Source organism: Pipra filicauda, unplaced genomic scaffold (genome assembly GCF_003945595.2).
Source record: "Pipra filicauda isolate LSUMZ 115617 unplaced genomic scaffold, ASM394559v2 scaffold151_size3305965_pilon, whole genome shotgun sequence".
NCBI lineage: Eukaryota > Metazoa > Chordata > Aves > Passeriformes > Pipridae > Pipra > Pipra filicauda.
Genome location: NW_024104007.1, coordinates 164716 through 308894, shown reverse-complemented (window position 1 = coordinate 308894; position 144179 = coordinate 164716). Strand labels below are relative to the sequence as shown.

The 144179-nt window shown below is 43.3% G+C and overlaps 3 protein-coding genes across 8 annotated transcripts; all 3 read right to left on the bottom strand.

Annotated features, from left to right (window-relative positions):
* Positions 1–20: 20 nt before the first annotated feature.
* Positions 21–2076, bottom strand: SIVA1 (SIVA1 apoptosis inducing factor). Its single transcript, XM_027716505.2, has 4 exons — positions 1801–2076; positions 1532–1711; positions 729–885; positions 21–256 (listed from the first exon to the last, which is right to left on the bottom strand). The coding sequence occupies exons 1-4, from the start codon at positions 1916–1918 to the stop codon at positions 199–201; spliced, it is 513 nt and encodes a 170-aa protein (XP_027572306.1). The 5' UTR covers positions 1919–2076; the 3' UTR covers positions 21–198.
* A 12151-nt stretch (positions 2077–14227) lies between these two features.
* On the bottom strand, positions 14228–44826 carry ADSS1 (adenylosuccinate synthase 1). Of its 3 annotated transcripts, none has more exons than XM_027716416.2 (13): positions 44560–44826; positions 28908–29010; positions 27446–27508; positions 26645–26695; positions 26241–26307; positions 25735–25842; positions 25301–25382; positions 24270–24396; positions 23170–23324; positions 21927–22051; positions 20097–20194; positions 18803–18952; positions 14228–17401 (listed from the first exon to the last, which is right to left on the bottom strand). In XM_027716416.2, the coding sequence occupies exons 1-13, from the start codon at positions 44746–44748 to the stop codon at positions 17349–17351; spliced, it is 1371 nt and encodes a 456-aa protein (XP_027572217.1). In that variant the 5' UTR covers positions 44749–44826; the 3' UTR covers positions 14228–17348. The 3 variants fall into 3 exon arrangements, with proteins under 3 accessions (XP_027572217.1, XP_039234899.1, XP_039234900.1); XM_039378965.1 differs by lacking the exon at positions 44560–44826 and adding an exon at positions 43530–43536; XM_039378966.1 differs by lacking the exon at positions 44560–44826 and adding an exon at positions 29227–29320.
* A 34911-nt stretch (positions 44827–79737) lies between these two features.
* Positions 79738–123516, bottom strand: INF2 (inverted formin 2). Of its 4 annotated transcripts, none has more exons than XM_039378962.1 (23): positions 123380–123504; positions 103455–103863; positions 102013–102128; positions 101042–101201; positions 100198–100231; positions 99020–99161; positions 98775–98916; positions 97364–98254; positions 96037–96182; positions 95889–95950; positions 95161–95263; positions 94986–95071; positions 94334–94434; positions 92928–92998; positions 92710–92817; positions 91701–91771; positions 90942–91062; positions 90220–90384; positions 89748–89850; positions 88811–88969; positions 87027–87800; positions 85481–85537; positions 79738–82468 (listed from the first exon to the last, which is right to left on the bottom strand). In XM_039378962.1, exons 2-22 carry the CDS (start codon positions 103846–103848, stop codon positions 85482–85484), a joined length of 4005 nt encoding a protein of 1334 aa, XP_039234896.1. In that variant the 5' UTR covers positions 103849–103863; positions 123380–123504; the 3' UTR covers positions 79738–82468; position 85481. The 4 variants fall into 4 exon arrangements, with proteins under 4 accessions (XP_039234896.1, XP_027572297.2, XP_039234897.1 ...); XM_027716496.2 differs by lacking the exon at positions 123380–123504 and adding an exon at positions 122284–122596; XM_039378963.1 differs by lacking the exon at positions 85481–85537 and having other exon boundaries at positions 123380–123503.
* Positions 123517–144179: the final 20663 nt, after the last annotated feature.

Genomic DNA, 144179 nt, shown 5'->3' with positions numbered 1-144179 from the left:
GCCAACTCAAAATAATCTAGAAAGCTTTAAAATATACATGTTTATTTAGCTGCAATATTTAAAAGTACAATATAAAGATATAAAACATAGAAATTCTGTAACTAATTCACATGCTAAAAGGATTAATTGACCAGCTGTAAGGAGAAGACTTCATGAAATTCATGGACATTTTAGCCACAAGGGTTATTTCATCAAGTTTCAGACTTGAAATATCGAACAACCGTTGCAGAGAACTTGCTCTCCCACATCAGCATAACTAGGGAAAAAAAAAAAAAAAGAAAACCAGAAGAAACAAAGTCAGTGTGTCAACTGTTTCTGGAACATAGCAATAAATGCCATTTTATTCCATTATCAACTGTAACCACGGGACTCCCACACAGCACACTCAGTATTTCTTTATATCACAGAAATGTTAACAACGAGGGCAAAACCTTAGGATTATTCCTTGAGAGTGCATTCATTCACGATTGGTCAGCACACTACATTTCTGGTGGGAAAGCAAGGGGAATTTTTGCCTCCTACAGCATTTAAATAAGAAGCTAAACTAGACCTACACTCATAATGCTGCTTCATACAGGCATTTTGGTTGGCATGTTTCAGACAGTTTTACTGCTGCTGAAGTTTAAAAAGAGTTTAAGTCCTTTACGTGGATGAGCTAGATACCGGTTGGGTCCAATTTTTAGGGCATATATAATTAAAATAAGCTTAGAAACTTGAAAGGCACTTACTCAACAGTGGAGCACAAAGAGCAGGCAACCCTGTTACAGCAGCTGCAGAGCCTGCTGCAGCTCTGGCAGACAAACCGGTCACACTGCGTACACACCTCCTTGACATCAGTGGTTCTTACACACGATGAGCAGGCTCTGGAAGCTCCCACGGGTGGAACTGCTTGGAAAAGATACGATTAAGAAGTGACCGCACTTTAGAGCAAGACAGAGAAAGTACCTGGAAGTCCCAAGAGCTGCGGAGCCTCCGCTCACAGCTACAGGTGGCAGCACTTCACAGAACACAGGGGCAGGCACCGCCACAGCGAGCGCTGCTTGGAACTTTCTTGGTTCTTTCTCTGCTCAATGGCAAGCCACTAAAGGATTCTAGCGCAGACCATACATGTGACAGCTCGCAAATCTGTCAGCGAAGCTCAAATCTAACAATTCCTTTGAGGAAAGTCAATAAAGAAGAACTATGCAGTCTATAACCACTCATCGCAGTCTGAAACCACTCATCGCAGTCTGCAGCCTCCTCGCGAGGGGAGCATGAAGCTGTGTCAGGGGAGGTTTAGGTTCGATATTGGGAAAAGGTTCTTCACCCAGAGGGTGGTCGGGCACTGGAATAGGCTCCCCAAGGAAGTGGTCACAGCACCAAGCCTGACAGAGTTCAAGAAGCGTTTGGACACCGCTCTCAGGCACATGGTGTGATTCTTGGGGGTGTCCTGTGCAGGGCAGGAACTAAACTTCATTGATCCTTGTGGGTCCCTCCCAGCTCAGTATATTCGGCGGTTCTGTGACCTCCCCCGGGCCCAGCGGGCACCTACCCCTCTCCGCAGGCCGCCGCAGCAGTTTCCCGTCGTGGCCGATGAGGAGCTGCCCGTTCCAGCGGGGCCCCCCTCCCTGCGCATCCCCGGGCGGCTCCGGCTCCGGAGGGCGAGCGGCGGCGGGACCGGCGCCTTCCATGTACGCCTGGGCCCCCCTGAAGAGCAGCCGCCGGGTCCTCTCTGCCAGCGGGAGAGGAGGAGAGCAGAGTTAGGGTCGGCCTCCCCATCACATCCCTCGGCGCTCCCCGCCGCCCGCCCCCCCGGCTCACCGAACACCTCCCGCCGATACTCCTCGCCCCGCACGCCGCGGCTCAGCTCCCGCAGCCCCACGCGGGTCTTCAGCTGGAGCGGGGCCGCCTCCCCGAAGGGGCAGGAGCGTTTCGGCATGGCCCGACCGGCCCCGGCCCGCCCCCGCCGCGTCACCGCCGCGCCGGGCCCGGGCCGAACATCCCCGACCGGGCACTTTGGGAGCCGCGGTACCGCTCGGTTCTTCCCGCAGGGAAGGGAGGGCTTCGTCCTTGTAATGTCGCTTCCCGCCGCGTCCCGAGCGCCCGGCGCTGCCCGCCCGGGTTGGCAGAACCGCCCGCCCGGCCCCGCCCGTCGCCACCGCCCCGCAGGCGTCACCTCCCTGCGCCCGCACCGGGGGGACCCGGCGGGGCAGAGAGAAACGAGCTTTGGAACTCGGGTTTGCCCAGAAACACAGACCTACAGAATCACAGCGTAGTCTGAGTTGGAAAGGATCCACTAGAGTGATCCGGTCCAATCCCTGAGCTCTGCGCAGGACACCCCAGGAGTCAAACCATGTGTCTGAGAGCGTTGTCCAAATGCTGTTTGAACTCTGTCGGGCTTGGTACTTTGATCACTGTCCTGGGGAGCCTGTTCCAGTGCACAGTCACCGTCTGGGTGAAGAGCCGTTTCCTAATGTCCAACCTAAACTTCTCCTGACACAACTTCAGGCCATTCCCTCGGGTCCTGTCACTGGTCACGACAGAGAGGAGATCCGTACCTGCTCCTGCTCTTCCCCTAACTAGGAAGTTGTAACTGCAATGAGGTCTCCTCAGAGTCTCCTCTTCTCCAGGCTGAACAGACCAAGTGACCTCAGCTGCTCCTCACACATCTTCCCCTCAAGGCCCTTCATGATCTTCGTTGCCCTCCTTTGGACACTCTCTGATAGCTTAATGTCTTTCTTACATTTGTGGTACCCAGAACTGCCACAATATTCAAGGTGAGGCTGCCCCACTGCAGAGCAGAGCAGGACAATCCCCTTCCTCACCCAGCTGGTGATGCTTTGCCTGATGCCCCCCAGGACATAGTTGGCCCTCCTGGTTGCCAGGGCACTGCTGACTCATATTCAACTTGCCATTGACCAGGACTCCCCCAGGTCCCTTTCCTCATCTATCCGTACATCCAGGGTTGCCATGTCCCAGGTGCAGAATCCAGCATCTATCCTTGTTAAACTTCATACGCTTGGTGATTGCCCAGTCCTCTAATTCCTCGAGGTCTCTCTGCAAGGCCTCTCTGCCCTCCAGGAAGTCTACAGCTCCTCCCAATTTTGTATCATCTGCAAACTTACTTAGTATCTCTTTAAGTCCTGTGTCCAAGTCGTTAATGAACCTCGTTGCCCGTCAGTGCTTTTTGCCTTGCCTTCCCTCTGCAGGTTATGCTCTGCTCACCGAGCTCTTCCTGCAGCCTCAACCCCTGCCCAGGTTTGGGCAGTCTGAATGCTGTGGAACCAAAAAAAAAAAAAAAAAAAGTGCAAAAGCATGAGAATTCACTTAAAAAAAAAAAATACCGAGGAGGCTGGAGACCCCCTGTCTGGCAGAGGGACTCCAGGGGGCTCCTCAGAGCAGCCAAGAGCAGGAGTGGGTTCACCACTGTGGGCACAGTGAGTTTTTGGGGTCTGGTGGCCAGGTTCAGCTAAATCCAGAGTCCACTGAGACTTTCTGCTGTGGCAGGGGATTATTGTAATTAATTTGCCGTTTATAAATAAACTCTGTAGGTGCGGTTTCAGAGGTTAAAAGCCTCAGGCACCGTTCCAAGTAGCAGTCGGACTGGTTACTGTGTATATTTTGAAAATACATTGTTTTCCTCAGGGCGAACAAGTTTAAAACTGGGGGTGATGTTCCGGTGCAATGTTTTGTGTCATTTGAAGAACATAGTCAGACAGGGCAGTTGCAGGTCTTCCAGAGAGGTGTCTGAATCCAAAACTGCCCCTGTATGGACTCTAGGACTCTGGAAAGAATCACAACCAAGTGCAGGAGTGATTTTTCCATGAATAAATTTACAATCTACTGAGTCCAAAGGACTTGTGAACACTCTTGGTTTCTTTGTTCTAATCTGGTCAAGAACAAGTTACATGAACAGATGTACATTTCTTTCTGAAAAAAAAAAACAAACAAAAAACCCAACAAAACAAAACAAAACAAAAAACCAAAACCAAACAAAAACAAACAAACAAACAAAAACAAACACCAAAAATCCCAAGCAATTAATAACTCCCCCCAAAATAGTGACAGAATCAATATTTTTAAAGCGTTTTCTCTAACTTGGAAACTCATAAAAGTTTTTGTGTATGATTTCAATACTAGCATAATATTTAGAATGGCAATCATTTATATGAAAGTGCAATATGCAAGACATACAATATAGATCTATGTGTTGAAAATGGGCCACAATACCTAACGGACTAACCCTGGTTTCATTTCTCAAATTCTTCCAAAACTATTGAGACACCAAGACCAGTACTGAGCACAGTGTCTAACTACATCTATAGAATCACAGAATATCTTGAGTTGGAAGGGGGACCCACAAGGATCATCGAGTCCACTTCCTGGCTCTGCATAGGGCAACCCCAAAAATCCCACCATGTGCTTGAGAGCATTGTTCAAACACCAAAATGATGTTTCCACCATTTGCTGAACTGCTGACAGTTTGCAGGTACAACCACATTGAACTGACACAGATTAATATGATTTTTTTTTTTTTTGTCTGTGGAGCTGATCAGCCCATCCCTGTGGTCTGTGGATTGGAAGCTATGGTTCTAACTCAGAGTAATTCACAAAAATCCCTCCTGAGCTCCAAAGTCTGATTCCTGCCATGCTTTCTTTAGCTGTAAAGGTTTCTGCTCTGGATTTTTCTGCACTTATTTGCAAATGTATGCTTAAGGATGTTCAGTAGAGAATTTTTATTGGAAACTCATTGTCTTTCCTTTCTCTTTAAAAAAACTTCTCTGTAAATATTCATTAGCTGTACACTCTGATGTCCCTGAAGCTCTCTGGGGAGCATGTAGAATGTAATCCCAGTAGGAAGGAGCCCTGTTGGAATAGAGGGCAGCAGATCATACACGTTTCATTAATACAGCACAGGACAAAAGTGGATGGAACTTGGCTGTCTGAGAACCAGCTGAACTATGAAAAAAGAGCTAAAAGCACTATTCTGCTTGTGGAGAAGGAGTGCTCTGGAACACTGATCTCACATATGAATTAGATTTGAAAGAGAGCAGCTCATGCTGCAGCAGTGCCGCTGGTGCTGTCACTAAGGGCACTTACAGAGAATCACAGAATATTCTGAGTTGGAAGGGACTTTCCCCGAGGGCTGATTACATTTGACATGTGCCACCACCCCCCACTGCAGGGCAGATGTAGAAATGTTCTATTGCAGCTCTCTGAGTCAGCCTTGGGTGGTGACATCTCTTAATTGCTTTGCAAGACTCAACCTCAATAACATCTGCCACTGATAAGCTGTCTCCTGTTTGTAAGCTATGAAGGCAAAACAATTCCATCTGCTCTGCACCAGCACACCTGAGCATCTTGCAGGAAGGGAATTGAGTCACCTGCCTGTCTGATGACTTGTTATCCAACAGAATGGTGCTGAGTGTTTTATTAGTTTCAGAGCAGTAACCCTTGAGGAAAGTTCACTGGTGATTTCAAAGTAGCAGAAAGGCTGAGCTCTGATCTGGCAAAGCTTGCAGGCCTTGAGCATTCCTGAAAATTAATGCTCATGATTTTTCAGGTTAGTTAATGAGATTCTGAATGTGAAAAAACAACCCAAACAAATCCTGAACCACCAGAGGTAATTGTGAAATACAATGATTTTGGTTTATCCTTGAAAACCTTTTTGTGAAAAAAGCCCAAAGAATAAAAATTACAGTCTTTTTCTTGCTACTGTGCTTCTCCTGTGCCCATGTGAATATTACAGACAAGTTGCCTGGTTGATAGCTTTGTCACTTACAGCAAAAAGGAAAATTGCATTTCATTTTTTTTTCAGTGGTTTCCATTTTCAGTAAGCAAGTTTAAGGATCAAAATGGACCGCTGTTTTTAAGTCTGTCTTTCCTATATTCTATTTCTACCTGTGCTTCAAGAAAGTCAGGGCACACACAGAAGGACTTTGGCCATAATTCATCACTTCTACATTTTAGAGGTCAGAAATTTTCTGAGCCAAAATTTCCATCTGGATCTTAATGTTTAACAGCTGTCAGCAGGCCCACTCTTCAGGAATTTTTCTAGTCCCTTTCTCAAAACCAGTAACATTTAATTTCTTATTTTGTCTAGCAGGGTCTAGAACTGAGCAATATATTATTTATAAATACATTATTTATAAAAATATGTTTCATCAAGTTTGTTTTCAATTTGCTGCCTGTTAATTTCTTTGTTTGTCTCCTATGTCTAATTTTATAAAAGATGATGAATAACCATGCTCTACTGACTCTCTGAATAACATCCATGACTATGAAGATGTCTATCATCCTCCTTCATTTTTCCTTCTAGCTGATGTATTTTGTTCACATTGAAGCACTCCTTTGCAGTGTGTCCTGATCCACATCACCTGTGCCACATCCCAGTGAACAGCAGGGAAAGCCATATGGGAAGGGAGGGAGCCCTGAGTGCCCCAAGAGCTCTGTGCAGCAGGGATCTGTGTGGCTGAGGGCACCCAGCACACCTAAGCCTCAGATGTCCTTTTCCATACCTCTTATAGTCCCTGACATCCTTCCTGAAACTGGCTGGCCAGTGTATCAGCTGCAGGTATGCTACTCACCCGGATAGCATGAATTTAAAGGTGTTTTCTTCTTGGTCCCTTCCCTAATAATTCCTGACATACAATTTGCCATTTTGGTTACTAATGAAGTACCAAAGTGATGCTTTCAGGGAAATGCTATTATATTGCATAAATGGGTCTCAGCATTCCTCCCCTGAGTGCCTATAAAAGGTGTAGATTTAGATTTTTAATACTCCAATAAGCAATTAGAGTTAAATATTTTTGTTTATTTGTGATCCATCTGATCCATCTGTAAGACAATCATAATGAGAGTTTATCTGTCAGTCAATGCTTCCAGCTACTCCAAAATATGATTAGAAATAAACAGGTAGACTGGAAAAAAAAATCACAGGCAGTGTAAGTCACAGACATTGCAACTCAATACTGCATGCTTTCTTAAAAGGAAAATAACTTAAAAGCTTGGAACAGAGCAAATTGAGGAAAATTCTGCCTGCTGTTTTAGGAAGGGTCAGAAAAAATATACAGGATAGTTGATTTGGCTTTGTGAATCTAAATATTCATCAGTCTTACTTCTTCCTCTCCATGCCTTGCTTTGCAAGCAACCTTTACCCACCTACAGTAACAAGTCAAAGTATTCCATGTCAGGAACAGGTGGGACATAAATATCAATCCAGGAGATTATATTAGCTTTTAGATTGTTCCAAATGCCTAACAGCAGGGTCTCATAAGCATCAGAAAGGCCTTCAATATACTTAATCTTACCCTTCAGCTTCACTTATACCAAAGGCTTCCCCTCCCTGTGCTCGTAGTAAAAATTCCCCGCTTATTCTGTTCTTTCATTATTAGGCCATTTAGAAACAAACTGAAACACAATACCTAGAGGTGGAACTCTGTCTCTTACACCTCTTCAAATAACCAGTTTCCTTAATTGTATTGATATAAAATGAGTGGATTTTGGCCAATTCGCTGTTTCTTCTGTAATGTTTTCATGCTAAAATGGTCAAAGGAATACTATGGAAATTTTTTTAAGTATATTATAGAAGCTGATGTGGTTGGCCATGTGCCAGCATGCGGCCTGTGTTAGGTTGGATGGGGTATCAGGAGGCACACACATCCTTCGTCAGGCCTGGGGTGAAGCACCGCACCCCACGCGCTCGGTCCCACTGCACTGTCCTTCCTGCGCTCTGCAATATGGATTTGAAGATAAAAAACCCCCAAACCTCCTTGAATAAACTTGCTTTTTCTGAAAGGGTTCATGGCCCTTTCCTTTCTTCGGTACCTTCCTCTTGCTGTGTAGTACATCAGCCTCAAGAGACAACATGTGTACAGCTCGGCTCAAAGGGCTACACCCTGACCAGACATTGTCTGTTCACAAGAGCAAGTCATTTTACAGGGACTCGATAACACAGAGTTCATGCCCTCATCTTAATGAATTAGTTTATGCATCAAGATAATTTTTGATAAACTGGTGATGTGTGGGATTAAGGGCTGGCTCTTGAGGAATGCTGCTGTTAAGCCGAGGCTCTGCCATGCTGCTGTGGTTGCTCTTAAATTAGCACGGTGTGGTTGAATTTCATAGCGTGTTTCTGTCCTGCCAGCTCTGAGAAACACCAGCGCTGCTCAGGAGATCAGAGCACCCAAAGGTCCTGCTCACACTAGAGGGCACTCTCAAAACTATGAATTATTTTTGCTGTTGTGAAGATGTTATTGTTCTGCTGACAGGGTTTACAAAGGGGCTGTTTTCTCCAAGATGTTTTTCATGTTTGTTGTTCCTGGCCTTTCCACCAGTAGTGTGCCTTCATTTCTGTTGCCACGCACTTTCCTTTTATTTTGCTTCTTTCCAGATTATTTTAATCTGCCATGAAAAAAGGAAATTGAGCTCTGACAGTGATAACAGCCACTCCTAACCTAACATGGTGCCAAGTGTTCTGCTTTCCTTCTCTGCAGGCGACAATGTTTTTCATTTAATACTAGGTCGTTGTCCTAGGAATTCTTTAAATCTGTGTCCAAGTCATGCTATTACATTATTCAGTGTGGATTTACTTGGAAAGGCTCTGAGAAGTAGCTCTGCCCTTTCACTAGCACTTGCACAGAACAAAACATCCTCTCCCACACATGACATGGCAAGGGCTGGGCAAAACTTTCCTTCCTCCACATTGCAGCTGCATCCAGCCCTGTTCTTGTTATTTTGTTGTGGAAATGAATCCTTTCTTCAAGACAGCTTCATATGTTGTTCCTCACATGTTTGCCTCTGGAATAACTCAGGGTACATCCATTCAGCTCCAGGGGGCTATGCCAGGCTCTCTGCACTCACTGTGTCTCACAAATCATCCCCAGCAGCACCTCACAAAGTGTGTTTATTTTAAATATGTGTGGCTGTGCTGTCAGTCCTGGACAGAGAAGATGCCTGTGCAGAAAACAGAAGCTGCACAGAGTCAAGCCAATTCCCTGAACGTTGCCAGATAACATGCCACAGCTACAGGGACCATCACAAGGGCTAATGTGGAAATTTTCCTAGCACAGCCCTTTTGGTTGAAATCTGTTTATGCTGGGAAGTCTTGAAGGCACTCATTCTCTTGGCTCTCTGCTGAGCAGTTCGCATGAGTGGTGTGGTATGAGCTGTGAAAGTAATGCTCAGTCCTAGGCCTACCATCCAGGGTGCCAATTAATAGAATGAGACTTTTTCATGCTGCTGGCATGTTTCCCCTGCATGGAAATCATCAATGCATTTTGCATAGGGCCCTGACTTCCATCAGTACCAGCCTTGGTATTTTAATTATGTAGTGTGGGGCAAATCAATCTCTAATAGACAAAATGCCTTATCCCATTTGTAATGCCTTAACTAGACAACATCTCTTTTATTTCTTTCACTTGACCTTTTTTTCATGTACATTAAAATGCATCAAAGCTTATTCTGTATATTTATGCTCAGTAGGTTCCTGCCATGCATATGCATTCATCTTTTTTTTTTTTTTCTGCATGAGGTTTTCAGAGAAAATATTGGTGTGACACAATCCTGTCCTTTCCTCCTTTCCTGTCTCCAAGATTTAGAAGATCTCGAGATTGCTGGTGAAGGTGCTCAGTACTGGCTCTGTTTCTAATACTGGTTCTTTATCACTACCTAAACTCTAGGATGAGCTACCTACATAAACAAATGTATCTCCACTGAAAAAACTGGCTTGAACATAAAACTGTGATATTGGCACTAAATAACTGACTGAGTAATGAAGGCAAGTAGCCCGACATTCCTCCTAGCTCGTAAAAATTTCCAGCCACCCCCTAGTTTGTCCCAGACACCAGCTGTTCTTTAGGCCAAGTTCAGCACTCAGCACACGAACTTCCTGCTGTTTTATTCCCACTCCAACCTCAGTTCTTCTAGCAAAGTTGGAGATGCTACTTATTTCAGTACCCAGCATAGGCAACTAGAGATCACGGAAGGCACATTCTCATTTTTTCTGCAGAATGTATGTACTTAAAATCAGTGGACCAAATCCTCAGGGAATGGGTTTGATGTCTTAGTTCCCTTTTCCAGTAATCTCCTTTAGAAGCTATAGATAGAAACTTAATGCTGTTTCAGAATGGCAAGGAAAACCTTTTGTGAACTTAGTAAATGTCTTCAAGCTGTATTTTATCTCACTTAGATATGACTGAGGCCCTGTTGGTCCAGCTACAAACTGCATTCCTGAATTTTGAAAGAATGGCTCCATGCAATTTCAAAGCAGGAAGAAATACTTTTAATAACCTTTTGAGTTGAGAGTGGTATTGTATTACCTGAGAACTGAAAGTGAAATACTTTCACAGGAGGCAGGGAAAAAGTCATGCTGACAACCAGAGGGTTAACAGCCTATACTCAGTAGTTCATAAGACTTAGCAATATTTTCAAGGAAAGGCTCACTAAAAACATGAAGGTAAATGTAAAATAGGATAAAATGCAAAGTAGACTTAACAATAGATGACCTCTGAGTATCTTGAATAATAACTAATGTTATGGATAAAGGAAATAAGGTGGTTATAACCTATTTAGACTTCATTAAGCATTTGATATAGAAAATAATTGCTTATTAGTTAGGGATCAGTATAAAGTGGAAAAAGAACTGGATAAGAGGAGATGGAATGGCTGATGTGCAAAAGCTGTGTCTATATTAGCAGGCAATGCAGCACTACAGGAAGAAATACACAAAGCACTTGGTCCTCAGGACCCAATATCCACACTGTAGGTGGAAGGTGGCTTCCGACCAGCTCTTGTCAGGTCCCATGGACTGAACTCTGAGTAGTATCTGGAGCATAGCAGGGGCACTGCTGGAGAGCATTTCTTGTTTGGTTCCGTGGGAAAGGAACCCAAACTGGGTGCACTACTTTGTAGAGCAAACCAAAGTGTGAAACAGTGATAATGGTCATTGCCAAGGGCACCACAAGGGCACAGCCTCGATGGCTGGAACAACTGAAGCAGAAGAAAATTGGAGCATGAAATGAAAAGCTCAAAATTTGAACTGCATTGCCTGGTTTTGGTGCTTTGGGGTGGTAACTGAACAGCAAAGTTGTAACAGTGGCACTGACATACACGTGACTGTGCACTGGGACCGTAGCTGGTCTTACCTGTTGCAAGGCAGATTCTTGAAGAAACTAGAATGTCACATCATCTTCCCAGTTCTCCCTTTCTTCTTCACCCAATTCTTAAGGATATAAAACATGCCATTACAATGGATGCCCATGGATGTGCAGTAGGAATTAGTGGTACTACTCACCAATGTGAGTAATGGAAAACACCTTTCTTCATCTCCTGACCATTATTCCAGTACAGCTCAGTAGGCCACTTGCTTTATTTAAGATGCAAGTGCATCATATTCACCCTGGCATCTGCTGTAAACCTCAGATCCTTTTTAGCAGAGCTTCTCCACAGCCAGCTGTTTCCCAGTCTGTACTGAGACATGGGGAACCCTTCACTTCTTCCTGCACTTCAGGAGCTTTCCATTGCCAAGCCCTCAAGCTTACCAAGGTCTTTGCCATTTGTTGTCAGCCATCTAGAACTCAGAACTCGAAGGACAGGTCTCCATTTGTGGCAGAGGGCTGCACTACTTTAAGAATCTCAATGGAAACAGGACTAAATACAGTAGGTTTGACACTGGGAGTTTCCTCTTCAGAAGCAAAGAACACCATGAAACAAGTTTTTATGATTGTGACTGTATTTCCAAGCTTCTCATTTTGTCAGATTCACCAAAGGCTGCCTCCACTTGCATGGGACTATCTCCATTTACAGGCCAGCCAGGCTTCCACAAACCTCAGCAGCAAACACTGTTTCCTCACATTTGAAGAATTAGGCCCAGTTAGCACGGAAAGTTTTATGCCCCATACGGGAAGATGAAGATGGACACTGACACCTCTGCTGGAAGGGCGCGTACAGTTGACTGTATCCTGCAGCCTGTAAGAAAACATGTCTCCAGTGCCTCTACTCACGGTATTTTAAGGATTTCAGTGGCCACCTAAACTGTCTGAAGTGCTCTGCCACTTCTCAGGCGCTGTAAAGGTATCACCTGAAGCCCAACACTGCTGTCTGAGACTCTACAAGCCTGCAGAGTAAACTCTGGAGTACGTGTTCAGCTCTCGAAAGGTGACGCCTGACACAGGAAAGATGCATTATCTTGAGACTGTGAAAATGTTCAAATACGTCAGTGTTGGCTTTATTTTTTCTGACAAAGATGTTATTTTTTTCTTGCCAAACACGTTTATTTAGACAGTGTTAAAATTTGTACTGTTTTCAACCACTGAAAAAGGCAGCTGTTGGCCAAAATTTTCTACATTAATGGAAGCTGTAAAGTGTATGTGCTTACAGAACACCTTCTCTCCTGTTTTTTTTTTTCTTACCATCTCATATGACTGATGGGCAAATATTTAACAAGCAGTGTCTACTCCACAAATGTACAGATACTAATAACGCACGAAGGTATTTTAGAACAACTAATTTCCTGTAAGTATATGGGAGATTAAATGGCAAAATCTTGAAGTCCTTATGCGGGATTTCTTTGCTTCTTTAATGGTTCACTCTATGGCTGATGTCTACATAGATAATATCTCATTTTAGATTTGACCAATATGCAAAGGTGCAGCCAGCCCCATCCAAGGGTAAAATACTTTCATATCAAAGCTCGTTTGTGATGGATCAGTGATTCAGGAAGCAAAGAACCCAGCTTCCTACCTCCCTGAAGCAGCCTGTGCTGTACCACTTGTCACATGCCATGAATCCATGTAGCACTGTGGCAGTCCAGCAGGCTCCATGCCTCAGGCATCCTCTTCTTCACTGGCAACATGGATCTAATAAAGAGATGAAACAAGCACTAACACACTCACTTATTTGTAGCCAACAAATGCACAGGTTACACCCCTGATGGAGTGCCTGTACCATGAACAGGGACTGCTAAAGATAAGACGATTGGAGCTGGATTTTCTTCCTTGCCTGATGCCCATTTAAAAGGGTGATGTCAGCTCATCCTTTTTGCAAACATCCAGCACTTGAAACCAGCACTCTGATGGACATGAAAAGTTGCTGCACAGGAAGCTGGGCCATTTCCACAAGGAATAAGGAGTGGGCTAGAGTTTGACCCCATGTAAAGTATTACTAGAAGAGGTTAGGGGCAGGAAAGTCTGTATTTTTTCCTGCCTCCCAGTCATCAGACTCAGCTCTCCAGGTGACAGACAACAAACACACCAGTAACAAACCAAAGAACTTTCCAAATGGGCAATTTTGGCACAGAAACTCCCCCAGAGTTTTTTGGTTGGTTTTGTTTATTTTATTCTTTTTTTTTGTTTGTTTTGTTTGTTTGGGTTTTTTTTGGGTAGTGATGTGATGGTGGTTTTTTTTTGCATTGGGCAGTTCCAGCCCTATGTGGAGTTAGATGAAACTGCTTCAGGTGCTTCAGCCACCAAAAACCATTCTATGTGCAATTATACATACCAAACTGATGCAAAGGAAATGAAGAGACCGTAGTTAATTAGCAGATCAATTCTCACACAGCTCTCAGGCATTGCCCTGAATTGTGTATTTACCTGCTGTCATTTACGGGACAAGTCCCTTACCTGCTGTTTCTGGCTTCTTCTAAAACACATGAGAAAAAGAATGATTCTGTAAAGGCTTCTGGAAGCCCTAACAGTACTTGTCTGAAGCCAGCATCTGCTTTTCTTTTCTATCACAGTGATGCTGATAAAAAGCTACATGGAGTTCACATCAGTTGTTCTGAGCCAGCTGTTCTAGCAAGAATATTTTTTGCATTAATTAGAAAACGTGTTTTTTCTTCATAAAACCATTGGTCACTCGGGCCAGCTAACTGAAGATAACCATGAATCTCAGTGTTAAAGGTGGATCCCTGCTCAGTTCGTAAATGGGAAAGGGTGACAAAGTTTAGAGAACGTGTAAAAAAAGGCCAAAGGATGAAAATCTGTAGACTGAAAGAAAATATCCATTCATTCACTAATGCTGCTAGTTATTTTCTAAAATTTATGAAATACTAAACCAGGTTTATGTATGAAGAGTATTTTGTTAAAAAATAAAAGAGAAATAGAGACCAAGCACTGTTAATTTAAATTTGTTTTAATACATTTTTAAGGAGAAAATAAACAGGTGTGGATCAAAAATCATCAGAAAAAAATCTGCATAAAGTGTAAGTATAGATTGCACATTTACTATGGAAATGCTTAATTTTCTTTCCTTTTATAAAGTGCATTATGCCAGAACTGTAAGACCATATATAGCCAAATTAAAAACTTTACAAAATCTTCAAATTCCTATCCTGCATGTGTTAGGAAGTGTACACCTGACTAGAAGGCCATATTGTAAGGGTAAGTGTGAGAAAATATGTCAAACACATTACTGTGCAGGTGTGAAACAGTAATTGCTACTTTTAAAAAACTATAACCTTTATCACAAATTATGGCATTTTGGTAAATGTTTACCCTTATTCTTCCATCCAGATACTGAACAGGATGATGCATCAACCAGTTTTAGCCATTATTATTGCATTTGGCTGGGGAGAAAGAAGTAGTTAAATTCAACACAGTGACTGTTATTAAATGAAATTCCAAACAGTACAAAACAATATACATGGGAAACAGCCAAAATGAAGGGAAATCTACATTAAAATGTTCTTATTAAGCATTGTGTCACTCAGTAGACTAAAGAACTTTTTGATAAAAGCCTGAACTTAGTCACATTTAACTCAATGACAACACATGAAATTTAATAGGAGTAGAACTTTCATTTAAAATATCCATGCTATGAAATGAAATGTATATTACTTTTACAGTAACAGTCATGGGATAATTGGCTATTACATCATGCCCACTGACAACCTCACTGGGTTTTTGATGAATCCTTGGAAGCAAAGACAGGCCATGTGGATCTTACAGATACTTAATGGAAAATGGAAAATAAAAAGATTAGGTGAACAAGAGAAAGTAATCCTGTGAAAATTAAACTATAAAACCTATTATCTTCAATATGCCAAATACTCAGTTTAGAGTTGATCATTTAATCCAGTTATTCAGCACACGGAGTGGCTTCTTAGTCATTGTGGACTTTGCCTATAAATCAACCAAAGCTTAAATACAGCAGAAACCTCCTAGCACAAATGCACTGATGAAGATGGGGCCAGGAAAAGGAACGGCTCTAGATCATTCAGAAGGCAAATGTCACAAGGTTAAGCCATGTGAAAACAAAACTTAATTACTATACCTCCAAGCATCTTTATGCTTAAATTACCTCATATAAATGAGGAACACTTCACAGTGCTTGTAATAATTAGCACTTACCAAGCACCTTTCAGAAGTGCTTTGCAAACATTAAATAAGGTCAGAAATCTCATTGCTCTTCCATTAGAATACCCATAAATATGATGGGGAGAGCTTCCTCATCAATTCAGAGGAAGAACTGCAGGGCTCAACCCAGGGACCTCCAAAAGGCAGTGAAGATGTTTTTCTAATTGCCATTTTTACAGATTGCAAAAACAGCAGCAGTGAGATCAAACAATTTGTCAAGGGTGACCAAGGAAGTTGACACTGAATTAAAGATTCACAGTTTGGGGCTCTGGTTTTGGTTTTTTGTTCGTTTGTTTTTTGTTAGAGAAAAAGGGACAGAGTCCATGATGAACTGGGGCACGAAGAGACTGCACTGCAGCTGGAGGGTGTCAGAGTTCTGCCTTACAAGCAGCAATACAACCATACACAGCTACCTTTAGTGCTTTGTACTGGTACTTCTTTAAGTCCTGCCTGACACAAATGGCTTTAAACATTATCTGCTGTTCAACACTGAGTGAGAAAAGACACAGGGGATGAGTAGGACACAAGATTCTCCGGACAGGTTTTCCTTTTCCCCCATCTGGAATGCCAAGAGTGTAATTGTTTGCACCCTTGGAGTGACCATCTCCGAAAAGGGATATTTTCACACACTGCATAATGGCATTACTGAGGTTGTGATGCCATTTCCACAGCCCTTGGAAATGATACAAAAATATTGTCATAGCTCTCTGATGCATAAATAGAAAAGGAACATTTATGTGGAAAATTTCACAGATAGGGAATAACCCCATCTCTAGTGTATTCTTTTTCCTCTACAAGAGGAGTTTTTTGAGAGCTCTTGATGCATAACCATTATAAATTAGAAGATCCACAAAGAAATCCAAGTGTATTCTTGAAGATTCTGGGATCTCTCCATGGTTTCTACATGTCCCAACCCTGGCTGTCACTTGTCATCCCTTTCTATAAATAGTCATTACATTTTGCTGAGGAAGGTCAAAATGAGTGAGGGGTGTAAATACTGCAGCAGTCATCATTGAGTCATGCCTTGATTTATTCTTGGAAACCCAGGAGCTGTGGAAGTGAGTGCCTCACAGAACTGCAAGTCACAAGTTCCTCAACAGAGTACTACAGTAAAACTTTGGAAACTACAGTCACAGCACTAGCAGGAAGAAATGTCTCAGGTTCATGGAGAAAATGCAGTGTGCTGTCTCAGCTCCACTCTCCCTGTGTGTTTTGTAACTTGAGGACTCTCTTCCTTCCACCTTCACTCACTCCTTTCCCCTACTGCTTAAAATAAAGGCTGCACACCTGACAGCCTCCAGGCTGTTAGTACACAGGATAGTTCAAAGCATTATTAGACAGGTCAGCTTTCTCCAGTTTGGCCCCGCTACAGATGTTATCTCAGTTCCTACAATAGGCTTTATAAGAAATATATTTTAGCTGCTTTCCATTCATTTCAATAGGTCATTAAAAGTAATTATATAAAAATTATAGATAATTGTGTTTGCTTTGCTTTGTGCAGTCAAAAATACCTACCTAACTTTGCTGTATTTTAGAAACTGAAAATCTTTATAATTCAACCAATTTCAGTGCATGGTACCTATCTTAGTACTGCCAACCCAGATATACAGACATTTTAACATTTGAAGTTGAAGAACAAATCCAAGTTTCACAATTCTAAAGTTACCCAGTAGCTACTGGAAAAGGCTTAATACTGGTTTCAACAAGAGGTAACTCTATATAGGTGTAAAGTACTTCCAAATAGTAACATGGATCAAATTTAAAAAAACCTTTCCTTATTTTGTTAGGAATACTTTTTGGACTTTTTTTAAAGATGGCCAACAAGGAGATTTTACACTGAATTTACCGAGAACTTAAAGATAAATAAAACGTTACAATACAGAATATATGTTGTGTTTCTATTCAATTCCTAGAAGAATATGTTTGTTTTAAATAGCATTTCCATTTAAAGAGGGAAGCAGTAAGGGACTGATGAACGCCACGTTGTGCTTCTCATCACTGGAGTTCTTCATTTGTTTAGAACAGCTGGATCATCGACTCTCTTGATTTCCCAACTCCAACCCATTTAACTAGGGAGGAAAACACATCTGTTAGAACAATTACCAAGACTAAATATTGCAGTCAATGAACTGGAATAATTTTCACCTCTCATCATGCTTCACTGCAAACTGGACAAATTTAGGAAGGAAGTTTCGTTGTCAAAAATCCCTTTACTCCAGCTGCACTACCAGACTAGAAAGTGCAGTATACTGAAGGTTGAAAGCATGAAATAATTATACCATAAACACAAAGTATTGCAGGTAGAGGGCCTAATAGAAGGTCAGGCACATTTGTTGCAGGTTTAACTGTCCTTGTCTTGAGTGACAGGATGTTTAGCTACATCCCTACAGAGAGGAAGCCAGAATTCTGCCAGACTCTGAAGTTTTTTGTGATGTGGAGCAGGAGATAGTGATACCCATGTGCCATAATATTGATAAATATGAGGCCGCAGTTATAAACGTTATCCAGTGTGAGCAGTAAATTCCATACTGTAACGGTTCCACTACAGTTTTATTGCCCATAGTTACTAAAGAATTGACTGTAGGTAAGTCTCTTTTATCAAACTCACCAAGGCAGCCTGCTTTCACAGAGAGAACCAGAGAAATAAAGTAAGGGGAGCTTTATTTACATATCCCTTCACCCACATCTGTGTCCTTGACCACACACAGGCCATTCACTGAGTTTCAAGCTCTGCTATCAGATGCTTCCTGATCCATGAACAATACTGGAACCGCCACAGTTTTAACCAGCCCATACTGCTCTGAGGCGACCTTTGAGGTGCTTTATGGAAAACAAAAGCACACCTACCATCTTTCCAAGCTTGCTATTGTGGAAATTCCCCTGCAAACTCCACCATTTATGCCACACCTAGCTCTTGGCACCTCTAGAGCTCTAGAAGAAAACTGGATGGCTTGACCTTTGGAGATTGATGTGTTAAGATTTTCAATTTTTCCAAAGTGGTAGAACCGGGCTAAACAGTCTCATCTCTGTTATGCAATACCTCTCCTTATATGAGTAAGAATGGAAAAAAAAGTTCTCTGTTCAGAGAGGGATGCAGTGCAGGATGCAGAGAGAAAGGAAGAGATGAGGATGTTAGCCCAAACACACACTGAAGCATGGTGCACAGACCCCAAAGTTTTCACTGACAGAAGGTGGCAGTTTGCCAAGAACAACACACATTTATCTTTCCCCGGTTAAATCCTTGCCAGCAGCAGCTTGGGGCTCTCTGCAGCACTGCAGACCTGCATGCTGAACACCCTTTGCTGCTTTCCTGGCAAGCTGTCTTTTACCACCATCAGCCCAACCACTGGTACTTCTTCTGTTGCCTCCTGCCCAAACCGAGCGACTTCTGACTAACATACTGAGAGCTTCCATGGAGCTGTGCCTGCCTCCTGTGGCATCCTCATATGGACACCTGCAGAAAGGTTTACCTGGCACGCCAACATGGTTTTCCACACAACGGATGTAATTCTGGGCCTTGGGTGGGAGGTCCTCCCATTTTCGTGCTCCAGTTGTGTCCGTCTTCCACCCAGGCATTGTTTCATATTCTACTTCCACTTTCTGTAGTATCTCCTGATTAGCTGTGGGAGAGCAATTTTTTGTCACAGTTGATTTTAGCTGCTCCACCTTAATAGAACATATCTATGGTTCTTGACCAAAAAAGTCTTTCGACAACATTTAAAATCTGATATATGAAGAAATAGTATTTTTACTGTTTTTCCATTAATTCGCTCATTCTTAATTTAGATTTATTTACAACATTTAGGAAGAAAAGTCTGAGTTAAGATCCAGAAATCCAGCTTCCTCTTCTAAAAACTGTAGGATGCACTCTATTCTGTCAACATAGAGTCAACAAAAACACTACTGTTTTATTTTTGAGGAAATAGATTTTTTGAGGTTTACAGTAGTTCCTCTTTTTGTTTTAGACTAGCACATAATAAAACAGTAGACAAGGCACTACTGTCTCAAAGGTCTTTATCTTTATGGAATAGGGTTAAATCAGGCTTGTGAAAAACTCAGATGTTTGCAAGCTTTTCCCCCCTGGAATTTTCACTGTGTCCACACCAAGGAAGTACAAGCAGTGGTGGAAAAGCTGGCTGCTGCCAGCCCACCCCGTGCCTCCAGAATCCCCCATCTCAACAGAACCAGCCCCTCATCTTGGCACAGACTGTCACAGGGATCTTGAAAACATAATTAATGTAAAAAAAATTACATATTATTACATCTTAAAAGTTTTCACATGAATCATTATCGAGGGGCAATATATACTTTTATTAACCACAGTGTTGTTGCTGTTAATTCCAGAAGCAGCTTTATTCTGAATGTATCCACCTCATATTTGCACAGCTTAAGCACTGCTTTTATTATAACTTTACTTCACTAAAGGCTATTGCCAATGATACGGAGTCACTGACTCGAGTCTTGCTGACTTTCAGATCCCTGGTGTTGCCAGTAAAAAATCTAATGGGACAAGACATAGAAGCCCTAACACAAGACTTTATTTCCTCTGAAGATCTTGCCATTGTACACAGACTCAAGGTAAATTAAAAAGTCAGTGTACTGGTACAGCTGCCTTTACACAGATACTGCAGCTCCACAAATTGCTACAGAAGGTCCAGCAAACAAGAAATCAAGCCTGATTTTAAAAAGCCAACAGTCTTTCCCAAGAGGTGTGACTTAACTGGCAGAAAAGATAAAAATGAACATAGATGTTTAACAGCTTACCTGGAAAATATGGAATTCTTTTTCCACCCAATTTGTAGGCAACACCAATTTTAATTTCATCAAGGACATCGAGAATATCCAGTTTTGTTAATGCCAAACTGCACAGAAAAACATCAGTTAAAATTACACATATAATGATCTCCTCTTCAATACTTTCCACCTTTTCTTTTTTCCCTTTCCAAAGTCCAGCTCAGGCAGCCCAGCCAGCAGAAATACATAAATGCATTAAACTATGAAGACTGTTAATTCAATTCATGCCTCTGGAATGAATACATGACTGAGTTACTACAACACATTTCCCAATTCTTGGCTGCTCACACAGGTGCACAGTGTTCAGCTCAGTGCATGAAAATGCACACTAGGTGAAGTGGCACTTGAGGGGCCTGGTTTGGGGGGGGGGTACAACATTTGACATTATTGACAGTGACTTTTCAGTACTCCTACTGATTCACAACAACTCTATGACAGATTTATTTACTAAGTTACATTTTTATAACAGAGCAAGCATGGTCTGGTTACTAAAACCACATCTGCAGTTCAGTAGGAAGGATCCCAGCCTGACTTTCAGTGCCTGGGATGTGCTGTCAGTTTAATGAACCTTTTTCATCTTGTGAATGAACCAACTGGTACACAAAAATGGAACCTCAAGAAGATAGTTCTTCAACTTTTCAAATGTTTTTATCTGCTCATGTTTTTTCACTGTCACAGCTACCAGAGATGATGCAGTTTTATTGATAAGAGGACAGTAATTGTATAGAACTGAAATAAAAGGCAACTTAATGACTTCTTAAAGCTATTTCCACATAAACTAGAGATGTCTAAGTTAAAGCAAAATATAAATCCAAGTAAAAAAAAAACAAACCAAAACCTAAAAGTCCTTCTGATAAATTAATGAACAAGACCATTGTTCCTTTGTAATATCAGTAGTAGCATAAACAATATTAAATTAAGTCTCAGTTTATAATACATTAAAATTCCCAGAGTCATGTGTTTGCATATATGAACAAGTTTGCCTGAATGCATCAGTAAGTCTACACCTCATATGAACAGAACTGTTACGAAACTTTTGCAACTTTTTCTGAAGATACAGATTGGTAGTTAGTTACAAATTAACGCCTTGTGATAGCTACTAGTATTTTAGCACTAGACATAAGCTAGCTTGAGGGCATTATGGTCATGAACAGCTCCTTTAAACAGCCACTTTTCCTGTAAAATGCCAATTTTATATGTGTTTTGAATTATAAAATATTTTATCAACCAAGTAAGTCACTTCATCCCAAAGAAAAAAAATGTCAGCCCATTAAAAACAGAATTTATAATACAACATTTGACTGTGCCTTTGTAAATAAATGAACTTGGAATGAAAACTGTGCCAGCCACTATATACTTGGGGTCATCCCATTTATTTCACTTATAGAGGCAGTGGTTCCAAATGATGCAGAATTGGTCCTACAAGTAGGATCCACTAGAGGCAACCAAAGCTCAAACCCAGCACAAGACAGTATGAAAGCACTGGATCAAGAACACTAGAGCAAACTGTTAGAAAACTGATACATTGATCCAATCTACACTGGCCATCTGAGGTAAGCAAAGTGAAAACATATACCAAAAAAATCACTGCTATGATGTCGTAAAGTTGCTTAATTAAAAAAAAAAAAAAGGAATTAGATTATTATTAGCATTAAGACAATTCTCAGTTGCCCACTGTGAATTAATGTATTGCTTAAAATGTAACACTTTACTGGACTTATATTAATGTTACCTACATATTTATTCTGCGAAGCACAAAATTATCACTTCCAAATGTAGCGCAAAATCTTTGATGCTTACGCAGTGAATCCGTTGATCATATGAGCATATTTCAAAATGACAAGATCTAACCAGCCACAGCGTCTCTTTCTGCCTGTAGTTACTCCCCACTCGTGGCCACGGGACTGTAAAAGATCTCCAATTTCCTAAAATAAGACAGAAAGAATGCTGATGGTATCTCACTGAAAAACTGCATGAACAGCAAGAAGAATATGTTCAATTTCAAGGCTTTTTTTTTTAAGCAAAAATGAAAAAAAGTTAAGTTTTACTAGGATGGGACTAAGGCAGAGAACAAAGTCCCTCATGAACAGGATTTTTGTATTGCAATCATTAGCATTCCAAACCACTTATTTAATATGACTATTTCATGTTCCAAGGAGACACTTTTCTTCCTTCTTCATCTAAAAGGAAGATTTCCTTGGCAATTCAGCCATCTTTAAAATTGTGTTTGCTTCATCTGGTCTTTTGGCATCTATTGTTTTTACAGACAAGACTGTAAATGCTTGGGACAAGACCAATGCTTGTACAATATCTAGGTCAGACTCCATGTCCATGTCAAGTGATCCCTGGTTCTACCACAGTATGAAACTGTTCCTTTTGGACTGGCAGTGTCTATAATGGGCTAACAATGAAGAAGGAAGAAACTTCATGTTCATGATCCATAAGCTTAAAGGATACCACTAACCCATTTGAGTTATTAGAGAAAGGATTTTAGTGACTAAATCCTTAAATTGGATTCGGAACACTGACCTAGAGATTGCCATGTGCATAGCTCATAAACAATACCTAAGCTTCTAGTTTCTTGCTAATGAAAATACAGTAGACAGTTTAAAGTAATCAAAATCTCTCCCCTTCTTTTTATTGATCAATTTGTGCATGACTGGCTGATGCACATGCCACATTTATTCTATAAATCACACAGAACACAGGCTATTAAGCTCAGAAGTTTTATCTTGTAATTTACGCTCTCCTTTGACGTGCTGACAGTTCCAGTCTACAACAAACTCTCACCACTGAAATACACCTAAAGATCTTATATAAGATGATGAAATCTGTTTTCACATAATTCACTACAACAGAAGCATGGTCCCTGCAATATAACATCATCACACTGATGAAAAATACCTTAAGTCTGTAATGTAATTCTCCTCTTCACGAGCGCCATTGCTCGGCATTATTATTACAGTGCTTATTTATTCCTGGTATACCCTTACCCCATTCCATTGGCAACTGTATACATCACATTTTGTAACGTTAAACCTACATTAATCTGCTCGGTGGGGAAGGCTCCAATTCCCACCCGAGTGGTGTAGGCCTTCACCACTCCATACACATCACCCACGTGCTGGGGAGGGACACCAAGCCCGGTGCACACACCGCCCACGGTGCAGTTCGACGAGGTCACGAAGGGATACGTGCCTGTCAAAACACAGCAGCACAACCCTGTTTCAGCAATGGTAAGAAACAAAGACTGTTTTTCCTTTATCACTTCAAAGGAGATTTTCACCTCTATGTTTGGCTTTAAAGCTAAACTGAAACAGCAGCCAAAGAGCGGGGAAATTCTTCTTGCTACATGTCATTTATTGTTTGTAACTTTCACTGAGAATGGCCCACAAGGGAGAAGCTAAAAAGCATCTTAATACTACATCCATTAGGCATGGGATCTATTATAAGATGCTGCTGCTGTGTAAAGCTTTTTTTCAATGTCTTGTGTATCACAGAAAGTATTTCCACTACATCCATAGAGAGCCTGGTGTAAAGGTCACGGTCCGACATTCCAAATGCTCTACACAAGTGGCTCTGAGTATCTGCCACAAATTGTCTAAGTCTTAAGAGGTTACTCATAATCTCTACACCGTGACTCCTGATTGGAGAATCTCTCAATTCTTCATTTCATTTTCATTGAGAACTAGGTTGTTTAATTAGACTTTTGGTAAGAAAGCAGAGCAGAGACAAACTGAAGCAGCAAGACTTACAGGTTACTGCATGAGTTTAATCCTCCCTCCACTGCAGAGGAATTATCTCAGCAGCACTGCAATGAGTGCCTGGATTGTCTGGAAATGCATACACTCATATTTAAAAGTAATAAAGACAATAATGTCTGGAATGAAATTTCAACTCCACTGGAATAAACTTCTCTAAAAATCAATTTTTTAAACCCTAAGTATTTAATCCTGTTAATGATACAATTCCTGTCTTATTTGTGCTTTACCTTCTGGAAGATCTGTTCCTATTAAGGAAAGACTATTTTGTTTCCCTATTTTCCTGCTGTTTGCCAAGTCAATATAAACTGAAATCAAAATAAAACTAATCAAAATAAAACCGATCTCTTAGGAGTTAAACTGAGTTTAGAATATGACTTACCAAAGTCAATATCAAGTAATGCTGCATTGGCTCCTTCAACAAGGATCTTCTTTGGAGAGCCATGAAGAGCTTCATACATAAAATACACACCATCTCGAACCATGGGTCTTATTTTTTCAGCATATCCCTGCAAATTGAGTACAAATGTCAGCTTGCCCAGATAGTGGCTGGAAGCAGGGAATACTCTGTTCACGTTTGAAGGACAAAACATGCAGATAATTCTAAGCTTCCAGCCTCAATAACTGTGTTTTCCTGAAAAATACAACCACTGGTTTATAATTTGAAAACAAATCAATCTATTGAACCACATAAGAAAAGATGACCTATTATGGCATTAGAATGCCATAATTTCTGTATAATTTCTGTTCACAGAGGTGTGGTATACTTAGCAAATTTTGTTGCCGTAGTCTCTAGATAGTGTGTTGATAGCCTAGACACACTGAGAATGGGACTTAGAAATAGTGCAAGCACCAGAAGAAAAAAAAGATCACTCCTTTTGAATATTAAAAAATATCTTTAGGGTGTCAGCTCTGAACAAGTGTGAGATAAAACTTGGGAAAGGTAAGAGATATTTTTACCATCCTCTTTTCTCACATATTCATGAAAGAAGCTGTTTTATCAGTGTCTCTTCTAAACCTATTTATAAAAAGACAATTTTCTTGTAATACCAGGATCCTGAAAAAGGTTTCCACAAACATTTCTTCATGGAAGTCCATCAGAAAGACTGGAGAACACTAACTGAAATTCTCACCCTGCATTCTCTTGACTACTTTAATACAAGTCATTTTAAACAACGCAAAAAAGTAAAATATTACAGGAGAATTAAATCATCCACAAAGTTTAAATTAATGCCTACAATAAGAGAAAACATTCTATTACAAAGCATACTTACTGCTTATTAAAGTTTTTATAACAATGAACGCATGCATTTTTCATATAAATTAGTTAATTAGTTTTATCAGTGGTAGTTCTAGTACACTTTGGTTTTACTTTTTAAATGAAAATAAATATTACAACTGTTAAATCCTTACCTTTAGCTTTTTCAGTTGTCCTTCTGTATCAATTTCCAACGTGGGAAACATTGACTTGTATTGCTGTGCCAGATTTTTAAATCTGAAAAATATTGAAATTGTATCTCTGAGGAACATAGTCACTGTTCACAGAACCTTTGGCAAGAGATCAGTTTATATTATTTGCAGCATATACTGAGAGCTACAGGGAGAAAATACCAGGACCTTGATACCTCAACCAGTGCACTTCCCAATGTACAAAATTACATTTTAAATTATGAGAAAATCTGTGAAGTACACAAAATACACACACATTCTTTCCAGTTTTCTTCTCCTTCTAGACAATTTATATACAAAATTCAGACATATATTTAAAAACATCCCCTCAAAAGCAAATCTGTCAGCCAAAATATATCACTCTTTAACATAATATTTAGAAACGAAAATAGTTTTACCTTGAAGAAAATTCATCAAAGTCAGAAAGGAGGTCACAAATCCGAAGGCCTGTTCGTGCAGCTTTGGAAGAATATGTTGGTCCAATCCCCTTCTTCGTTGTGCCAATACTAAGTGAAAATAACACCCACCCCACCCCAACATGTATAAATATATGCAAAAATACACTTTATGCCAAGTAATTTTGTTAAAGCTCTTCACTATATCACATATTGGGCAGGAGGTCTGAGACATAAAAAGATATTAAAGTTCTATAATAACAAATATATACCAACTTTCAGGCTTTGCATAAATATTGCTAATATTTGTGGTACGCAGTGAAGCCTTGAGTCGGGCTGACAGTTTGTTAGTTTGTTCACTAACATAAGTAGAAGCAGAACTGAGTCACAGAATTAGTAATATCAACAAGACTCTTTAGAGATGCACTGCACTTCTGTTTTCCAAAATTACACCATTTTTTTCAAATTTGCGTAACTATTAATGAAACTAGGGAGTTGAAAATATTTACTTTTTGCCTTCTTGTGCTTGACGCTGCACTTCCTGGAGCCCATCTACTGCCTGGTGAAAGTCAAACACTGCAATGGAAAATCAAATGGATTTAGTGGAAGACCAAAGGAGAAAAACATTCTTTACATCACGGACATCCATAATTTCAAGACAAAGTGCCTTTACTGTCACTGACAGTGCACAGGCCTCCTCAAGAGAAAACAGAGCGAGTATTCCTTAAAGGTTGTGAAAACATGTAAAACATCACTCTTCAGTGGCTACAAATTCCATTATTATCCTTCAGACACACAACATATAAAGAATATAAATATATAAAATACATCACTGCTCTGCAGGATAATACTTTAGCATCGTGAGCTAAGCAATCATGTGCAAGGTTTTTTTCCCCCTTCAATCGTCACTTACCTATATGTGCTCTATCTGATATAATCAGTCTTTTCTCCCAATCTTTTAAACCTGTCAGAAGATATAAAGAAAGGTAGGATTTCAGCTGTGCTGATTGGTCAAACTTTGACACTGACTTTCAGTTTTTCTATGCTTTTCTTCAAATTTATATAGCTTCTTGTTAAGAAGACTCCAGATAAAATCTATAAACCATAAGCAAACATCAAATACAGCAATGTTTCTGTTAACAAACTTTTCTCATTTTTAAATTATCAGCTTTCTCATTTTGGCCTGGAAAAAGATAGTCACTTCTTAATGCCATAATGCTGTGGCTTACACAGAATTCTTACTTCAAGGAAATCTTGTTTAACTCACTATACCATACATCATTTAAACTCCTTTTGTGCCTCAGAAAATAGAGGATTTCTATATAGAAACATAAAACAATCTAGGTAGTAAGGGACCTTGGAAGGTCATAGGGTCCAAAGCCTCACTCAAAGCAGAATCAACTGAGTTTATATTTGGGCACAGAAACTCTGGGTTAAATCATCTCAGTTTGAGGTCAAAGGGAGCTTACCACACACTTTAGGATTTATTTTCCATCTAGTGTGGTTTCAAATGCCATAAAACTCCCCAAAACACATGAAAAGATTGATTTTGAAAATATGTCTGAAGACTACAACACAATTAAACATTTTAAATACTGTTTTTAAAATCCCGACTGTTATTGCACCAAGTACTTACGGCCAGAAACAACAGCTTACAAAAACCCTCAACCTGGCTGCCAATATAAAGGTAGGTTAAAAATTACTTGATACAAACCTTTCTTTTCATTCTTTTCAGCTTCTTCAAACAGGCCTGGTAAATGTATAACCACTCCATTACCTTTGGGAACATAAATGATTTATTTTAAAGCGAGGAATAAAATACTCACTCTTAGGAAGTAAGGCATTGTAAACACTTGCTGTCTGAAGTTTTATTTAAAAAGTAAAACTAAATTTCTCACAAAGTGATCTTGAGAACTTTTTGGATAAATCCTGATTCTGGGTAAGCAGCTACTAGCCTGCTAAAATCAGGAAAACCAGAGCGGGCTTGTTTCAGGCGTGAACGCCAGGCTGCTGCACAGCCAGCTGAGGTAAGCAGATTCTTGTCTTTGTTTGTGGTGGACTTTGCCCCACGACTTCAGCCTCAATTGTTCACAGGGAGAAGCTCAAAGAAGTCCGTGGCCTTACCACACTGACAACCCTGCGTGAAAACACGTAAATTTTCTTCAATACTCAGGTATTTGTTTTAAACTCAGCTCGAACTTGTGCTGTAATGCATTAGCAATGCTTCACCCCTGCTTTTGAGTACAACATAGAATCCACAAGCAATACAGGGCAGTGCTGGCGAGATGTGGAGGATTAGTGATGCAGTGGGCTGGAAACAGCTGCTGCCTCCTTGGGAACGTCAGAAATACATGCAAGAGCCTGTCTCAGCCTAAATTTAGCAAAACTTAAGTAATAGTCATTACTAATTGACAAGGGAGTAAAACAGAAAGCAAGATAACACAGCATATTTAGCTGAGAGGAAAAATATGTTTAATATATTTTGATCATTTATTTGGAAATTATCAAATGGAAAAAAACTGAAAGTCCATGACTCACTAAAATTAGACTCATTTCTTGCACAGACTGTACATAATTTCTGTCAGAAAGAATCATAAGTTTGGGCCTTAAATTTGCCTATCATTTGAATATGAGTTTAATGTCCAGTAGACAACGCAAACCTTTTTATGATGCCATCTGCACCAAATATCTTTATAACAAAATACAACATCACCCTAAACAGCTGGTACTGTGAACAAAAAGGAGACTGGATGACAAGCAGAGTCTGGTATCTTGGGGCCTGCTTCTGAAAAGTCAGTAAAGAGATGTCAGAGATAAATTATATTATTTATTTAGCCTAAGTCCTGGGGTTTTTGTCCTCAAAGAATAGCACACAGATTTCTGACAGTATAAAAGGAGTGTACAAGTGGAATCCAAACTTGCACCATAAAGTATAAGAAGGAGTAAAATGATAGGAAGAGGGTGTTCTTGCTCTCAGCTTTCTAACAGCAGAAACTAAACTGACACTGAAAGTAGAGTAATTCTTCATGATAAAGCAGCAGTGGAATAGAAGTCATACAGCTGAAGCAAATCTGACTGTCACTTATATGATTTTCTTTACTTGTTACTAAAACATACAGTTGCAGCTATCCACTATACAATGTTATTTTAGATAATAAATCGCATAATTGTCTTACCAATAAAAGAAATTGCCTTTGGATTAATGATGCCACTAGGAAATAGGTGAAAATCATATTCTTTCCCATCAACGACGACAGTATGGCCTGCGTTGTTCCCACCCTGCAACAGAAAGAAACACCTGAAGATTAACTGCCTTGTATCATCACCTGAAACTCTCAACAGATGATCTGACAAGACCATCTTTTTTTATTTTAACATATCTTTGGTCACTGCTTTCTCCACCTTACAGTTTCTTGTGAAAAGGTCTCAGATAGGACAATGAGGAGGCTGAAGGATTTCAGCAAGACTGTGTAGAATTATGAAGCAGAACAATACCATGGAGTCAAGGCAGGGCTGGGGCAGAGCAGGAGTAAACCCAGGAGTGGTGACAGAAGCTAGAAGAGAACTGAAGCTTTCTGGGAACAAAATTGGAATTAATTACCACCCCTGGAGTCTTGTCTATGACATGCCTGCACAAGCCCATCCTTTTTAGGCATCTTCTCTACATGGTCATTTCCTTGGGTTTAAGCCTACAATGCCCAGTATTTCCTCTTGAATGGAAGCTCTTCCTGCTGCCCACCTAGAAACAGCTACTGTTTCTCTTCGTGTTCAAGACAGAAGGTCTTTGTAAAAGCAGGAGCATGTGTAGTCTTGGCAGCTTCACTGAACGTCCTTGTCAGTCATAGAATATCCCTAGTTGGAAGGGACCCACGAGGATCATCAAGGTCCAACTCCTGGCTCTGCACAGGACCACCCCAAGAAATGGTCAAGGGATGATCTTCCCAGTTGTCGCCACCACCACTTTATAGAGTCTGCTATAATCCATGACTTACATGACTATCTACCAGGACTTAGAATAGGTTATTTTCCTCAATAAACTGCTTTTTCACAAACAGTTTTAAAGTTTTAAAAGAGAGTGATGCAACAACACACTGTGATGGTTTCAGTCTAGGCCTTCCTGGAAACCAGCTTGTAACCAGGAAGGAACTAGGAAGGTGACCAAGGAAGTATTCCATGCTATTCCTTTACGTAACCTAGGGTATAAATAAGGCATTGATAAGATAGTTCGCTCTTTTCTCTTCCGGCGAGGTTGGAGAACGGTGGTCCCTGTCTGGGCCTGGCTTATCTGGAGCTGAGGCCTACAGTAACTGCTGTTATCGGCCACGCGTGAGGGGGGAGTGCTGGGCTGTGTCCAGACGTACTGCTTTCTTTCAAGGGAAGTGGTGAGCTCTTGCCAATTCTTCAGCTTTGCTGGGTTTTTAGATTGTGTAGATCTGTTTTACTATTTGTCCCTTTTCACCCTATTTTATCCTTTTCCCTTCTCCCTTCCCCCCTCTTCCCTTCAACTTCGGGAAGCTACTTGGGGTCATAGATTTATATACATATAATTCTCATTGTATATCTCTGTTTTATACATAATATATATATATTTTTGCTAGAACTTTGGCTGCCTGGTTTTTTTGTTTTTTTTTCCCTTCCCTCTCTGGGAAGGAGATCCTGTTGTCGAGTTTCGGAGACTTGGCAGGAAGCCAACTCCAAACTTGCACAACAATTTTGGTGGCAGCGGCAACTTGGAAAGAGGTGAGTAAATCAAGGCCATGAATTGATTTGACCAGCAACTTAAAGAGTTTTAAAAATTAAAGGTCCAGTTTTCTCAGCAGGCTTAATGTTTGTTGCTGTTCTGTCTTGATATAACTTCGTCTCCTACTGATAAGGTTGGGAAATCTGACTACTTGTCTGCTCCAGTGCTACAGGCCTTCAGCTTTCCAAAACACTTATAAATCTTCGTGGACTTGAAGTGATGTCTGAATGATGTAAAACTGTCTAGAATGAGGGTATCTGCTGGGAGGAGAACTGAGACTGTCATTGGTGATTTGCAGACAATGAAGAGTGTTGGCTGAATGAATGCAGTTATATGAAAATTCTGAGAAAGGACAGTCATTTATAAAAATGAATACTGTAACACATGTTATTCCAGAGTTTCATTTACCCTTCATTTACTGATTTGCCCTTTTGTTTGTGTGTAAAGTACAGGAAAGTGGCAACTGGCAATCCTTTCAAAATGTGGATAAATACTGAACACAAAAATAAGAAAAGAAAAGCTACGGCTTACAGAAAAAGAATTTTTTTTTTAGCACTGTGATGGAGGAAAACTAGGAAATATGCCTTCAAATACGACAAAACTAAATTTCATGCTCTGGAAGATGTGAGCTCAACAATGAATTTTAAAGTGATAATCTGCTAAGGGAGAGCTGAGTAGGAGTTATAACACAAATTTCATTTGATTAAAAAACTTCAGGGTAGCTCATCCTTGAGATGGAAAGGATTCCCAAGTATCTTGCTAACACAGAATTATAACTTGTCCAGAGAATCCTGAAGGAAGTTGAACCACCCTGGGTATTTTGTTTGCCTCCCAGATATAATAAAGCAGTTGTAGGATCCTGGATCTAGTTAAGAGTATTAAATTACCTAAAAGGTTAATAAATCAGGTAGGAGAGTCCTTTACATGGTATTTAAGAGGTCTGACACAGGATGGATTGAACTGGTTGAAACACTGGTTTATTTTATTATACTGGTATCAGGCTGAGAAAGAGACTAGTAACTTCTGCTGGGACTGCCAGTGTTCTCTTTCTGCTCACCCATTGACGATGGCAAGATGGAAACTTTAAAAGAATTAACTCCCTCATTTAACATTGATTTAATTTCTACAACAAACAACAATTTTCATGTTTCCTCAGAAAATGGGGAACCAGGCTGCTTCAAAAGTATTTGTTGTCACTAATGCTATAGTTATATTTTACTTAATCAACATGAATATGAACAAATGAAGTCAGGCTTGAGGACTCACATTCTGAGATAACAGCACTCCTAAATTATAGTCAAAGCCATTTTCTTGTATCCTGAAACTTCAGAAGTTGGGATACACCAGTATGAGAATATTTATGAAAGACAGTTTATGCTTTTGGAAAATTTCCTGAACAACTGATACCCAGACAAATGCTGCCTCTTTCTTTAGCAAATGCTTAAAAGAGACTTTAATCAAGCAGCTGTGAAAGTTGGCATACATAAAAAAATTCTGAAGCACAGAAACACCAGCAGATCCGATACATCCTTCAATCCCAAAATATCTGAACACACTTTCAGTCTCTCTGGATAGATAACATGAATCAAGAATTCAGTGACAGACCTTATAAACCAGCATTTTTCTGGATTAAAGCTAGTATTGATAGCTCTGGTACTGCTTTTTGCAGTGGTCATGCTGGTCTGTGTTTTCTGAACAAGTGTCTTACAAGTATATTTTTACAGCTCAATTAATTACATTTTTGTAAATATAATTAAAAGTGGTAGCAGAGCATTGAATTGCCCAACAGACATGACCACACCTGCAAAACATAACACTGATCTGATGAGGTACTTCCTTTTTATTATCTGGTCATCTCAGTAGTTTCTCGTGTTCACTTACACAGCTATTCTAACCATATGGGCAGTCTAATAGCTCAGATATTGCAGACATTTGCTAAAGTTTTTTTACTCAAGTTCTGAGAGTCAATATAGGGGCCCTATGAGCCATTGCTTGAAATTGCTCGAAATATAAGGGAACCTAAAAGCTTGTACAGGCTTTATTTGAAGATTACATGTTTAAAAGCGCAGAAAACCTCCTGGTACAATGCAACCGTGTAAGCTCCCTTCTTTCCCTCAAATGGTATTTCAATAAAGTGCTGTGAACACTAATGCAGCAAGTGACAGTGTTCTCTGGACCCTCAGGATGCTTCCTGTTGGACCAAGAAACTTTTAGTGCCTCTGCTTGGCCCTTGCTTCAAACACATTTCTGCATAATGAACTTCCATTTAATATCCAGACTCTGGCATGCACCACTGAGCCCACCTGAAGTTTATTTATGTTTTACTGTTTGCAATTTCCCAGGTCACTAGAGATGGTATCTGCCGCCTTCTGCAGTACTTCAAACACATCTCTAACACAGGGAACATTAAGGCAACAACTTCTGACAGGTTAATCACCAGTGTCACTCTGGCATGATCCGCATTGGGAAATGATGGTATGACCAGAAATAACAATTAGCATTCACCTTCAAAGACTTGGAAGCCTGGGCACCCCATTAAACTACTCTGGTGTGGGAATTTCTGTTCCCAAGAAGGCACCAAAAGGCTCAGAGTGCAACTGGGATGACAGCAGTGACTTGAACATTAGTAACCCCTTCAACCCCAAACCTTCCTTACTGGTCCTGGAGTGATTCCAACAAGATCAGCAGCACTTGTATATCTTCTGTTCAGCCAGTTTAATCTCTAGTGACTCAATTAAGACTGTGCCACATGCAGGAAACCCTCCAGGTGCACGTGACAGGGGCTATCGATTACAGCAAACTGCAGCAGCGAAGCGGGGCTTGAGAACTGGGAAGTATTACACACACCACAGACAAGGGGATAGAGATTACTACTATAGTAATAAAGAGACCTACATATCATTTCAGAAGCTTGTCTCAAGAGAGCACACAAAATCACTTCCTTTGAGGCACTACCTAAATGCAGCAATGATTTTTGACTGCACAGCCACAGCTGGTGTTCTTCATACCAGCTACATTCAAGTTTTGGAGCACACAAATGCTTGTTTCTGGCTGTACTTGGTAGGTGTTAAAGTTGTTCCCATTTAAATCAGGCATCTAAGTAAAAAATAATTACTTCATTGAAGTAATTCATAGCTTTATTGGCTTTGCATGGTGAGGTTTTACTAGTGGGGTGGGGGCAGGGGCTACAGGGGTGGCTTCTGTGAGAAGATGTTGGAAGCTTCCACCATGTCCAATAAAGCCAATGTCAGCCAGCTCCAAGAGGAACCCACCGCTGGCCAAGACCAAGCCCAGCAGCAACTGGGATGGCACCTCTGGGATAATGTACTTAAGAAGGGGAAAAAAAACAACCAAAAAACCCAAAACAAAACCCAGCAACTACAACCAGAGAGAGAAGCAAGAATGTGAGAGAGAAACAGCTCTGCGGACCCCAAGGTCAGTGCAGGTGGAGAGAAGGTGCTCCAGGTGCCGGAGCAGAGATTCCCCCGCAGCCTGTGGTACGGATCCTGGTGAGGCAGCTGTGCCCCTGCAGCCCATGGAGCCTATGGAGGAGCAGAGATCCACCTGTAGACACTGTCTAGAGCAGCAGGATGCCCAAAGGAGTCTGTGACACCATGGGAAGTCCATGACAGGGCAGACTCCTGGCAGGGACCTGCAGACCCATGGAGAAAAGAGTCCACTCTGGAGCAGGTTTGCCCACAGGGGACCCCCCAGCCTGTTCCTGAAGGACTGCAACCCATGGAAGCAACTAATGCTGGAGCAGTTAATGAAGAACTGCAACCCTTGGGAAAGGCTCATGTTGGAAAAGTTCATGGAGGACTGTCTCCCGTGGGAGGGACCCCCCCACTGGAACAGGAGAAGAGTGTGGAGTCATTCCCTGGGGAGGAAGGAGCAGCAGAGACAATGTGTAATAAACTGAACACAGCCCCCAACCCCTGTCCCCCAGGCCACACGGGGGAAAGATAATTTGGGAGAGAGGCTGAGTTTGAGAAGAAGGGAGGGGTCAGGGAAAGGTGTTTTTAAGACTTGGTTTTATTTCTCACTATCCTACTCTGATTGATAATAAGCTGAGTTTTCCTTTACCCCAGTCTGTTCTGTGCATGACTGTAAGTGGTGAGTGATCTCTCTCTGTCCTTGTCCCAACATGCCTTTTGTTATATTTTCTCTCCCCTGCCCACCTGGGGACAGGAGTGACAGAGTGCCTTTGGTGGGCACCTGGCATCCAGCCAGAGTCAACCCACCACAACAGCCTGCAGCAAAAAATTAGTACACAGCCTTTTCAAAGTACCTACATTGCTCAACAAATCAGTTTTTATTAACTTGGAAAGCAGAAGAAGTTGAAAACTCTATTAACAGCAATGAGGTCTGGGGTTTTTTTTAGATTTTTTTTTTTAAAAATTATGAAGTTGTACTCAGATAAAAATTTATATTTTCAAAAATATTATAATCCAAGTGTAAAGTTACATATTGTCCCAGTACCAGAAAGAGCTAGAGATACTAATCTACCTCATAAAACATCATAAGCGGTTTTTTTCTGGAACAGCACTTTGTTTAAAAAGAAAATGCATTTCCAAGCTTTTTATGTGCTGATCTATTTGTAATATTGGAGTCTTGCACTGATGTACTTTGATTAGTATTTCAGAGTGCTTGAACACCAAAACTGCAACAATACACTAAACTGAGAAGCTATATCTTACCAGTGTTATCAACTGTATGCTGGTATAAACACTGTCTTTTAGGGAATTAATAATTATTATGAACAGGTTGGCAGAGTACACAGTCTGTCTCTGTAGTAGAAGTTAAAAAAAAACGAAGAAACAAATCCACTTCCCAAAGTGCTCAACCATTTCAAGGCTCCTGTTTTGTTCTGTATCGCAGCCAAAACATCCCAAGATAAAAAGCGAATTTCTTTTGAGAGCAGCAGTGAGGCTGTTCAGTACCTGCAGCAGGAACTCTATTTTCCCAGCTGGCCTTAAGATACATGTTTGAATAGGAATGAAATGCATCCTTATGCTCAGAGGTGTTTCTGCCTGCTCTTGTCAGGTAGGTAGTGTGCAGGAGATGGCATTATGTGTATGTGGGAGGAATGTTTCCAGATGATCTGCTGTTTGGCACATCCTTCATTTGCTCTGTGCTTCCCACAATGCCCAAATGCAACTTGATAAAGTAGATTGATATGAAAAAACCATCAGAGCACATATAAAATACCTTAGAACATGATGATAGTTTCAAATTATATTTGTGTGAACACAAAACAGGCTTATTACTGCTGGGTCCCACGAGGATCAGTTCTCACCCTCTCCCAGTTGGCAATGCAATGGGGAAACAACAAAAACTGGTTACTGAAGATCTGCAGCCAACACCACCGTGGTATGAGTGACACACCAGGAGTACACAGCAGCTCCTTAACCCATTGGTACATGCAGTGAATGTATAAAATGCCATGACCAGGTTTTGAATAAATGAATTCAAAACAAAAATGTAGGTCAAACTCTGGATGGGAGACATCTGTGCTAGGAAGCACGTGGAGGTATCTGAACACAGTTTCAGTACTGGCTGATACGCCCAAGGCAAACCTCACATGGATAAACGGGAATATTAAGTAGGAGTAGAAAGATTGTATTACCTCTCCTTTTGGCAGTGGTGCAACTGCTACTAGAATACTGTGTCCTTGGTACTAGGACAAGATTACACGATGATCCCCTCTGGCATTATTATAATATATGAATTTATAATCTATGAATTGGAATACCAGCCACAACCCAGCAGTTTGGGAAGTCTGCATCTGAAAACAAATCCTATGACTCCTGTCTATCTCTTCATTATAAGAGTCCCAGTTCTACTAATTCCATCCATCAATGGAGCAAAACATTTTCTGAAATTCAGCTGTACCTGGAGGCCAAACACCTCTCTCATCATACTAACAAAGAGACTATAAATTACTTCTGCTTTCTTACCTGAACTACTTTTCTTTCACTTTTAGCATTTTATATGTGAATAAACAAGTAGGAGCATTGTTACATAAATAATTTCTTAACAATTTTATTAAAATTGGCTGTCTAACTTACCTCAAAAACTACCTGGAACTAACTTGAGTAAATGTAACTAATTAGTGCTACCAGCACAACAGGCTCTGACATGAACTTTATAATAATATAGATCCATTGACTTTCATGATATTTCTCACTATTTATACCATTGAAAATCAGGTTTGAACATCATTGGTATAAAAAAAAAAATCCAAACAAATGCAATGCATTAAGTGCTTTGAACACTCAGACCCTTCAACGCAATGTCACTGAATCACCTGTGTGTGAAAGCTTTAGTCAGGGACTGGAAGTGCTGCACATTCCAGTGGGGAAGTTGCTGCCACAAGTGCTTTTCATAGTTTCCCCTACTGGAAGTTTTTCTTGCTAATTTTTTTTCCCCAGTTTAACTATCACCAAATAACATCCAACTCACCCCAACTCAAGTTTCAAGAAGTGGACCATTATTTATTTATTTATTTATTTATTTATTTATTTTTTAAATCAAGCCATTGGGAAGAGTGGGGTTGGCAATAGTCACAGGTACCCCTTAGACCAGAAGAACTAAGGGAGAGGTGATGTTTAAAGCTGTGGTGGTGTCAAAGAACTGGAGTGAGCTGCAGGTTTCTCTCCCAACACCAACCACCATCAGCCAAATCTAGTTAATCTGGCTCTTATTCCCAATAATGGTTTCAAGTACAAACAACGCTGCACAGAACTGCTGTGTCTGGTTCCTGCCTCTGTTCAAGTGTGCCCCTTCTCACTGTCTCAAACAATGAACAAAATCCACCTTCCCAATTAAAACAGAGATCTCTTCAAAAACTCCCAAATTCCCATAGAAGGAGATTTGCTAAAGCCTAATGAGATAATTAGCATGATTATAAACACAAATACTCCTACAAAGAACTGACCAAGATTTTTGAACTTTAAAGAAACATGTAAAATTATTTCTAGCACAAATATAAAACTCGAAGCTTATATCATATATTGCACCAATAATGTAGTATATTTCCTTTACTAGAAGAAATGACCCTAATTTATGTGGATACTTTGGTCTTCCTAACTATCTGAAAAATGCAACTGGAAAAGCCAGGTCTAATTCAACTCAGGTTTTAAACAGCAATCAGTGCAGGTAAACTAGACACTCAAACTTCAGTTATTTTCTCTCAAACTGAATTCAAAGTTTTATCAAACCACATAGAAACAATATACCACGACAGACCACTAGAACAAAACACACACTTACTCCAACAAAAGATACAAAGAAAATAAATGCAAGGAGTATTGATAGAAAATGCTATAGTGGAAAAAACATTCTGGTCAAAGTTTGTAAAATACTAAAATAAAGGAAATCAAACATGAAAAAACTAGTCATGTCTGCTCGTCTTTAGTCCTCTCTTCTGAAGAAGTGTAGTCATAACCCTGTGGGAAGTAACACGATCCAAAGATATGAACATAAGTTTTCTTATATCTGTAAACAAGTTATCAACAGGAATGAAATAGAACAGATGTCATTTCAGCTTAATTTTCAGCTGTTTTCTTTTGATGCTTGTAGAGGATAATAAATTCATCAGGCTTTATAAAGGGGATTGAAAATTAAGCTTGCTTTCTTATGGAGATTTGGAAACTTTAAACCTGACCTTCTCACACAGTATTTATAATCCTGGTGGTCCTGAGATCATCTCGCTGATGCCCAAAGGAGAGACTAGTTTAAAATAGCAATGTCACCATGTTGTTCTAAAGTTTAAAATGATACAGCGTGGCATGTAAGTATGTATAAGGAAAATTAATTAGAAAATTGGATAAAATACCCTATAAGCGACAGGTTGCTACAAAAAAGAAATCAGTTTTGGAAAGGTGGACTTACTGTAGCTGAGGACAAAACTCACACTTTCCTCTGTTGAATAGCAAAATGATTTCTACTTGCTTTCTTTGCAGGGAATCTTGCAAAAAATGACTTAGAAATACAGCTGTATGAATGTACACACAAATGAGATTATCAGCCCTCCCTAACATTCAAGAAATCAAAAACAACAGTCCTGCAGTCACTGCACACTCACGACTCCAAGGTCATCAATCTCTTCACTGAAGATCATCAAGCACTAACTCATTAGGAGATTAAAGTCTTTCCATGCTACTTTATCCTGTAGGGAGAAATGCTAAATATCAGGGTTAAATCTCACTGAAAGGAGAGCAAAACACGATACCTACACACAGAAAAGCAGTAGCCAACAAGCCCCTGTAACTCCACATAATCATCACATAAAACTGCCCTAATTTAATCCCTGCTGTAAACAGTTCCAGCAGCCCATGATCAATAGGGAACAGTCACAACAACGTGCTGCTGACAGGGCAGGGTAAGCAGCCACAACAGAGGAACAAAGGAAACTGACCTAAATCACGGAGAGAAACTACTCGTCTGGCATTTCTGCCACGCTTGGTTTTTATTATTCGATCACTTGCCCACAGTATTTTCCTTTGCATTCCTCAAAGTACTGCTTCAAAAATATACAGCATTTACAATGCACTCATTAAAACATTAAACCAAGGAAATAAGGAAACCAGGAATAACATGAGTTACTTTTGTTGAAGCATTGGGCACGTCCCTTCACCCTTGCCTAGATCCTTCTCTAACGTTGCAATGGTATCCCAAACCATTGCCAGGCTTTTCCTACTGGCTAGACCCTCCTAATCTTATTTGTTAGCATCCACTACATCAAGAAAACTGGCCACTCAACACTCTTGGTGTATGACTTGGTTAAATCTCTCAGTCTAAATAACTGTGAACTACTCAACCACAAAAGACCTTAACAGTCAGATTTCCTGAACCTTTTCCAACCTCCTAAGCTTTTCTTCAGTATCAACTGTAACTTTTGTCCATTTGCCTCAAAAGATCAGAAGATGCTTTTTTTGAAACCAAAGCAATTCTTAACTCGAGAGGATACTGACTTGGATAGAGGAAGTGTTTTAAAAATGACTGCATAATTAGTACAAAACAAAACCTTTAATATGAGAAACTTAAGAAATTTAATAACAGCTCTTCTTAATGCAATCACATTCTTACCATTTGGTGTTGCCTCTTAAATGTCATTTCTTGGGGGAATGCTGACAACATCAGGCAGATTGTTTCCAGACTTCCAGAAGGCAGAAGTGTCACAGGACTGACACATCCAGCATTGTCATGGGCACACTGGAACAGCAGTGCCAAATGACATCTTGAAAAATCTTAAAAACTGTCTTGGCCTGGTCCCTATTGCTGAATCACTGCCACTGGTGTTGGTGTGAAGCAAAGGAAAGGTGCATTTGTGCCACCACTGTTTCACCCATCTATTGAGCAACTGGGATGTGACCCACTGCAGGTAATGGTGATTATCACAGGGGCTCTACTCACTTATTAGTGATAGTTTTTATATCTTTCACATTAAGCTTTTGGAAAGTCTTCCCTTCTCTTCAAAATTTTTGTCAAATTGTTTATGAGGCATTTTCCTACAGCGCTTTGGGTTGCTTTGTTGAAAAACAATGTTATTGCCCAAGAAAATTTCATCAGGAAAGGCAGAACTGTTTACTCTCCATTCCAAGAGAAATTCCTAGGCATTCTTGGCACACACTTGAATTATGAAAGTGTCTCATGAGTAATTTGCCACTATTGGCAAAGATGCAAGGTACTTCTCCTGCCATATATGACAATGCACACTATTTCCTTTTCCAATCACAAACAGAATTGCCCAGTAAACACATTCAGTGAAAAGTTATTATTACAGTGTACCTTACGTAGTCTCAGCTTAAGGAAACAGCTAGAACTGTATGACCACCGGCTGGCCTCAGTTAACCGAGGACATACTACATATGACTTTTTAGGAACAGATCTAGTTTAAGCAGTGCCTCTGGAAGCCTTCCACCTTGGCCCTGGTGACAGGTGACTGTTTGATCATGCTCCAAACCAGATCTGAGAAATTATCTAATTAAAACCCTGGTACCTAATACCAGCCACAAGTTCCAGCGCTGAAGGTAGGCACAAGACAGCATATTAGGTGATGTGAGAAAGGTACAGCTGGAATGAGAGCTGCCACTGAAGACATCATGATCTGAAACTATGTTTTGAACAACACCAAACCTCTCTTCTTTAGTATGTTATACGTACCCAAATTACTTCATCTTACACAAGGACTTCTTGTTCTATGACAACATGCTAGAAGGCAAGGTAAAAAGTGAACTCCTCTCTTTATGTCCAGTATTCTCCTAGTTAAAAGCTTTAAACAAATGCAAACCCTGTTTTAAAAGAAGCATCAAAATTAACTATTTGTCGCTGAGCTCCTTGGTTATATCCTTCTCTGAAAATATACCAGGGATTAGAAGTATTGCACAGCATAAGGCAGCTCCATGCCCCAGGAGGTCACAATAAGAAAGAAATATTGGACTCTGATGTTCTGCTTCTGAGTGCCTTTGCTTGCTGAAAGAGCAATTTAGAGGAAAAATGTTCTTGATGTTCTCCATTAATAACCCTAACTTAAACCTACTCAGTTCCTTAACAGCCCTAAATGGCCTGCTGTTATTAGTTTATTCAGGAATACCTTTTCTGCTTGTTTATGTGGGTTTGTGTGCCCATGTGTCTGGTATTTTAATGAAAGCAGCCTGTGAAAAATTTTGTACAGCACCATCTACAAGAATATCCAAGATCTTTTACCCTTTCTGAAACATCCTCTTTCACAAAGAATGTCTCAAGTATACAGAGGAAATGAAACCAATTACTTCAGGTGAACTAAGTTCTCATATTTAAATTATGTCACATATTTCACTGTTGCCAAATGGTGTGTACCTAACTCTTTTGAACTCAGACTGTGTATAATCTAAGTACTGAGAAAAACCGAAACAACGTGACCAATAAACTGACTCATCAATTCATGTGAAATTAAATTCTTAACACTCAGGAAAATTAAAGAGGTTGGATTTTAATACAGAATTTTCTTTAACGTATTTTGAAGCTTCTTCCCTTGTGCCTGTGATGGACTTCCTGTTCCCATTCACCTGCTTGCCTTTCTTTCTAGTATCCCAGAAAATACAGTCTCATTTCCTCTGCAGCAATCCATGTCACAGATTTTTCTTATGAAATCAACACGCTAAAATACTTGAGAAGCATGTAATGAAAATTACTTCCTTTCACAGAAACATTAGGGAACCAGTATTTTGAGAAAACTCTTCAAACTCAAATTTGGCTTTGGATTTAAATTCCTATACAGGGAGGGGGGAAACCCCACCTTTTTTTGAAAGGTTAGCTCAAAGAGTATCCTACTACATAGCTGAGACACGGTTTCAAAAGACAAATGTCCCCCTTTAGACGTTCCTTTTAGAGCTTTCTCTACTTCCATTTCACTGAGAACTAAAACAAGCTGTTGAACGTAATTTCCATCAATGTCTCAGAAAACAAAGTGGGCAGGACATCAGGGAATAACCTTGTCAATCACCATATTATAAACCACAAAAAAGTCCTGGTGGGATTTTTTTTTTCTTACTTTTTTTTCCTCAAGTCTCTAATAAGTGAGACATTCAGTGTTTCTTGTTTAAGGAATTGCTTCTAATAGGTGCTATGGCACTAGAAGTTTTTCCTCAGTTTCCAGGAGGAATGTGAAGCAAGCAAGATTCTAGTTCAGATGGTGAGGTTTTTGATGGCACTGCACAGCATTAATTAAGTTCCTCTCAGGCTGATTACACCTGTAAGTTAATGACCTGCCATTATCACACTGGGAGAACTCATCAGTACAGCTCACATCCTTAGATATGTGCATATCTTTACTAAGCTTTAACAGTCTCATTTGACTTCTAACAGGCAAAAATCATACACCGTTATGTACTTGCATGATTGGCTTTGAAAGTATGAAATATTGAATTATTAAAATGGCACATTTTTTAAAGCATGCTCAAATTGCCAAATGTGCCAAACACCCACTTAAGTATTAAAAAAAAATCCACTTCTCACTAAAGTTTTATAATACTTGCAACTCAAAAGTAAATCCTGACTCATATTTTATCTTTCAAATACTACATAGTAGTCCCTAAACTCCAATCCTGAAGACATCTCCATCTGACCAGCATATCAGTAATCCTATTATAGTCACACACACAGTGTGTGTGCAAGTATGTCAGTGAACATTATTCTGAAAAGAGTCCAGAGCTGTTCTAGATCCACCTGCCTTCCATCCACCCCAGTCTCACCATCAGGCTACAGAAAGACAATCTGGATGTGCCCAGCAGCACATTAACCCATCTAAGCCACCAGCCTGTTGCCAACACACTGATCCTCACACACGAGGAGTCCTGTATCCTTCAGAGAGTTTTCTGAGGCTGCACCTGGGGGCCACGCTTGCAAATTAGTTCTCTGGAAGGACAGCAAATCCGCCTTGAAAGTAGCCTCAGGGCATCCCTCAAAATTGAATCTAAAAAGAACTAACATGACTCCTTGCAGCAGTAACAGTAACCTCATGAGAATGCACTATTTGACCGTGGCCTGTATGAAATGCTCCTCCTCAGCTAAAACTTTTAGATTTTGCTTTCTCACCAAAGCAATCCTGAGACCTGAGTTTAAATTCCTAGTAACACGTTATTGGGGGAGGGAAGAAATAAATATGGAAAAATAGCTATAGAACTGATAATACATTTTCATTAGCTACCTTTTGCAGGGAAACTTCTCCCCAAGGTGATTCAAGATCTTGGGAGTTTAATGTCCCAAATGAAAATACTTCCTCCACCTTCTAAATATTTAACCTTCATGACAACATTTATTTACATAATATACTTAATTAGACAAACGTCCTTGGATTTATTATCTTGGATTCAAGGATGTCTGTAGCTTTTCAGTAACTATCACGCATTTTAAAGCAGAATAAATTTCATGGTACATATCAGCTGAGCTGGACTAAGCTGACTACTTATTAATGCGCTCACATAGTTTAAAGGTACAAGAGATAGATTATTAGCTGTATTGATCTAATATGTTCATAACTAATGTCTGAAAAAAGTTCTATAGAAGTTATTACCATTACTGATACTCCATCCCTGGAAGTGTTCAAGGCCAGGCTGGATGGAAAGTGTCCCAGGTCATGACAGGGGAGTTGGAACTGGGTGATCTTTAAGGTCCTTCCAAACCATTTTAAGATTCTGTTTGGGATCACCTTTGTGTCTAATTAGGTTTGTACTAGGCAAATATATTGTTTTGAGAATACTCGCATCATATTCAACTCAAAAATAGATATAAGCAAAGCCACGCAAGATGTTCCCTGGTTTCATGCAACTCTAAATCTTCTATTTTTTACATAACTTGTTTTTTTTTCCCCCTATTTTACTCACGCTCCACTCTAAAATATTTTTTATAATACAATTCCAGGCGCTTTGCAGGGAACGCAACCCGCCCATCCGAAACAGCCCCTGCAGTAAAACTTTGGCAGACTCCTGAGGTTCATTAGCGATTTTCCCCGGAGAAGCAGCACGCCCGGAGACACCCACCCAGCCCTTCGCAGGCAGAACATCCTTGCAAGCCCGGACCGCACCCGGGTCCCCGGGTCCCGGCTTCCCAAGGCTCCTCCCCGGGCACCCCCGGGCAGGCGGCCCCGGCCCCCCTCCCTCCCCCGCCCCCTCGGGATCCAGTGTCGCTTATCGTGAAGGGTCAGCTATTTATATTTATAGCTCAGGGCTTTTTCTTTCCGAGTGGCATTTGGAGGCGCAGCCGGGGAGGGTCGGAGGGGGGGTGTGGGGGACACAGGGCTGCCCACCGGGACACGCTCGCGCCCCGCCGCTGGCTGCGGGAGAGGGAGCGGGGAACCGGGAGCGGGGAGGGAGGAGACCAGCGGGAGCGAGGAGCAGCAGAAGAGCGAAGAGCGGCGGGCAGGCGGAGGGAAACAAGGCTGGAGGGAGGAAAAGGGGGAGCAGCAGAAGGCCGAGGGGACCCGCACGGCGAGGAGGGCGCCGGGCCCGGGGGGAGCTGGGGGAAAGCGGGAGCCGCGGGGAGCACGGAACGCAGGGCGGGGAAGCGCCCAGGGAGCGGTTGATAAGAGCCGGCCCGGCACCCACCTGGCACCGGCACACAATGTCCGACTCGGTGGCCAGCAGGTCGACCACCTTGCCCTTGCCTTCGTCCCCCCACTGCGCCCCCAGCACCACGGTCACTTTGTTACCGCCCGGCTCGCTGCGCGCCCGCTTCAGCCCGCCGCCGGCGGCGGGGTGGCTGCTGCGGTCGTTGGACGCCCGGGTGCCCGACATGCTGTGTGGGAGGGTGGCTGTGGCTACAGCCGCCGCCTCAGGCTGCTTTCGCTCCCCGCCGCCGCCGAGCCCTGCGCGCTGCCCGCGCCGCCGCCGCCCGCCTTTAAGGGCGCTGCCGCCGCCGCCGCCCGCCCCGCTCCGCGCTGACGTGCGGGGCCGCTGCCCCCCGGGCTCGGCCTCGGCTGCCCGCCCGCGCTCGCACGCACGGTCCCTTCACACACACACGGTCCCCTCACACACGTGTATGGTCCATTCACACATGCACGGTCCCCTCATACAGACGTACAGTCTCCTCATACGCACACACACGATCCCCTCACCCACGCGCGGTCTCCTCCCGCCGCACACACAGCACCACTCGCGCACGGTCCCGTCACAGACACACACGCACAGCACGTCTCACATGCAAGGTCCCCTCACACAAACACGCGGTCCCCTCACAAACGCACAGCACTGCTCACACACAGTCTCCTCACACACACACACAATCCCCTCACACACGCACTCACAGTCCCCTCACACACATGCAGTCCCCTCACACACACACACACACACACACACACACACACACACACACACACACATACAGTCTCTTCACACACATGCACACCGACCCCCAGATGTGGAGGCTGTGGCACCGTGGGGTGTGCACAGCCCTGGGGCTCGCATGTGACAGGGGCACCTCAGAGGGACATGAGCCCATGACACCCTCAGGCAGACATGTGAGTCTGAGGCAGGTGGGCTTCTGGCACAGACGGACAGACTGACGGACAGACAGACAGACATGGAGCTGGGTCATGCAGGGCTGCATCACTGCAAGGCACGCTTACCCACGGGTCTGAGGCGTGCGGCTGTGTCACTCTGTCAGGGGCTGAGGCACACGGGTCCAAGGCATGTGGCTGTCACATCAGTCTGAGGCCTGTGGGGCTGTGTCATGGGGATGTACGGACACATGCTGCACTGAGGTGCGTGACTGTCACTGTCACTGAGGTGTGACAGTGTGTCACTGTGAGGCACATTCAGTGTTCTCAGGCACATGAGCCTGTGTCACTGACAGACAGACAGACACTGGCCTGAGGAACATGGGCTACTATCACTGCAAGACAGAGGTTGCTCTGAGGCATTTGGGACTGTTGCTGTTAGACATACAGAGAATTTAGCTCTCGGAGAATCCTGGCACATACACTCAGAGTATCCTGTGATATGCAACAGTCAGAGGGAGAGGGACAAGCAGACGAGCTGCTCTGGCACACAGGGATCATGAGACACAAACATCCACCCGCTGGCCCGACAAACACAGGCAAGGCGCACTTGGAGTTTGACTGACGCACACCTTAGCCTAAAATACATATGACTGTTGTTACTGAACTGGCATTACCCTGTTGACAGGCACATACATAGTCTGTCCCATGGCCTGAGATACCCGAGACTATTTTGGCAAGGCACACATGCACACCCACACATGCACTCACACACTGACCTGAAAAAACACAGGACAACCAGTACGAGACAGATAAACAAACGAGGCCTGTGGAGCTGTGTCACAGGGACCCACTTCTGTGGTGTGACAGGCGAACAGACCATGCCTGTCACCCATAACTCCTTCTCCATGCACGAGCCATAGGTTACGCTTGGCTTTCTCTGCAACATGCATTCTGTAGCTCCAGGCCATGTGGTACCATGCCCTTAAAAGAAGCAACTTGAAATGTGTAAGGTTAACAGACTAGTCTGAGGCACATTCACCCGTGTTAGTGTGAGGTGCGTATGTGCACATACATACCAGCGCACACACACACACACACATGCACGGAAGCTAAACAGGAGAACATACCAGGTCACAGCTTCAGGCAGGGGGAACTGTACCAGCTGCTGCTTCCACGCTCCTCCTGGCAATTGCATGTGTGTGATCCCTACCAAGACAGTAAGGGACAGAAATTCAGCATTTTCCAGTGACATATTCCTTCTCTTACACTCTGGCTCGGATGAGACGCTGTGATATATATGAGATCACACAGACACGTGGCTTGTGCAGTGTTCAAAATGCAGAAGGGTGGTTCCACAATTCGTTACTCTAGTATAAGGAAGAAAAAGATAGTACTGGACTACCCTAATGAACTCCTGAGAAATAAAAAAACCCAGCCCGTTTCAGTCATGCATATGTGTGCCCTGTATGTGCGCTTGTAAACATCTCCCCATGCCTGTACACATACATGTATGAATTTATGTGTGTACATGTATAGAAATAGCATAGGACATAATCCAGACTCCGGGACCTTGTAGGGGTTCATGGTGGCAAACAGCAAATACTCGCTTTGCATAATTTCTAGCATTTGCAGTATTTCCTCTAAGAAAAGGAGGTAGAAAAGATTTAACACTCTGTATGCTCTGGCTGAGTATTTAGCATTGATTAGTGGAGGTGATAAATATGGAAGAGAAGACTGGAAGGGAACTTCTGATGTTTGAGCCTAGTTTCCTTGGCTTCTGCAGTCAACAAAATCATACAACACAATGCTGTTCCTAATGAATAAGTTCCAGAGCTGTTAGAAACCTCTGCTAATTTCCAGACTTCTGGCCAATTTATATCTATATGTTCTGTGCTGATGTTGTCATTTAGTTTAAGTATTTCTTGCTTTTCCTTTCCCGTGTGTTTATTTATAGAGGGAATTACATCCAGTCTCTGGCTTTGTTTTGCTCTGCAGAAAAAGACAAGATTTTTCACTCATCTCTAAAGACAGACTCTCAAATTGCTGATCATTCTCACCTGCCTGCCCTGCACCTGTTCTGAATTTGGTTCATTCTTCTTGCATATGGGCAGCTAAAATAGTATGTGCCAAGTATCCTAGTACCTTCTACGTGGAGATCAATGCCTTCTCCTTTCAGATGGAGATATCTCACCTAAAACATTCCTGGACTTGCCAAGTTTCACATACATGATGAAAGTCAGCCCCTTTTCCACACTTCACTGCACTGCTGGTATCTCACACACTGAAATACCACTGCTGCTTTCTGCCATTGGCACTTCACATGCACAATTCAGCTACTTGGCATTTGATGTATATATTCACAGCCAGATGCCACGTGCAATCTAACATGGACTGAAAGACAAGCCTCCAGCTTGGGTTTCAGAATTTTTCATTATAGAATTTTAATCTTTATTTTTATTTTTGACCGTTTCTTCAGTTGTAAGGATGTGTGGTGGGTTGACCTTGGCTGAAAGCCAGTTGCTCACCGAGACACTCCCTCACTCCTCTCCTCGGCAGAACAGGGGCAGAGAAAATAAGATGGGGAAAAAACTCATGGATCAAGATAAGGGCAGTTTACTAAAGCAAAAGCAAAGGTTGTTTGCATGTAAGCAAAGGAAAGAACCCAAAAGATTTAATTCTCTACTTCCCATCAGCAAGCAATATTGGACTATTTTGTGGGAAGCAGGGCTTCAGTATGTGTAGTGGTTGCCCTGGAAGACAAATGTAATAAATAATGAATGCCTTCCTTCCTTCTCCTTTGTCTTAGCTTTGGCTGAGTAGAGCCTTTGATCAGTTTGGGTCGGGTATCCTGGTTATGACCCCTCCCAAGCTTTTGCCCACTCCCAGGCCTACTGGTGGAGGGGGAAATGTTGGAGAGACAACCTTGATGCTGTGCAAGCACTGCTCAGCAATAGCCAAAACACTGGTGTGTTATCAACACCCTTCTAGCTACCAAAGCAAATTACAGCACTAGGAGGGCTGGCACAGGGAAAATTAATTCCATCTCAGCCAGACCCAATACAGGATGGAACATTACTGTGGATTATTTTAAGGTGTTTGATTCTTGTGGTCTATTATGCACAGAAATAGAGCAGCCACAGCTGCTCAGGCACAGGCTTTGCTCTTTGGGCTTCTTGCCCTGGTACCAGCCAGTCTAGAGCTGCCCAATGTCAGACCACTAGAGCTTGAACTTGTTCTGTCTCACATAGGAACTCCCAGAGCTGTCCATGTTTCTCTTCCCAGCCATGCACTGACAGCTTTTGGACCTCATCTGAAAAATTTCTGCTCTGGTCTGTCATCTCCTCGAACATATGCAGCCAGTCTGGTCCTGCTGTGCAACAGAAATTATTGTTAATGACTTCTCTTTACTTGATACCTTTAGCCTCTTGTAATTGTTCTCACCCCATACTCTGCACCACACTGAGTGCCTTAATGAAGTCCATGTCTACTGCATTTGGTCTATCTTGATAGTTGTCAAAGGGCACCACTGCCAGAGTGATCTGTTTTTACTTTTGCTTTTCCCTTCTGTACTCTATCCCAGTTTCATTCACTTCCAGGCTTTCATTTTATTTCAAATTTTCCTCTAAAGCTTCTCTCACTCTTCTGTCACGTTTCAGATTTTTTTGCTGCTTAGTAACAAAATAATTTTGTCCATAAAATAATAAAGGCTGCACCATCTCATTGTGGAATAAATATTTGTCAGGCATTATGTTTGTGGTTGTTTTCACAATTTGAAAACAGTAGCCCCAAGGACAGCAAAATGTAGCAGTGGTGTCACTTAGTTCCCTTATTAGTTCTCCTCTAACTCTCCTCAAAACTGATGACTTGTGAGTCAGCCCCACACAACTAGAATATAAAAACCTTCTTTGCTTCAAGAAATACATACTCCTGGTGCTGCCTCTCTGCAAAAGAAGCTGTTTACAGCTACATTTGAAGTCAGAGAGAACACCAGAGTTTTATTTATTATTATATTTATGGCATTTAGTATTACCATTCCTGCATATTTGGGGTTTTTTTTTCTCTCTTTATGATACTCTACACCTATTAGTATAGGAACTCAAATATTTTTCCAGAGTAATGTTATTGCTGTTCCTGCATTTGTTTGGGTTTTGGTTATGCTCTTGTTTTTTTAAAAGCAAATCATCCTGGCATGACCACTTATAAATTGTCCTGCTTAAGGACAGACTCTAGTTTTTTTGACTGGACATGACAGAGTTTTCAGCTATTTGGTCTTTCTGGCTCTCAGCCACAAGAATACATTCATAACTTTGATATATCTTCAAAGTGACTGGCTTGATGGAAATTTCTGCATGGTTTTGTGCAAAGAAAGGTGCATCCATTGTCATTTTGAGATGGCCAGAAACTCCAGTTGTATTTTCTTTCCAGGGCCACCAATGTCAAATATTCTATTTCTGCAAACTGTTTTACATTAAAAAAATACCAAATACTTTACAAGAAAACTAATCAACTGGGGAACACTTCTTTTTATAAAAGTTCAAACCATTTAGCTCAGCATGAAAATAATATGAAACAGTTAATTACTCAAAGTGATTTATTATTCTTCTTATGCCAAGTCAAAAGCAAACTCAAATCTATGGACATCAATGGATTTAAATACATTTTGATGTGTGAGATGAAAAAAAAATCAAATATTCAAGGTAGATTTTGCTCAGTTAAAAGCAAATGTTTGATTTTAAAATTGAGTAAGACATTAACAGTAGGGTCGTGCAGAGTTCCATGAGACTTGTAAGGGTAGGCAGTGTCCCTGTCCCCTCTGAGTCACTTAGTGCTGGATACTGATAGAGAAGGGAATGAGCTGTTAGCTCAGAGATCAGAATCGGTGTCTCAGAGGAGCTCCATCTTCCCGAGAGCTTTTCCATTAAAACCAATTCATCTGCAACACTTGACCTTTGCAATTCCACAGAAAAAAAATTCCAGCACTTCCCTTCTCAGATAAAAAAATGCAGTGCTTTTTACTTTAGGGCAACTGATAGGAACAAAATATGTGCATGGATTAAAGCAGTGCACTTTAGATTAAATTCAGAATAAATTAACCCATACTATACTGTTTCTTTTCAGAACTGCATTTTTAACAAACCCTTGTTTGTTCACAGCCCTGATAAATATAGTAAAATGGTGCAAAAGCACATGAAGATCTATGATTGAAGAGTAGTAAGGAATGAATTATTTGGACAAAGCATACATCAAATCATAAAGGCCATGTTTGTGGTTAGGGTTTTTTTCTGTTTCCATGAAAGACTTGGAGTATGCAATGGAGTGCATTTATTTAGTGTGCAGATGGCATGAAGCTGGAAGCAACAAATATCATGCTGGAAACCAGGATGCCTCTCTGAAAAGGAGTCAAAATGTTAACATGGTTGCAGGAAAGTCAAACACCATGCTGAGATGGAAGAACAACCCGTAAAATGCAGGCAGGTGTCCTTTCACTCTGAACTGCCCAGCTGGAGGCCCAGCATTGCATTGTGAGGAACATGAGATCCAGTTGAAGAAAAAGAGGAAGAGAGCCACAATTGCATGAACATAGGTCTGGAAAACCCTAGGATGAAAAAACCAGGAAAGTCTGAGGCTGAAAAACAGAAAGAGTTGTTAGTCTAGGAAAAATGAGACGAAGGGTGACATGATAACACCCACCAAATATGTAAATGCTGCTGCAAATTAAAAGGGAGTGGTAATGTGTTTTCTCTGTTGTGCATAGGATGAAATGAAAAGTGTTTGCATCTTTTATTAGACTAACAAACTAATCTGATAAACATGGACAGGTGTATAAAGCTTTAGCAAGCTTGAAACAGAAGCGGTGAATAAGACCAGCTTTGCTCCAACACAGCTCCTTCAGGACAGCATTTGAGCACAGCAGCAGCTTGTCCCGACTTCAGAATTCTTGTGTCTTTGGGCATTTTTGAGAAGAGATCAGGCAGAAATGATTCAACTGTCACCCTAGATTGCCCAAGAAGTTAAGGGTCTCAGGTGGGATGTGACAATCAGTGCTGCTTCAGATCTCTTTTTGCTGACTAGAGATATGAACAGGAATTTTAGTCTGTGGAATCCTAGAGTAAGCCCTCTAGTAGTTGAATCATAGAATCATAGAATGGTTTGGGTTAGGAAGGACCTTAAAGACCATCTCATTCCAACCCCCTGCCATGGGCAGGGACATGTTCCACTAGGCTTCTTCATATTATTTCAGCTATGTGAGTAAACAATGTGCACAGAAATAAGGTTGCATAAAGCCTGTGGAAAGACTTAAAGACATATTTTAATGAAATGAGCTCAATTTGAATCACCTCTCCAGCCAATATAAGATTTGGAGATTGTGTAGGGAGATGTATATTTAAAAAAGAGATTAAAGGAACACTGCAATATGGTTATACTCATTTATGCCCTGAGACCATGGCCTGAAATCTGCCAGGCTCCCAGTGAAAGAACTGTGACAAACTCATTGAGCTCTGGAGTGCAGGTCAAGTCTGTTTTTTTTGGTTTCTTAAAAAAAAAAGAATCTTTGCAGTTTTCCAGAGTTCATGTGCAATTAATTTAACTCCTTAACAGTTTTATATTGCCAGATGCAATTAAGAAGCTTTTTTCTCATTTACTCACGATCTTCTTTAGGAGATTAAGGGCCAGATAGTCTATCCTTTCATTTGCACTTAAAAATAAATAAAATAAAAATACCATGACAGTATTCACAATCAACACAGGAAAAACATTTGCTCAGAGTCTTATTTGCTAGTGTGTGATTTAAACCCACAATTCACAGATTCAAGTACTTTTGTTTAGCTCTGTTTACTAAAATGAAGACATACAAAAGTGAAATACACCCTGGATTACAAAACGCATTATAGTATAATTGTTGTAAGAAAACTCCACACTGAAAGTTGCACTTATCCTCAATACACAGTTTTTAAACCATTATTAGGTGCTTTAAAAAAAAACAAATCCAAGCAATACAACAGTAATCCAGTAAGCTTTTATCAGCAGAATATTAGCTGATTTCCCCAGCTCTTGAAGACTAGATGCTTTTACTATTGCAAGACCAATTTCTGTTGGTGACATTTTATCATATATCAGCTGGATACTTACAGCCAAATGAGTAAGTCCTGTGTAAGTACCTATAATAAGAATTTTGCCAGAGAAAATCTCTTGTATGTTACCCTGGATATGTCAATATATGAAATTGGAATGGAGATCTGCTTTTGCCGTTGGTTTCTATGTGTAACAATGGTAGTTATGCTCTGGAACTCCTGTACTGTTCATCAAAATTTACTTGCTCTTTATCTTTTAATACCATTTCATTTTCTGCTGCAGTTACAGTATTATAGTAACACACATAAATTCTCACCAGATACTTAACTGCACATTTGCATATTTTATTCTTAAGTGTTTTTGTTCTGTTGCTTACTCTGGTCATTAGCTGCGCTCCCAAATTTCCATTAGAAGCAGCTCATTTTTCCTCTTGGTTAGCTAAAGAAACCTCTGGTTGCTATTTCTCTTGAAATAACACATATATAATATATGATGTTTTTCTTGAAGTAACATATAGAATATAGTCCTTGCAAGTATCTGACAGAATTCTCCAGAAGAATTTAAATGCCCAGTAATGGAAGATGCTGCAACAGAAGCTGAAGAAAATAAAGCAGGAGAGTTGCTTAATCCACTATCAAACATGGGGAAAAAAATCTTAATGTACATACATATGTAAACATGTTCAGAGAAGTTAAAAAAAAACCCAAAATCTAAATGTCTGAGTCCCTAAAATAATCAGGAGCCTGTCACCAAATTTTGGAAATCCTATCTTAAATATTATTCACAGAAAACCTGTTTTTAATATGTGGAATCCAGTCGAATATTGCTCATTTCTCTTAATTTTACCATACGTCTGAACCACAGTCTCTGACTTGGCTTGGTTCTCAGCAGCTCTCAGTACCTCAAGCCCTCCCTTGTAATCTGTTAATGACACATCAGCGATGGGTGCTTCTGCCTTCACCTCTCCTGTTGGAACTGAGGAGAGTGAGACTATTGCCTGCCCTACAGGCTATTGCTGCTGTGTGCTGTCCCTGGCAGATCTGTCAGCTGCAGGGAAATGATCCTCAGACAACTGGATAAACCAGATATTCGCACTGACGGAGCATGTGACTGCGGTTAAGGTCAGAGATTCAAAGACTGCAGGACTGGGACCTTAAGCAGGATTGCCCTGTGTGCTGCACACTGGCACCATCACTGGCACCAAGGGAGATACCTGCAAAGTTAAAGGTGTGCTTCATTCTTTGTGGAACCAAACCAGGCCTTGATAATCCTGTAAGCACGTGCTGATAGGGGTTCAACTGATTTACTGTCTTTTGGTTCCCTTCCTCAGAAAATAAAGACTTGCTGATTATATGATTAAAGAAAAAAAAAAAGAAAGAAAAAAGGTTTTACATAGACTGAAGAATGTTAAGATGAGCTTCAACATCCTGCGATGCCAGGGCTGACACCCTCTGTATTTTACGTCACCATATCCCGAGCAAGATCAAAATAGATTATAAAAATTCCTGATTCTCATTGTTACCACTGCTATGCACAGTTCTCTAAAACAAGTACTGAAAAATAATTCAGACTCTAAAACAAGTACTGAAAAATAATTCAGACTCTAAATGCTCTTTCATGTTTCAGTTTATACCCCCTAGAATTAAATCCGCCTTCTCACAAAGGACTAAAAATAACAACAGTTCCACCTAAACTTCCTGTTGTAAATACAGAAGGTTCTTCTGGTCTGGTGCTCTTTCTTTATAGGCTTCAAGCAGCCCTTTAATTCTTACAGCTGGTGACGTTAACTTTTAATTTCACTTTATCATATACTAAATTACTTTTCTGTATTTATAGCATAAAGGTTTATTGTTTTAATCTGCAGCTTTACATTCAGTGTGTTATGATTGCAAAGTATGCAAAACATTTGTGGTAGAACTTGTCAAGACAACACTAAAAACTTTGTTTTGGTCAGTTTTCAATGGATTTTATGTATTTTAAAATTGTATTTCTAAAGATAACAGTGAAAGAGGAGCTAAAAGAAGGCCATCTATTTAGACACCAGCTACAAGAAAAAACACGTTCTTCCAAGGGTTGATCATCCAGTGTGATGTGCATGAACTCCACTCAGATTTACTAATGCCTTTTTTGCAGCGGTTCTCTGAAGAACCAAGAATCATAACCAAATGTTATTGGCAGAAGTCTTCAATAAAAGTGGATGCCAAGTATTTGCCAAAATAAAAATTTAAAATATACACATGCCAATGTTAGCATTAGATGTGCTTCACACCCAGGGAGGCCCAGCACAGCAAGTGCTTTACTGCATCAATCAGCTGTGCTTCAGCAGAGCACAGAGACTCCTTCAAGCACAGACATAACTGCTTTAAGGAATCAGATCTCTGATGAGGAAAAAGCAAATGTTGTGGTAACAATAACACCAGACACATGCTGCATGAATTTCAAGTCTGTGCAACTTTCCATACCCCTAAAAGTCTCCAAACAACTCTGCAGAGCAATAGCAGGATACCCTTCACCTCTTAGCAAAGTGGTGGGTGACATTTTTTCCAGCATCCCTATCATGATTTCTTCCAAGCATTCACTTCCACTGGAAAATTGATAATTGATGTCTTAATACACTATCTGCTTGACAACATCATCCATGGCAAAATCACTCTCATTGTATTAGATCAGCCACAGTTTACAGATAAATTCCTTCTAATTAACAAAAGACTGGCTAATGAAAACAATCAATTTTTGTTAAATGTACTGCACTTTCCATACTCTCTCTTTAGCCTCTTTGCATCTTCTCCTTTAAGTTCTTTCTTCCTTTTCTCAGACTTTGCAACCTGCTCCTTCCTTTCTTGATTTTCCTGCATTCGAACAGAATAACAAATAAAAAAGTAAATAAGAGTTACTGAAGGAGAAGCTTGTTAAGAAACTCAGTTTGCAATGAATAGCTACTCTGACATGACCTATGCACACTTAAAAATCTCAGCTGCCGGGATTTGGGGGTAAACAGCAGAACGGAGCTTCCTGGTCAATCCCTTTGGCCTTCTCCATGTGATGATGTTACCAGCAAACTATTTAATCAGCTTTAACTGCAACTTTTCACTATGGACTGAAATGCATTCTTCTTAATTAGTCCCTTTGTCCACAAAACAGAACATTAGTTTAACTTAATTAGCATTCTAGAGATTTATCCCGTAGCAACCTTGTTTGTATTCAGGGATTTCTACCAGAATTTTCAGGAACTGTTCAACTGTGTTAAACAGCAATTCACAGTTTCTCTTCAGGCTCCCGTTAAATTTGCCAGCAGTATTTCTGCATTAGTGTTCAGGGGCAGAGGCCAGGCTGGATGTTTGTTGGTACCACTCACATAACTGCCAGGATGGCATAAATCCTGTTGGGATTTATGCAGACAGGCAGGGCTCTGGTTTCCACAGAGCTGCTGGTACCAGAATGATATGATTAGTGGAGGAAGAAAAAGAAGTTGAACGATTATCACTAGTAAAAGAAGAACATTACTCAGTGGAAGAGTATTTCTGGGTTTTGATAAGTAGCACAATTTTAGGAAAAAGTAGTTCTGAACAACTGAGATGCCTGTAGCAGAACATTAAGATGATAAAAGCCATTTTCTTAAATGCAGTTCTTGTTCCAGAGCTGTAGTCATCACCAGAACACTGCCATCCCACCTGGAAGCTTCCCTGCTTTTGATTGCAACCAGTGAGTAGCTAACCTATGCGCTGCAGATAGATCAGTAGTTATAAGGCCTGCTGTCACAGAGATTTGTGTCATATGAAAAGACTTAATAACATCCAGAAAGATATTGATGATTTGGTGCAGATAGGATTCTTGATGAGACATGTCTGGTCTTCTTTGCAGAGAGTTTGAAGCAGAAAATACATTTTCCCATTATAGTGACAAACCTGGTTGATTTCTATGGATCATCTGCCACTATTTCCATAAGATGGGCAGAATAAGTCCCAGGAAACATGCACAGGTTTCTTACAGCCTTTATAGAAATTAAAAGCCTAGAATCCTTTTGTCCTAAGAACTTTCCAAACAAATAAACTTGTGAACAGACAGAGTTATTCTGTCTGAAATATAGGAGCATTATAGGCTCAAGGCTATAGGGACCTTCACTGGATTCCTAGAAAAGGAAAGAAAAACAGTGTACTCTTGAAAAAGAAAGAAAAGGATCTATTGGCCCTGAATAGAGGGTGCTTCTGAAAGAATGAGGTACAGGTGGTGAAGTCTTTTGGAGGGCTAGAAGCCTTCTATCAGTTTATGCCTCCTACATGCTTGCCTGATTAATTCTTGCTGTGCCTTACCACGAAGTCTTTGAAGTATTATGGTTGTTGAGAGACTTGCAGATTTGTGGGTCCTGGGAGAAGGTTTCTACATAATATGACACAAGAAATAAAGGAGATGAATTCATGGATACATTGTCCTGCTACTTGAGCAGCACACACAGTAGTTAGAACAAACTGAAACACGTTAAGAATAAATTTATAGATTAAGCAAGCCTGAACGGAATCTTTCAGAAAAATTGTAAAAAAAAAATAAAATCCCCACATAACAATTCAATGCAAATTAACAGAGTTTCTTCAACACAAGAAAGCCCAAGAAGGTAAAGTGGTTGCAAGGCAGAGGAATGAATATTCACAATCCCCTCTCCACCCTCCTGGATTACTGAAAGCAGCTGCAGGGATGAGATTCAGTGAAAAACGATGTTGCTTTGGAATTGCACTTTGTGGGATGATAGATACTTGCTTTATCTTTGAATTAAAAGATGCTCCATGACAACTCTTTATCCCCACACTGTCTAAAGCACATCCTGTTCCAACAGCACAGGCACCCTACTGAGCAGCTGCTCCAGCTCAGTTGTCCCAGGGGAGCACTGCGAGGAACTATCCCTGTGCAGAGCTGTCTGTATAACCTCTGGCACCAACTGAGTACTTCCTAGAGTAGATTTTGGTTAATATTTTTTTCTCTTTTTCCCAAGATTGGACCATCTCTGTGTTGGGAGCTCCCTTCTTTAAACAGCTGCAAATGCTAAGGGAAATCAAATGTTTCCCCCCAATCCCCTATAATCACACAGTGATTCTTTTCCCCACAATTTTACCACTCAGTTCTCAGCATAACTCCAATTCTGGCTTTTTTTTTCCTTGAGCTGAGAAGCTATTTTCTCCCTGTCTCCTTCCTCCTGCCATCTGCTCCTTTTATTTTTTGAGAACTGGTGAAACAGTCATCAGCCCTGGGTGATGAACCAGTTCCCTTTCACTGAGTCAGTTTTGGAGGTTTTTTTTTTTTTTTTTTTTACTCTTTTCAAGGAGATGGAGAGAAATATGGCAAAACCTTATTATAGTAATTCCATTTGTGTGGCTCACTTTTTGTTACCTGGAGGACAAGAAGTCGGAAAGAACCCTCAGGGAAGGGAGAAAGATCTTGTTTATACAAAGTAACAAAACCAAAATCTCTGTAGGTAAGCTTAGGAGACATGAAGAACCACTATTTATCAAAACTGTTTCCCTTCTTATTTGATGTGGGAATGGAAAGATAGCACTAATGATTTTGGTAGCACTAAGAGAGCTGCTTTACACAGAAGACTGATCTCAAAATAAAAGTTACACCTTAGCATTAAAGCTTAAAATAAATGGCACTGGGAAGAGAAGATGGCTGTGGCTGATTGTAGTAAAAATCAAAATTACAGAACAAAAAGATGCTTTAAAAATTAAAACCTTCAACTTTTCACCTCAAACTGCAGTCATAGGGAGAAAGCAAGGCGAGAAGGAAGAGGAGATTATTTACAGGTCTGCAGTGAAGGTACGAGATGCACACAGCATGGCTAACAGCTGTGGTACCTTCAAGGGGAGGTGCTGCTGAGAAATGGAACTGAAAATAGGATGAAAGGGAGTTTATGTGTTGGGTATATAAAAAGAAGCTTCCTTCTAGTTGCTCCAACCTGGCTGTGAACAAGCAGCACCCAGAAATGTAGTTTACATCTCCTTCAGCTATACTAGGACACTACACAGCCTTTATTACGACTGTTTCTTAAAAGAACTGCAGTACCTGGAATTACCCCTCACAGTAAATTTCCAGTATAGCTCTCCACAGATGCTGAGCCATTCTGTTCCTGACTCTCTTAATTCTTTCCTTCGTGTTCAGAGTTTTATAAACTTTGAGGATCAAGCATATTGCCAAAACATCTGTGGTTTGTAGGGTTTGTTCTCCAGACTGTCTGTGGCAGTATCACATTATTTCAGAAACTGGGTATCTGCATTGCTTGGAACATTACAGCCCAGTGCCCCACAGGAGAAGCAGGTAGTGGGAACAGTACAGGATATATTTTTCATCTTCTACCACTTCCTCAGAAACTCCATCGTTTTCATCTGAAGCTATGGTCTGCCCTAAAGCACTCCTCCAGCCTCTCCTGACCAGCAGAGCTGTCTGTATTCTTGCAATTCTTTTTGTAAGGTGGATGGTTGCCTCTACGTAAGGCAAATCCAAGGCTGGGCCTCTCCTGGAGTCAGCACAGGAGCGGGAAATTATTGCTGTTAAAATATATAAATGTGAAGCCACTGTCCCCTGGCATTAAGAAAACCCTAGAGGAACATACATTAGTATGTAGCTGGGGTTGTGAAAAGGAAGCTTACTGGAGGCTTACTGCTTGGGAGGTTCTCTACACAACTTTTACAGGGAAGTTGCTGTTTTCTGACCCCTTATTGCAAGGAGCACAACCCTATAAGTTAATAAAGTGCCAAATATAATCTCTTGGGAGAATCAGGGATTTCTTGGGAATCCCAAACATACTGTTTGGAACTAACTAGTACAATGAAATACTGACATGTAAACATATCTTCCAATTAGGCTTTGCCTGTTGGAAAATCTACCTCTGGCCTATCTGCAAGGCCTGTAAAACATGTCATGTTGCATTTCCTTCACATGCCATGAAGCTCCTATTGCACTGAGGACTGGCTAATAATTTTACAGTGGAAAAAACAACTTGAAGGGTCCTTAGCTCCCCATAGCAAAAAAAAAAAACAACAAAACCCAATAAAACCCAAACAAAAAAAAAAACCCACAAGAACAAAAAAAAAAAAAAAACAAAAAACAAAAACAAACAAACAAAAAAAACCCAAAAAACCAAAAAAATCCCCAAAAACAAACAAACAAACAAAACACCAAACAAGAAAACCCCACCCATTTTATATTTGTCCACATGCCCATTTGCCACTGCAGGTTGCAAGCACATAAAATTACTTTCATTTACTTCTGCAGCCAGGGTTAGGTAGCCCAGCTTGAAATAGAAGAAAAAGCAAATTCTTGCTTGCTTAAGAAAAAAAGAAAAGTTCTCAACCTATTTCTAAACATTCACAAATGCAAACCACCTGTAAGGCCTTGAGGAAGATCTCTCTGAAGGTTTTCATTGTGCTAAATACATCTTCCAAAGACAATTTTGTTCGGTCTTCACAGAGATAATCAGCAAGTTCTTCCTTCTTCTTTTCAATGGTGACAAACTCCTTCTGCAGGTCCTTTGAAGCATCGAGGCTGTCCTGAGACACATTTTGCAACACAATTTATGCAAATTAAGAAGTAGCATGTTCTGAGCTGCCCACAAGACTCGAGCCAGTTAACACAGAGCAGTCAGTTTTTAAAAAACTGACAAATAAGGCTGGTTCACAGTGTGTGATATTTACTTCTGAATCGAACCATCTGTATTTCCCCTCATTTCATTTGGCCCAAAGCAGCTCATTCCATGATGAAAGTTGCACTTCTCCATACAACCCCGTGGAAATTAGGCACTACCTGGGATTACTGGCCGAGGGAAATACAGCACCAGGATTTCTACCTTTTAGCTTTAGTTAAGTGACCTGTTTTGCTAATAGGTCCTCAGCTGTTGCCATATCCCAATATTACAGCTGTTTCCATATCCCAGTATCACAATACAAAAATGGAGGAAAATCCGGGATGCTCCTTCCATCAGGACACAGGAGGAGGGTAGTTATGACCCCTTTCCCATAGGGCTCTGCATCCAGTTGCAACCTGAATCACAGTGCCTTCGAGCAGAGTGGGTTTAGGAAGAAACATGGGAAATGTGCCACACTCACATGACCTACTTGAACAGATTGTCCATGCTGTACTTTTAAATCGTCTGTTGATGACAATAAACGTTTCTCTATTTCCAACAGTTTCTTCAAATTGGCACCTGCCTCAGCCCGCATGACATCAATGTGGATTCTGAAAGGTCCACAAAGATACATTGAAGGGGTAAGTCTTTTGTTTTCTATAAGGTTATTACAAACATTATAATCTCTGCAAATGAATATAGAATTAATTGTCCAGCCCTGCTTTTGCAGGTGGTTCTCCTCTATGTAAATTCTTTTTTTATGTGCTCAAATCTTCATCTAAGAAAGAATCTGTGCTTTTGCCCTCACTACCTCCCTGGATAAACTGTGGAAGAACCTCACAGAACCTCCCTGTCCTAGTATTCAAAAAACTCCAAAAAATTTCCAGCCTATTTTTATTCATAGGCAACACAAGCTCATCTTCCCCGTGCCAATAGTGTCCTTATTTAGCTAGTTCTTTTCCCTCCTTGCCTTTTCTCCCTAGTCTATTTATAGTCCAAAATTGTATCTCTTCTCTGAGTTACTTTAGCTCACGTGGAGATCCAAACCCAAACGCTGCCAAACCAACATCCTCTGTACTTCTGAACTACTCTTCGTGCCAGACAAAATCTACTGAATCAGCAAAACTTGGCTTGGTCTTTCACGGTGCATCCACATGTAAGCAGCCCTAAAAGAGTCCCTTGTAGGATTTGCATTGTCCACAGTTCTCCACAGGTTGATTAGCAAATCAATTTTGTAAGTTTTAGAGTTTGACTGAACTAGAGGGCAATTACTTCGTAAAGAAGAGCATATTTGTATCATTGATGAGCAAGATCTAGTTTCGGATAAGAAAAGTACTTCTATTATGACACAATCCAAGAAGAAATTCATGGTTCAGAGCAACATCCAATTTAAATTCTGCAAAGATAACTCACAAAGGCTGTAGTGTTTTCTGTTCAACTACCAAATTAAAATACTTTTAAAAAATTATTTAGCTGTTACATTATAAATGTCAGTACATCTCCAGATTTAGAAGTTACCCCTGCTTCGAGTTACAAATCTAAAACACTTCAAGGTTCCTATTAATCCCATGAATTCATAACAGGATTAAAGATGTTAATCCTAGTGCTTTAAATGTGGATTCTGATTAATGTAATTTAACATATCTCCATGTGATTCATCTGAGCTAAACAGAAAGAGCTGCTGATAGACTCATGAGCCTTTCAGGCACATGGGATGAAAGTTGAAAATCTGAGGAAACAGATTTTTTCTTTCTACCCGCATAATATTAGAAACGTGCTGATACTCAACTCAGGGAGTCCTGAGGTCCCCCAGTTGCCATAAATCATGCCAGTCATTCCTTCCTTACCCCTGCTCTGCACCTCCTGATGGGCTGGCTTGCAACTAAAAATGACTGAGAAATTTCAGGGAAGTTATGTCTCTACTGAAATATGTGGAAGAAGAATCTAGTCCTTGAAAATGAGGGAAGTTTCCTGTCTACACAGTTTTACTACTAAGGTAGTACTGCAACAATCAAAAGAAAAATCACACTGAGCCCCACATAAAAGTTAGCCAGGTTGATTCATAAATCTCAACATTGTTTGGTGTTGGAAGGCAACCACTCTCTCCCACAGCAGAGAAGTCCTGTGACCTTATTACACCACCATAAAATGACTCAGCTCCTCGTTAGATTTAAAGAGGTTGGCAATTCATACATGACAGAAACAAACAATAACGTCCTACCCTGCTGCCTTGGAAACAAAGTCAAGATCTTTGGGAAGCTGCAGCAGATCTCTGTGGTTTTTTTCGACCTCCTAAAATTGAAGGGAAGAAAATTGTTAGCTTACACAGGCAGTCTAAGGGTATGAAAGTTTTTCAGCTGGACAACATCAGGACTGAAAAATTAACACCCCAGTTTCGTTCTTATAACCGTAGGGATAAATTCAGTCTTGTTCATTCTTTTCCTCATGTTGGCACCCACAGGGAGTTAAAAAGAAAGCAAAAGGCTCTTTTTAGTGCTCAGGCTTACATCCCATGAGCTGCCACAGTGTGCAGGCTGATGTTGTCTTCATACCACCAAAATAAATTTCCTTTGACAGATACGTTTAGGATATACGTCAGTGCAAGAGAGCAGTTGGAGAAGAGGATAAAGAAAACAGCAAGCAGACATGTCAAGTGAACTTGAGAAAGGAAACCTAGTGCTAACTCTCTAAACATTATTGCAAATGAGTTTGATCTCATCTGCACAGAGAAATGTGGAAAAGATTTCATTGTATTTCATGCACGGAGGCTCACCATCCAGATACCAATGGAGGGATACTACTGAAGTGAAAGCCCCTTAGGTTCTGGGGAATTAATATTTGAGAATGATGCACACAGGAATAATTTCCCAGTTTTGTTGTACCTCCAAAATATGGTGAAGCAGAGTGATGTGGCTTTGGTTTGCTTTTGTTTCTTTTAGTCTGAGCAAGGCACTAATTTTAAAACCTCCAGCATCTCCAGTGTGATGCCCCTAGAAGATACAGAAAAAAAGTTCCTTCCTTCAGTTGCCAAGTCGTGCCTTGTATTTTCTGTTATCTTTAGAATATAGCAAGTAAAGAAATCAGTTTACTTACATAGTTCAGAAAGTTTCCAACTTTAAGAATCAATTGGCAGAAAACTGGCAGTCGGCGACTGGTAAGAAGTGCTAAAGAATAAGAAGAGAGACATTCTCAATAAATTAAATTAAATTATCTGAAATAGGATTTTTCTTAGGTTTGACAGTGATGGTAACAAAATTTTTATCCAAGATTATGTCAAGCCATTGTTATGGATTTGGAAAAATACCAGTACAGAAATAAATCAGCTGAATGGAAGTGGAATGAGTAAGTTTCTACTGTGATCTCTTCTTTACAAGTAGATAGAAAACTAGTTTTCACATTAAGTTTGGAGTACAGATGTGTCAACCCTGCAACCCTTATGATGGAGAACCACATATGAGAAAGTGTATAAACTTGTGAAAGTCTATAGCCCCCATTCCCAGCACATATGCTAGGTTAAGAAGAGCAAAGGGCTTTTTGCCTTTTTATCATCATTAGTGAGAACAATAACCAGAATTTGTGCATTTTAGCAGGGGAATCTGGGGTAAGAATAAAGTTTTTGGTAGAACTAGAACAGAAATTCTGACCCACACAATGGGATGGAGGAGGGATGGGCATGACAGGGGGGGACTGCAGAGGGCTGTTGATTGCACCCCAGTGAACAGTAACCACAGCACTGGCACCAGACAACCAGGTATAGCCAAGTTTGTGCAAACATAAAGGTTTTGCACTTTAAATGTTCAACAGGAGAACAATGATTCTCCAAAACCATTGAACTGAAGCTGGAATCCAAGAGCACCTTCAAGAAAGAGCCAACTTAAAACTAAGGCTAATTTTATGTGAAAGGGTCTCCTGAAACATTGGTGAACATCATCTGGGATGTCCTCTTTGGCAGCCAAACCTGATTCTGGTATGCCATGATGGCCTGCTCCAGTGAAGAGCTGAGCTGGACTGCAACCTGTGCACACTACAGGAGAAACTGGAACTGATTCATTCCTATGGACAAAAATCTCCACTGCACACAAAAATTTAACCTGTATTCAAACAGACTCTGGCATTGACATCTCCATCTCGGGGAGACCTTATCACGCTCTACAACTACCTGAAAGGAGGTTGTAGCAAAGTAGGGGTCAGCCTCTTCTCCCAGGCAACAAGTGACAGGATGAGAGCACATAGCCTCAAGCTTCTCCAGGGGAGGTTCAGGTTGGACATAGGGGGAATTTCTTCACAGAAAGGGTTGTTAAGCTTTGGAATGGACTGCCCAGGGAGGTGGAGTCACCCTTCCTGGAGGTGTTAAAGAAATGACTGGATGTGGCACTTAGTGCTGAGATCTAATTGACAAGGTGGTGATGGGTCAAAAGTTGGACTCGATGATCTTAGAGGTCATTTCCAATCTAACTAATTCTGTGATTCTGTGATCCCTGGAAGTGTTCAAGGCCAGGATGGACCCTTCCAAGCCAAACCATTTTATGATTAAGGAAATTTCTTTCTTCTCTGCCGAACCACTGACACCAGAGAGATTTATGTTATTCTTGCCAACAGAAGCTGCACTCCAAAGCAGAACAGCACAAACTACAGTTCTGCAGAATGAATTCCAGGAGCGGGAATCTACAGAATCATTTTGATGTTTGCTACACATTCAGCAATTAAAAGGTTAATTTTGATTAGATTATAGCATATGCTACCACTGCTGCTAATCAAGTAGAAGAGGGTGGCTGAGCCTGGGCTCTGGTGCAGCACTGATGTACTTACTTTCACAGGCTGTCCTGATGGCTTGTGCTTTTGGCCACAGACACTCCAGCAGAATTTTTGTTTCCTCACAAATCAGCATACATTCAATCCGCAACTGGTAACTAAAAGGGATCAGTGGAAAAAACCACAACAAATACCACAAGAAACAAAACTCCACAGGCTTGATTAATTGACTTGTGTTCAGCAAGAGCATCACCCATTTTAGGCAAAGCACAGTACCAGCATTCTTATGTTCTCTTTAGTGCTCTGACATGAGAACTGGATTATAAATAAATCAAACATAGATATTTCCTAAGATCTCCTAGAAACAATTATCATCTCCTCTTTCAGAAAGCAATGCTGGACTGACATCTGGCAGTGACTACCTTGCATAATGAAGCCATAATTTTTTACAATTTCTGCACTAGCCAAGATTTTAGTTCCTCCTTTTAACTTCACAAACAGAAATTTGAAATGTTTTGGCAGTGATGTCCTTTAATGACATTCATGCCTTGCCATGAATTAGTATTGTTTAAGAGCCATGAAAACATTTTCTAAAGTACTTTTAAAGCTAACCAGAAGTTTGAGAAAATGAAAAGCCACATTTTCACCACCACATTTTCAAAAAAGTGTCTCTGGTTGTGGCATGGCAACTGATCAGATTTATGAAAGGATATTGCTATTAATTATGACATATCACCATATTTTTATGAACAGCAGAAGGTTTTCTCTGTGTGCACCTCATTTGACTTGGTAAAAACGAGGGAGGTGGTGAAAGCACAGGCAGTGCTGTGATTCACTCAGGGGATTGTGGGCTCTCTTTGGCAAACTGGAATCTGTAGCCCAGGGGTGGAGTGAATCAGCAGCCTGGTGACAGGATTCAGTCTGCAACTTCACGCCACACAGGAGTAGCTGTTCAACAGTCAAGAGTTTTTTCGTACCAAGGTTATTTTAACTGTAGTTTGCCGAAGGTGCCTGAAAGTCTCTTTGGCCTCTGTGAAGGAAAAATTTCTCAAACCAGCTCTACAAATAGCAGTCAGATGATTTATCCTGAAGACCGAATACCAGGAACATCCCTCTAGCCCAGGAAGCGGAGACCTTAATTCCTATGGATGAATCTTATAAGAACCACACTCAAGGGTTGAAGACAAGCGAAGTTTTGCTTACCTGGGAACTTCCAAAAGATGGAGATAAAACTGATCTGCATTTGCTAGTTGTGATTTTTCTTCTTTGCAAGTTTTCAGGCTATTTATCTAACAGGGAATAAAAGAGTAAAATAACCACACAAATATTTTATCTGACAGGGAATAAAGGAGTAAAATAACCACACGTATATTCATGGTGTTGCTTCTTAGAGCCATGAAACTGGCTTCTCTGAACTTGCTGTGTGCACATGCACTGGGACTGAGGCAGGTGGACAATAAATTCTACATGTGAACTGGTTTTCAAGGGCAAACATATAGGTTTTGGTTTTGACTGGAAGATCTTTTGCATTTGTACAGAATCTCCTAGGATGAATTCCTAATCTGTAGGCAGGGATTCAGCAAGTTATAGTGCACAGACACACAGAAACCCCTCTAAGGGATGGATCCTTTTCCTTTCTCCTCGTTGAAACCTGCTCTGAAAGTTTCTCTATTCACCTAAGTCCACAAATCCTAATGTCCTTCATCCACCTAATTAAAACAATGGGACAGAGAACAGCACTTGATCTACACCCATGTTCAGTCTCCCAATGTGCTCTTGCCCAACCTCTGTGTAAAGAGGCCAAACTGTTACTGGGCTGGACTTCCCACTGCTCTGCCTTGGAATGTCATCGACCAAGACAGAGCAGGAGGATGTGGGATCTAGTCATAGCTTCTTGCTTTGGCAGTGCAAATGTTTGAAGCTGAGTACACAACACACTGAACTCCACCAGAATGACACATTAATTGATACCTCCTGGTCTTCAGGCAGCAGTTTAAGTAGCTGCTTCAGTATCTCAGCATCCAGCTTGGATCTATCCCCTTTCTGAATCATGGCAACAATCTCTTCATTGGAGCTGCAGGAAAGAGAGAAGTGCTGTGAAGCAAGGGGGAGTAACATGAGACTCCAAGCTCTCAGCTAGCACTGCAGGTGTAGGTGAAGTAATTCATACTATACTTGCCTCCCATTACATTTTGGTTCATAGTTGTCAAAAGCATGGTGGAGATACGAAAATGCAAAGGATTTTTTTTAAGCCTAAAGCAATATTCCTTATAATTGAGGTATGCATTCCAGGCTTTGTTCATCTTTACACAATGAACCCCCAAAGCTCTCCTTTTACTGTGGGTGTCCAGTGTCACCGAGAAGAGGTTTACATTTGAATTCCTCCACTGCTTACAGCAAAGACAAGGATAAACCCAATGGCTCCCAGAAGGTTTTATCCCAAATCCTTGCCAGAAACTTTGGCAAGCAACATGTCTTTGAAATTATTCCAGACTGCTGTGGTTTGGGCTCTGGGGGTCTGGGCTCCCTGCAGCCACCAGCACTAACAGAGGCAGCACCGGGCTGCAGAGCATCCTCCTCCCTCATGAGTGCAGGCAAGGCCCAGCTCTTTGATCCCACGGTCACCAGCTGCTCTCAGGAGAGCTCAACCACTGCCCAGGGAATCATGAAGAGAGAGGAAATAGCATCTGGATTAGGCTATGCACAGTTCTCCCCCACTGAGAAGCAGTTTGTAATGGAAAAAGAATAATAATAATTAAAAAAAAAATCCCTCTCACTGATTCTGATTTATTCTTAACGCAAAGGAACTCCTAGGCTGAGCTGCTTCTTGAAGCCCTTTCAACAGGGCCATGACACAAAGGGCAGGGAGAGAGCAGAACATCCATCTTCATCCTGCAGTAGCTTCAGGGAATCTAAGAGTAAAGACATTTTCCCCAGAACTAGTAGAGATTTCTTTCCTTCCCCATCCTCCACCTCCCTGTGAGGACTGTGACTTGGTAAATTTCCATTTGTTTAATTATACAAACTGTTTCCTATTTATAGGAAAACTGCAAATAAAAACTATATACGGCTTTGGATCTGAACCACTGGAGATGTCTCTTTAAAAGCAATTAACTAACTTGAAACTTCCATTCAATGATCTTCACTAACAGCTCCTGCCAGAACTTGATATTTATGTCAATAATAGCAAAGAAAAATATGTTTCCACATGATTGTGCTGTTATTTTTCAATATTGTCTCTTTAGGAATTAGTGGGTCCATTTTAGAATTAATACCAGTTTGAGACATGGTATTAATTGTCTGGAAAGAGACTGCCACATCTCATTATGTTAAAAAAAGGGGAAAAAAAAGTTGACTCCTTGTTAGAGATAGTGGTTGTAAAGTATATCTGCCAAATAAATTTCATTTAAGGTCTGAATAAACACATAGATATACTCAAATCAGTAATTCAGATGTTACTCTCCAAATCTTACCACTTAAATTGCTTCAGAAATATACTCAGCAGGAGGTTTTTCCTTGGACCTATGAATGTGATCTGTGAAAAGAAAAAAAAAAATCAGTCAGCTAGAAATACATTTATTTGGACTTTAACAGATTTTTTTAGAGCTTTTGTTTGTTTTTGAGTTGGATTCATTCTTCTCTGGTAATAACATTATCACCAACCTTCATTGATCAAGCCCCAAGCAATTTAGAATACAGACAATTAGATCTATTTTAGAAAGAAGCAAAGGCATAGAGAAGGAAATTGATTTGTTTAGAATATTCCAATTTATAAGAATGAATACTGAAATTCCCATGTCCTCCCTCTCTCAGATGAAGATCTGTCTCAGCAGTAACTTTAACATGCTTAATGCTAAACCTCTCCTGTGCTTTTCTTTTGTTTTTTTTTTTTTTTTAAGGCAACTTCAGGCAATGGACTTCAAAATATTTCAAACTTTCTTATTATAAATGACTGACAACAATAAAGAGTGAATAAGCTTTTCATTTCAAGAATTTTGCCAGGCTTTACAAAAAATGAGCAGTCCAAGTACCTCTCTTGCTTTCTTTATTTTTGGCCCCCTTTTCTCCTGAGGTGTTGTTGTTGGGACAGAGAAAAGAAGCTCCAAGCTTGCATAGTCAGGCTCCAGAAGCTCCTTGCTGCTGCTTGGTGTCACAGCCCACATGGAGCGGCTTTCTGGAAGAGAATAACACCTCAAGAAGGACCACAGAGTTTGAGGAGCACTTCCAAGGCATTGTGATTTGTGAAAGGGAAAACAGTTTAGAGGATGAATGAAATATGATGCTCATTAGTCCTGGACAAATGTTAATTATTTAAGAATGACAGCTCCCACAGAGAGCATCCTGAAGGTTTGAAGGATAATTAAACCTGGAAAACTGCTGCAACATTAGATTCGCTGAACTGAAGGCAGCAGATGAACTTAATGGGCTGCTCCAAATTGGTTTTGCTAATGCTGACCGGCTACACGTCACAGAATTGTGGTACCCAAACAGGGGATGCTGTGTCCTAGTAGGTAAACATCTCTTTTTGCAAGAGATGAGGAGTCCCAAGCCCAGCATTATTACCAGAATCATCAGGAGCCATCCAAATAACACACAGAACTTCAAAACATGAACCTGTGTACAACACCGGAACCTTTAACAAAGGATCTCACCTCCTTCTTCTTTAGGAGAGACTGCAGCAGTGACACTGAATACACTGGGGATGAATCTCAACTTGTATCTCTGCCCAAGAAAGCAGACTCTGGCTCAAACAGTTTTTTTTTACATCTGTGTTTATGTATTTTATCACACCAGCAAGTTCTTACCCTTGATGTCCCCCTGTCTTGGTGATAAGCGAGGGAGAACAACTGAGATCTGTGTTGTGTAAACCGAGTATTAAAAGCCATAGTAAAAATGGAAATATATTCCCAGTCTCCCTGCTGGAAGTTGAACAGGACTTTCAAGCCCCTTTGGCAGAACACACGGTAAGCACAGACCTTAGTGTTATTGGGTGGGAAACCCCCCACAAATCACACAGCTGTGGTCAGTATGAAATGAAGTTGAGGGCTATGCTGAGGGTACATGTTCCCCAGGCCCTACTGACAAGAATTTTCAGCCCCAGATCTTGGCTGATGCATCTTCTGGCTGTGCAAGAAAAAAAATAAATAAAAAAAGCAAAAGCTTCAGCTGAGAGTTTACTCACTGGAGTTCATCAGGAAGAACCCCAGAGCACAACTGTTCAAAGGATCTTTCCACTCAACAGCACTCAGAGCATTTTGCAAACCTTAATCAGTGCAGACTCACAACTGCCTTTTAATAAGCAACAAACAGAGATTGAGAGGTTAAGAGAATATAATTTTAGCAGCCACAGAACCTCAGTTCGGAGCTTTTCTCAAACTACTATTTCCTCCATTTATTGGCAAAGGCCCAGCCTTCTATATTTATTCATGATTACTAATTTTTTGCACAACTGAGAGTAAGCAATGGGACCACCTGTGTGACCTGACTTAACGAGTCAAGGCTTAGCCCCCCCAACGTCAATGTTTTCCTTTGGGTGCAAAGCACATGAACTGATCAGCCCAGCGTTACAAACAAGCACGTACGTCTCACCACGTCAGAGGGGAGCTTCTGCCAGTGGAACACCTTCATCCTCAGTCTTGGTGTCTTCTGAGGGGGGGGCTGCCCCCCACGTCCACAAGTAAGATGATTGCACCCAGGATTGCTGCATGGCTGGGGAGGTGGGAGCGCTGAGGTGTTTGTGCCAGGCACAGAAACGGGTGGAAGAGGCACCTTGTGCCCAGGAGGTAGAGGTGGAGGGGCTGGCAGCTGTGGTAGCAGAGCTGGCATGACAGACTGTCCTTGGGAGGACGAGGAAACGCTTTTTTGGGAAGGTGACACATTCCCTGGACACTGCTGTGATTTTCCAGAAAGGCCAGTTGTTGGAGAAAGGCTCAGGTCTGCGCTGGGATTCTCCTTTCCCAAGTCCGTATCAACTTCAGTGCACCTGTCCACCTTTTGAACAGATCTTCTAGACACTGTTTTGCAGTGATGTGGGCTCTGCATGCTTGATAGCAGGCTCTCCATGGCTTGCCCCGATCCCATTTTCCTGCTCTACGAGACAAGGAGGTGCATGGATTAGCAAAACTGCTGGCTACTGCTAACTCCCACAGAGACACAGAAATAACAGTGACCTTCCTATTAAGGTAAACAACAGGAATATTTCCAAGTGCTTTACAAGGGACATTTCCCCATGTTTTCAGCTGTGCAAGTCCAGAGCAAAGCAGCACTGCTGGCCACAAGGCTCCTTTTTGACTTCTCTTGGTCCTTCTGCCTTCTTGTGACACATGAAAAAAAAAAAAAAAGAGAAAATGCTATGAGCAAAGTAAATCCCTACCTGGTTGTTTTTTCCTTCTTGCTGCTCAGCCATTCAGTGGGATTTTTCTTTCAAGGGGATAGATGGATGCCTCTGCTACAGTTGGTCTATGGAGGGGACATCTCAAACAGCAGGGACAGAGTGACTTATTCCAGAGAAACTGTGTTGCCACAACTTACCTTGAGTGCAGAAGGGTGGGGATTCTAATAGAAACTTTCAAAACAGCCTAATGAATTAAACAAGCTACAGCTGAGGGGGAGGACAGGCTGAGCTGATTAGGTGTCTGTGGGCTCACATGAGATGACTGGTAAGAATTAAAATGAGTAAGACAGTCTTGTTATGCCCCTCAAATTTTCTTCCAGAGCAAATCTTTATATTTGCCTTGAGTTTCTCAAGTATTTGCCTACACAGTTTCTCTCAGAGCCTTTTGCAGAAGACTTTGCAGAAGTCCCCATCTTGTGTGTATGCCCAGTTTTATACGTGGAGACAGAGCTACCAAAGTTAGTACAGCACTTGCTGGCTCAGGACTTGGTTTTGTTTGCTTGACTGAAGTGAACCTTTATTTTGCAAACAACTGGATCTCTTGAGGATGAGCAGTGTCCTGGGACACTAAATCTCAGTAGCTGGAGGTGCTGTGTGATTTCTCTCTTGATAACCTCTGCAGCAGCAGAAAACCCATGTGGTAAAAGGGGAGCAATGAGCAACTCTCAGTGCTCCAGAAACAATGACACAGTAGGTGCAGCTTTTTTAGGGACTGTATGTAAGCAGAAACAAAGCCCCTGCCATCCCAGTCTTTAACAAAACACACATTAGTGGCATCGGCAGCTTTAACAGAGTTGACTAGATGGGGGCTTTCATTTTCAGTGCAGGATCAGAGATTTATTTGGTATACATACCATGTTTATGTTCTCGAAGGGCTAAATTAATATTTTGAATGACCATTTTCCTCCTGACACAGCAATTTTAGGCAATGATTTACACAGACAAAACTCTTTAAGGGAGCTGCATTAAAACTGAGAATTCATCCACCTCTAATCAATAGCATACCTGTAAAGCATCTCCTATAATTTAGAATAGTTTGTCTTTGAAACCTACTGGTTCATACTGATCATAGTCTCCAGCTCTTACTACAGCCTCCGTAAAACTGTGAACCAATGGCTCTAATGCAAAAGAAAGAAATAAAACCTTTGATTTTTGTTTTCAGTCTTAATTTAGTAAGAATGGTTTACATTAAAAACATGAAATCAGCTAGAAAATAGCACTTGATTTACTAAATAGTACCAGTTAAAATAACTAAGTGAAAGGCCTATAATAGAAAATTAATATTAACTGTGTTTGCAGTTTACTTGGATTAATTTGTTGTTGGTTTCCATAATGTTTTTTTGCACAAATAAGCACTAACACTTTCCCAAAGGTAAAACAGGCTTACATTTAATTTATGTAAACAACTTAATGTATCCCCTTTAGGACTTCACAATCTTTGTGGTAAACTTGTACAGATGTCTGTAATTACCCTAACAGGACAAGTGAGGGATTCAGCCCTATGAGAAAGCCTAATGAGAAATGAGAAAGCCTAATGAGAAATAAGCCACTTTCTGCTAGAAATATTAGGAGTAAAATGAGCTGATTAAAAAAAAATCTTATTAGAAATGCTCATGTTAAAATTCTGCTGCTTGTTTATTTTAATTAAGCTATTGGGAGAATCAGTAAGACTATTAATTAGGAAGCTTTTTTTTTTTAAATCAGAGTGCTCATCTAAATTGCTACAGGGTTTGTGTCAAGGAAAGTCTTATTTTTAAAAAGCCTACTAACAAATAGTACTGCACAAGAAACAGCAAATATGCTTTGAATGATAAATAGGCTTATAATAATGTATCTCCAAAGATTATACTTTGGAGACTGTGTAGAGAAATCCATGCTCTTAGGAAGATTAAAGCTTTGGTATAACTTCAAGGCAGCTCTAACTTACATTGCTGATACTTTTCAAATGAGCTTGTGGGTATATTTTAAAAGGAAATCTCTGCGTGGCATTTCTCCTCAGAAAGTGCAAACCCTCCCTTCTGGTGAATACATACATAAATACACACATATCTCCATGCAAGCAGACAAGGACTATCATGCTGGGGAAAGCTCCAAAGGCTCAGTAAGCGGCTGGAACGATTTGGGCAGGGCAGGGAACAGAGACTGACTGAATACACCAGCCCAAATCTGATGATCCAGTTGAATCAATTAACTTGCAATTAACTGTGAAGCTGTTTTCAGTGCTCTGCTACTCCACCTTTTGTTTTATTGGGAAAGCTGCTGATGTTTGGGGACCAGGACAATATAGGCTTTCATTTCCATCTGCTTACTGACATGCTAAAAATAGGCACGCTTCTCATTAGCCTAGAAAGAGAAACTGTATTTTGATGGCACAGGGTTTAGAATTTTAAGTCAGATCCAAAAACTATCTTACCTCTGTGTCTTGGGTCACATAAGAATTCTCAGTTTTTCATTTCTTTTGTTGATCGCAGGCTGCTATGGAACTATGTTAGTTTTTTAAATCTTGATTTTCTTTGTAGTTGGAATTTCATTTATTGGTCATTATTATACTGGAAACAGGGATTTCAATGAATGCTCCAGAAGACCTAAAGGGTTTTTTTGAGGGGGAAGCTGTTGTTTGAAAACTGTGCCCCATACACTTTCAGGGTAACCATCAAAAGTGTAAGCACAGAGTCCACGTCTGCAATACAAGATATTTTTGAAGATATGAAGATGTACTGCTTACCACGTGGCTGGAGGTGAGTGACAGGATGTATAACCCAACTGGGGAGAGGGTTAGTCACTTGTTTATGCAGACAGGTGTTCCCTGACTAGTACAAAGCTGTTGTTACCTCTCAGTGGGCTCCACTTTCTTTGTTTTGGATTCAGGGACTGGCTTGCATTGAGATGTTCCCACTGTGATATTCCTCACTGTTGACTTTTCAGGTGTAATTTATTCTTGATGATTATGATTCTTACAAGGATAAAAATAAGAAGTAGAAGAAATTAGAGATCTTAATCCTTTCTTGCACAAGCAATCTTCTTGGTATAAGGTTCACTCTCTTCCTTTGAAATACATTCCTAGGGGTTTCCAAGGTCTTTCTACAAGCTGAGTTCAGAGAGGCCTTAGGAGAACAGTAATTCCTTGAAAGTTCCCCTCTTCCTTTTGTTTTGACTCTAATATGGCTACAAACATATGTTATGATGTCAAAAAATAGAAGAGCAGAATTATTTTTGTTTGTTTGTTTTGTTTTTGTTTATAGCTAACAATATTTCTTTCATGGTATTTTACATCAATTGTTGTCAAAGTGTTTCAAAGGAAGGCATTGTCCCCATTTTACAGATGTGGAAACCAAGGCACGGGAAAATGGCTTGCCTTCAGCCTCTTAGGAAGCCAGTGGCAGAAAATGAGTGATCTCAGTAGCCCAAGTTCACAGCATTTCCTGCACTTCAAAGAGAGCTTTGGCTGTCAAAAATCTGTTTAGTCTTTACAATCCACCTCTCCCTTATTAAGATCCAGCTACTGCTGTACCTTCATTTTCTCATATCAGAAAACTGGAAGCAGTTGGAAAAGGTTGGAAACAAAGTGAAAGCACTCACTTCTCACTCTGTAACTGTTCCTGCTGCAGGCAGGAGTATGGCTGTGTGCTTAATGCCTGTGGGCTCGATCCTAGTGATGGAGTTAATGAAAAAGCCCTCTAAGGCAACTGGCTCCACTTTTTGGCAGCTGCTGGGATGGCAAGAGCCTTGGTATCTGCTGCAGGTGGAGCCTGGGCCAGCAGCAGCAGCAGTGGGTGGCAGATGTGGGGGACAGTGCTGCTAAGATCCCTTTGCTGGTCTCTGTGCCCTGCAGCAAAACAGTGAGGCAGTTCTACCAAGGAACCATGTGAAGGTGTACGTGAAGTATGGAGATCAACTGTGAAAGGTAGGAGGCTGGGAGAAGGTGTGTCGTAGGATCAGTTTATAGAGGCTAGGGAAAAAGTCCTCAAAATGGAAAGGAATTTTAAGAGTTACTTCAATTTGGGCTTGTATAGCTGAAGGAATTAGAGACAGGATATAATAGCTTTAATCTCTGGATATTTGCTAGGTTTGAGATAGGTCATGGTTGGGAAGAGATTACCGTGGTGGCTGCCATTTCATCTACATGCAGTTGTGCTGTGGTTTGCACTCAGGCCTTTGCAGGCAGCTGTAAGTACCACAGAACATGCCTTGTGGAGGTCAGGGTCCAGGTTTCTAAAAGCAAAGTAAAACAGTTGAAAATACTTGAAGGGAGAACCCCCCCTTCTGTTCTGTTCTCCCTGGGGTCTCTTCAGTTAAAGAGATATTTTTAGAAAAACAAACCATTTGTCTGTTGTGGTAGGTTGACCTTGACTGGACGCCAAGTGCCCACCCAGCTGCTTTATTACTCCCCTTCCCAGCCGGACAGGAGAGAGAGTAAGGTGGGTAGGGATAAGGCAGTTTATTTAAAGCAAAAAGTAAAGTGGAGCTTGCTTGCACAAAAGCGAAAGATAGCAGGGTTTATTCTCTGCTTCCCGTGAGCAGCGATGGTTGGCCACTCCTGAGCAGCAGGGCTTCAGCATGCGTGAGTTTCTCAGCAGGCAGCCACTGGAAACAATCAATGCCCGCCTTCCTGCTCCTTGCTTCAGCTTTTCTATCTGAGCTGATGTCATATGGTATGGAATATCCCTTTGGTCAGTTTGGGTCAGCTGGCCTACTTGGGTCCCCTCCCAGGATCTTGCTCTCAACTGAAGGAGGAATGTTACAGTGCTGATGCTGTGCTCAGCAGTAGCCAAAACAACGGTGTGTAATCAACACCCTTCTGGCTGCCAATGCAAAGCACAGCACTGTGAGGGCTACTGTGGGGAAACAAACTCCAGCTCAGCCAGACCCAACACAACCTCTCCCAGCTTCCACCCCTGCCTCTGTGAATCCCACATTTAAGAATTTTAAATTCCACATTCATCACACAACCCTCCCTTACATAAACAAAGATAACAACCAACCAAAACAGAATATAACGAAAATTCCCCCCACAAAAAATCAAAATAACATCATCATAACACAGTGGACAATTTACAGAAAATTCACCCCTTCTACCTTTACCATAATTACACCAAAAATTCCCCACGATCATTTAATTCCCTAATATTGTTCAGTATTTATTTTGCCCATTACCTCTCCCAGTCACTATCCTTATCTCAAAATCCTCATGACTTCCCCATTTGGGCCACTAAAAAGACTGTAGTGGGTTGACCCTGGCTGGATACCAGGTACCCACTAAAGCCACTCTCTCACTCTCCCTCTGCAACTGGACAGAGGAGAGAGAAAAAAAACTAAACAGCTAAGGATTCATGAGTTGAGATAAGAGCTGGGAGAACTCAGTGACTGATTACCTTCATGGGCAAAACAGGATAATACTTAAACTTATTACTAACAGGATAAGAGCCAATGAGTGAGAAATAAATCAGTCTATAAAAAAACACCTTCCCCCCACCCCTCCGTCCTTCCATGTTCTCCCTCCTCCCCCCCAGCGGTGCAGGGGGACGGGGAATGCCTGTAATTGGGGGTTACCATCAGTTGTTGTTTCTGCCACTGCTCAGAGGGAGGAGTCCTTCCCCTGCTTCTGTGTGGTCCCTCCCACAGGAGACAGTCCTTGATGGACCTCTCCAATGTGAGTCCATCCCTTGGGCAGCAGTTCTTCCCAAACTGCTATCCCGTGGGTCACTCCTCCATGGGGTGCAGTCCTTCACAGGTGAGCTGTACTGATGTGGGTCCCCCACAGGGGCCACAAGTCCTACCCGGGAAAAACCTGCTCCAGCACGGGCTTCCCTCTCCATGGGCTGCAGGTCTCCAGCAGGACCCTGATCCATCTTGGGCCTCCCATGGGGTCACAATCTCCTTCCTGCATCCACCTGTTCCAGCATGGGCTCCCCCATGGGCTGCAGGGGCACAGCTGCTCCACCATGATCTGCACCAGGGGCTGCAGGGCCACAGCTCCAGTGCCTGGAGCACCTCCTGCCCCTCCTTCTGCACTGACCTTGGGGTCTACTTTGTTGTTCTCACTCTGCTCTTCCTTGGCTGGAATTCTTTCTGTGCAACAACCTTCTTTTCCTAAATATGTTATCACAGAGGCATTACTATCACTCCTAATTGCCTCGGCCTTGGCCAGTGGCAGGAAGTCCGTCCTGGAGCTGTCTGGCATTGGCTCCATGGGACAGGAGAAGCTTCTAACAGAAGCCACTCCTGTAGCCCTCAGCCACCCCCCCCCCCCCCCCCCCCCCCCCCCCCGCTACCAAAACCCACCCACAGAAACCCACTACATTTGTGATTCAGGATGGATTTGTAGACTGCTGGTATGGTCTGTGAAAACCTTGAGCTGTGAAAACCTGAAAGAATGGAGATTAAAAAACGTGGTGAAATGTATAGAAAAACCTGTTGGTCCCAAAGGATCACTCCTTTGTGTGCTATTGGGGGTTTCATTTAGGTTACAAAATTGAGTAGTGGGTTTCAAAGGTTTGAAAGAACCCAGACGTTGTAGAGCTTTTTGCATGTGCTGCCTCTGCTTCTCCTCTTTCTCCATCTATTCTGACTGATGGATTTGGTAATTAATTGTCACCAATTCATGAGTAAACTCATAGCAGATTATGCTGTATGAAGCTGCATAAGTACTAAACAAACACATCAAGTTCTGCATGCCCAGAGCAGGGCAAATCAACCATAACTGTAATGTAGGTGTCATCAGTGAGGACTGCTGATCCTAGAAAAAAACCCCTACTTTGACAGGCTGGGCATGTATCTAAACTGACTTGATAGGAGCTGACTGCCACAGAGTGATTCTTGTCTTCTGACTTTGAGTAATGCAAGCTGAGCCTGCTTAAAGTCTCCATTAAGGAAGCGCAGGGCTCCTGCTAATTCCTACCGACATCTGGCTCTGTATGAATTGTCACACACAGTTCTTGCAGGAGCTGTTTATGCTGCACCAAAGTGAGCATTAGAGAGTCCCTAATGTGAATTAAGTGCCAGCACAGCACGGATGAAGGGCTGAGTTACTCACGGTGCTGAATATGTTGAATAACTGCCAGTGATCAAAATCTCTGCTGCTAATTTAAGGTCTGGTACCTGCTCTGAGCTAAGGACTTGGAGACCTTTTGCTGTACTATGGACCTAATTTCCATTGCAAATCCTGCAAATCATGTGGTTATTTTGCAAGATTGTCACTATACAGTAATTGTGAACACCTAGAGAGGTCCTGTCACTATCTCTGCCCCATTTTTAACCCTCTGTAGTTATGCTTCTAGACATGGGAAAGCTGTTTATCACATCCTGCCCACAGCTTGGTTGTGAGGTGACCAAACAAAATGTGGTTTGTGATGGAGCTGTTTCATGACTGTATTTGCTTTCAGATACATTATGTGGACTAACACATTCACCCATATTTTGTGGCAATGACTGTTACCACACAGACAGAGAGAGCTAGGGTTTGTACAGTGCTAATGTTTAGCATTGGTAAATTTGTACATTGCACTTGGTTGACCACTGTGTACAACAGCAATATGATGCCATAGATCCAGGCTTGATGTTTAGACAGAATGAAAACTGGTTAATTTAACTTATGCATTTTTCTTTTATTTAAATTTATCTTCTCTCTTTCTAACTGGAACAGAGGGTGTTTCTCAGCCCCTTCTGCTCTACAGAACGTAGGAGAGGACTAAATGGTATGCTCAACCCAAAAGATACTGGCATAGCTTTGAGAATTCAGCCATGCTCTAAGTACAGTCCAATGCTGTGGTGGTGCTCCATTTATATGTCTCTGTTTCACAGAATCATTAAGGTTGGAGAAGACCTCCAAGATCATTGAGTCCACCCTTTGACCAAACACCATGTCAGCTAAACCATAGCACTAAGTGTCACACTGAGTCCCTTCTTAAACACTTCCAGAGATGGTGATGTCATGTAGAGAGAAAATTAGAAAGGTAAAAGCTCAGCTAGAACTCAATCTGGCTATACTGCTGTGAAAAATAATAAAAAAGTGCTTTTATAAATACATCAACAACAAGAGAGGGCCAAGGAAAAACTGCACCCTTTATAAGATGTGGAGGGGAACACTATCACCATGGATGAGGAAAGTGCTGAAGTACTCAATGCCTTCTTTGCCTCAGTCTTTAACACTAAGACTGGTTATCTTCAGGGCAATCAGGTAGACAGGGACAGAGAGCAGAACAGACCCCTGCAATCCAGGAGTAATTAGTTAGTGACCTGCTGCACCACTTAGACACTCACAAGTCTATGGGGCCAGATGGGATCCACCTGAGAGCGCTGAGTGAGCTGGCAGAAGAGCAAAACAATTGGTAATTATTACTAAGTATATAGAAGAACTACATGCTTAGATGTTCTGTATCCTGTGTGGGAAATATAGGACTTAGATGTACAAATTCTTGTGAATCACAGGTCTTCTCCATCCCCACCAGAGAAAGGAAACTCATCAAGTACTTATTTTATTCTTAACTTTGAAATATTTTCAGTATTGAAATAAAAAAACAACAAATGAACAACCAAAAGTCCCCAAAAACTAACACTGAAAATCCATTTCATTAAACATATCTAATTTTTGATGTCAAATACTTGGAAAAGACTTTTGTTGATTCCTCTCATACTTTCATTTTATCTCATAGCCAATGCTTAATTAAGGAATATGCATTTATTTGGCAGCAAGAAGCTTGTGGTGGTCACAGCCTGGTTTATGTACTAGAGTCCATGTGCAGTTGTTGTAATATACCACAAGAATTCTTTTTTGAGGTCCAAACTCACTGTTGGCTTAAATGACCACAGTCCTGTTAAAGTAGCTATGAGCGATTTTTTCTTTTATGGGCAATTAATTTGGCCTTGCAACCACTGAAAAATCTTCAGGATTATGAGCTTTATTTCAAGCTCACAAATGGAGTAAAACTGCACATCTCAGTTGAGCATCACTCTTTGGCCTGCTCTGATTCTGTTCCCCTGCTTTTCTTAAATAACCACTGTAATGGAAGCAGAGCTGCTCTGGAGTAATAAATTATAAATACTGTGCTTGAGTCTGCTTATTGGGATGTGACTGAATAGATAATTTAATACAGTTTTCACAGATGACTGTTGAACAAAGAGCCTCCAGTGGCTCAAAATTACCCATTTCTCTGTAAACTCTTAAAAGCAGTGGGAAAATAATGCCAAACATTCTCTCTTTGAAGGCCAAGGTAAGAACACAGAGCAATAAAAACTGGCTGTGGAAATGAGTAGCTCTCTCTGAGTGGAAATGGGTGGGGGAAGCCGAAAGATCCAGGTGGAGAAATGGACACATGCTGCAGCATCTGAAGCAAGCAGCTTTTGAGTCCATCAGCAGGCAAGGTTCCCTAGGTAACACAGAAAACCTGTGTTGTTACATAGACTAAAAACCTCTTTGTTACACAAAAATCTGTTTGTTCCCCAGTCCTGCATCTCCAAATGATGTTGTTCCTGTTTGATAAACCAGTGGGGTGGTGAGGAGGAGGCTGGCTATGCACTGCTAGCCTGGGCTGCAGGCTCTTGCTGGAAACCTGGAGGTTGCAAAGCTGCTGGGAAAATGCATTTCATACTCAGATTTTTGTAGCCTGGGGTCTAGTCTGAGAGCAGAGGAGCTAGATTGAAGAGCAAAAGGATGATGCTTGAGTGATGTGCTCTGAGACTGGAAAAGAGGGGAAAAAAGTGGAAACGTGTAAATGTGATGGAGACAATCCTGCAAGTCAAACCTGGAGTGAGTGCCATGGTTCTGCAGGGAATAGTGGGAGTATGCCTGTTTCTGCCAGCAGGAGTGGGTTTTCTGCTGCAATGGGGTTGTGCTGCTCTGCAGGTTCTCCTGCACTGAATCTGCCCATGTGTCTGCTCCCAATTCATCTCTGCTTTTGTTGACCAATTCTCAGTATGCTCATAGCGATGCTTTGGTTAAAGCAAATCAGTCATTTAATTCTTGGTTTCATTTCTAAGTTTCCAGCGTTACAAGGACATTACAAGTCCTATTGAGCAAAGCCTGCACATTAGTCTAGCCACAGTGAGTTGCAATATAAAAGAATAGTTCTGAAATGTACCGAGCTCTTCCACTTGATTCATGTTTCAGCACAGTATCACACTATAGTTCAACAAACATAGATCATTTAAAATGGACAGATATGTACAAAACTATGATACAGTGTTATTACAAAACTTGAGAAATAAAGCTCTGTATTTTGAAAACACAATACTGCACAGTCCCAGTTTTAAAGCCAAAGTAACATGACTCAAAATGTTCTGCAGTTTGGACATAGACTCTTGAGTGCAAGCAGCTGACAACAGAAGTCAAACCCAGAGATTTACTAAGGGATAAGCTGAAAATGTGTCTGGCAGAGCACTCTGGAAAACATCTTCCTGTTGCTTTAATAAGAGAAACTAGGCCCCTGGTTCTCCAAAAGTTGATGGACACATCAGTGTGTGTGACAAGACTACTTAAGACTACTGACGTGCTTCAACTTAATTGCACATAAGTATCATGTAGGAACCAGACACTGTTTAGATGGCCATATGCCTACTAAAACATATCTTTTTTCTTTTACATGTTTTTTTTTCTCCCTGTAACTGATTTCCCTTGCTTTAAATGACTGAGAGTAAAAATACATTTGTCTCATCTGGGTCTTGGACCTGATCCAATATAAATCGTCAGTGGGCGATGAGAGGAGGGAGTTAACACACTTCCACCTGTGGTGGTACAGCCACTGCTTAATTTATACCCTTAATTTAGTTGAGGCACTGCTATTTTTAACGTTTCTCTGAGGGCTAAACACTGCAGTCCGTTCTTAGGCCACACTCAGCTGTCATTTCAAGAAGAGTTTGGCCTAAGAGCAGGTTGAAAGACTCAGCTTCCAGGATGGTGGATGACAGGTCTGACCCTTTCACTGCTGCCATGTGCAGAACTGTCCCCCATTTCCCAGATGCCTAGTGTAAGGCATGGGCTGAGGGGTCCAAAGTCTCTGAGGAGGCTCTTTAGGTCCTCGGGAGGGGAGGGAAAGGCTGCAGGAGGAGAAGTGGTGCATCTAGGTGGGGCAGAAGGTGTCCATGGTGGCATTTCGTTGATGCAGAACCTCGTTTCTGACAAGCTGGCAGCACTCCAGGGACATGAGAGTGGTTCACTTGGTCCCTCTTATACCTTCTGCCTTGCTGTGACACCTGCAGGAGGAGGGGGAAACGCAAATTATTTGGAACTATGAACAGAAGTGTGTTTTTGCATGCATGTGTATCTAACGGGGCACTACTAGGGAAACCAGTTTCATTTGTTCTTCAGATAACCTAAAAACAGGTAGAATTTTATGTATTTAATAAAAACCTCATGTTTCCAGAACCAATCCTAATGCTCAAGAGTTTGGGCAACTTTGCTTTCAAACTGGGTACTAGTTCAGTCCAACAACATATATTTTTCTAGATATTAAATTGCTGAACTTACTAAATCCAGAGGATTTAGCAGGACTGTCAGAAGGCTGGGGCAGCACACTGACACTTTTAAGAGCCTGTCTTACTCCATAACCAAACCAAATACCATTTCTAATGGCAGACACGAAGGCAAAGGCCAAACAGGATGACATTCTTGTGGTCCATTTAAAAACTGCTCACAGACAATACTGGGTCTGCAGAATGGGAGGTGAAGCATTTGTTCCTCTAGAATTAAAGAAAAACCTTGACTCTCAAACACTTCTGTCTCTTTGCAAGGGTTGATGTGCTGCTGTGCCATGTGCATGTCAAAGCTGCCCTTCTGCCCCTTCCCTCCCTCCTCACCAAGCTGCAGTCTCTGAGTGCTGGCCTGTGCTCCTGATTTGGTTTTTCTTTTATTTTCTAGGGAATAAATCAAGTAGATTTGTGAGCAGGGAAATTGCCAAAGCCCAGTTGCTTATGGACTTATGTTTTCAAGGCTTTTCTTTCTCCTAACTTTTCCGAGTAACATACAGATGGGAGGAGAGGAATAGGGAAGCTGCACAAACAGACAAGAGCATTTGTCAGTAGGAATTCTCCAGAGTCTAAGCAAGGAAACTTAAACAGCAGCTCTCCTGAGTTCAGGCATTGTTACAGTCTCTGTTCTGTTTGACTATCACCTTTGTTAATTGGTCCTTCTTCCAGCTCTTTCTGAATTTGGTTGGAAATGAGTTCAGATGTTACCAGTGTGCACACAAACACAGTATACCCACCTGTACATTGATTTCAGAGGAAATCCAACTAAACTGTTTCTTTCAGGAATATGAAGATAATGTGGGATACTAATCTTTGGGTGAAAAAGCTGACATTTAAGGAACATCAACATTACCACAGAAATTTTTGCATAACAAGATATAGTCAAGGTGAGGTCAGAACTCAGTATCTGCAATATCTTGTACCAAGATGGTGACTTGAACAGATCAGGTGTGCTTGTGCCAAAGCATAGAATAAAATAAAAAAAGTCAGGTGGAACAACCTAGTCAAAAAGATTGAATGGGAGCACTCCAGGCTTGCTGAGTCTGTCATATGAAGAGGGATGGACCTGATCTGCATTTGGGAGAGGAAGCACTGTGGTGGGAGACAAAGAGAAGGAAATGATTTTTTTTTTCCTGCTGACCTTGCTGTGTGACATAGAGATAGGAGGAGTGGAAAAAGAGAATTGTAGATTTCAAGGTGCAGCTCATTTCTGCCCTCTTGGCATTGAAGCCCATGTAGATACTCCTGGTGTGATGCCAGGTACTGCATTCCAAGGATGCATTGAAACTCCTGCCTCACTTGGCCACTTCATAAAGGCACTGTTTGTCCAAGCCTTCCTCTGTGTTGCATTCCTATGTCTTCTTTAGGGCAAAGCAAAGCTGTCTGTGTTTTTTAATTCTTTTTCTTTTTTTTTTTAATTTTTCAAAGACTATGTTTTTAAGCCTGCATGCTGGAACCCCAGAGCTTGAAAAGATACATAATTTGTATTATGTATTAAGACATATAATTATAATATGTATTAATAAGCTTAACTCACAGTTCCAGCTGCCCTCCCAGTGCAGCATGACTACTGGTCCTGATGTACTTCCCACCTATGCTTCACTGCTACTATTTGACTGCTCCTGCAGTAAATCTTCGTTAGGATTTTTAAACCCACAGAGCTACTTCCACTTAATGTGATCCTGTGGTACTGCACAGAAAGGGCCAAGAGGAGGGCAGGAGTAGTCAGGACTGTAACTACCCAACGCGTATCCCATTTTCTTCTGCTAGAAATGATAATCCAGGTGCAGGAACAAAAGCAGTCCTGTGGGGAAATCCTGCACAGATTCCTCTGTTCTGCCATCCCAGGGGCTGGGGCTGATGGGCTGTGTGGGAGCAAGGCTCCCAGCTGGGCTCCCAGCCCCAGGGAACTGGGCATGCTGGAGAATAAATACATTCCTTTGAGGAAATGAGACAAAGAGCAATTTGACAATATTGATTTAGTTCATAAGAGATGCTCATCAGCATGGAAAGGGCAATGCGTAACTATGCAATTTCAGTACAGTGGGTGTTTTGGTTGTTTCTTTTTCTTGCTTTTCTTTCCACTTGCTGTAAAAACAAAGTTTTGCAAGGGAGAGTCTCATCCTGAAACTGCTTTTGAGGGGCAACCATATGTTGCCAGCATCAGTGGAGGATGCAGGGAACTTGTGTGCAACTCTGGAGTCGAAATTAGCTTTGAGTGGGAGCTGGTATCTTGCTCCAACAAGTACTTGTTCCTGAGTCCAGTGTTTTATCCCCTTTTCCAGATACCCATATTTAAATGGTGTTACAGAAAGTGGTTACCCACAAGCAAAACAACCATTCTTTGCTGGAGGTAGGTACTGAAATTGCATTTTTACAGTTTTTGAGAAAATAATGGGATCAAAGAAAGGACTTTGTTCATCATGTGAAGTTTGATTATTTGGTTAGAATAATTATTCTAGACTTTTATTTGCAGGGAAAGGCAGTTTGGCTGCTGCTGACACAGAGGATGAACATGGGGGCTGTGATCTTGTGTTGAAGGGAGGTCAGCACTGACTCCACTCAATGCAAGATCAACACCCTGGAGAGTAAAAATCAGAGTAACAAATTTATTTCACATGTATTCATGATTAGACACAAAGACAAAAAGCTTAGCTGATATGCTGAATACTGATTAGGTCTGTGAAGTCCCAATGCTGTGGTTAGTTCACACAAAAACACCTTTGTGAGTTTACATACCTCATTGTGTCACACAACCTTTTTTTGTTTTATTATCTCCAGTATCACTCTCAACCTCTGCTTTTAAACAAAAGAGAGACACTAAATATATCTGATCATGGCAAGGCAAAGGTAACAACAGGGAACTTTTGATGATGAAAATGCTGTCTAATAGCAGAGACGTTCCCAGGAACATGGAATCATTGAATGGTTTGTGTTGCGAGGGACTTTAAAGATAATCTGGTTCCAACCCCTCTGATGCCATCCCTGGATGCCCCAGGGAACCCTGTAGCTTTTGCAGGATGGGGTCAGTTCTTAAGCTAGAAGTACTAATTTCAGGTGTCAGGAAAACATCACCAGGTCTGGGAGTATGGGATGCTCCCATTGCTGCAGCTCCCGCCTCCTGGGAAGCAAGTTTGGATACCACTGTTCTAGGAAACCACTTCTCTTTTGTGGCTTGTTTTTAACTAGGGGAAAGAGGCAGGTTTAGAAAGGTAGATAACTACAGCCTTGGGGCATGCTGCATTAAAAGGGTAAGTCCCTCTGTGGTCGCTGCTCAACCCATGCTGTCTTTCTCAGAAATGGATGCTCAAACCCTCCTTTCCTTTCTCTTCCATTTTCCTTGGAAGGAAAAACATTAAATGTTGATAAAAAGAGACTTTCCCACTTTCCCGCCCATTTGTTTGACCCCAGGATCTTGCAGAAAACAGATTTTGGACAGTATATTGTTATCTTTCTAAAGGCTGACAGACCCACGTCTTCCCTATGAGTCATCTCTAATTTGGGATTAATTAGCCACCCAAAGGTGGCTTCAGCTCGGTAGAGTCTAAAGGATTGGGACATTCTTCCCAGTTTTTGGACTGGGTGTGGACTTCTGCTGTGAGGTGGAGACCTGTGTGGCTCCAGCAGTCAAGCCCTCTCCCGACACCAGCAGAGCAGCCCAATTCGGGGGCAGAAGCATCAGCAAGATGCTCTTTTTTAATGACTTTTAATGACTTTTTCCCCTCACCCTGCAGTAATGGTTTGAGGGCCTGATGTTTAGGAGCTACCTAAAGTACCCCTGGGGCAGGCTGTCAGGCAAAGTGCTCTTTCAAGGAGGCTTAGCAGGGGAAAAACCAAACAACCCCACGGCAGCACTGATGTTGCTGCCTTTATGTGTTTATAAGTAGTTCAGAGGGGGTGATCGCTGATTAAGTACCGAGTATTAACTGCTCTTAATCACTGCTCTGGAGCCTAATGGAGCTCTTGTTTGCACATAACCATGCCTTGTAGCTGTCTTTAGCACACTTGACAGATGTGCTTATTGCCATCCTTACTGTGTATGTGTAATGGGCTTTTTAATTATTGATTCATCATTACCCGTTTATAAACTACTTATAAATGTCACCCGAATGAACTATGCTTGAGTTTTTCAGGTTTAAAAAAATAATAAGCTCTGCGAAACAGTGTGGCTCTAGAGGCAGGTGGCATTGGGCCTTGAAGTGGGGAGGAACAGCTATATACAAATACATGAGGAGGGCTCCCACACTTAAGTCAGTTCCCAAGGGCTATTTATGACATAGGCTACCTGAGTAGCTTTTGCTGTGCCTCTTCTTCTTCTTCCGTTTCCCAGGTGGCCTCTGCTTTTCCCTGTCGGTGTGAGTTTGCTCTGGAGTAAGTGTTGCTGAACAAGAGGAGTCAGTGGCTGGCTCCTCTGAGAAGGACTTCTCCTGAGAGGTGTCCAACAGCGAGTCTGTACCAGGGTCTTCATTTTCTTTTGTCATCTCTTTTGACTCTGCCTGATGAGCCTCATTGCAGGGAGCAGACTGAGCGCTGCCGGGGTCCGTCCTGGTCTTGCTCAGCTGGGGTTCTGGCTCCTGTGCCAGCCTGTAGCTCTCTGAGCCATCAGATGGACATTCCTTGTCCTGGCCTTCTGAGAGGGACCCATTAGTCCAGCTGAGCTGGTCTCTCAGAGCAGTGGCTGAACTGCTGCTCACAAAGCTTATCCTTGAGCCTGTGTCAGCCAAAGAGAAGGCAAGGGAGCTGCCCTTTGTGCTTGGCTGGAGGCTTGCCCAGTTGTCTGTCTGCTCCATCCCAGTGCCAGGCATGAGCTGACCAGCCCCATCAGCTTCCACCAAGCTCACAGATGGACTTTCGGTCTGGGAGTCAAACGGCAAACTTCCTCCAGTGCTGTTTTTAGGTAACACCTGGTTTGAAGGTGAAGCATCTGTAACACCTCCGCCCATCTCCGTCAGGGCAGTGGCTGAGGGGGGAGAGCTTTCTGAGGGATGACCATCCTTGTTTTGTTTGGTCTCATCACTGATCTGCTTTCCTGCTGCTTGTGGATCCTTAGTGCTCTTTCCTTTAAACAAAAAACATGCAATCAGCCACAGCTGCAGAGTTGCGCCAGGGATCAACCAAGATGCTTCTGCCACTGGGAGAGGTTACAGGTGAGCAGCTGCCTGCAGAGGGAGCACTGACCCTAAAGTAGCTATGCAGAGGCAGCACTAGTTTATCCTCCCTGTACCTCTCCCCGCCTTATACCCACATGGTCACCCTGGCTGGACTACAAGGCTCCAGCTCAGCAAAGCCCCCGCTTTGTTTTCAGCAGGTGCATTTTGCTGCCAACTGACTGATTTCCATGGAAGCTCCTGGACTTGCAAGGAGGCCTGAAGGTCTATGGCAGGAAGAGAGAACCTGTAAGGTCCTGAACCAGGTTGGACTGTTGGCTTGGCTGTGTGAGGACTTCAGAGCTGCCCATTAACCAGTCTAATCCTGCCCTTGCAGAACAGGTCTAGGAAAGCCATGGGCTCTATGGTAGACCAATGTCCTTGGACTTACCTAGTGTGCACTGACACTGAGGTCAAGAGACCAAAGAAAAAGCTAAACCCAGGGGCTGTCTCCTCACAAGCACCTGAAGAACTTGGGTGCTTCTGCAAATAGGGTTTCTAATCTTTTCTTAAGAGCTTCTTCAGATTCCCAAGCATAGACTAAGATGGGGTGCAGCAGACTCCAAGGCAGTGACACACTGTGCTACTGAGACTCAACAGCACGGAGGGGACTTGTGTGGGGATAACACCAGTGCCCCATCAGCATGGTGCTGTGGCTGACATGTGGGTCAAGCATCTCAGAGGGTTTATCAGCACAGGTGCAAGGCCATACTGCTCCAACTTCCTGCTAATACTGGAACAGATCTGTCTGGCAACAGCTCAAGGCTCTCTGCTCCTCTTCTCCTCAGCACTGGCTGCAAAGCTTTCTTAAATAAAATGCCCCAAATGCAAACGCAGAGGCTTCTTGCTGGTGCTTGCTTGGCTCAGGCTCAGAGGCAGATGGGAATGAATAGCAGCAGTACAGTCAGGTCTGTGCCCTTACCAGACTGGCTTTCCTCCGGGCTCTCCTCAGACAAGGGTTTAGGAATTGCATCCGACTCGTGCCTGTTCTTTGTCTTTCTCAGTGTGAACCCTTTCCTGATGTCGGCCAGCAGTGCATCGATGACACACACCTCGTCCTGCTTCCCCAAACCCTTCTTAACTGGGAGAGAGAGAGAGATGACTGTTAAATCTGCCCATGGGGTGGGTACTGCTGTCCCAGTACAAGCAACCACTGGGCAAGAGCAAGGCACCAATATCAGGCCTGGGAGCAGCTCATGCTCTGTAACCCCACAACAGTGTGTACGAGCTGAAGAAAAGGCATTTACTCCAAAGTTTCAGTGCTACAGGCTGGCACCAGTGGTACCAGCTCTGCCCAGATGGGTCCCTGGTTGTGCTACGACCTTGAAATATGCCCTGTTTCTTATCCATGTTGGTGGGGGACTTTTTTTTTTGGAGGGAAAATACTTCTGATTTTCCTATCCTCTCAGCTTCTTTCAATCATATTTTTCAGTCTTTCGCTTTCATCCAGAGATGAAAGTTGTAAGTTATATGCAAGATTTTTGGGACATCAGTAGTCTGTGATAAAGAGAAATTATTCAAGTGTGTACAAGGATTTTGGAGGAGAAGACAAATTTCTTGTTAGATTTGGTATTCAAAAGTTATGTTTAGAAACTGAAAAAGTTAACTGAAATGTTTTAATTTGTGGTGTTTTTTTTTCTTCTGCTGTTCAGTCAGCAAACCTAAAATTAACTTCTCTGCCCAGCTGCAACTGCAGAAAGTCAATTCTTAGCTATGGCTCTAAGACACCTAAAAGCCTTTAGTCAGCTGGCACCTGGAAACCCACAAAATAGATTACCTCTACTGGTCCATTAAAGCAGGACCAGCAAAGAGGTCCTTTGGCTCCATATCTCTTTTTTGAAGCCATTTCAGATACTCACTGACTTTTCCATTTTCTCCCTTTTGTCTCTTCCCCTCTTCCTCTTCCAGCTGTTTTTTTCTCTTCTCTGCTTTGGCAGCTTGCTCCTTTCTGTCCTTGTTTTCCTGCAGTGAGGTAACAGGGGCATGAGAAGGTTGGCTAAGTGTCTGCTAGAAGCTGATGAAGAGAAAGAAGATCTATAGATGAAGTAGGAAAAATTCTGGCCTTATCCTGTGCAATAAATATAATGGGCATTGGGAATAAGGGCTGTCTTGCCAAGAGGGTGAGAGGGGCCAGGTCAGGAGCACCACCCCTGCACGAGGATGCAGTGGAGAAGGGTTAAGACAGCGCTTCACTGGGTGCCTCATGCCAAGTGCCAAAAGGAGGAGCCCATAACCAGCATCTTCCCCCCACCAGATTCCAGTGCCCATCCCATCCCTGCCTATTGGAGTGGAGGATGTGCTAGTACTAGGGATGCTCAGCATCATTCCAACCTTCAGAGCTCGGATGAAGAGATCTCTGAAGGTCTTCATGATGCTAAATATGTCCTCTAAGGACAACTTGCTTGGGTCTTCACAGAGATAATTTGCAAGTTCTTCTCTCTTCCTTTCAATGGTTTCAAATTCTTCTTCCAGCTTTTTGGAGGCATCGATGCTATCCTGAAATGCATTAAACACACACAGTAAAACACCATCCAGAGGACAAGGAGTGAAGTGCACTTACAGAGAAAGGATGTAAGAGCTTGGAGCAGGACTCTGGGTCCTGGCTTTTAACTGAAGCAGAGCTTATTGGAAACAGGTAGGAAGAAATGAAGATATCCAGATGATCTTTGCTCCTGGCAACCATCCTGTGCCAGTTTAAAGGGGTGGCTTGAGCAAGACATGGAGAGCTCCATGCAGAGCTTAATCCTGAGCAAAGGGCTTTACTCTGGTGATCCCCACAGCAGGTGAACATCTTCACTTAAACTGGGGAGTTACACAAAAGCATGGAGAGAGCAGCTGGGACATACACCTCAAGAAATGGCCTCACCAAAGGTATGTAGTTTTGGAGTGGAGCTAGCAACTGCACAACAATGGTTTGTGTGGCATTGCAGCCTATTTCCACATCTGAGAGCATGTCTTGTGGCAATATTTTCCCTCCTGTCTCAGCTGCAAATGTACCATGCACAGCTTCTGAGTGCGTAATGAGGGAGACCTAAGTGAGCTCCATTACTGACCTGGATTGGCTTCTCATACTGTTGTTTCACATCATCATTTGATGATAAGACTTTCCGCTGAAGCTCCAGCAACTTCTTTAAATTGGTACCAGACTCCGTGCGTATAATATCAAGATTAATTCTGAAATCATACAGAACCCTACCGTTAGTTGACACTCCAGCATCTTGTGCTGACCAAAGAGTGGGCAAGTTGAGCTCATGGTTTGGATGTCCCTCTGCTTCCCACCACTTCACTGAACTGAAACCTGAGCTCTGAACTCTCTGTACAGTCCAAGCTCGCAGAAAACAGCTTCCTTCCACAGACCTTATGGAAAGGCTGTCAGGTCTACCTAAAACTTTGTGTATTGGACAGATGAAGGCCAAAAAAAGTCCACCTGTTCACAAAACTGTTATCCACCTGGAGTGCTCAGCATTAGCTCACTTTCCCTGGCCGAAGGCACTTCAGAAATGCTTCTGGGTAGCTGGCCTTCACAAGCTCCTGCCACCACAAAGGCAGTGCATATTTTGGAAGGGTCTGGAAGGCAGCTTTAACTGAATGCTCTGCAAATTTCAGCCCTAAGTGTTGCCAGCTGTAGTAGAATTATTATATATTAAAGGGCTTTCAACATTCATCAACCAAATCTTTTGGTTCAAACTATATAAGATGCCATCTTGTTAATATGCTATGCCAGCTGTGTGTGTCCTAATTTCTGGTATATTGTTGATGTTCATGCGATTTATTTTTGTTTTTAATTCAAAGGAAGTGACACACAATTTTACCCTGCTGCTTTTGAAACATATTCAAGATCCTTTGGCAGTTCCAGTAGGTCCTTGTGGCTGTTTTCTACTTCCTGAAGAGGAAGAGAGAAAGAAGAGTTATTTGCTGTGTGGCAGGAACTGAGGGGAAGCTGGGGGGAAAGAACACGGCCAGAAATGTCCAGGAAGGATGACTGTGCCATGACCTGCTGCTGCCCAGCTGTCTGTAGTTTGCACATTTGGAGAGGAAAAGCATCTCTCTGGGCTATAAAAACATACAAGAGCACTGAACCCTGAGAAATACTCATAGTTCAAAGCAAAGCTAAGCTCTTCTTTTGCCCTTTTTTGAGACACCTACTCTTGAGGATGGGAGGAGGCAGGACTTTGATGCAGTCTGACACTTCCTACAGTCTCAGGAGGGTACTAAAAGGCCTTGAATCTTATTTGCATTCTTTACTTTCTCAGCTGTCCTTGCTGAAGCTACTGCAGCTAAAGTGCTGCTTGAACATGCATAACCAGAACAGAGGGACCTTGATGAATGAAAGTGGCAGAGCAGAGCATTCAGAAAAATGGTAAAAACAGCATTGCAGGGAGTAAGAAAGCCACAGGGGCTTAGGAAATAGCATGAAAAGCTCGAGCATAATCTGGTGGAAAAGGGACAGGCCATGGAAAGGCAGAAAGGCTGAGTGGGTACAGAGCAGCCAGGACAGCTTTGATAGTCACACGCTCTGTGGTTTGCAGCTGCTGATGTGCAGATTGCACAAATATGAAAAAGGAAGTTCCAGACATTGTAGGGAAAGATTATGGAGGGAAGCAGAGCAAGTCTTAAAATAAGGAGATTCCTGAGTAGTGACAACAGGCAACCTCCCCCAACCAAAGTGATTCAAACACTCCTGACTTGTGACACTCTGTGGGTAGCCGGGGAGGGTATGAGTATGAGCATGTGGCATTAACTGGGAGTAGAGTGGGAGAAATGGTTCATCCATAATAAACCCCTCCCTCTTCCCTATTGTGCAGGACTTGGCAGTGGTACCTCTAGAATATGGTGGAGCAGTGTGATGCGGGTCTGGTTTGCTTTGGTTTCTGTTAGTTTGAGCAAAGTGCTGATCTTAAACCCATCGGCATCGCCTGTGTGACTCCCCTGCAAGAGAGAAAGAAAGCACATGTAACTCGTGTCCACCCAAATTACAACCCTAAAGGAGATCAATCACAGACTGTAATGGGCGAGGGCAAGACAAAATAAGCCCTTACATAGTTCAGGAAATTTCCAACTTTGAGAATCAGTTGACAAAAGAGTGGCAGGCGATGACTGGTCAGAAGATCTGAAAAACATAAAGGACTTTTAAGTAAAAGCCTCTGTTACACCAGAACATTTCCTAAACTGAAATTGGGATTCTGAATTCCACCAAATCAAATCTGGTATTTCAGCTTTGCAGCCCAGTGGCACAACCTGCAGAGAAACTGGTTTAAATAGATTCAATTCCACAAGTTGTACAAGCTTCTGTTGACTTATGTTTCTGTCTTCAATCTGGTCTCTCATTCCTAACAGCAAATAACCTGGAGTTGGACCCTCCTCGCTTACAGGCTTCAACTCACCACCTTCCTTGGAAGTGCCCCAGTGTGGGTGAGGGTAACTGGGCTGCAAATTTAATCCTGCCAACTTCATTCAGCTGTGCGGTGAAGCTAGTTCTGACAGCCCTGTGATTATCTGCCAGCTGCTAAAACCAGACACTCTCACCCTGTTCTTGGTCTTGCATGGTGGAGGTGATTATCATCTGGGCATGAAGGGTACAGTCCCTGTCCTCGCTCTTATGACAGGGTGCTGCAGTGGTGTGCTCTCTGAAGCACTCAGCTTTGAGTCAAGAACAGCTCCAAAAGGACAACTGGGCTGCTGGGAAGACACTTTTTGGGAGAGCTTCAGTTTATCCCAGCAAGCAGCTGTAATGCCAGCTAGAGAAACCCACAGCAGGAGTTGGCGGAACCGGCTCTGTAGGACAGGTAACACTTGGCAGTGCCAAGAAGAGCATCCTGCTCTCAGTGGAGTGGGACCAGAGGTTTCTGCCATAGGAAGCCAAAACCTATTGCCTAATCTCCCCGTGTACTCACCAAATTTGAGCATCAGCAGTTTTATAACCCAAAATAACAAGCTTATTCTTCTGGTTCCATTTGTAGGCAGGGAAATATTAAAGCACCACTACTTTCTGAGGGAAGTTTGGGGTGGACTTTTCTGGCAGCAGAGAAAATTGCTGTATGAAAGTCTTAACTTGGCAAATAATGCTGGATGGATGAATTAGCTGCAATGGGGCCAGCTCTGCTGTCTAAATTCAGCTCCTTTGAAAGGGCTGATGAGTTTCCAGCGCTTCACCATTGTTTCAGAGGAATACATCTGCTGCAGAAAAAGAGGGCTGAGGGTAAGGGAAAATGATCTTTGTTCTGTTAATGGCCTTGACCATCACTGGAGATACCTACAGCTGCACCTCATGTGCTGCAACAAACCAGTGAATGGACCATAGGGGAGTTCTTTGGGGATTGGGTAGCAATATTGCAGAGCTCCAGGGCAGTTTTGGGGTTAACAGTGCAGTGCTCCAGGGGAGTTTGGGTGGGGATTAAAGCTTCCTGTCATAAATCAGATCCAGAAATAAGCTCAGGTCACTTACCTTCGCAGGCTCTCCGGATGGCTTCAGCTTTAGGCTGAATCATGTCCAGCACGACGATGGTCTCTTCACAGATCAGCATACACTCAATGCGCAGCTGATAGCTGAGGACGGAGATTGATTCACAGTGTAAAGGAACTGGGATCTTGGCCACCACAGCAGCCCTCTTCCCACACCACCAGCAAGTCCGTGCCAGCCCACAGCACTGCTGCCCACCACATCCACATCAAACCACTGTCTGTGGGTCATGGAGGGAGGCGAAGGGCTGCCTCTCGCCCTGAGGGCCAGTGGGGATGTAGGTTCTGCTGACACACTGTGATCAGCAAAGAGAAGACTGACCACTGTGTGAGAGGCGGGCTCCCCCTTCTTGGCACTGCATTTGGCACTGCCTTTCAGTAAGTTATGGAGCCTCCTCGGGCAGATCTGATCTTGCGTCTGGATCAGCTTCTGCTACTTCAGAGGGAGAGGAGGTGCTGGAGCAGGAAAAGCCCTCCATCTAAGGCTAACAGGGAAAGGGACAGCTCTAAGGTGGAAAAGGGAATCCACCAGTTATACCCATCAGTGTTGGTCTGTCAGGCTCCTATAAACAGAATTAAACTTCCCAGAGGTAAACCAAGAAAAAGATTGGGCTGAAGTTCATGACCAACATCTTTACCTGGGAATCTGAAGGAGGAGAAGATAAAACTGATCTGCATTTGCTAGCTTTGATTTCTCTTCTTTGAAGGCCTTCAGGTTTTCTATCTAATGGGAAATAAAGAATTAAGACTGCAGGACTGCACTGTGTGTTCAGCTTTGTGAACCTTTGGTAAGGGTACCATTTTCCTCCTGACCTCATGCTTTTCAGGAAGCAGCTTCAGCAACTGCTTCAGAACCTCAACGTCGAACTTGGTCCGGTCTCCATTCCGGATCATGGCAGTCACCTCTTCATTGGAGCTGCAGGAAGGAGGAGAAGAGGCAGCCATCACCCAAAGACCACTCTTCCACTATCACACACTACCAAGACTTTTATCTGTGCAAGCACTCTGTGCTTTCCCTAGTGAGAGTCGCAATAATCCAAAAGGAAAGATACCTCCCCACAATTAAATTAGAATCTGGATCTGGATTCCTGCTATGACCCAAATTTTGCTTCTGGCCCTGGTCAAATGACTCCAGGCCAGAGATGAATCCTGCAACTCACATCCTGTCTCTGGGCACTTTTTTTTCTTAAGAGAAAATTTAATTCTTAACTTTTCCATTGGACCTGTTTTGAGGAGGGATTTGACTTCCAGATGCATCTCACAGCCTAAGTCACCCTAAGAATCTGTGCCACAGCTTTATCTGTAACATGGAGATGTAATGCCTTTGCCAACATATGGGGATGTTGTATGTAAAAACATAACTAAACCTCTAAACTCAGTATTTTAAAGGCAGTGTAGGACCAGCAGGGGAATGTTCAGATGATTCAGTAACATGGACCACCAAAGCACATTGGCTAGAACAGATTTCGTGAGGACCTTCCAGGTACCGCAAAACCTGCTCAAAGTTTTGTCAACTGTCACGAAAACTGGCCATATCTTACCATTTAAATTGCTTCAAAAATATGTTCAAATTGAGACTTTTCTTGGAGTCCAAAAATGTGATCTTCATTAAAGAAAAAGAAGATATCTCACGTTAGATGAGCTGTCTGCAGTGATCTTTACTCAAAAGAATGAGTGGGACCTCCTCACCTCCTTTGGCTCTGCCTTCACTGGGGTGACTGTCTTCTCCTTGGGGGTTGGTTGTGGAAAGCAAAACAGCTGCTCTATGCTGGTGTAGTTGGGCTCTATAGTTTCCTCACTGCTGCTGCTCACCGAAGCCCACATCGAGTGACCCTCTGAAAAAGAGACAAAGTGTTCAGACTGGCTACAGGGACAGCTGAAAACTCCTGGCTCTCGGGGCAAAGTGAGTTGCTAGAAGGGACACTCCTCAGAAGATGAATGAAATAAGAAGGGGCGTATTTACTGCTGGTCATTATTGGGGAGGGGCAATTCCCACACGTGGGATTCAAAGGGCCTGAAGGGAAATTCAACTTGGTGCTTTACCCCAAGATGTGCTGGTAAGGGGAGGCAGCATTGAGCACACAGAGGCTGTACAGCCCCATCCCTCTCTGTACAACTGCATTTTCCTTCAGGGTGGGCAAACTGGGTCAGCATAAGAGAGAGCTTGAACATTTCTTTTTTAGTCCCCTAGCTGATGTTATTTTTGCTTCCTTGCGTGCTAACTGAGGGACTGGGCACAACCTGGACATTTTCTGACTCTGACCTTCTCCATTTATCATTTTATAATTGAGCTTTCTTGTATAATGCTGGCTATGGGACTGCTTGAATGAATTTCCACTGTACTTTCTTAAAATCTATTTAAAAAACAATCAGCACCCTAACATGCCTCTGGAAGTCTCTACTGAAATAATCCCAATAACTTACTGCTCTTGTGATTGAAAACATGGCTTATTTAGATTTCACCTTTGCCTACTTCTATGCACTGGATGCCTTGCTTGTATAGGACTAAGCTGACATTGCTTGTCCTGGCTTCTTCTCACATTTCATGCTCCTCTTTGGATCCATTAGGAGAGGGAAATGTAACCCAAAAATCAAGAGATATGTGATGTGATCCTCAAATGCACTCTTACTCATGACTTTAATATTCCAAGATACAAGTATAGACGAAGTGGGGAATGAAAGTTTGGGGAACTCAGATCAGAGCCTGTTGAGGACTCAGGCCTAAGGCATGTCATGGTGGATTAGGAAAATATTCCCATCTCCCTTTCTTTTCTTTTAATTTCCAACTATTTTAGTTATAAACAAGCTATCCCAAAGTACTGATTTAGTTGGAATGGTTACTGTATTATACTAGTAGTTTCACGCTACTTTTATTTATTTAAGCTCTGCAGATCAAAAGTAAAGGAAATCAGGAAAGTTCTATATCTAAATGGAGTCAACCTCATTTGACAAACTCAAAGATAGTGTTTCCTCCCCTGGGTCACCCCTACAGCAGCTGTGACTTTACGCCACCCACCTCTCACCACGTTGGAGGGCAGCTTCTGCCAGTTCAGCTTCTTCATTCTCAGCGTTGGCGTCTTCACTGCCTTGTGGGGAGGCCGGCCCATGCCAAGGGGGCAGCTGAACTGGGAGGCCACCACAGCTTCTATGTGATCTCCTGCCATGCCAGGCAGGAGGGGTGGAGGGGGTGGAATGCCACCCATGCCAGGCAACGGAGGGGGAGGGGGAGGGATACCACCCATGCCAGGCAATGGTGGTGGAGGAGGTGGGATACCACCCGTGCCAGGCAATGGGGGTGGGGGTGGAGGGATGCCCACCATGCCAGGCAATGGTGGTGGAGGAGGTGGGATACCACCCATGCCAGGCAATGGGGGTGGAGGAGGTGGGATACCACCCATGCCAGGAAATGGGGGTGGGGGTGGAGGGATGCCAACCATTCCAGGCAATGGTGGAGGAGGAGGGGGAATACCCTCCATTCCTGGCAGCGAGGGTGGGGGTGGAGGGACGCCAGGGAGTGGAGGGGCTGGAGGTGTATTTGTCATCAGGGATGTGGGGTTCATGGCTGCTGTGCCAGAGGGTGGGGGTGGAGGTGCCGGGGGTGGAGGTGCCGGGGTGGAACCAGTGTTGTGTGGAGGGTTAGACATCTCTGGCAAAGCAGAGCAGCCTGTGAACTGGCAGGATGAGATCTTCTTTTCATTGGCAAGTGGCCCTGAGGACGTTGTCGGTGCCTTGGAGGGGTTTGATGATCCCACTGGACTCCGAGCTGCATGTGCACATGGTTCTGGCTCACCCTGGGCGCCTCCAGCTGCACTCCCAGACAGCCGGTTCTCAGCTCGCTTTTGCTTGTTTGGATGTTTCTTGGTAGACAGCAACCTCTCCATGACTTCTTCAACTGTGTTCCCTTGAACTAGAGAAAGGAGTCAGGGTCAGAGAAGGGAACGGGGCTCCAAGGCTGGTTCGTGCTATTCAACCCTCACCGAGCAGCAGATCTGGAGCCACGGAGCCCACTCCATGGTGTCACTTTACACAATTACACTTTTGGCTTCCAGGCAATTTCCTTCCCATGCTCCCAGCCCACAAACACTGTTTTGAAAAAGCCTGCCAGCGAGACAAGCCAGTGCCAGTGGCAGCATGCCAATGAGGACAGATTCCCAATGACTCCCATGACCCAAAGCTCAGGGATTAACCATGAAAGCAAGACTGTGAATCCGAAGCCCACTCCTAAACGTGGCCATCCCACATGGATGGAGCTTCACATGAAGACTTGACCCTATACAGGAGGTGTAGCTTTGTCCCAGCTTCTGTTCAACTCATATCAAGTCCCACAGATTATTTCCAGATTATTTGGGAATGACTTCTGTGGGCTCTGGGTGAGACAAGGTAAAACAAGAGGAATGTGCAAAGCTGGATGGATATGTCATTCTTACTGTCATTTGCAAGCAAAAGGGCTCTGTTCACTACAGCATCCAAGGACTCCCACAGCAGGAGGCTGGACTGATGAGATGGTTCCAAGTGCAGCAGGCTCTGAAGGATGGACAGCAGCTGGATGGAGACCGGAGAGCGGCTCACCTAGAAGACAGGGCAGCTTTCCATCACAGCAAGGCTGGTTCCAAGCAAAGTGGGTCAACTTTGCCATTGTGTGACTTTGCACCCCATGGGAGGGCCTACTTACTTTATTGAAGAGAGATGAAAAGACCTCATGATGATCATTCATGTTTATGCCATCACACATCTTTAATAATTCCTCATCATCTTCTACCTTGAACTCCTCAAATGTATCACACTGGATAAGCAGATCCTCCTCTTCGATGTCTCTGCAATATTACAGCACTCATTTTCACTGGAGAGCCCTTCACTAATTTTCAGATGATTGTTTTTGTTTAAATGGTTTTTATCTCTTTGCCTCTCAGACTCAGCCAGTCAGCATTCGAAGCACCCAACTGTGCCTTATATATAAAGGATCAGATGCCATCAGTGCATCCTTTCTTGAACTGAATATACCTCTTCCTACAGTCAACATATACAAACGAATGGGACTTTTCATGGCATAACCTGGCCCAGTGTATGCTTGCTATGGAATTCTCCTTGGAGCTGTAACAACAGAGTGGCATTCCCACCTTTTTGAAACTGGGCCACCTTCTTTCTTCTTTTTAAAGTCAAGACAAATTGAAAATATTCCAGTGACGTTTCTGTTTGAAAAACTTCCTTCTCTGTTACTCAAAATTGGATTAAAAAAATCCCAGATACTCTAAAACTAACTTTTTCAACACTCTCAAAACCACTATGTGTAAGAACTCTACCCTTGCTGCACTATCGAAAGGTCTTCTTTTCCCTGATTTTTATGGTGTTGGATGGAGCAATTCGAGTTACATGGATAACTGCAACTCACATAAAATGCATTCTAGAATTTATCATGGATGTTTCTGACAGAACATAATTTTTAAATTATGCCCAGATATGCACTAGTAAATTGTTTTAGCTGGATGCTTCTGGGACCAACAGCAGCAGTGAAGTGGTTTTGAATACAGTGAGCTGCTCAGTGAGCCCACAGCATTGCTCCAGGCTCAGTCTGGAACACAGCCTCAGTGAGGACATTGCTACTCCATCTGTGCCCAGAGCCTCTGTCTGTGCCATCTGTGCCAACAGCTGTCCCTGTGACACTGTGGCTGGCAAGAGCATCTTAACACTGGCTGAATGCCTTTGGTCCCCCTGTAAGGGGTGCACACAAGAGTGGTCCACTCCACCAGGTGCACTGCACTTCACACAACTGAAGGTTTATAAGCATTAAATTTTCACAGATACCTGACCGTGAATCTCACTTATAAAATAAATGTAACCAGTGATCCTTACCTTAGCTTGTCTAAAACATCCAACAGCTGAAGCCCTGGAAGAACCACAAAAAAAAAAAAAAAAGAGATATATTTGCATTATGACCCATTTGGTACTGATTTATTATGATCTTTATATAATGTTATGCTTATAAATACGTTTTGCAGAGAGAAAAAAGTGAAAATATCTTCATATGGATCTATCAAAGTGGGTAGGGTCATCTGCTTAATGATGAGACACCTCAATACACATCTGCAGCAACTGTGTGAACCACAATCCCCGTGGAGTTACTGAGGGACACAGGCACTTCTGGGACATGAGTGACCTCAGTCCAGATTAGATATCTAAAATCAGTCATGGTCCAATGTCCCTTGCTCTACACAGAAAGAAACAGAGCCCAGGCTCACCAGCTCAGATGCTCTCATTACGTGAGGTGTATCTCAACAATGGTAATTAGGATCCCAGGATTCAAACAGTTGGAAAGAATTTCTGAGTAACGGGACAGCTTCTGTGGCTCAACTGAGTAGACACAGAGTGAAGAAACCTCATCAACTGTTACAAGGAGTTGCAACATATGGAAATGTGGCCATATAAGATGGTTGGTTATAGAACTGTTCTGAAGAAGCTCAAGTGATATAGTGTTGCTGGGATTCCAGAAAAAATCAAAGCTATGGGAAAGCAGCAAAGTTAAAAAAATCTGGTGACAGAAAGGTTATTGAGAATAGAGGTCAAAAGAAAGAGGAAAATTAGTATTTGCAGTTTTGCTCCCCAGACCTGTTCAGGCACCTTGTGGATATATCTGAAATAAAAACTGCTTGATAACTGACTTTCTCCAGAGAAAGTTAGGTGCAACAAACATGCTTACCTATGAATTCATTTCTGATTTGTGTCCTTGTTCTTAGCTCTTCTTTCCCCAGTATGATGGCATTGATAGCACTCAGCAGTGTCACCATGTATGGCACGTTGTCTGTGTTGGAGAGCTCGTTCATTATGATGCTGAATCGATACTGCTGGTTCTTCACACTCTGTTAATAACACAGGTGATATTATGACAAGAGGGCATGGTCAAGACAAGAGGGCATGGTCTTAAGCTGTGCCAGGGGAGGTTTAGGTTAGATATTAGAAAGAATTTCTTTACAGAGAGGGTAATCAGACATTGGAATGGGCTGCCCAGGGAAATGGTAGATTCTCTGTCCCTGGAGGTTTTTAAGAAGAGACTGGATGTGGCATCAGTGCCATGGTCTAGCAACTGCAGCAGTAGCGGATCAAGGGTTGGACTTGATGATCTCAGAGGTCCCTTCCAACCCATCTGATTCTATGATTCTATGATTCTATGACAAGAATAGTCTATATAGACATAAATGTCTATCACTGTGGTACGGGCTCTCAGATGGAATTAGCACCTTAAAACATCAGTTTATCCCACTGTGGACAGGACAGGAAGACACAGGTAAAAGCAGCACTCCTCCATTATGGAGCAGGCTCCAGTTGGCAGAGAAAGTCAGTGAAACATCTCTTGGATCCCTTCATGCTTTCTGATAACTGATGCATATACCTGTGCACTTGGGCAGTGAAACCTGTGAATGTGGCGCCATTTATTTTGCTGATCTGGTGGTGCTTTTGCTGCCAGAAAGCACATTGTGGTTGGTAGTCATCCATCCAGACAAGTCACAGACCAGCACCCTAGACTTATGCTGACCAGGACAAATTTCCTACAGTTTTCACCTTATAAATTCCTGCTTCTTTTACTAAAATGATGCAAAATAAACTTCATTCCCACCCTTTTCTGCATAGATCAGAGCTGATCCATACCTCCTGCTCCAACCCAACACTTGCCTTGTAATGGTCCAAGGCATCCAGAGCCAAAGCATGGCCATCTGATGAGTAAATGCACAGTGCAGCCAGGAGCTCAAATATTTGCTTTTTGACCATGACATTAGTTGTGTCAAGTGCTGGAAGAAAAACAGAACAAAACAAAGCAGAATTTAAAATTACAATAATGTTCTGAATCTCAGTGTCTTCTGCTATATGGGTTATGACCAGTGGCAGAAAAAAGACAGAAGGAAGGGACCCACTACATGGAAGATGGGAAGAAAAATATCTCAGTGTCTAGATATCCCATCTCAATAACATTATGTGATAGTAACTTCTAGTGGAAACAGTAAATGCTACAGGTACCCTATTGGCATTTTGGTGCAGCCTGTAGTTGTTCATCTCTTCCATGTCCCAGTGGCATGCTGAAACAGCAGCCAAGATCTCAACGCTGACAATCACACAATTTAATTCCCATTTTCGCATATGGGTGTTTTCTAGAACAGCAGATGAACCATTTTCCTCGATTAATGACTCTTATTTTTAGTGCAGAAGAGACCAATATGCATATCAATTAGACCAATTGTTCTAACCAGTCCCCATGTATTCCCTTTTTCCACTACTCTTTCTCTGTGAGCCCTAGGAGCTGGGAGGGAGTGGATTAGACCATCTTATTTTTCCTTTATTAGTACACAAAGAAGCTCGAACACTGAAAAGCCCAGGATACTTCGCTGTTTTTCACAGCATAAAAAGGCCAGCTCCATATTTCACACAGGTTAAGAAAACGCAGCGTGAAGAGGAAGGAAGGGGACTTCAAAACTGAAGAGGGGAGCAAGACAGCTTTCAGACTAAATGCATTTCAAAAAGATATTAATAAAGGTTTCTGGGTGCAGCTGTGATCTCCGTGGAGCAGCACAGAAGTCATCCTTCTGGCACCAGCACCATCGAGTGCTGTACAAAAAATTCTAGGAGATGCCCTGATGCATTTCATACCTAACGACGAGCCAAGTGAATGGCAAGAGAATGTAAGTGGTGTTACCTACCATCTTCTAGAAGGAAGAGATGGAGCAGCACAGAAAACAGGCTCTCTTGAGCCTAAACCATGCCACTTTCCCTCCTCTTTACAAGACTCCAAGCCCTTTCAATTCCTCTCTCTCTGCCCTTGGGGCTCACAAAGCCTGAATAGCAAATGTCTGCTGACAACTGAAGGGTCATGCCTGCACACAGCTAAGGCTGCATTTATCCCCAGCTCTCTCAGTAAACTATGACAATATTTGTGTGGAAACAGCACTGGGTGGCAAAGGCAATGTGATTTCATGGTAGTATTATTTTAAAGAAGAAAACAATCTCATTAGTCCATTGCAACCAACAATTTCCAACAAGCCTGGTACAGGGCAGAAGGATAAGCAACAGGAAGTCCCCCCACCATGCCATGTGATGAATGAAGCAGGAAGATGTCTTCTCACCTTGGAAGAGTTTTCTGACATAGCCCTCGTTGCTCACAATGTATTCGATGCCTTTGTGGGAGTTCATGACGGCTCGCACGCAGCTAATGCAGGTGAGCTGAAGCAAAGCATCGGATATCCTGGCCACTCCTCGCCCAGACAGCCTGTCCAGGGCTTCCAGAAGAAGGTCCAGCCCACACAGCTCCAGGAACTGGACCATCCAGGCATCGTCGCTGTTCTCCAGACGCTTCTTCAGCCCAGAGTAGTTCACCACCGATGGCATTTGCAGGAGACGGATGCACAGCTCCGGCTCTGCATTTTCCAGGTTGGCCTCTGACTGGTCAGTCTCCTGGGCTCCGAGTTTCTCCTTCAGGGCAGCCCACTTCTTGTGGGCACCTTCCTTTTTGATTGACATCGTGAACAGTTTGTTCTGAAAGAAAAAAAGAAGAGACAAAGTGAGATGTTTGTCTGGACTGAGCATAAACCATCCAGTAGTCTTGCTTTTTCTCCAGTTATCAGGATGTGAAACCCAACTACAGCAGGTCCCAGCTCTTCAGCATGTAGAGAACACACTGGAACCAGCCCTCTATTGAAGAAACTCAATATATCCCCACCTTAAACACATACATTACATTCAGGCTCTGAAAACTCTGCACAGAGACTTTTAGCACATCCAAGCCAGCAAATACAGCTTTAAAACTAGCCAATTTAGGCCAGTCAATAGCCACCACCTATTTTCATGCAGTGAAAGGATAAGGTTGGAAGTGGCATTATCAGTTCTAAACTCCTAATGCCCACTAAACCACTTTAAAATCTCACTGTGCTGGAGAGGCTGTGCAGTTTCTAAGCATTTGTAATGGGATGGAGAAGTAATTCTGAGCATATCCTGCTCATAAGAGCATCTAATCACCCTGTTCTCTTTTGCTTTTGTTTCTTTTGACTGATGTTGAGGTTAATTTTATAGCACTCACTTAAATCACTTCCTGTCTGCTGTAATAGCAAATATGTTTGCAAACATGGTGTTTGTGCATGATAATGTGAGAGCCTGACAGGTTGTGAGTGCAGGGATGGCAGAGGGAGGCTGAGAAAACAGCAGAGCACCTTTTTGGAGATGAGCAGTATAGTGGATTTCTGTGGCTGGGTTTTGGTAGCGGGGGGTGGGGAGGGGGCTACAGGGGTGGCTTCTGTTAGAAGCTGCTAGAAGCTTCCCCTGTTCCATGGAGCCAATGCCAGACAGCTCCAGGACAGACTTCCTGCCACTGGCCAAGGCCGAGCCAATTAGGAGTGATAGTAACACCTCTGTGATAACATATTTAAGAACAGAAGGTTGTTACGCAGAAGAAATTCCAGCCAGGGAAGAGCGTAGTGAGAACACGGGAACAACAAAGTAGACCCCAAGGTCAGTGCAGAAGGAGGGGCAGGAGGTGCTCCAGGCACTGGAGCTGTGGCCCTGCAGCCCCTGGTGCAGATCATGGTGGAGCAGCTGTGCCCCTGCAGCCCATGGAGGAGCCCATGCTGGAACAGGTGGATGCAGGAAGGAGATTGTGACCCCATGGGAGGCCCAGGATGGAGTGGGGTCCTGCTGGAGACCTGCAGCCCATGGAGAGGGAAGCCCGTGCTGGAGCAGGTTTTTCCCGGGTAGGACTTGTGGTCCCTGTGGGGGACCCACATCAGTACAGCTCACCTGTGAAGGACTGCACCCCATGGAGGAGTGACCCACGGGACAGCAGTTTGGGAAGAACCGCTGCCTGAAAGAAGGACTCACGCTGGAGAGGTCCATCAAGGACTGTCTCCTGTGGGAGGGACCCCACAGGAACAGGGGAAGGACTCCTCCCTCTGAGCAGTGGCAGAAACAACAACTGATCATAACCCCCATTCCCCGTCCCCCTGCACCGCTGGGGGGGAGGAGGGAGAACATGGAAGGAGGGGTGGGGGGAAGCTGCTTTTAAGACTGTTTTATTTCTCACTCTTTGGCTCTTATCCTGTTAGTAATAAATATAAGTACTATCCCCACTTCGAGTTTTGTTTTGCCCGTGAAGGTAATCAGTCACTGACCTCTCCCAGCTCTTAGCTGTTTTTTTTCTTAGCTGTTTTTTTTCTCTCTCCTCTGTCCTGTTACAGAGGGAGAATGAGAGCGGCTTTAGTGGGTACCTGGTATCTGGCCAGGGTCAACCCACTACAGGCTGCAATGGCTCATCTCCCTGGAGGGAATGGCCTGTTCAGCCAGGTTGTTATAGCAGCAAGGAGGGTCAGGAGCTGATTCAGCACAGAGAAACTGTAAGGCCAAGTGTAACTCTTGATGCCAGATTTTATGGTTTTAGGCAGGATTATTATTTTTCAGACCCACAGTGATTAAGTTATACAATGCAAGTCCTTTCCAAAGCTGCATGCAATCGTTTCAAAGCTGAATTGCTCCCAGAGATGACAGTTTGCCCAACAAGAAGGGGATAAACCTGGTGGACCCAAAGCCATCTATGGACGCGACTTCTCCTCCCTGCCATGCCCCCAGGACCTCTGTTCCCCTGGGCTGCTAAGCCTGCACAGGGCTCAAAATAACCTGGGGGCCAATTGGTGCCCAAAACTCAGCACTTAGGGGACTGAAGGGATTATGGGAGAGTCTTGTTTTTCCTTCCCAGCTCCAGCACAAGGGTTTCTAGCCCTGCAGAGAAAAGGCTGGAAAAATCTAAACTGAGTAATCTCTGGAAGGTTTTATTTGCCAGACAGCCAAGACAAAGGATGGACCATTTACACATGGTTGGAAGTAATCTCATTTTAAAGCCTACCTTGTGATTTTTCCTGGGGACTGTACTGTTGGGAAAGGTCCTGGCTGCTTCCCCACAGCCGAGCCACATGGCTTCTGCTTTACCCAGAAACCCATTTTGGCAGTCACACCTTGGCAAATATACAGCCAAAGGGTTTGCTCACTGATTTGTGTTAGGCATGATATTATAGGCCTAAACATGCCTCTTGGAAAGATGCAAAGCGTGATGGGACAGGATATTTGAACAATTTCCCTGAGAGAAGGTGATGGTGGGACTCTCTGGCAGGGGCACTCAGCTCACAGCTTCAAAGTCTGCATTGAGAGGTCAGAGGAGTGGAGGAGTTAGCAGGATATGGCGACAGAAAATCCCTTTAGAGAGCTTTGGAGAAACTCTTGCAGAGTTTCCTTTTGCTTCAATGGGAAAGGAGCTGGCCAACTGCCCAGTTGTTCCCTACTCTGTTGGCTGAAAAAAATGATGGCCACAATTGAAAAACATGAAGTTGTGGATATACCATCTGAGAACACACTGTACAGCTGAAAAGTGATAAAAAGACCATAAAAGAAAAAACAACCAACCAACCAAATCCCAAACAACAAACTCTCCTGCCAAAGCACAGGCTTGAGTTTCTAAGATTTGTCATCGCTGTCTGCATCCCAGAGCCCTTACTCACCCTTGGTAAAATTCTTATTGGATTAGTCAACCCCAGTCCCTCCCTTGTACCCAATCTCAGGTATTTGGGTTAGGCTCGATGCAAAGAAGAAGAAAGATCCTCCCTCCCTGGAGGGAGAGAAGCGAGAGTGCCCTGCCTCAGGTCACTGATGAGGCAGTGTCTGAAACCTCTCACCACAGTGAATTTACAGTCATGGGGTCAGAGAGGTGCTCCTACAGACCTGTCAAATCCTGCTCCATGATGTGTATTGAGCCCAGCCACCCCTTCCCAGTGCCTGGACCTTTGGTGAGGGCAGTGCTGAGGACCATCTGACCTGGGTGCTGGTCAGCCCAAGGGGCTGCAGAAATGGCTGCCAACTGCAAGCTTCCTCTCTCTTGTGTGACTTCTTTTTTATACTCAGCAAATCACTTTTTAAATTTGAGCATGTCTAAACATTTCTTATCAAATCAGATAACAAAGCAGGCTGGCTTTTTGCTCCCAGGTGTATAAATACTTCACCATATTGTATTTGTATTGTATTATATTGTATCAGCTACAGCAAGTCAGAGAAATTATAATAGCATTACTGACCTGAGGCTTAGCTGATTCCTGAAAATTAAGCTCCACCAGTGCAACAGGAGACAGGAAATACGGACAGAGCATCCTGTTTACCAGTGCATTTGTTCTGAATTATCCTTCCCTCCCACCTGCTCCACACAGATGTGAAGAGATGAGAAACAGAACCAGGCAGGTACCTCTCCAAACAGTCCTGGCTTGTGTTTTTATGCACTAGACTGAAAAAAATCGGATTGACTAAATATTCTTCCCCACAGAGAGTGCACACTTTTTGTAGGGAAGAAAAAGAGATGCCTAATGTATCTAATTGTAAAAAGGGAATAAAATAAATAGGAGCTGTACTATATAAATGGAAAGGAAATTAATATGGAGGAGAGGAGACAGCAGTACGATTCTGCAGATGGTGTGACAAATCTGTTTACAAACATAGATATGAGTGATATATTATGAATGAAACATCTTTCCATATTTTTCATGAAGCAAAGTGCTGCAAAGATGTTCAGATACATCCTTAAAGGGCTGGTAGTTTCACCTTTTATCTCTGACCACAGGAGCTTATCAGCAGGTAAATGATCTCAGCAGAGTGAGACAGACAAGGATTAAAATGGAACACATCTATCTGGCTGGCTCAGAGAGGCCATTTAGACTATGTTGGCTGAGGGAAGGACAGTCCCCTGACACAACCAGGCAAGATGCTCTACTTCAATGGCTGAATACACCTCACCTCTTGCCAGTAGAGGGGCATGGGGAGCTTTGCTTTTTGCTGCCCAGGCCATAGAAAAGGATGTGATGGTGGGAGCAATGTCCTCAGACTCTGTGTCCAATCATTCCTGCAGCATCCATTCTCTGCCCTCCCCAGCTGTATGCTCAGCATGGGTGCTGGGTGTGCTGCTCCCCTGGGCACATCCTGACAGTGCGTCTGTGCTTACTGCTGTGGGGACACCCACAGCCACAGCAAAGAATCATGGAATAGTTTAGGTTGGAAAAGACCTTTAAGGTCATTGAGTCCAACCATTAAGCCACTGTTGCCAAGCCCACCACTAAACCGTGTCCCCAAGTGCCACATCTACATGTCTTAAATACAACATTCTCCTCATCTTCTTCTCTCCCTCAGAGGTTGGTCAGGCCTGATGGGTAAGGACAACTGAAGAAGTATCAATGTAAAAACATTCTTAATTTTGGAAGATTCCTTTTGGAAACATAAAGGCATCCTAAAGGCTTGCCCTCGTGCTCCTGGCCACAGCAACACTGTGGTTCATGGTGCTGACTTCTTGGATCATTGGGTTTGCAAAGCTATAATATTCCCTGCATCCATCCAACCCAGTTCATAAAATTTCCTCCTCCTTTCTTTCTGAATCAGGTGCTACCCAGATTGAGTTTTCTGTGCCCCTCTGTCCTTCAAGTCAGCTCCTAGGGAGATGACATCTGTGAGATGAATCAGGGCACGTCAATACTTTCTCCATCCTGTGAAGCTGCGGAGAACAGAGCTGCACAGCACACAGTCTAAATTATTGCATGCCTCCAGGACGACATGGATCACAGCAAGGACTGGGGAGGACATGTAAAAAGAGATTTCTCAGGGCAGCTAAGTATAACTGAGTGAAAACAACAGGGAGAAAAACTGCAGATCAAAACTGGTCTGATTTTTTTGGAGCAAACTCGCTGCCTGTGCTAAAGAACGGGGGTGCGTGAGGGGGAACAGTAGTTTCTTGCTGCCCTTCGAAGTCTGGGAGCATCCCTATCCCACGTTCTGCCCTCACAGTCCTCTGCAAGGCTGCTGGGGCACATTGCTGGCCCCTGAGAAAAGCTGCTCAGCCCCTCCTTCCTTCCGTGCCTGTTCCTGGCACTCAGGAGCCCGTTCTGCCTGGCTGACTGCTAATGACAGGTTTTGCTTCTGGGTAGTTCCAGCTTTCACTCTGCTGCTGGGAATATGCTGAGCCTTTGTATTTTGCAACATGTCAGACTACTCAGTCACTAAAAAGAAAAAACATCCTGGCTAAATCACTTTTAGAAGCGTGACGGGTTTTCTCCACCTCTCCTTTTGCTTTCATTTGTACTGCTGTGTTTTCCCGTGCAGAGTCGGAACAGCTCGCGTACATACAGACTAACAAAACCATCCTCCCACACACTAAGACTAGTTGGGAGGAACCACAAATCTCTGTTTTAGAAACCAACCTGAGCCCCTGGTGTGGGCCCATTAGCCTCTGTAGGAAGCTGCAGTGTTCTCAGTCTCCCAGGGGAGCTGAGGGTAAGGGTACAGTGGGAAATGCAGGCGGGCAAGACAAAGGCATTGGTTTGCCCAACCGTCCTCGACTCAGCACGCAAACCTAGTGCTGCTCCACACTTCTGCTGCCATGGCCAGTAGCCACAGTAGCCTTTAGCTTTTCATATTCTTTATCCTCACCCATATCAGAAGCCAGAATGTGCAATTTATGCTCAAAAAATGAAAAGGTCTTGGAATGAGTGCCCAATCTTGTTCTTCAATACTGAAGAAGCTCATGGGGTCTCTAGCACACTATGCTTTGCTGTGGCACACCCCTCATGTGAGGCACACAGGAGTTCTCACAACACAGTGCAGGGTTGTCTGTGCCCACAGCAGTGCCACACCTTTACGGGGAGTGTTCTGTCTTTAGGAAATGAGAGAGCACGGACACACAATCTGCTGCAGCTGGGCAGGAGCTGTGCCATCGACATGCTGACTGGGCCTGGCATGGGGCTGGCAATGGCTTCTTCTGGCAGCAAACTTGCAGAGAAGGACTTCAGTGTATAGACAAAAAGTGGCCATACTGATATAAATTTGTATGTATTTTGCCAGTATAGCTTATTCTTTCACAAATAAAGGAAAAACATGTTGTCCTGATTCAGTCCCATCCACCACTATCAGGATGCTGTGTGCCAGCACAACTTTTCTCTCCTGGGCAAATACAAGCTACAATATTGTGTGATGTCTCACACAGAGGGTAAATGTGTCCATTCAGTATGTCTTGGTAGTGGTGGGGTTACACTAGGTTTAACCACACTGCGAAATAAAAGTCACCAGTGCCTTCTTCCTCACAGTAAATAAACAAATACATAAATCATCAGGCTGCTACAGGTACCACACACAAATCAAGCTTAAGTGAGATGCTCAAGGATGTTTACGTCAGGATCTTCAGTGGCATCTAAACCCTTATTTATATACTGAAAGGTTCCATGAGCTTTGCTTTAAATGGGTTTAAAACCACTCATTGTTAATATGATGACACTGTGTGAAGACACTCAATAACCATATCCCTTAAGCTGGTGAGCCAGGTTTAAACCAGATTGGTGCAGATCTCAGACCTTTGCTTTGGTAATGGCCACTGCCACTGGGGAGACCTGGCCAGAAGCAAGGCACCAGCCTTCCCCGTCTATATGAGTGCCCAGTCAGACAAACCAATATAAGCAGCTTTCCATGGTGGGTATGAGCCCTGGGCATCCTCACACGTTCCCGCAGGCCTTGGGAGGCATGGCGGATTTTGTGCTGGAGTGATGTGAGGTGGTAGCCAGCACTTGCCCCATGAAGACAGAGGGTGTCAACACCCAGCTGTGCTGCAGCAAATTGGACCACCAATGCTTCATCTCGGCCTCACTGGGGCTTCCCCCCTGCTATCATCAGCAGATCCGTGGGAGCCTCGGACCCCAGCTGGAAAGAAATGGGACTTAGGTCCAGATCCCAGGAAAACACTGATTGGGAGTAAGGCAGGTCTGGAGGACCCCCTGCTCCAGTGCCCCCATGCTCAGGCAGCACCTCCACCTGCTAGCAATCCCAGCATCATTCAGCATTTCCGGATGCAATTTATTATTCCAATTTGGGGGTCACGCGAGAAGCAGGAGCTGTTACCCAGCAACATGGACAGTGCAGTGGTAACTTTCTAAGACTTCCAGCTTCCGCTCTGTGGGAAGCTGTCACACAGATATTATGAGTGGCAAAACCCTATTATTGCTTTTTTTGTTGTTGATGTTTTTAAACACCTCCACAGGATGCCAAGAGGACAGAGAAAACTGTCAGAGAGAAGAATTCCTACCTCAGAGCTGAAGCCAAATAATTCCCTTGTCTCTCTCACATCGAAGGACCTTTCTGTACCAGTTGTGCAAGCCTTCCCTTCCCCAGCCAGCTCCTTTTCTCCTTCTCTGCCAAGCAACCTTCAGTCAATAAAGCCTAAATCCCCAAACGAGCACGTCTACAACTCTAAGAAAGTTCAACAGGATGTCAGTGTCTAATAGTATGCAAATACCAGCCTTCGGAAAGGTGCGAGGAAGTGACTTTTCTGTAGCCTCCAGGGAAGGCATTTGCATGTCATTTGTCACCCCTCTCATTCACACTGCACTGGGAGGGTGACACTTCCCCATGGGCTGGGAAGGCGGGAGCCTTGCACCCACTCCAAGTCCATCTGCCAGCATCAGAAAGCAGTCCTGCCATGGGGTTACTCAGAGAAGGGAAATGACCAAAGCAGGGAAATGATCTGGCAGAGGAAAGGGAAAAAAATAGAAAAGAAAAAAAGAGGATGCAGGATGGCCAGGGTGGTGGGACGGAGAGCATGGGGGTGGGTGGGGCAGCCCCTTGCATCTTTCATGAGCTGCACTGGGTTTTCTGGCTTTGTGACACCAGAGCTTTAAACACTGTAAGATCTCAGGGCTCTCTGCAATACTGGAAGAGCCAGGACAGTTTAAAATACTGAGGATGTCTAACCCAAGGCTGCCCATTGTGGGAGCTGGGAGAGGATCAGCAAAGCAAAGATCGAGGGCTCAGGCAGTGTCCTCTGGGCAGGGGCTCAATGACGAGAATCCTGCCCTCACTGGGCACCTCTAAAGTCCTGGTGAACTTCAGTCAAGCCCAGCTTTTACAGGCTGAGCAGGCTCTGAAGATATTAAAAGCTCTTTTTAACAGAAAATATCTCTGTGCCTTTCTGGTTGACATTTCACGTGGAAACTAGTTTGTGAGCCACAGCTGCCAAGTGCATCCATTCAGCCTCTCGGGAGGTGTTAACTGAAACCCAGTCATTATTAAATTGTGAATATTTCAACATGGCCCATTTTAGCATAGGCCTCCTGCCCGGCTCAGGGTAGCAGCCTTCAAAAAAAAAATACTGCTTATTTCTTACTCTGTGAGGTTCTACTCTGAAATGAACCTCCTAGATCAAAAGTTGGAGCCCACAGCAAGAGTCTTCCTGCCTTAGGTGGGAAACTCAACCCTTGTGTACATGAGCACAACTCCACCAGTATTAGAAATCCACTGATCTGTCTGCCCTTTAGTCCAAATTCAGCTGGCCTTTAAGAGACCAACTACCACGTGCTTTCTAATTAAAACAGTTTCACCACAACAATTTAATGTCCAAGGAAATGACTCCACATAATTCCCCATCCTGCCACAGGAAACACTCTGGGGGTGTGTCTATACAATCCAAGACTAATGTTAATTCACGATGGGTTTTACAACAGCAAGTGAATGTCCCTATGCATAGCATTCACTCCTGAAGTTTAATCCTCAAGTCCTCAGAAGATTAGTTGCTAATCGGGTTCCTAGGAGCAGGACCAGGCTCACAGCAGGTTTTAGTGAACAAAAAAAAAAAAATTAAGGGGAAAAAAAAGTCCTGCAAAGAAAGGATTGTGATGGTGCAACATTTCTGTCCCTGAAAACCATGGAAGAAATGTAAAAGGCTATCAGTCAGCTCCCATCAGATTTCATCTGAAGCCTGGATCTGTGAGAAATGCCAGAAATGCTTCTCTTAGAAAGGCTGCATCATTTCCCACATAAAAATGAAAAAGAAAAAGCAGAAGCAGAGAAGTTCGTCTGAAAAGCAGAAAAAACAGCTCTAGAGCTGCAGTGGCTGTCTGTGGGTCCCAAGGACATGAAGAGCAGCAGCAGTGGGCAGCATCTGAGAAAAATGAGGTCATTTGGAACCCAGCTCTTGCTCCCAAGAACCCAAGCATCACTCTTGCTGCTTCCAGATGTTTGCTGCTCTGCCTGCTGCAGACAGCTGCCCACACCCTCACCATGCTCTAATGCCAGCCTGAGTGGGAGCACCTCGTGGAAAGATGGATGTTCCTGCACCCTGCTGAGCTCAGCTCTGGCCAAAGTCCATCAACCTGACTGTCTGTAACTTGGCCCCAGCAAAGGTGTTTGCTTTTCACTGCATGACTAGAAAGAATCCAGGCATGGGGTTGTGTCTCTGATGGAATGTTTTGGGCACTGCCTGGGGAGAGAGGGTTTCCTCAGCACATCTGGCCTACTCTTCCTCTAGAGGAAGCAGCGGCAGCCCCAAGCTGATGTGCTTGGAGAGGGGTGCCAGTGGGAGTCCAAAGGCTTATCTTCCAGGAGAGCTGAGTGCTAACCTGGGGAGTGAAGCTTTGCCCCCAGACCACAAGGATGTAGGGTGTTAAGGGCATAAATCCTTTTATGGATCCATTCCCTCATGTCTGAGCTTCCATCCTACCAACTTTACTTTCAAGTCACTCAGAGAGAGGGCTAATGGTTTTCCCCCAGCAGATCAGCCCAATTTTACCCTAGTTTTAGCAGATGATTTGGTGGTCCTCTGAATAGTAACTACACCAAAATCAGACAGATTATATCAAGAACTAAGAGTTTAGTCCCATGTTAGGTAAGGCAGAGCTGAGATCCTCTACACGTCAAGTATCGCTCTGCTGCCTCTGAAGCACAGTGCAATGGCTTCACTGCCCACACGGCAGGTCCACAAAATGCAGGAATCCAATTAAACAGACATAAATACAGCCCATTTGCCTTTAGGAATTAGATTATTCCTAATTACAGCAATCAGTGTCTTCTCACTGCTCTGCGTTTCTGTAACAAACCCATTCCCGTGCCAGTGGCTTTTCAAGCAAGACGTGTGAAGGGTTTTGGAAAGGAGACACCCAGCTCATTTCTGGCTGGCAGGGACAGATGCCAGCCAGAGGTCTGCTGAGTTGGCTCTTTTTAGGTGATCCTGCCTAAAATGCCTAGTATCACTTGCTACTAAATTACTAAACATCAGCATAGGCAGTATTCAGGAATTACAGGTGTAATTCGCCTCTGTATCTCTGGGACCAGATTACTGGCTATTGTGGTACCTATGTGGCCAGTGAAGACAACCACACGCTTTTATAGGGGAAAAATTAGGGTACTGGAAAGAAATGTGGATAATTCAGCTTCTCTGTTCATCTGAGAACTGAGCTCTGAGTTAAGCAACCAGAAGTACCAGTGTCAAAGGGAGTCCTGAAATGGCACTGAAAGGGGATTTGGCCAGGTGAGGATATATAAATTTAGGGGGAGAGCCAAATCTCCCCCTTCACCGACAAGATGTCTGGCCTTTGCAACATGACCCTGTGCCGTGGGGAAAGCAGGAGATGCCAGAAGAACTGCTGGGAAGCAGATGGGGTGAACGAACGCTGACCTTCCCAGGTACAGAAAGAGCACAGTGACAGCAGCTGGTTTGCTCCCTCCATAGGGAGCAGAGACATCTGAGCATCCTCAGGAAGCCACAGAAGCAAGACAGGAACTGCAAATCTGGCTGCTGCTGGCTCTTCTGCTTACTGAATTTCTCTACTCTCCTCAGAGACTGATATCCATCCATCCCTCTTGCCACAGACCAGCTCTCTGACTGCTTTTCTGCTGAATACATTCACTTTAGAGGATGTTAAAAGGAAGAAAAAAAAGCCCTCTGAAGTAGTCTTTATTTAATGGATACTTCAGATAACAAAAATAAAAGACTTTGCTACTGCCAGCACATGCATATTTCCGGGAACTTTGTATTTAATGGGGTCGATCTGCTTAAAACATCCACAAAACTTGCTCTGCAGTTCTTTTGGTAGGAAGCTTCTGCAACAAAGAAACATCCTGTTTTGGGGAGGGTGCTTCCAGCTGGGGAGATGAAAGCATTAACTGTGGGGAACTTGGTGCTTTCTTTGGGCAGGTGATGGCAAAAGTCTCTGCCAAAATCCCAAACCGCACTAGCAGTTCTGCCCAGAGCAAAGGGCACAGACCCATGTACAGGTTTCTAAAGGATGTATGTGCACCTAAGCACAGGCTGAGGAAGGAGCCTGGTATTTATACAGTTTATTTATCCTGCATACAGATATTGCACATGTACTAAGGTTGCAGGGGAACCGCTTAGGCATTGCCAGGATGAAGGCTGCCACGGCAGATGAACTCTGCTCCCCTGTACACACACTGGTGCTGCAGCAGCAAGAAGATGTAATTACAGAAGAAAGACCATCCAAGACTTGCCCACAGGGAGAGAGGTAGGCAGGTCCTGTCCTCTGTACTCTTTCAGCCCAAACACAAGCCCTCCTCACTTGCACAAGGATGAAGACCTTCAGGGAGACAATAGCTCTTCCTTAGAAACCAGTTTGATGTCAGAGGTCTGAAGGGGAAAAGGTTGAGGGCACCACTAAGCCAAAGAGCTACACAGATCCATATCAACCTTTACAGACATCAGTTCCGGAAAAAAGCTACCAAGACACCAGAATGGTACAGAAGGGAGAAGTATTTTTCCAGCTGTTCTCCAAAAGGGCTGCAAACATAATTCCCTCCTATAGAAATCAGCTTTTCCATTCAACTGCTGACGAATCAGGGTGGCTGGTATCTCATCTGGTGAACAGCCCAAAAGCAAACATTCTGAGTGTTTTTGTTCAGATAAGGCTGACCCTAGTCAGGATTCCTAATGGCCTGGGCGAAGCACATATTTCACACATTAAGGAGCACAGCCTCAGATACTGCCAGGTACTTTTCTGCACGATTGTGAGAATGTGAACGCTAAGAGTAACCAGAAAACATGCTCAGCTGCTAATTCAAGAAGTTAAGCATTTGAGCAGTTTAAAATAAATTCTTGAAGAAGGGCAGCTTAGCATGATTTCAACATAATCCAAAAGATTATGTTGAAATCAAAAGATACCTTCAAAGTATTTGCTCTTCCGTTGGGTGAAAAAGTCTGAAGAGCCTGTTTTATAACGCAGTAATCCTAAAACATTGACTGGCTTAACCCCTCATTTTGCTACAGTACTTGGTCCAGCTGTTTTGAGAGGACCTAAAGTTGTCCTCCTTGATATTATCTTTCCAGTTCTAAGTCAGTCTTGGAATTAATGCAAACAGATTTTAATATGGCCCAACCAACTGGAGGTTGATCCTGGGAATTTCTCATGCTGTGGCAAAATGACCTTACTGTACATGCAGGATACCTTATACTGACATTTTGATCTCTTTCAGTTTTTCCTGCAGTATAATTTAAATCACTTTAGAAATAAGTGATACCGTTTTGTTGTTTGCAAAGAAATCACTTGTTCAGTCATATCCTCAGGTTTGCATAGTCTAAAGAGCTGCAGTGCTTTATGCCAGCTGAACTTGTGCTGTCATTAATCTTCAAGAGGAAAATCACTGTATTTATCTAATAAATTAATACACAATTAATATTAGGATATCATTTTATAAGTGATTCATCTCTACACATATGGCTTGCCCCAACACTTGCTTACAAGTGTTATCAGAACAGGAGTTTGGGAATTACAGGCTTGTAAATCAATTTAGCTTTGTGTTAGTCCTTTCCCTTCCTTTCTAGATAAATAGAGGCCTTATTTAAGGCTTGGTAATGTTTGTGAAGGTTCAGTCCATTTCCAGTAATGGAAACAACAAAACCCAGAATTTATCCCCGGACTTACAAAAGAAGCCTCAGAACTGGGTAAATATAAAATAACTCATGAATATTGGACAGCTTGTTCTGAAATGGGGAACTACAGCCCATCAGTGCATAAACAAGTGAGCAGAGCCAGGCAGGCTGGAAAGCTGCCTTTCGAGGGAGAAATGGAGCAGCTCAGCCAGGCTTCAGAAGCGAGCTACTCAGGGAGCCGGCTGCCACATCAGCGTGATGTAAACCAGAAGGGAAACAAGCTATAAAATGTATCAGGGAATAAAAATATTTGTTCCCCAGTTCACCTTCACGGTGGGCTCAGAGTTGCACTGTTTGTCATATCAGTCAAGAAGAAGACACATTCACAAATACTTCCTAAATTGCAGAGCCCACTGCTGACATACCAGGTAAATACTGCAACACCCAGTTTCTTATTCCTTGCGAACTTTCATGCTCTGGCTCGGAGCACACTTGCTTTACTGTATTGTGCACACAGTTGAAAGTTAAGCTGACCAATTCTAAAGGATTTATCTCTTTTTTTTTTTTAAAATAGCAGAAGTAATTAATCTGCTTCAGAGAATGAATCAGCCTTTTCTGAGCTAGAAGCACACAAAGGAGAAGATTGTGGCTGTTTCTGGGGCGGGAGGGAGGCTTACTCACACAGATGATGCAGCGGAGGCGGCTGCCCAGAGTCCACAGCTGTGGGCAGCGAGGGGGGCAAAACCCCAAAGCTGGACCCCAAAACCCCCTGGTGCCACTTGGGGCCCCCAAGGGACCCGCTGGGACAGAGGGAAAGATCTCGGAGCTGGGCACTGCAGTGTTGATGGAAGAAACGGGCCAGTGCACAAGGAATGGTCCAGGGAGGGTTGTGTGGCTTTGCCTCTCCTCCTGCATCCCTCTGGGTTGCACCCCCAGCCCGTAAGGGGCTGCACCCACTCCTTGGAGTAAATCCTTTGGCAGCAGGGATCATCCTTTTATTTAGGTGAAGTACCTTGATCTCGGCCAGACAGTGGAATGAGTTGATTTGCCACAATTTGACTTCTCGGCAGGGTGTGGGAAGAAAAGCATCACCCACAAAAACCTGCTGCCTTGTACAATGGGAACTTTTGTTTCCACTTGGGGCCTCTGTCAGAAAATAAAGCTAACACTTAGCTCACTGCTTCCAGAGAATGCTGGGCAATGACTTAACAGAAAAGCAGGATGGACGAGGAGCAGACACTTCCCAGATAGGGGAAACCAGCAGAACAGAAGCAGCATGGAGATAGCTGCCTCATTAAAAATAATGCAATTTAACCGACAGAGCGGAGGGTAACAAAGTTATTCCTTAGCTACATTGACACAAGCAGAGATGCTCACCAAAGTTATAAATAAAGAAAGAAAGATGATGCCAACCTCATTCATTGATCTGGAGAGAGGAAAGGGGCTCTGCTGCTTCTCTCCCTTCATCTCCTCTGCTTACCAAGGTACACTGGGGAGAGGCTGTGCCTCCAGCAAGAGATGAGCTCACCGTGCAGTCCCTGGGACAGGGACAAGGCTGGATGTCCCTACCTCTGGGGAACACAGTGGGGGGACAGGTGGCCATGACTCCCCATGCAGAGGCTCCGTGCAAAACAGATCTGCGGGTCTCCAAACTCATTTGACCTCTGCAACCGCAAAATCCATTTTAAAGTACAACTAAATATAGAGGTTTTATGGCTGCAGGGTGACTCCTTTCCCACACTTTCCTGGAGTGATCTCCAAATTCCTGTGCTGTCCTCGCTTGTTAAAATGTGACTCAGCTCTCCCAGCTGGAAAAGTGGAGACCCACTTAGTCCCAAGGTGGCCAGCTGCCACTAGTGATGTCCTATGTTGGCGTTAACCACAGCTTGGGAGCAGCAGAGGCAACAGAAGGCTTTGCAAGTTGGATTTGGGGTGAAATCAGTATTACTGAACCTGTGGGTACTCTGAGAGCAGCTACGCAAACCATCAACTGAAATTTCCTTTGTGTCCCTTTTGGGCAATTCCTCTCAGCACCAAGGGGTGACTGAGGACACCTGCTCAACAGACCCTAATGGAGCAGCAATGCAAAGAGCAAATCCCTCCTCTGCCCTCAGACATTCCCCCAAATTAATACCATTTACACCTCAGCTGAGGCAAAATAATGGCTGTGGTAAGAAAAACAAATGGGAAGTCAATGCCAAGTAGCAGGACCTGGTGATTCCCACTACAACCTTGCCAAATTCAACATCCTGCCTTACCAGCTACAGCATCTGGCAGTTCTTCATTTGCCTGTACTTGTTTTCCTGGACATAGTGCTGGAGCAACATCCCTTCTGAAGTGACCTGTTTCTTTTAGGGTAGTTAAACATTTTGGAATCAGCTGAGTGACTCCAACGCTGGGATGAGGACTTCATCCACCAGCTCTCAGTCCTCCTTTCTGGCTTTGCCTGATGTCCTTTATCTGGCTTACTCTTTTTTTGGAGCACCTTGAAATACACCATCAAATGCTAAAGAGGTTTTGCAAACACTATTGCTTGCTTAAGATTCTCATTGATCTGTGGCTTCAGCATTCCCAGGGCTTTGAAATGTCAGCTCAGGTATCAAACCAGTAGAAACAGCTGAATCTGGGAACAATATGTGTTCGTTATATCAAACAGAAAAACCACCATGCTGTTAGACGCTCTCCTGATGATTTCTGCAGATGTGAGAGGCTGGCTGGCAAAACAGCAACAAATGTTCACCTGCCACATCACACAACCACTTACTTAACTGCGGGCACTCCTGTAGATGCCAGGCTATGACTCAGGGGCTCATGTATGAACCCCACACCCCTATTTGTTTCCACATTCAGTTCCACTAAACCAGCTCATCTACCGCTGACGTTATCTGGTAGCAATTATAAGGCTTGGCTGTTGCTCACTAGTAATTTTTTTTCCTAGGAAAAAAAGATGATACTTGCCCTTGACAAGAATCTTGAGAGGCACAGAGAAGTTGCCCAAATGCAGAGAACCCTTTTTCGAAGCATTCCCGTTTTGTGCTTTGCTCCAGTTCTTAAAGCATGCCTGCAGAACTGGGACAACTGGGATGCTGTGACAAACCCCACACCAGACCTACAAGTACGATGCTGGCCTTCATTAGAAGGAGAAAGTCAAAGCTCAAAATTTGACACGGCTTTTTTCCTTCCCCCAATTTGTTCTTAGCACTTCAGTTGACAGCACAGAACCCAAGAGGTCTCTGTATAATTAAAATACAGATTGTTTGCCTGCTCTGTTGCAGCACTTGGTGCTCTCAGTGCTTTTTCTGGCCACTGGGAAATGAAAGCAGGCTCTGCAGCAGCACACTCATGAGCACTGTGTGATAAACTGCTGCACATGCAGTGCTGAGAAACACTGGAATAAACTTGAGTTTGGTGGATAACACCAAAGGGCTTATAATATATTAGGTCAGAAGCAGGTAGTCATGCACTGAACACGAGGAGCATCATGCTGCAGAACTGCATCTAGCTTCTGCAAAATATTTGGGTTTTTTTCATCTGATTATATAAAAAGCCATGTCCAATGTTAATGAACAGAACAGGGATAACTCCTTGTGAAGTGTTTATCTGCACATACTGGCTGTGGTATTTTGGACCGAGCAGAGCTGGATTTGTTCAGTACCTTGTGAGCTGACTTTGTTGATTCAGTGGGTGGTACTTCCTCTGAATCACTATTGATAGACCCTACTGCAAATATTAAGAGCGAGGATATTCGACTGGGAGCTAAATCTGAGCTCAGATATTAGCACTGAGTTTGTCTGAAGTTCCTGCAGCTGTTTCAGCTCTATGAATATTGTTCACTGCCCAGTCTACAGCACTGTGTTGATACCCACTGCTGAATTACACCCGTCTTCTACTCACGGCTGGTTACAGCACAATGGTGGGATTAAACATCCCTCATCAACAGAATAATTGTTGCAGAAAAAAAACACCCTAATAACTGATGCCATGGAAGTAAACAGGGGGAAAGGAGGACAAGATGCAACTTAGCTTGCTTTGGTAAGAAAAATTTTCTACTCAGCTAGTAGAAAATTGGGAAACGTACCCAGTGTACCCGGCACACAAGACAGGGGCAAAATTCAGCTTCAAACTCATCTGAAGTACATACAGCCAACTTGCTGAGCAGCTCAGCAAAATCAGGACTTAACAAACAAAAGATGACAAATCGTAATAAATAGGGTACAGACCTAAAAGGATTGGACAGACAATCAAATGGAAGAGTCAGTCTGAATTTGGCAGGGGTCACTACAAACTTAAGTTCTCCCTTCATGACGGAGCAAGTGGGAGAAAGCTGGGGGAATACTGTACCAGCACAGAACATGGGGATATGCAATAAAAAAAGGATTAATAAGAGGCCTGGAGTAAGATGAGAGCTGACAGCAGAAAACAAGTCAGATGGACATCTGAGGAAGAAAATCACAGTTTCCCACCCCCATCACAGGACAGGAGGAACCTGAGGAGGAGGTTAATTGCAGTACCTACCAGCTGAGGGATTTATTTCCAGGTGAGATGTCAAAACACAAGAGGCACAGGACAGACCTCTGAGCCTGGTAGCTCTGCTCATCCACAGGGAAGTCAGAGAATAAGAAGGCCAGCTCATGACTGCCAGGGAGCAGCATAAGCTGGAGCCCGCTTCATGAAAGCAGACAGCAAGTTCTATCTTGCATGGCATGACACAATGAAAAGCATTCAACTCCTATTTCTATATTGATAAGAGAGAAAAGCATCTATACTGGGAGAACTAAGCAGTCACAGTGCAAATACAAAGTAAGAGAAAACCATATATTGGAGAAAAAATTACGGTGTCAGTTCAGTAGTGAAACTTCCCCTTCCCAGGAGACCAGGGACAAATGAATTACAGTGGTGTGCAATAAGGCATAATATCATTCTGTGTTTAGATTTGCTGACCTGCCAGGTCCCTTCCTGTCCTACATTTAGATTATCTTTTATACAATGGGTCTTGTACACTGCTTGCATTTTTTGAGCAATATTCTTGGATGACAGCCTAGAAATGGGATTATTAACTTATAATAGGACAAAAAAAAAAAATCACATATTCTCATAGGTTCCTATGATCCCCTCCTGCCCACCCCCCCAGTTTTGGCAGCCTCTGTGTAGCAGAAAAACAAGTTTAAGTGGATGGCAGAGAAATGAGATTAGTGGCCAGACAGCCCAAATTCTGAGCAAGTTCAGTAGGACGATGGCAACCTTACCGTAACTCTGCTGACTCCAACTTTTCTTTTCAACTGACTTAGGCCAGAAGTTTCCTTGCAATTTACCAGGGAGCCTCAGGTCGTTTCCCACTGTGTTTACCCTGAGAAATTCTTCAGAAATCCGAGAAAAGCAATGTACATTTCACAGTGTCGATCTGGTACTGGGAGGGATGACCACGAACACAGTTCTGGGGTATTCCTCCTAAGATCAGTGTGTCTGAGCACTCCTTCCCCGCCCCCGAGCTCTGGAATTCAGCTCTGCGTGCTGATGTTGCAAGAAGCCATTTCATCATTGCAGAGTTATTGAGCAAAAGGGAGGATGAGGCTGGAGAGAAGTATGTGGGAAAAGTGGGCAGGACTTGGGAGACGTCCGAAAACCACTGGATAAGAGAATATTTCAAAATAAAAGCCTGAAAGTTGCCCAGCCCGGACACAGGCACAGCAGCCATACACTCTATGCTAGGAGATGCTCAGTCACCCCCCGGCACAGCAGGACCACATCCCACCTGCACATCACACCTGCAACCCGCACCACGTTGCACCTACACGTGCAATCTGGACCACGTCATACCTAGACACGGTGTAGCTGCACCTGCGATCCAAACCACATCCACCACCTGCGATCCAAACCACATCCAGCCCGTACACGGTATGTTTGCAGCTGCAATCCGGACCAGCTCCCACCTGTATGCTCTACCGTCGCACCTGCATTCTGGTCCAGGTCCCACCTATCCACCGCTCTGTTGCATCTGCAACCCGGACTGGCTCCTACCTCTCCCACGTCCCAGCGGGGACCACGTCCCAGCGATGCGCCCTGCGGCCACACCTGCAGCCCAGACCGGGTCCTACCTACACCTCCCTGCTCCTGTCGCGCCTCCACCCCCCCCTGCGCTCAGCCATCCCTCTCTGCAGCTTCCAAGCCGCCTGCCGAGCTCCGGCCCGCCGAGCTCCTTCCTCCCCGGTCACCGGGGCTGGGACCGGGGGGACGCCAGCGGAGGGAGGGGGAGATGCTCAGGCGGGCTGCAGCCCCGGGAGGGGGGTTCAGCCCAACTTGTCCCGGCTGAGAGGACCCCACGATCGCGGAGCTCGGCCTTACCGCGGCGCTTTCCTGCGGCGGGCACCGACCCTGCGGCGGGCAAGGACCCTCCGCCGGCGCCCGCAGCCTTCGGGCTCTGCCCGCCCGCAGCAGCCTCGCCCCGTTCCGGGGCGGGGCGCGGGCGGAGCGGGGGGTCCGGACCGGCCCCGCTGGGGAAGTTTCTTCCCACCCGGCCGGGGGGTCCCGCTGCGCCGCCCCCGCCCCGCGTTCTGCCGGGGATGTCACCGCGGCAGCGCCGGTCCTCTCTCCTGGTATCGCCCTGGCAGAGCATCCCCGGAGGAAGAGCCCTCCCCGGAGCCAACATCCCCCTCGCCGCTCCTCTCGCCGCAGAGAGGTCCTGAACCCCCCTCAATGTGCCCCTTCCTCCTGTGGCCCCTGGGCGCCCTGGAGGCGAGCTCTGCCCTCCCGCCCCAGCCAGAACCGTCTGAGAGCCCTGCTGTGCCCCGGTGCGTGCGGGTGCGCCCCGTCCCCGGTGGGGGGACCCTCTCTGTCCAGCCAAGGGACCATGCACCTTCCTCTCGGGACCCCAGCACCCTTGTCTCCGCAATTTAAGTGCCTCAATTTTGACATTGAATCGTAGAAACATGGCATCTATTAGGTTGGAAAAGACCTCTAAGTCAATCAAGTCCAGTCATTAACCCAGCACTGCCAAGTCCACCACTAAACCATGTCTCCAAGTGCCACATCTACACACCTTTTAAATAACTCCAGGGATGGTGCTTCAACCACTTCCCTGGGAAGCCTGTTCCAATGCTTGAATCTTGTACTTGGCACCAGGTTAGTAAAGGTGATATTTGAGCGTTTTTCCACAGATTTTGAGTGTGTCATCATGTAAACATCCAGAGAGATACAGCCTAAAGTTGAAATCAATACAAGTTCAATATCTTGCAGTAGTTCAGATCAATGGGCACACCCAACCAAGCCCTCAGAGGGGAAGGATTCCTTTTCCCTTAGCGAAACACATCAGCTCTAGAGATGAGCACTGAAACAGTGGAGTTAAATTAAATATTATCAGCCAATGGGGAGAATTTGGTGGAAAAGTTTGTTTCCCTTTGTGGGTCAGAAGTGCTGTCTCCTATAGGCATTAGGGGCCAGAGTCAGTTTTGATTTCAGGCAGAGCCACTCAGCTTCACCATCCAGAGAAAATCTGGCAGGGAAAATTAAGGAGCAGGGAGAAGGGGATAGCTGATGTAAAAATCATGATGAAGTGTTTTGCAAAGGGCTGCTGCAAGCTGATGAGAGCTGAGCTTAGACCACTGAGTGTGATTACAGGAGACTGGAGGATAGTTACAGGGTAAGAACATAGGGCTGTGCATCTCTGAGACTCCAAATTGGAAAATGGGACCTGAGGTTTTACTGTTTGGCGTAAAACACTCCTCTGTTTTTAGTGGAAGAGGAGACAAATGGAAAAAGACTGCCTCTCTGAGAGATGGCAGTTAACCAGAGTGGCTCATCGGTTTTTCTTTTACCCAAAATAAATGTTCCTAATTGGTATCTTATGCAATACTCAGGTGAGCATGTACTTAGCTTTACAAATCTACATAATAGGCAAAATGGATGTGTCCCCTGCAATCTTCCTCTGAAGGGTATAAACCCGATTTTGAAAGAGCTGTTTGTTGTTTAGGAAATAGTAATTGCTTTTGCCTGCTGCTGCTGTTCTTGCTTTAGCCTTTTTTCCATTCTCTGCAAGTTTTTCTACTTTGATGTGTGAAGAATAACAGGGAACTCAAATGTTTCCTGCTTGAGCGCATTTTTCTTCTTCTTTGCTTTTGTCTGCTCCCTTTGCACTCTGGGGCAGCCCTGTCAGGGCTGGCCATGCAGAAGGCAGTTAGGCAGAACACCTTGCTCTTGGCTGTGATGTGACCCATGGGTCTTCCCCTCATGATGCCTCAGTCATAAGCCCATTTCAGGTATTTTCAGCATCAGGTTTGTGGCCTCTGTCCCACATGGTGTGTGCTGGGGCAGTTGGCCAGTGGATCCTTTAAGCCACTTATCAGCAGTGTTTGTAGGACCAGGGGGTAGCAGGGAGGCTGTGGAGCTGGGTTACATGCAGGAGACCTACAGTTCACACAGTGACCTTGTACTTGGGGCAGATAAGAGACAGCAAGGGAGCTCTTCTTCTTCCTCTGTGTGTCACTGCTTTACTCATTCTTACCCAAATGCTTGATGCATGTCAGTCCTGCTTTCTGACGTGGACATGAGAAGGACAGTACACATGGCCCTAAAAATTGCTCATGGAAGACCAATTATACCTGCTGTACTATGAAGGCTCTCACCATCTGATGTAGGAGTGAGGAGCAAAACTCAAGAAAAGACAGGGCAAGGAGAAAAAATGAAACTCTGTGTAAAAACCCCTCATTTTTGCCAAAATCCCTTTTGACCAAAGCAGATATGACTGCGGGGGTGAACAGTGAACACACAAATGCTCCTTTGTTGGGATAAAACCACATTGTGCATGTATGTCCAGAGTATGTGGTGTGGCCGAGGGGATGCAGTAGCTGGTTTGCTTCCCCAGACATGTATCTGCAGTGTGCTTTGCACCTTGAAACCTTGCACTCTTGAAAAGCAGGCTGAACTCTCCTCAGGCTCTCCATCTGCCTTCCTGGAGGGGCTGTGATCACTGAAGGTGCTGTTGAATGTCTGAATTGCCATTTCTATTTGATGCTATCACTGTCAGTTATGTCAGAAATGTGTAAATAGAACTCCACCACGTGGTCCAAATTCTTCTTTAGTTACAACACAAGCCGCTTTTTTCTCTTCTAACCTTCCAGCTGGTCACTTTTTTTCTTTGCTGCATGCAAAAGAGCTGATAGCAAATCCAGTTTTGTTCAGCAACATCCTTGTGCTTGGTTGTTTGGTCCCACAGTAAAAGGGATGGAAAGAAACATCACTGCAGCTGGAAGACGGGGCTTTGAGGTTCAGGGGGATTATTGCCCTGGCTGAACTGAGCTCTTAAAAAGCAACTTTTTCAGTGGAACAAGCTACTTCCAAATAGTTCTTAACTTGTATTGCTCTGTGTTCTCACTTCCTGCACTAATATAGAATAGAATAAAATAGAACAGAATAGAATAGGAATAGAATAATTTCAGTTGGAAGGGACCTACAATGACTATCTATCTATCTATCCAAATGGATCAAAGTTTTTTTTCTTCTGTTCTCTTTTTCTTGCTGTCTAGAGTTCCTTATTTTTTACCTGCAGTTGTGCCCTGCCCCTCAGGGGAGATGAAACATTTTTTGGGGGGCCTATGACATGAAGGCAAGGCTGCAGTAGAGCTCAGGAATGTAAAGACATGAATGTTTGTGCAGACATTCCTTTTCCTACTAATGGGCTGAGTTTTCGATAGAGATCTGCCACGCTGAGAATGTCATTACTGCACATCTGCAGGAATTGTTGTCCCAAGGTCTCATGATGAGAGCTGGTTTTGTGTTTGTCCCACTCAGATTAAAGTGGGCCTTGTTTCCAGCAGTGGAGGTTAAGAGCATGTACTGCACCGAAGGATTCCTGATCTTTTGTTTCTTCCCTTCAGCGCTTCACAATGTTTGCAGCGAAGGTCAGAGCACAGAAGAAAAGTGCTTTTTGGTTTTGAGTCGCAAAGCGGTGGCAGCAGTTGAATTTTCCTGAGGGGGAGGTCCCAGGAGAGTCGAGAGCCTCAAAGACAAAGATATTATCTGTAATATCAAGCGCACAATAATCTTTGTGTTTTAGTGTTCCCTAACCACAGGAGATTAAGTAAGAACACTGGGAAGCAATGTAGTATTTGTAAGTCAATAATGGAGCATAGATACACAAGGATTTAGACACACATTTTCAGTTGTAATGGGAGGAAGATAAGAAAAACCCCACCATTTAAGAAGCCTAGAGACGCTCAATGGGTGAAATGCCTCAGATTGTGTAATTTAGATAAAGACTCACTGATGTCCTATTATATATTGTAACTAAGCACAGTCAATTTTTCTAAGATGTTTTCAGTCACTTTACTGCTTATTTTGTTTTGTTAGAGACGACACTTGGAGAGCGAGAGAGTCCTTTGTTTCCAAAGAGCTCATCTGCTCCTCTTGCCTACTCCCCACTTGAGAGCATTTTTTTCTTCATGTGCCATCATGTTTATTTCCCCAGCAACAGTGACTACATCTCAAACATGATTTCATAGAAATGAAAAGCTTCCAGAACAAGTGTCCACAGCAGTTAAAAAGCAGAGGCTGAAGTCTCCTTCCCTTCACCCCCAGATTTCTACCTAATCACAGTTTAGGATTAATGACTGTATTTCTCATGTTATGGAGTTTTAAAGCACTGTAGTTCTGGAACTGATTATTCACTCAAAGCGCAGACTAATGGGACATAATTTTTTATTGATTCAGTGCTCTGACTTTCCTGTAAATCTCTTATTCCTTGTCTTCCTGGTATTCTTCCAGGTACCCATCAAAGCCATGCTTGCTGTCACTTGCTATGGATAAGGGAACTGGTTACAAAATCAGGAGAGAATATTTATCCAGGTATCCTGTTCACTGGTGGGATGCACATCTGTCAGCTAGGCTGGGGGTACAGCTGATGTGTGCCTCCCTGCTCCTACCTCTTATCCAGATGATGTAAAAATCTTTAAGTCTTCTAGAGCTTGGAAATATTTCCAGTTCTGGCAGGAAAGCCTTCTACTTTTATGTCCGGCTTGCTGGAGTTCAGGTCCCCATTGCTAATAACTCAACTAGGAGCATCCTTTGAAATGTTGTGTGTAATTCTAGATAATTCCCAGAATGGTGAATTTAAAGCGTAACAGATGCTGAGAAGGGGGGTGCTAGTGGTGGTTTACAGCATGAGATTAAAAGACTCTGGCTGACAAAGCGTAACAAAATGAGGGTTGAGAGGGGATGTGATCATCTCTGAGTATTTCAGGAAAGGTGTCAGTGCCACGCAGGAGCAAAATATCCCCAGCTATTAAAGTGTGTGAATTATATTGGCACAAGAAAAAATGGGTATTAATAAGAAATAAACACCTTTACACTGGAGAGGAGAACAAGGGTTTTAATGGTCAGAAAAGTGATGTGTTTGTTAGGAGATGAAAGGCCAAAATTCTAGGCTGAGTTAAAAGGGACCTTAATTGCTTCATGAAAAGTGATTGAAGAGGGGTTTGCCTGCAACCGCAGATGCTGGTTTCAGTGACCACAAAAGGGTTTGGTCCTAAATTCTCCTTTCCTTTTACTTAAATATCTGTCTATAGCCTGAAGGAATGAAGAAAGGCTGTGATATTGAGTTTGCCCTCCCATTTTGGGTAGTGATCAAGGACAGCCGCTCTCACAACATGAAGGGTGCTTCTGGGTAAGTCACCCCTCCTTTGGCTCCCTCCTTGTTCTTCTCATGTCAGGCTTAGCCTACATCTCCTGCTTTGGTTGTGGTTCACATCACAAGGTTTTTCCCTTCATATCCTGCATGCCTGGAGTGTTTCATATGCTTTGAGACAGAAGGTGAAGGGTTATGGGCTCTGTACATTTGCCTGTCTTGTGTAATGGAAACTTCCTCCATCAGCTTTTGGACGGGCAATCCACAGCCACAGGAAGAAAGACCAACCAGCTCAAGACGTGTGTTACAAGTCATAGCCAAATTATTTTGTTAATGATGCATCTCCTACCTCTTTGCCCTTACCAGAATACTGGAGGTGCAGATATGGCAAAAAAAATATTACACTTCTGGGAAAGGATTTTTACAAATGCTTGGGCCCTACAATATGTTAGGCACTGGGACTGGATCCAGCAAAACACAATCCAGCTCTTTAGTGTCTTCTCCAGCAAAGATTTAGAACTTCAGAAAAAACCCCAGCAAACTAGAAGACACGTTCAAAGTAAACCACAAGAGCTTATCCCTCACATTAGATGACACAAGTTGTGAAACTACCTGCTGCAGGATGTTGTGACAGTAAAAATCAGGGAAGACCAATCCATGAAAGAAAAATAGTCTGAGGGCTACTGAGATAATACTTCTGGCTCTGGAAGTCCCTAAGGTGCAAAATGTTGGAGACTGAGGAGGTGTTATGGATGGGTATGACTATATGCTATAATTAATTATGGCATAACTGTTTATTATTAGCTTGGTATTATCAATTTTTAGACAGGACTAACAATTATGAGGTATCCGGTTTGGTCACTTACAGAGAATAAATGTAGGTCTAGTTGGATGGAGACTTTGGTGTGGCCTAGTACAGCTTGTCTTGTATTTTGGGCTTTCTTCCAGCCTACCCTTTACAGGTGGAGGTAGCCCTCTACCCCCTGCAGAGCCTGGTTCACTACCCATTCTTTGAAACAATGCCTGCAAAAGTTTTAGCTAAGTAACTTAATTAAAAATATATGATATCTGCAAAAAGCTGTCACTGATTCCCCAGAAGGTCTTTGTTCTGGTTTGAGCAAGACGTGGGTTTTTTTATTTCCAAAGACAGCTTGATCCTAAGCTAGCACTGACTTAACCAGGTTGCCTGAGCTGGTGGAAGGATGGAAGTACCGTGGCAGGACAAGGCATGGCTCCTTCTCCTCTAGGATCTACTTCCACTCTCCTAGCTTGCTGAGAAGCAGCATGCTCTGCATGTTAAGTATCAACATGGCACCAAATTTCATGCGCGGTTTTGATAAATAAAATCTGTGTTCTAAGCGAAGGCACCCAGACAAAGCCCCTTTGTGAAAGCAAGACTTAGACCTAGTGTATGTCTTTGGGAGAAATGCAGAATTCGTTTTGGGGAGGGAAACTGATACGAACAGCAGGCCATTTTCCTCTACAAAGGCTCTCTTTCAAAGCTGGTGCATGCAGCAGAACAAAGGCTGACCCCACAATAGCTTGGAATATTTGATAATTTGGCTATTGTACATGCATACATCATGCCTGGCCGTAAATAAATAGGGCCATGGTTGGATCCACTTTGAGGATAAAGTCAGCCTGTTCCCCATTAGCATTCTGGTTTCAAGGAAATGCTTATTTTGTGTCTCTGCATTCTCTTGGCCAAGGTATGTCCGTCTTGCCACCAAGGCCAAAGGGTCTCAGTTTCAAGCCCAATAACCAAGACACAAAAAGTTTTGCCACCATATTAGAGGCAACTTCTTTACTGATACTAAACTGGTTCATTACTTCTCTCTCCTATTCCTGTAACTTCTCTTTTTTCTTAATGACCTTTTCTTGGCTGAATTAATGGCCAACCAATAAGTAGCTCAATAAGAACTTTTGTCTTACAGGCAACTTGAGGCCCATGAGGTAAATATATAGATTAACTCTCCACTTCTGTTGTTCCTTGTGTGTAAAAAGGAGGAAGATACAACTGCCAAAGCCTATCCTTAGGTGCCCGAGATACTCCAACAATAGAAGAGTGTCTCTTGCTCAAGCATGTAAAGCAGTGGTAGTGTGCAGATTAGTGATGGTTCTTATAAGTTGTCCACAAAGTTTTATGGGGATGGAACATATTTGCTCAGAGCATTTTGTGGTTATGCTCATAATGCAAGGAAAATTTTGGTTGCTGCACTGGAAACATAGCAAACCACAGTGCATTTACAATGTAAACATTTGAGCTTTTGTTAATATAATTGTCTGTAACTGGAGAACAAAACAAGCAGGGTGAGACTCTTGAATAGTCATCAGTTGTTTTACTGGATGAAACAATTTTTACTTGGACATTTTGATCCCATTCAGTTCATTGATTGGCATTAGGCAAGAGTTTTTGCAGCCATAGTTGTCAGAGCCTGGCATGAATGATTTGTCTCCTATGACATAATGTCACATGGCATAACAGCACATAAACATTTTCTAATATCGTCAAAGTCTTTGCACATGTTTTAATACTCAGGCCAAGAACACAGAGATCTGTTCCAGAATAAGAGCTGATGACATGTATGACTCAGTACATGGAGTTGCCTCTAAATACATAAGGACTTGACTATCATCAGCATTCACTCTGAGAATTTGTGGCATTCCTATAAATTGACCTTTTTTTTTTTAGTATTTACTATTTGCATTCCTCAAATATTGTGAAGACACGTAGTGATGAAGGGGCAGAAAAGTACCAGAAAACTACATGGGGAAACTTCAGACTGTGGAAAATTGGTAGAAAAGAATAAGAGAGTACGAAGTTAGTAGGGGGGGTAAATAGAATAACAGAGTACTAAATTAGTAGGGGGGATAAATATGAAGCCACTTCCATGGATTAAGCCTGGTTAAAGCAGATGAAATGGATAAGGAATGGACTAACAGCTGGATCAGCCTGGAGGAGAGGAGACTAAGGGGAGACCTCAATCTACAGCTACCTGCAGTCTACAACTTCCTCATGAGGGGAAGTGTAGGGGTAGGCACTGATCTCTTCTCTCTGATGACCAGTGACAGAACTCGAGGGGATGGCCTGAAGCTGTGTCAGAGGAGGTTTAGTTTGGAAAAAGTTCCCCACCCAGGCAGTGGTTGGGCACTGAACAGGCTCCCCAGAGCAGTGGTCACAGCACCAAGCCTGACAGAGCTCAAGAAGCATTTGGACAATACTCTCGGGCACATGGTGGGATCCTTCAGGTTGTCCTGTGAAGGGCCAGGAGTAGGACTTGACGATCCTTTTGGGTCCCTTCCAAATCAGGATATTCTATAATTCTAACAGACTGCTATAGTGGTTTATCTTGGGTTGCTTTTCTGCATATTCATAAGCGATCTGGAAGAGGAGTGATGTAGTGGTTTAGGCCTCTTTCCTGGCAACCAGGTCAAAATTAAGGAAGTATCCATATACCGCAAGTAAATAAAGAAGTGACAGCAGTTCCTGATGATGCAGAGTTGACTGAGAATAATAAAAATTAAAACTGACAGTAGAGATTAACAGAAGGATCTCACAAAAGTTATTGGCAGAATGGTAGAATATCAGATGCAATTCATGTACTTAAGGAAAACAAAACAATCCTAACCATGCACAGCGGTAAGGTCTAAAATTAGCTATTGCCACTCAGAAAGAAGAGCTTCGACTCATCCTGTATAACCCTATGAAAATGTCAATTCAATGCTCAGCAGAGAGAAAATGGCAAATCAGATATCAAGTATTGTTCAAACAGGAAAAGTGCACAAAAAAGAGAAAACATAACAAGCTACTCTAGAAATGTTTTGCACTCACAGCTGGGAGGCTGCACACCCAGAGCAGTTCTTAACTCCCTTGCTGAAAAAAAACCCCAAGCTGAAATAGAAAGGATGTGGAGAAAGGCAACAGTAATGGTAACAGGAATAGGACCTCTTCTCATGAGAAGACTTTTTACTGACTAGGAAGGGGACTGATTGAAAGGGTCTGTGTTTGAAGCTGCAATGTCGTAAGTGCAATAGAGGAGGTGAATAGTGAACAAAATTATCTACCTTTTTCCTCCCCAAATGAGAACTTGGGGTCCTAAAATTAACTCTTTTTGTTTTCAGTAACAGAATTTTTAAACAAAACCCAGTTCTTTACACAGTCTAGCATTGAACAGTAGAATTCACTGTAGAAACTCAAGAATAAAGGGCTCCAAAAAGTGATTAGAGAAATTCAAGGGAGAAAAGTCCATTGAGACTGTTAATCGTAAAGGATCTAGTGTGGATCAGCAAGTCCAAAAGATGCTCATGGATTAGAAAATATCTGGATTAGAATGTCATGTCCTTATTGCCCAAGTGTTCATTGCTGCCAAAGACAGGATATGGTCCCATACCTCACCCATGGGCCAAGTGTGGTCCCACAGTAAGTGTCCTTGAATTTTCCCTAGAGCTATAAGGAGCTCAGTAAATTTGGTGCCAAATGTCTTTTAAAAACTGGCCTTCAGACTGGTGCTAGACCTCAAAACTCTGACTTTTCCAAAGTTACAAAGATGGCAACAGAGTCTGCAAGAGCACTCAGATCTCCTGTGTCTCCACGCGATCATGTACCATAGGATGAGGCAAACCAACCCACCTCCCCTTGTGCACTTCTGCTTCTGTTCTTTGCAATTAAGGCACCATTTAATCATTTGCTAACATTTTCAAAACATTTATCCCATGCCAATGACAGATTTTGAGATAGCTGTAGTGCAGAGAAGCTGCTTTTTCAGAAACATCTGAAGGCAGTCACAAAGCTGAATTGACAGGGAGTTTCCATTGCTTGCTCTTGCTGCTCAAAGGTTTGCTTCCTATGACTCAGCCACTGATGTGACTTGGTTACTCATCAGAAACCTGCTTTAGGAAAAGACTAATTTTGAGCTGAATTTGATTAATATCTAAACAGTGGAGCAGAGGCAGAGGCTCAGAACTGGGGTTAGCAATAGGATGGGGTAAGGAGGACCAACAGCTTTACGCACTTCACTGGTACAAGCTTCTGCTTCCATAACAAACCTTTCCTTCTTCCAGAGACACAAGAGCTGCACTGAGCCCCAGGGATTTGGGTTAACCTCAGAAAGCAGTGTGTTTAGTCCTGTAGCCTGCTCAAGGGACCTACCTGCTTGTGTTCTTGGATGTGTATGTGCTGATGTGACCCCTCCTGCAGCTAGGTGAGCTGCATGCCACATCCCCACCCCGTGTCTTTGGGACCAGGCAGCTGAGCCAGCATAAGAAAGGCTGTTATTTAACATTGCCATGGGCCAACAGAAAATACTTCTTTCAGTTGCAGGAGGAAACCAGAAAGGGAGTGGTGATTCACGGTGAACCTATGAGTCATAAGAGTTTGAGAGGGTTATATTAGGGTAGGGTAGGATAAACCCTACTCCGTACTTGATGGAAAGCCTTCAAGTCACTGTCTAGCTCGTTTCCCTGCTATAATCAGCTGTGCTGCCTCGTGCTTGTTTAATTTGCACTATATTGCCTTGCCCTTTGCCTGACTGTTTTGATAAAGAGTGAAAATCATTTTCATGCCCTTGGTGTTGTGCAGTGAATTGGTTCAGGCTGGACAAATCTGTTCTCTCTCCCAAGGCCAGGCTCGGAATGAAGGATGGGTCATTGCAGGAGGTTTTTGTCAGCAGCTGCAAAGCCAAAGCCCTGAGAAACTCATCACTGATACAAGGAAGACCTATGCGTCTGGCCCCCTTGATCTCTTCTTTGTCAAATTTTAAATCTCCCTGTCTCCTGCATGTCTGGTAGACAGAGACCAGAGGGCACCTGAAGCTGGTGAAAACAGGAGGGAGAAGTGTGGCTGCAGAGTTTGGCCCTTGCCTTGCCAGCAGCAGAAGCCGGCCTGAGTGGGAAAGCTGGAAAAGCATTTCCAGTGTCGTCTTTCTGCACTCGGGATTCACACAGGTTCCAGAGGAATCACACCTGCTGAGGGATTGTAGGTGGGTTGACAGCACTGCAGCCTGCTTTCACCTACAGGACTTCTTATGTGGCTGGAGCAAACACTGAAGATGGCTCATGTCAGGCTGGCAAATCTGAAGGATGAGCAGTCCATGCCGTGTCTCCCAGTTGCACAGCACAGATCCTGCAAACCACAGCACTGGTGGCTGTTCTTGGCTGCAGACCTGTAACTCTTCTCCAGAGCAGAGGAAGACCTGAATCCCAAAGGCCATACTGTAGGAAGTCAGACCAGATACTGTCAGTGCTGCTGAAAATTGTTGTGAACCTTGAATATTCATGTAGTCAATTATTACTGTAGCTGTGACTGCTCTGAGGATGTAATCCGTGTGAGACATGCAGGGAGAGAGATCTTTTGTTATACTGTCTTCAGCTTTCTTTTATTTATTAAGAAATCTGCACAGGGCTTAGGAAAACTAGTCTTTAAATCTGTCATCAGCTTTTAAAAGACAAGCCCCAAAGCTCCAACTTACTATTATCTGAGAAACTTGTGAAATAAAAGCTGGGGAGGCATGTGGGTGCTGAGCTCTGTTTTCCAACTCCATGAATGAAGCTGTAAATGAATGGGGAATGGATAGCTCGTGTCTCCTCCCTGCATCAACACCTCTGCCAGGAAAGGGCCTGTTTCTCCACTGAGCTCACCCTACTAGAGGTAATTAGGCTATTGTTAGACACTACCAAGACAGAACAGCAGATTTGTGTGATCTCCCATGCTGGGCATGGGGTTTACTCATTTGACTTCATCTTTCCATTCTGTCCCTATGGAGGCAGTGTATTCATGGGCAGTATTACACTGTGGTAGCTTCTCTAAATTGGGATTCCATGTGTCTGATGCAGCTGCTTCACTTGGTCTGTGAATTCCTCATCAAATATGTAGAGGCAATCCCAGGTGGGAGGGTGGACTCAGGGTCCCTACAAACACCTTGCAGTCATTTTCACTTCAGAAAGTCCAGATGAGTAAATATCATCCATGAAGTGGTTTCTTATAGAAACAGCATGTTGTTTGCCCTAAAAATGAAGAGCCTTTTCTCATTTCCAGAAACAGCATGATAAATATTTTCATTTCAGTGTGATTTTTGTTGGGAATCATTTTCATTTAGTTTCTTATCACAGTGACTTGGGGGCTAAGAATAACTAGAGTCTAGCAGTTCCTAGCTGATGAGACGCGTATTTTGAGAACTAGGTTCAAACTTGCATTACTCATAGGAAGCATAATCTGCTGCTGCACTGTGCTCAGCAACATGCAACTACTCCAGCCTCTTTGCACCGAAGGAGCTTGATAACAAGCAGGACAGTGATAGCTGCCTCCAGCCCTCTAGCTGGGAATAGCTGATATTTCCCAGATAGCTGCTGCTGCTGGAGATACCCACGCAGAGCTTATTAGTGCCACACTGGCTTCTGTTTTGAAGGTTTATGAAGATGCTCCATACGCAAACATCTGTATTTGAGTGCAGAGAAGCCTTTTGCAGCCAGCAGGTTTGCAGTTCACTGGGGACATGGCCTGATCCCCTGCTCAAGTCAGGCAGCTGGAGCCTTCCCCCAGCAAGGGGGCTGCCTTGGGCCTGTGGAGAGCCACTCTAGACCAGTGTAGCAGTGTGCAAATGTGCCTGTTTACACTGGCCACCTCTTATCACCTGGCAGTGGTCTAGTGTGTTGTGTCTGGTCTGTGAGAAGACACAGTGGGGTACGGACCACAGAGCACAGGCCACATGAAACCTGTGGTTTGGTGGGTGAGCTGCTTCCTCAGACAGCTGGATTAAAACTGACACAGGTCTCTGGGCTGATGTCTCACTTCTCCTTTACAAGCACGCCCTCCAGTTAGGTACCCTTGTTTGGTCTTGGAGTGGTTTTGTTTTTTTTTTTTTATCTTCAGATGGTCAGAGAGGAGAGAAGGGATATAAGGCAAATGCTTTTCAATTAGAGATGCTCAGCAGGGCTCTGTGTGCTCTGGATGCTCCAAGTGTCCAGTACAGGGAGTTGTCCCTGTTGGGGCTTTAACCAGTCAGTGTTATGTGTGCCCTGGAGCTCCACAGCTTGAACATTTGCAAAGCCATGGGACTGGAGGGAGCAAATGAGGACAACATGGAAAGGTCTGGGTCGCCTGTAATGTGGGAGGTGAGCAGAAATGCCAGAGGAGTCAGGCACTCGGAATGGGAGGGGGCAGATAAAGCCCGCAGGACTGCCTGGGAGGGGCAGGAGAGAGTGTGGGAGGCTTCACTGCCATGTCAGGGGCAGGGGAACTGTAGAGGACTCCAGTTTTCAGCTTAGAGGTGGGATTGAGAACCTCAATCCCTCTTGCCTTCTTCAGGCCAAAAAAAAGTTTCTGTTATCTTTTTTTTTTTTCTTTTTTTCTGAAATTCAGATTTTGATGTGAACAGGACATAGAAAGGAAAAATAGCTTGTGTCAAATGAAAAAAAAAGGAAGCAGAAGCAAATATGTACACTGAAGTGTCTGAAATATGGTGTGAAATGAGTGGCCAGTTGCTATTTGGAGTTGCAACTGGCTGAAGGCAGTGTCACTGCAGTGAGGTGAATGAAGTTTATTAGATTTCTCTGCAATGGATGAGACTACACTCCCAAGAAGTCAAAAAGGAAGCTGTGAATCTTGGCCATTTTTAGAACCACAAATCATTACAGGGGGAAAGAAATTTGGGATCCGATTTAAAACACAGAATCACAGAGTATCTGTAAGCAAGGACTCATGCAAAGGTGCACAGTGCAGTGGTGACCCAGAAGTACGGGTCCCACAGGATGCTCTTGAAATTGGACCACTGCCAGCAAGCTGTGGTGCTCTCCAAGAGGATGCAGGAAGATGCTGATAGTAATCAAAAGCAGAGAAGTCTTAGAAGGTGTTCAAGGTTTTCATCTTGTTTGGTGGAAGTGCTACCACACTTCCTTCATGTAGTAGGTGTTGATGTGGTGCACCCACTGGGGAAATGATGGGGGCAACCAGGAGGGCCAACATCTGGCCATACGTGTGGACAGTGGTGTGACTGGTTTCAGAGCCCTTTAGGTGCCTGAAGGCCTTTGGAGATGTTTATCTTTGTCCCTATGCCCTTCCCTTGACAAGATACATCCTATTTGCCTGTGTTAAGTGCTTTGAGATCTGCTGAGTTGTTAAGCTCTGGGTTATGATTCCTGCCAGTGTCCCTGTGGGATGTGCAAGGGTCCTGTTCACAGACTGTGTGATCATTCTGCTCAAGCCATCACTGGCCCTGGGAGGATCTGGGCATTCATACCTGCCAAGCCAGGCCCAGGCACCAACGTAAAGATCAGAGAGGGAGATACACTTTGTCTGGACAAATGACTGACTATTGTTTGAAGGAAGATAAAAAAAGGGCTGTTGGTGGTTACAAAATGAACAGCTATGAGTTGTGGTATCAGGGGGCCTGAGAGGATGCCTGTACAGTTTATTTGTCTTTTTTTGTTTTGCTCAGATTTAGTAAATACTAGCTAGGGAGAACTTAAGCAATGCCTTCAGTCTCTGCTCTGTGCAGGTCAGATATGAGGTTGGTGAGATCAGCAGAGACTCCACTAAATTCCCTTCAGAGGATCAATCTAAGAGCAGCAGTAACTCCAGCCATGCTGCCACAGGCCAGGTGGGAATTTCTTGCCACAAATGGAAAAGTGAGCTTGGGAAGAGCTAGGCCATAATTTCTAGCAAGACACAAGCACATGTGCTTATTTATTGTGCCTGTAACTGGATGTGAACTCCCTTCTTGAATTCACAGTGATTTAGAGGAAAAACGCCCCTCTTCTAGCTGTCCTCAACGAACACAACAAAAGCACGCCTTGCCAGCTGATTTAGTTCTTTCATGGGGTGAGATGTGAACAGGCAGCCATGTCTTCTCTGTTTCCAGGTCTTGATGCTGCTCTGAGAAGTCCTGTGAGTACTGTGGGCAGCTGGGGAGGCAGAGGATCCGCAGGACAGCCCCAGGGGCCCTGCCTGCAGGAGAGACAGGCAGGAGGAAAATCAATGGCACTGAAATTAGGAGGGGTCAGCTTGTGTCAGGCTTGTTGGGAGAGTGGCATGACTGGCTGCCAGGTTCTTTCCTTCTCATTTTGATTGCGGTGCAGGGGCCAGTCATGTTGCAAAGGGGTGCTGAAGTGGTGAGACCTGGTCTGCAATGACTGTGTCCATGTGTGCAAGGAACAGGTGTGATCGAACGTCCACATGATGTGGCCAAATGTGACCAAAACATCCAAATGCAAGACATTGCTGTGCCAGAGCAAAGAGACTAAAGGAGAGATCTGAGGTAACCTGCCTCAACTACTGACTGATGCTGTGAAGCCAAGTAGCTCTTGCACACACCTACCCTGTGTGTGTGTGTGCGTGTGCATGTGCCCAGTGATGGCAAAGGCAGAGCAGTTTTCCTTTGAAGCACACAATTCATTCACAGTGTTGGGTGCTTTGCTGGAAGGAACCACGGCTGAGTGGTTCACACCAAACTGTGCCTGTCTTGGGGATGCTCAGGGTTATGCCTTTCCTGAGGCTGGATTCAGTGTGGATGGGACTGAGCTGAAGGTGAGGTCCCTGCAGTGTGGGTGTAGGTTGGCATGGTACACTCAGGGCTCCTGTTCAGCGCAGGTAAACCTGGTTCCAGGTTTGGAAACCTCCAGGCAGAGATGTGCAGGTGCTCATTCCTCACTCTCATACCCATCTGCTCTCAGTGACCACACACCGAGCGCTTTCTTTCTACTTCCCATTTTTGCAACTCTGGTTTGATTTCTCATGCAGACCTGACCTTGCCAAAGGTTATGGCTGCTCTAACAAGCTCCAGCTGCTGTTTAGGAAGGGCACCTGGAGCCAGAGCTGCAGGAGGAGGCTGTGCTTATGCAGTTGGTGAGAAGGGTTTTGAGCCCTGGCTCTCACTCTTGTGTGAAAGCTCTTCCTCCCGGACGATGGGAATGAAGGATGGGGCATCTTAGGCCTGAACAGGAATGATTGAGCACTTGCCTGTGATGCTGGCAGCATGACAGCCCTTTCTCTGTGGCCTGGGTAGAAAAGTGCCTTGGCTTTCTCATAAAAATTATGTTGCATGGGGCAACATAAGCACATAGACCTGTTGGAGCGAGTCCAGGGGAGGACCATGAAAATGATCAGAGGGCTGAAGCACCTCTCCTGTGAAGAAGGACTGAGAGAGTTGGAGGTGTTCTCTTCTGGAGAAGAGAAGGCTTTGGGGAGAACTTATAGCACATTCCAGTACCTAAAGTGGCTACGAGAGTGCTGGAGATGGACTTTTTGTGAGGGCATATGGTGATAGAACAAGGGTTAATAGCTTTAAATTGAAAGAGGAGAGATTTAAAGTAGATATTAGGAAGAAATTCTTGACTATGAGGGTGGTGAGACACTGGTACAGGTTGCCCAGAGAACTTGTGGATGCCCCATCCCTGGGAGTGTTCAAGGCCAGGTTGGATGGAACTTTGAGCAATCTGGTGTAGTGGAAAGTGTCCCTGCCCATGGCAGGGGGTTAGAACTGGATGGTCTTGAAGGTCCCTTCCAACCCAAATCATTCTGTGATTCTATGAAACCTTTCTTATCAGGAGGAAAATGACAAATGTCAAATTTTTGAGAGAAAACATTTCCTTGCTATGAATTAATCTGCACAGAGAGGGAGAGGCTGAGACATTCAACTGAAAGAAGAAGAAAGCCTGGCCCTTGGGGCCCTTGTTGCTGCTCTGTGGTCTGAGTCAGCACTGTCATGCTGGGGCAAAATTGGACAAACCAGCCACAGCCCTATTTCATTTCTCCATTATCTGAGAAAGGGCTGAGTGAGGTCCCTGACCCTGGGGCAACAGCTGAAGAAGCCCTTCTTTTCTCTGCCTCTGGCCTGCTGGGGTGGTTCTCTCCATGGCAGGGTTTTGGTTTGACTCTCTTCCCTAATGTCTGTAACAATGTGGCAGTGCAGGCATGAGGAGACCCAGGCAGTGCCCAGAGGGATGAGAGCCCTGGCCCCACTCACCAGTAAGCTGCCTGCACTGAGGGAGACGATGGCCTTGTAGTAGTGCTCAGAATGACTGCTATACTAGAGGCATGATGAAATCACTGTCTAAATCCTCCCACTTGCTATTTAGGGCACATACAGGCTCTATGAGGAAGCCGGGGCACACGTTTTGACCTCAAGTAAACATCCCTTCCAGAGACTTTCCTAGGTAAAGCTGTCAAATGAGGATCTGCCCATATGAAGTGCGCCTCAACTTGTCTACCCCTCCTTGGGGTCAACAAGTGAGTGCCCACATAATTTTCCACGCTGCCTTTGTCCCCGTTGATGTAGTGCAGCTCTCTGGGTACCACACTGGAGTACATCTCCCTTTCTCTCATTTGTAAAGGAGTTATTTATTGCCACTGACTGCAAGATGGTGAAGTGGCTCCTGGCAGCCATGTAAAATGCCTTAACAGATCATTGATTGCCACAGATGAGAAGGCAGCAATTACACTATTTACACCACAGTTGTTTTGTTTTACAGCCTAATTCGTATTCATTCCCCTGTAACAAACTTCAAAGAAAAAGCACCCGTTCATTGGTGTTACTCATCTGTATAATTAAACAGTTAGCGCCTGATCTGTCAAACAGATAAAGGTTCATTCAGGTTTTGCTTGCAACGTGTTTGCTCAGTGGAAGGGTGTAGCCCCTCAGAATTGGCACAGCTACATTAAAACCAGCTCTGTTAAAGTGATGAATGGGGGTTTGGATAGTTATGCAGGCTGCTCTTACAATGGGAATAGTGTTGATTTTAGACCACAGGGTGTTTGCTTAGGTTTTGGGGCTGTATTATGATCCCAAAGCTTCCTAGGTTGAATAGGCTGAGCATTCAAACCACTTCAGATGAAAACAGAAACAAGTGTGTCCCACACCTCCAAATCCTCTCTCTTTCCTAGAGTACTGGAAGGGATATGAGTGTGACTTCTTCCCTTCTTAAATCTGAACATGACAGTTTCCAAATGGGATGATCTTGCAACATCTCTTTACCATCTCTGTCCTTTGCACTGCGATTGCAAATAGGGAGTGAATAACACTGATCACTCCAGATGGCACTGCTATTTGATTTTCTGGTTTATAATTGGCTTACATTTCCTTTTTGCCTGCCATGTGCTCTTTGCATTTTACAGGGAAAGGATGGAACTATGTGGGCACAGCTCTGTCCCAGATCACCCTGTCAGTGGAACAACCCTGTGGGAGACTGCATTGTCCTACTCTGACCACCTCTTTGTGGCTTCATTTGAATCCCAAGGAGATGCACCTATAAGGTTCTAATCAACGCTAGCCTGGCTTGCAGGGTCTCATTTATTAGTGTTGGATAAGCTTTGCCTGCCTTTCCTTTAGGTGGTGTGCCAGACTTGGTGTCTGCATCCCCCGCTGAGAGTGAAACTTGTTTTGACCAAGGCTTGAGCTCTTATTCTGCCTCTTCTCAGGTCATTTGGGTGCCAGTGAATTCAATGCAACCATGAAGGACCTTCTGAACTCCTTATAATGACCAGTGCAGTGCTCCATCACTCTGCTTGGTTTGACCACTGCTGTCTGTGTTTACCTTTTTTGCACTTTATCCTGTTGCTGGATTTCACCAGACCAAGGTGAAAGGGAAGATCTGTGCTGGGTTCTGCTCTCGGACCTGTGTGGTCTAGTGACCAGCCTTTGCTGTAAATCAGCCTGGTGACAACTTTTAAGGGTTGTTTTTGTGGTTTTGTTTGTTTGTGTTTTTTGTTTGGTTTGGGGTGTGTGTGTGGGTTTTTGGTTTGGTTTGGGTTTTTTTTTGTGTGTGTGTTTTGTTTCTGATTTTTTGTTTGTTGGTTTGGGTTTTTGTTTGTTTGTTTTTGTTTTGGTTCGGGTTTTTTTTTTTTTTTTTTTTTTTTTTTTTTTTTTTTTTTTTTTTTTTTTTTTTTCCCTGAGAATCACTTATCTAGTCCTTTCATGGTTTTAGAGAAGTGATACCTGCTATTCCTGTGCAGGCAACACTGGGGGCATTGGGTAGTGACTAGAAACAGACAAGAATCAGATCTGCTCTGCACTGCTGTGAACTTAAAGGAAGTAAAACCATCAGAGATGGATCAGACCTCTCAATACTACCCACACACATCCTCCAGATTTCTGGCACTTTGACATATGCTGCTTGCCATGGGTACTGCTGGTGAGTCAGGCACAGAAATGAAGTGCTCTCCCCAGTTTAGGTGCATGTACCCTTAATGCAACAAATATATGTACTTCAGTATTTTACATGTATAGATCCTTTTACATTTCTATCCTTTCTATCAGGACTTGTTTGTCAGCAACAAGGTGTGTGCCCAGCTTTTAGTTTTGATTCCTAATAAAACATTGGCTTGGGTGTCCAGCATGGGAAAACTAAGCTTTCAGTTGCTTGGAGAGCTATTTTCTACTTTTCTATTCAGAAATGTGGATTATTTGGGTAAATAAATGCCCTTTTGCTGAGAGGAGACAAGAAAAAAGTCTGGTCACTCTGACCGGACCCTCACTTAGTACATCTCTCTGTCTCTTTGCTTTTTGGGCACCTCAAACCTCCCAGAGCTGCTTTAGGTGAGGGCAAGAGCTCACCATGAGTGCTTAGCAATTCATTCAGATTCTCCCCTCTGCCCACTGTAATAACATTTCCCCAGCTCTCTACCATGTCTCATTTTGAACAGAAATAGCTCCCGAATGTATTGAGATCGCAGAATTTTCAAGTTTTTAATGTCCTCCATTTCTTCCAGATGCCCATAGAACCTCCTGCCAATTTGTGTCTTTTTTTTTTTCCAGGAACTTAGGTTTCAGCCAACCAGCATGTCTGCAGCTTCAATTAGGGATTAGGAAGCAATTAGAGTAAGCAAAGAGCAGTACTGGGAAAAGGCCAATGACCTTGAAGTTTTCTCTGGGGAAGCAAGAAACCCACTAAGAGGCAGGACAAGATTTCACTGGCATTACACTGCAAGGTCATCCTAGCATCCCTGTTCTTGCTGATTTTCCCTTAGTAACCTAGGCTACTCTGTGGTTAATTTGTGAATCTAAGAGCTTAATTTAGGTTGAAATTCCCTTTCCTCCTGCAGGGTCTTTGTCCCTCTTCAAGCAGCAGCAGCAAAGTCAGGAGATAACTTGTGAACCAACTAATCTGGACAGGTGTTCATGGGCCTGGGAAAACCCGTGTTCATGGGCCTGGGAAAACCCATGTTCATGACCCAGAATTTACTTCACTTCTTAGTTCCACGTCTTGTTCCTAAACGACATGAGAAAGGAAATTTTGGGTTTTGCATGGGCAAAACAAGGTGTCCTCCCCCTTAGTCTTTTTGTTGGAAGGAGATAAATTAATTTCTGACAGATTTCTGAAATCCAGACTAACTCATCAGATATTCAGCCTAAAATGGGTACACAGTAAATAAAACTTCAGCCCAAACAACAGATATTTGAAAAGCTGTAGGCTAGAAAACCAAAATATACCAAACCTTTTTTGAACCAATCCTACTAAGCTGATAAGTCCATAGCAAAGTGTTGCTCACTGTTGTTCTCCATGGTGTTCTTGTGGGTAAACACCACTCCGTTTATGTGA

What these genes read in the sequence shown, in the direction of transcription:
- SIVA1 (XM_027716505.2), bottom strand. Translation starts at nt 1,918, where the DNA reads ATGCCGAAACGCTCCTGCCCCTTCGGGGAGGCGGCCCCGCTCCAGCTG. An exon ending in GCGGCGGCCTGCGGAGAGGG is followed by an intron (nt 886 to 1,531) that starts GTAGGTGCCCGC and finishes TTTTCCAAGCAG; the next exon opens with TTCCACCCGTGGGAGCTTCC. An exon ending in TCTTTGTGCTCCACTGTTGA is followed by an intron (nt 257 to 728) that starts GTAAGTGCCTTT and finishes TTTTTTCCCTAG; the next exon opens with TTATGCTGATGTGGGAGAGC.
- ADSS1 (XM_027716416.2), bottom strand. Translation starts at nt 44,748, where the DNA reads ATGTCGGGCACCCGGGCGTCCAACGACCGCAGCAGCCACCCCGCCGCC. An exon ending in ACATTGTGTGCCGGTGCCAG is followed by an intron (nt 29,011 to 44,559) that starts GTGGGTGCCGGG and finishes TTTCTGTTGCAG; the next exon opens with GGTGGGAACAACGCAGGCCA. An exon ending in GACAACTGAAAAAGCTAAAG is followed by an intron (nt 24,397 to 25,300) that starts GTAAGGATTTAA and finishes CTCAATTTGCAG; the next exon opens with GGATATGCTGAAAAAATAAG.
- INF2 (XM_039378962.1), bottom strand. Translation starts at nt 103,848, where the DNA reads ATGTCAATCAAAAAGGAAGGTGCCCACAAGAAGTGGGCTGCCCTGAAG. An exon ending in TTTCATCTCTCTTCAATAAA is followed by an intron (nt 98,917 to 99,019) that starts GTAAGTAGGCCC and finishes CCTGTCTTCTAG; the next exon opens with GTGAGCCGCTCTCCGGTCTC. An exon ending in CCTTTTGCTTGCAAATGACA is followed by an intron (nt 98,255 to 98,774) that starts GTAAGAATGACA and finishes TCCTTTCTCTAG; the next exon opens with TTCAAGGGAACACAGTTGAA.